This window comes from Gopherus flavomarginatus, chromosome 1, assembly GCF_025201925.1.
Source record: "Gopherus flavomarginatus isolate rGopFla2 chromosome 1, rGopFla2.mat.asm, whole genome shotgun sequence".
Classification (NCBI taxonomy): Eukaryota; Metazoa; Chordata; order Testudines; family Testudinidae; genus Gopherus; species Gopherus flavomarginatus.
In genome coordinates this window covers 112,181,764-112,325,942 of record NC_066617.1, presented here as the reverse complement: position 1 = coordinate 112,325,942, position 144,179 = coordinate 112,181,764, and the positions used below count along the sequence as shown (strand labels likewise).

Sequence of the window (144,179 nt, the reverse complement as noted above, 5' to 3'; positions counted from 1 at the left end):
TGAAAACAGGGGAACCATGAGCTAACACTATAACCAATCTATTTGTTGTAGGCAACTGTTTCTCCCTTGTCTTATACCTAAATTATAAGCTCTTTGAGGCACGACCTGTCTTTTTGTTATCTGTCTGTACAGTTTCTAACACAACAGGACCCTGCTTGGGGCCTGAAGGTGCTACAACTATACTAATAAATAATAATTAAAAAACACAATAAATGATGAGGCGATATGATAGAAAGTGGAACAACCAAAAGGGAAAAATAGTGGGAAACTTCTTTCACAGACCTGAAGTAATTTTAATGAATGCTTGTGAGGAAAACCTCTTATTGAACTCCTTGATTTTATAGCTCAAGAATAAGCAGTAAATATCATGGGCCATCACAGAGGATATCCTAAACATGAAATGGGGGTGGGGGGCGAACCTACAAACATTTATAAGCCTTCTGCTTCTCAGGCATTCCTTCCAACCAGACTCTCCTGAAAAAATACCTTTGCCATTGTCCATAAATGTACTCTACATAGTAGACACTGTCAGGAAAACTAAACATAAAAGTTGGATTAAAAGCTTTTTCCTGTTCTAGGAAGATGTGTTACATCCATAGTAGAAAAGAGAAAAGGCAATTCATCACCCTGTGTCACAGGACAGGATGAGATTGCTGAATTAGTATGGGGTTAGGAGGTTCCTCCTCATGCTAGGAAGTGGAGCTCTATTTCACAGAAATCATTTATAACAAGAGACAAGCATTTATTGGTCTGCAGCTCAGGTCTTTTATGAGACATTTTGCTGTCCTACAGGTCAAGATGAAATTATTAGCACTCTCTAATATGCAGTAAATTAGTCTTCAACTGGGAACCCTTGAATGTCAGGTGAAATGTGTGCATTTGGGATCATGTTGCTTTCACATACTGTCACTGATTTGCATGGGATGTAGAGTATATTGTTTGTCCATAGAGCCATAAGAAGACAGCTGAGCTGTAGGAGCTTTGGTCAATAAAGAGTTAAGGTAGAGATGGAACCCTGACAGTTGAGAAGAGAAAATTGGCTCCTTTCTGATGTTGTCTCCTATGGAGCAATAAATGATATCCTGCTACAAGGACTCTGATATAGAATTGCATAGAAAGCACCCTGAAACTTCAAACACTGTCCAATGAGGCCCCACGTAGGACATTGCAAAATACCCCACAATTTTGCAAAATAAATGAAAATCCTCTGCAATCCATTGGTCACCTGTCCCCAGGGACATGCGAAACTGCTGCACTGTGGATTAAATTTTGTGTTATACATGGGTCAGCTCCCTGTGGGCACAACAGACTGCTGCACTATAGTCTTTTCTCAATGTGGCAATTTAAGTCTCAAATCCTTTCTTTTAAAAGGAGAATGGTTGTGACGAGGAAGCCATGATTTTAAAAAAAATTGATTTTTTATTTAAATTAAATTAAATATAAGTTTATTTAAAAAAACTATTTAAAATTATTTTTTTAATTGACAACCTATGTTAAGGCCTGTACTTATATAATCTATTAAAATTGTTTAAATTAATAACAAAAATAATTAGACAGTACGTTTGCTGCCAAGTTGTAAAGAAAGTCAAACCACTGAACCGGAAGAAATCACTGGCCAAGCATCTGGGACCAGAGTCTGCTGGTGCACTAAATCAGCTTTTGACAGCAGTAGCCTCTTCTGCAGGTTCAGAGAGAATATTTTCTTCATTTCAGTTTATTCAACTAGTTCAGTTCAATTACTAATTCATTCAAAGTTAAGAAACCAGTTAGGAATTCAAAAAGTAGGAAAGCTTATTTTCCTCTTCCAATCTATTAATATAAACTAGGTGTGAGAGGATGAGATCTACTAGCTCTAAATTCTGGAAGGACATGGTGACCAGAACCAATGAGTTCAGTATACTAACTGCAGATAATGCTTACTTTTTTTAATAAATTGGTTAGTTTTAATTGCAAAACATGTTTTGATATGCTTATTTTTTTATTTCTTATGTGTCCAGCACATTTAAGATAATTTTATTCAACTAATAAATAAACAAAATGCTGTTTGGATGCATTTTTAATTGAATTCTAATTTCCATCTACATGCAGTTTAACACAAATCATGATTAGAAAATTAATCATCTAATACATAAAATATCATTCACCATTTTCTAATATAATAAAAATGTAAACAATTAAAAATTGCTTAATTAAACATTACGAAATAGTGCACAGAAATAATGTATTTTCCTGGTTAGCAAAAAGAAGAACCAAATTTAATAAGAAAGCTATATTTAGTTGCAGTGCAACATGTTTTAATGATTACCAACCAATGAAAATCAACCTTTCTTTAGGAAAATAGCTTAAAAGTACAAATGCAAAACATGATTAAAATTGATGATTTAAATAAAGATTTCCTGCTTGCTTATTTTAAATCATGATTAAAATTACTGATTATTTTGATTTAACTCAATCCACCATGAAGCTATGTATGGCATGAGGTCAGAAACAGTGTGATGGTAACATTTGTGGTATTGTATCTTAATATCCATCTATCCATTCTACTATTCCCAAGCTCCCTCTTATACTTATAACTCTTTCCTCTTAATACACACTCTGCAGGACAAACCAAGAAGGTTCCTTCTATAGTTTCCACAAATACAACACACACTCTAAAAATAGCACCTCCCTCATATAACTGAGAGCCAGTTCACTCTGGTGTGGCTGATTACTGTGATTGCCAATCTCAGGGTAGACTGCCAAAAAGCAGGGCAGAGACCCCAGACTGGTTGTACGTTCTATAATTAGTTTTCACTAACCTTGTAACAAGTGTGAACTCCTCAAGCATTATAACAGTCTTACCATGGAGTCACAAACAAACCCCTTGAGCATTGCAATCTATCTTGCCACCCAAGCAAGCTGGACTTAGTGATAAATGGTTGCTATACACCAAAGATCAAAATATTGAGGTCACTCCCAGTCCCAGAGGATCCCCAGGTCAACTTGTACCTTAGATCTTGCATGAAAGACAACACTTGTAGCCAATCCTATAGTGAACGATCTAAGGACTTATTAGATAAGAAAAGAAATGAGAGAATTATTACAAGGTTAAAGTGGGCAACCATATGTTCACAAATGTGTTATACTCTATGGTTTCAAAAGGTGATGGTTGTTGTAATCTGTCGGCCCTGAATGTTTTTTAGTTGACACTGAAGATTTCTGCTTCTGTTTTGTAGCTCCAGTCTTTTGAGGGTATGTCTACACAGCAAAAAAAAAAAAAACCCACAGCCGGCCTGTGCCAGCCAACTCAGGCTCACAGGGTTCAGGCTGTGGGGCTGTTTCATAGCATTGTAGACTTCTGGACTCGTGCTGCAGCTCAAGTTCTGGGACCCTCCCGCTCCGCAGAATCCTAGAGCCCGGGTTCTAGCCCAAGCCTGGAAATTTACGCAGCAATGAAACAACCCAACAGCCCAAGCCCCACAAGCCCAAGTCAGCGGCTTGGGCCAGCCATGGGTTTTTCTTTGCTGTGTAGACATACCCGGAGAATCCAAAAACCAAAAGAGGTGAAATTTTCTTGTCAGCTATTTTTATTTCCTTTTCCCACAATTCAAGCTGATGGGATGAGCCCTTTTGAACCTAGCCTCTTCATGGGTGAAAGGGGATAATTAACAGTCTTTATATTGTGACATCCCACAATGGCCCATTTAGTTTTGACAGGCCTTCTTGATGAACAGGTGTTAAGCCCTCTTGACTGGGTTCGCAGTTTAAGAGTAAACATTTTTTACAGTTAGAAAAACAAAAACTTAAATATTACCTCAGAAGTGAGATTAATGCAGGCAGCAACTTACGAGCATTACATAACATGTACACACTAAATACATGGTTATAAGTCCAATACCCATCTTAACCATACTAATACTCAGGTGAAACAGACTGGTTACCAGCAATGAATTTGCCAGTGCTCAACTGAGGCCTAAAACCTTGGCAAGAGCTGGCATCTGGTCTGCCAGCATCACAGTCTGCTATAATTTGAGAGAAGAGGTAGGAATTGATTATTGAATGTATAACTGCTGTCAATCACATAAAATAAAGTAAAAAGTCTTAAGAATGTTTAACTATTTGAGTTCTCCAGCTGATTGCACACTCCTTTGTGGTTTACAATTGCATAGCCTAGCGTACCACAGCATAATTATCCTAGGTTGCCTTTGGACACATTGAATGGTGTATCACACAATAAAGTGTGCCAAATAGTCTCAGGTATTTTTCCTGTTTGCGACCATTATATCATATTTAAGGTACTTGAGGAGTTTCAAATTGATTTAACCTCAGGAGGTCAATCATGGAAACATAGGGCCTGATCCAGAACTCATTGTAGTCCATGAGAGTTTTGTCATTGTCTGCAACGACAGCTGGATCAGGTTCACCAATAATATCTTTCATAATTAGCATTTCCCAAATTGGTGTAAGATAACTTCAGCCACAGGGAACCTGCAGCAGGAGTTTCAGAAAGTGGTAGACAAGCATGGGTGGGATCAGACTCTGAATCCTGATTAAAGATGGACAAATGTGCTTAACAAAATAAGAATGAACTAGGACTTCCGACCAAAAAACTCATGGGTGAAATCCTGGCCCCACTGAAGTCAACAGCAAAATGGCCTACAAAACACTTGACATTGATTAGGTAGCATGTGCACTGTGATCATTGCTTATTAAAAGTGGGGCTAATACTGTACACTTCCTATTATAAGACTCTGTTTTCAGTTGCTCATAACATTGTCAAATTCAACCATTTGGGCTGAAATTTTCTATGCTGGATGTCTACCTCAGGCTGAATGGTTTTTCTGTTTGTTTTTGAAAATTTCAGCCAAAACTTTTCAGCCTTCTCTGAGAATGAGACTAAGGGAAAATACATTGTTCTGGAATGTTAAACAAATTCTCTCAACCTTTTCTTTGAGCAACTCTATCACCCCCATGGTTTGGATCAGGGACTTGAAATTTGACAAGGGGGTAGCTTTTCTGTCAAGGACATGCCTTTTGCTGTTCCTGCTCAAATTTGACCAAGTTTATAAGCCTTAGAGAAAATCTCAATTTGCACATGTTCAGTAGAGACTTCTTAGCATTCAGCAGCTAAAATCTCTGAAGATTCCATATGCACTGAGCATGCTGGAGCCTCTTTCAGCTTCTAATGCTGATGAGACTCCACAAGCACCATCCCCACAGAGCAATTGGGCAAATTCAATCCCTTCACAGCTCTAATGTGACCAGAGTGTGTATGTGCCATCCCCACAAAGTGATGTAACATGGGTGGGGTCAGTGTCTGGTACTAAGAGCAGAGAGCCTGTCTCTCCTGTGCTTTCAGTGACACCGCCCCTCCCCCAACTCAGCAACCAGGTAAAGTGGAGGAGAAAGCTGCCTGATTCAAATCCAGAGGAGACAAGAGCCAGACTGGGGGAAAGTGAAAGTAATAGATTGGGATAAGGAGCCTGGGGAGCCTGGGACTGGAGTGGAGAAAGAAACTGTGACTGAGAGTCAGGAGATGAGGGAAACTGAGCCTAGGAATGGGGATTGGGGTAGGGGTAAGAGGCCAGCAGACTGGGACTGGGTGGGAAAGAAATGCTAGGATTGGTTGGGCAAGAAGACTGGGAGGGCCAGTGAGGAAACTTGGGTGGGAGAACAGTATGGGGAGGAGGAGAAACTGGGAGTGGCTGGGCAAACAGACTGTGCACAGAATGGACCTGTTCTCAGGGGTGGAGTAGGGTTGTGTAGAGAAGGAGGCTGTTATTTTTAGGATCCATTGCTTCATCTGTTGCAGAAGTTGGGTAGCAAATGAGACAGGGGACTGCAGGAAGAGAAAGGCTGAACTCATGGTTAAGGCAGCTGAATGCTGCCCTGGAGATCTGCATTCTATCCTTGCCTCTGCCACAGAGTTCCTGTGTGATGCTGGACAAATCCCTAAAGCCAAATATTTCACAGGTGGTCATTAATTGTGTGTTCCTCATTTTCTGGGGGCTTAACCTGAGACCCTGAGGTCTGATTTGCAGAACTGCTAAACACTCACAGCTGCAACTGAAGTCAATGGGACCTGCGCTTTGAATCTATAAAGTGCTATATAATGCTAAATATGCTGAAAAATCAAGTCCCAGGCATCTCAAATTGGAAACCCAAAAATTAGTTGATATTTGTTACCATAGTCTCTCTGAATCTCGGCTCCCCATCTGTAAAATTGGGATAATACCACCTCTTCACATCACAGGGATTTTGTGAAGATACATTAATTAGGGTTTATGAAGATCTCAGACACTGTAGTAGTGAGTGCTGTGGAAAAGTCCATGAGGAAATTAATAATTCTGTCTTCCAAGCAGGATTTGACTAGTAGGCAGTAAATAAAGCCTGTGGCCATACATTGAAGAATGAAGATAAAATAAAATATTGAACAGCTCCTGACTAAGGGAGCACCATCCACCCTGTTCACTGAATAAGGCAGGTTTCCTGTGGAAAACTAGTTTGTGATCATGTAATTCAGGACTGACATAATGTGCAAGCAACTTTCATTATGGCATGTCATAACTTTTGAACACATGACTCTACAACTGTAATATAGTTTTGTGTGTAATCATTAACTAAAATGGTCTCACTGTCTGTCACCTTGTGTTACTCCCCTGTGTTTTTTGTATCCACCTGTCATTCCTCATCCCCTACTTAGTCTCTGTCCCAAAGAGCTTAAGTCTTTTAGCTGTATGTACAGCATCTTGCACAATTCCGGACTGGAGACTCTAGGCTCTACTACAGTAAAAATCATTAACAATGATAATAGGTACTTATGAAAATTGTACCCAAGTAGCTCAAGTGCCTAAGTCCCATTGACTTTCAATGAGATCGGTTCCAACGTGACTAAGTCAACATTGAAAATGAGGCTTAGGTTCCTAACTAAGTTAGGTGCTTTTACAAATTGTACCCAATAATAATTAACTTTAAGAGAATTAGGTTGCATTCAAATGGAACCTTTCACCATAGTTTTTTTTAAAAAAAGAGTCAGTCTGGCTAGCTTTCAAATAGCAGTTTTTCATTTTAATGGGTCTCTGCACTTCCCAATTTCAGTCAAGTCTGGAAACAGAAGTGTTGAAATATCTGTTGAATACAGAATTCTAATGGTATTTGTGGCCTGATTAGCAAAGGGAAGTACAAAATGGGAAATACTCTACATATCTTAAAAGAACCTGCTCCTGTGCAGTTTCCAGCCAACCCTATATTTCAGAGTCAGGAGGCTCACTGTTGTTTAGGTAAAGGCAAAAAGAGAATTCAAATGGTTGGGTGCTTACCCAAACCAAACCAAACCTCCAAGTCATTTGAAATTTGCTCATTCCTAGACATGTTGCTCACGGCCATGGCAACAGTAAACCTTTGAATGAAAAATTGATATGATGAAGCCTAGTCCTGGGTCAGAAACACCTAGCATTATACAGGTTGAGATTATTCTCCTCTAGCTCAGAGGAGATAGAATGATGCAAAGTTGTATTACTTACCTAGATCTCTGATTCATCCAGCTAGATGAGCGATGAACTCAGCTGCACTCTTACAGCCAGCGGGTATCCTTTGTAAATACGCAGCTCTTAGGGTGGTTGTTTTAAGAGCTGTCAGACATAATCAGGACTAAGCCAGACTTCCTGCATTTACATATGCAAGTAATAATTATTAAAGGAGCCCTGCAAATGGGAAGGGAGAATATTTATTTGTGACTATTATTTGCATTAATGTAGCACGTAGGCGCACCAGTGATGGACCAGGACGTCATTGTGCTAGGTATTGTACGAACATAGAACAACAACAAAAAGTCCTGGCCTCAAAGCAGGCTTAAAGTTTGAGGTTTTCCAAGTACTGTATATTTTTTTCTTTTTTACTTTAGAAATATTATCCGAAATATCAAGTCTTGTCATCTCTGTTTTTCTTGGAGGACTCTTTAAAGGGCTACTGAACTAGAATGAGAATATTTTCACTCCTTGAATGGCTGTTTGAATTTGCAACAGAGATCTTTCCCTCTCAAGAATTTGTTAGGGTCTGAGTTAAATATATGGGTAAAAGCAAAGGATTTTATATAGTCTGATCAAAAATCCCTTCTCCTTTCAACTGGCCAGTTTCAATCTGTTATGGTATTATAATCCTTTTAATTCTCCCATCAGCGATAGAGTTCTCTGCAAAAGCAGAGAGTCTGCAAGACTTGATATTTCCTAACTGAGAAAAACAAGCAAGGGAAAAAAATACCTGAAAACATATAAACCTCTGAGGACTTCTTTATACATCACAAAGTAGCAAAAAATGGTTTCATGTACAGATTACATTTCATTACACTTGGAACTTGTGGAGAACTTTTCATCCTCAAAACATGTATACATTGAATAATTAATTGCTCCTATTATATTAACTATGAGGGCATATGGAGCAGTTCTGTAAATGATGAAACACTCCTTCCACCCCCTTCCCCTGTTATCCAAATGCTCATAACAATAGAAATAATCTGGGGAACCTACAGCAGCTGGTTTGGCTTTGATTAGTACTGCTGCAAGCTGCAAAGATGGTACCTTATTTCTTTAGATTTGCAGCGTGGCACGTGAGATGGCCAGAGACACCTAAAGTGAAAACATACATTTGCCACATGACAAAAAAGCAACCCATAAGGAGCACTACCTAGTTTTTGCATGGAGTGAAGGCCAGCAAACAGTAGAAGCCAATTATCCCGAGCTGGTCATTAGTGTGTTTGGTAGGATTACTTATGTGAAGTAAGAATATTGGCAGAGCCACATACAGCTCCTGACAGGCAGAGAATTCAAAGCACGCAGTTATAGTGAATACCCACTTGCTTTGAGTGCTCTGTGAAAGGCCAAAATGTCTTCAGCAAAGTGAAGGGTTTACATGCTGTATCTTATGTAACTGCATGTATCTGAAATGTATTAGTGCTTTTATAAAAGCTCTATTTGGAATTGCTCCTAAACTCCTGTCCTCTTCTTACTACCATCTCTGCCTCCGCTTTTCTGCTGATTGTCTTGCACTTTCATAACCCAAGGCTTTTGGTATGAAAAGAGCTATAATAAAAAAAAAAGGGACTTGTTTGTTAGATGCCGCTGATTTTGTTAGCACAGTGAGTGTATACAGTATTTAATAAACACATTAACAAAAGCACATTCAGTGCCTGGAAGAGCTTACAGTCTCACTCAGGCAGATACAATATTAATAAAAAATACTTCAAGCAGAGGAATATATTAAGGACCTGATTCAGGAAAAAAAGCCGTTGCCATTGATGTTAAGCATATTAAGTGCTTTACTGAGTGGGGTTCTTATTGTGTCTCCAGACATTCCTATGCTTGAACTGTATTTCTCTGCATTGTTTTAGTAATAAACTTTATTCCTATAAATTAATGCAATCCTCAGAATATAGCAGAAAAACTGTTTGTTTGCCTGCATGTTACCTATATGGAGATAATTAATACTGCATAACAAAGTCATAAATTAATGCTGCAACCTTATTGCAGATCGAGGGGAAATTACCATTCAGATGCTATATGGCACAAGCTTCACTTCGGAATAATTTAGAAATAAATCTAGGCTAGTCATTCACACATGTGGGGTGTCCAATTACACTGGACATTTAAGAGAAAAATATGTCACGCCGAAGATTAACAATAATTATTATCACTGACAACTGCTGACTTCTCCCTCCCTCCTATTCCAGGAGTGTGTGGTACCACTTCAGCTGAAGTAACTCAAGCCCTGCATGTAGCAGGAGGAAGGCAATCCTTTGTGAGCCATCCTAAGTTTAGCAGGTTTCATTTCTGGCACTAATTTGTTTGAAAATATTTGGCAGTACTGGTCTCTGGCCTGTGTGGGAGTAGTGTACATTTTCTCTACTCATGGGAGTGCATGGCTAATTAACATTAAAATGAAGTAGGCTGATGAAACTTCAAGTGAGTCAGTGACAGTTCCTGCAGTCATGCTGGAGATGTATCTGTCACAAATATTATACATTATTGCTCATTTGTTGCACATCTGCCCCAACTGAACTACATTCTCCAAACAGATCTCTGAAAATGCTCCACCCTCCCTTGCCTCTTTATTTCTTCCTTCTATGTTTGTGTGCTGGGGTTTCTAAAAAGAAATAATAAAGCCCCTCAGTCTCACTGTGTCGCTCTTCAGATTATCTGAACGTCACTAGGGGCAAAAGGGAAGAGAGTCAGAACATCAGAAAGGGGATGATACATCACCCCGTTGGAGGAAGTTTGGAATGGTTAGAAAGACTACTAGGAATAATTGCCTTTCTGTGTATGAATTCAAATTATATATCGGTAAAGGAAGGGAACTATTCATGGTGTAAGGTACCACAATCTGGCCTTGTTTATTTAAGAGGTACTTGGCCTATTAATTTTTATCTTTTACCTTTTCCCAATTACCATTTGGAGCCTGTCACACTACTCCCTGACTGGCCAGTAGGGTCACTGTTGAGCACCATCAGCCACTCCCCTCTCTCGCCAAGGGACTAACCATGCAGCTTCTGCTGCACTCCCAGCCCTTGATAAACATTTGATTTTTACAGTTAAACATTCCTGCATAAGAATACATAAATATATTGCATATCTAAATAAAGCAAATATTTATATTATCTAAATATTCTAAAGAGAAAGTTACATTTAGGCTTGTCCAAATTTAACTTTTTGTGTGTGTATATATAATTACAACAGATAATACTCATGTTTATTTTTAAGCATTTTTTATCTGTTGAAATTTTCATAATTGCAGGAAATAATGGGGGAAGTCAGACAATATTTAATGACAGATGCTGAGATTCAATAAGTTAAAGCTTTATAGTCATTAAAACACAAATCATCAACATTGCATGTCAAAATACAAAGTAAATATCCTTAAATCAAACTCCAAGTTCTCAAGAAGCATTCTTCTTACTTTGCTTATTTGTAAATTTTGATGATTACTGATGGAAATATTTGTCAGTTTCTGTGTGTACGGTGAAATTGATGTTTGTCCACAATTACCGATGAAAATCTAATCCTTCCAAACCTAGTTAAATTAGATCCAGAACAAAAAATGAACACTAAGGCTGGCCAGACCACTACAATCAAAGTGTTAGACTAGTATTTATCTACTCCCAAACATAACTATTATACTCTGCAACAAAATCAATGCTATGTCTATTTTCTGGTTCTCACCATCTCTCTCACCCCCCTTCTTCTATGACCTCTACTCTTCTTACCTATGTCTACTCCTCTTAATAAACCATGATCTCTTCATTCTTTTACCTTCTGAAATACTACTCTCTTTCAGCTCTCCTTGTCATCTTCTTTTTCTTCATCACTTCTCCTCTGTCTTCTCCTTCTCTCTCCCTGGAGCAGATCCTTATCTAGTATAAATTGTCATCACTCCACAATTTGCACCAGTTGAGGATCTGCCCCCCGCCACTCCCTGCATTTCCCTATGTCTCCCCTATCTGTCCTCCACACCTATTCTGGTTTTCTTCTTTTCTCCTCTCTTAGGGTATGTCTACACTACCTGCTGTATTGGCAGGCAGCGATACATCCAGCAGGGATTGATTTGTTGCGTCTAGTCTAGATGTGATAAATTGACCCCCAAGTGCTCTCCTGTCGATTCCAGTACTCCGGCACCACAAGAGGCACAGGCAGAGTCGACAGGGGAGTGGCAGCAGTTGACTCACCACGGTTAACTTTGAAGACACCACAGTAAATCTTTCTAAGTACGTCAACATCAGCTATGTTATTCACGTAGCTGAAGTTGTGTAACTTAGATTGAGAGGGGAGGGGACATAGGTCAATGTAGACCAGGGTTTGGACTCCCCTGCAGGATGTCACTTGGCACTCAAAGCTCACAAGTTTACTTATTTATTTATAATTGCCCTCATCAGAGTCTTTAGGCACAAACACTACAAGTCACAAGCAAAAAACCATGTTAAATTAACCATACTAAATACAGATCTAAAAAAAAAAAAAAAAACACCTTTCCCCACCCACAGACAAACTCTGTTCCAACAGCCCCACACATCCCCTGGAACACACTATGAAAAAGGGCAGCTCCTGCAGCATATCCTAAACATCACCAAATCTTGGCTCTGACTGGCCATGTTTACTGGGATATCTCATTACTAGAGGTGGTCAATACTTTTTTCATTGAAAAGTTTTTTCTTTTAAATGGCTGTTTTTTTGAAAATGAAAACTTTCACCTGAAAATTTCAAAAGCCACAAATCATTTCCATTTTTCAACAAAAAACTGACAAACTGATGGGGTCTTCTATTTTTGTCTCCTCCCCCACCCAACTGTTTTACCATAGAAAAAGCCCAAAGGGGGAGGAAAAAAAATAGGAGAGAAGTGGTCAGAAAAAAACAGACAAATACTCAAAACTAAAATTTTTTTTTGAAAGCTGCATATTTTTCAGCTTTCAGAAACTGTCATTTGTTTAGCTTTTTCCATTTTTTTAATGGGTTAAAAATCAATTTCTCAGCAGTATGTCTGCTGATCACTCCACCAACCCTTTCACTTCGGATCAGGGTGGTCGAACAATAGTGAGGTCCTTTTGTGAGCGAATGCTGGTGGACTTGATTGGAAATTGCTGGAACACTGGGACTTCTAGGTCCATCTTTAATGGCAAAATTTAAACAGATGTCTTGGGCTTATTTTATTTCCATGTAACTCCACAAATCTCCTCATATTGTTATGTTTTTACTGAGATGGACATCATTCTAATAATAGAATTCATATGGGAACAAAATGCGGACCAAGCACTTGAAGATTATTCTCAAGAGAGGACTATCTTCTGCAGCTTCATAGGAACTCTGGGAAAAACTAGCCAGCCTGTTCCTCTACTTTCATCCTGCTCCAATAGAACATGAGGAGATTTGTGGAAGTACAGGGCGCAGAGTACAGTTCTGACTACCTACTGCCCAGTGTGGTCCTAGTAACATCAGCATGATTGAAGTGTGTAGGTGAAGGCAAAACTGGAGAATGGAAATGGAGGAGATGGCAGAGGATGGAAATGTATTTGTGCATGGTTGAGAAACAGGATAGAAGTAGAAATAGTTGTATACTTTCTGGTCTTTTCTGGCAGTCATGAATTAAATGCCCTTTTACCCCAGAGAAAAGGGGTCTGAAAAGGAAAGGTAGTGAAGGGGAGGAAGCTATGGAAATTGGGTAAGCATATACTTGGCATGCAGTCAGCATGGTCGCTCCTCATCAGATGGCAGCTCTCATTCAAATCTGATTTTATTTACAGCCTGTCATCTCCCATGCAGTATCCTATTAGCATCACATTACCAGTCTATTTATGTTACACCAATTATATTAGACCAGTAAAAACCAGCACAATCTTATTAAAGGGGACAAGACATTTGTCACATTTATTGTCAATACCATAATAAAATAAAAGATAACAGCAAACAATGTTGTTTGGCTACTTATTCCTATGATTACTTTGGATATATATATATATATATATAATCTCCATTCACATAATCATTCATACAAGTTCTGTATAGATATTATAGTTACCAGCCTAAAGTTGCTTGTGACAGAATACTGGCCAGGTACCCTGTACACAAGAGTGGAGCCGAGTCCCGGTCAGGTGCACCTGATGCTCCTGGAGGCTGGCAGCAGAACCATAGACTCAAAGTCCTCAGTCTTTAGAGTCCAGTTTTATAGGGATTTTTCCCTATGTTAGTTCATGGGAGTTGTTTCATTCTGCTGTTGCTAGATCAATCAGCAGGTGGCTGGTTCCATTCTGTCAGATGTTTGTTAGGTGCTTGGGGTGGATTCCAGTTCGCCCTCCGGGGGTCATCTAGTTGATTCCACTTGACACCTTCTTCGGCCGACACTGAATTTTTCAGGCTGGTAACTCCCTAACCATTCATTCATCATTTAAACTAGGCACTCATTGTCATAAACAGATAGCTAAGGGTTAATGTCTCTTTCACCTGGAAAGGGTTAACAAACAACACCTGACCAGAGGACCAATCAGGAAACAAGACTTTTTCAAATCTGGGTGGAAGGAAGTTTGGGTGTGAGTCCTTTGTTCTTGGGCTGTTCTCTCTCTGGGCTCTGAGAGGGACCACATGAATCTCCGGGCTCTCTAATCTTCTGTTTCCAATTTGTAAGTACAACGGTAGAAAGACAATATAGGCTTTTACATTGTTTTTCTGTATTTGCAAATGTGTAGTCTGCTGGAAATAGTTTAAATTGTATTTTTTCTGGATAAGGCTGTTTATCCATTTTCTATAAGCTAAAAGACGCTGTAACTGTTTACCATCTAAATTGCAGAGATAAACCTTTTACTTTTTTCTTTCTTTTTTTAAAGTTTTGCTTTTAAGACCTGTCTGATTTTTTTCTCCTAGTTAAGGCTCGAAGGAAGGGAGTCTGGACTCACCAGGGAATTGGTGGGGGGAAGGGAAAAAGAGCAGGGAGGGAAAGGTAAATTTCCTCTTTGTGTTACATTCACGGAACTTGAATCTGTATTGCCTCTGGGAGAAGAGGGAAGAAAAATCTGCTCTCGGCGTTTATCTGTGTATCTCTCTCCAGGGAAGAAGGGAGTGGGGAGTGGTGATTCAAGAATTTCAATTACGGTGATCTCCTAGGGTACCCAGGGCAGGAAAGATCTGGGAGGAGGTAAAGAGGGGGAAGGGAATGGTTTATTTCCCTTTGTTGTGAGACTCAAGGAATCTGGGTTTGGGGGGTCCCCAGGGAAGGGTTTGGGGACACCAGAGTCTATCAGGCGCTCTACTTAAGTCCTGATTGGTGGCAGCCTATCAGATATAAGCTGGTAATTAAGCTTAGGCGAATTCATGCTAGTACCCATATTTTGGACGCTAAGGTCCAGATTTGGAATTATACTATGACATGTTGGCAGCGTGTGGGATAGTAGAATCCAAAAGCCAGTAAAATTATTAATTTTCTTTTCTCTGTTAGCTGCTTGTAAGCAGAGAGAAGGGTTGTTTTTTTTTTAAACCTACAACCAGAGAATTTTTTTTCCTTGCTCAGTCTGGCTGTGCATAGAAATTGCCTCAGGCAGGGCCATAAGTTTAATGAGGGTCATTTGTTAAACAATAGAACTCCAGCTGTGAGTCAACTACACCAGCAGAACACATATGCAAATTAAAAGTTTTGTTTGTTTCTAAGGACTTAAAAAAGACTCCGGTGCTAAGCCAACCCCAGAAGACAACAGAAAGCCAGCAGTTCAGACAATAAACACCGGAGGGCACCCCAACACAAGAAAACAGGAACCATGACTTCCAGGACAAAACTGGTTGCAGAGAAACAAATCAAAGAAGCAGACCACAGGCGACAAATGGGAAAAAGAGCTGGAGCTGAAAGAAAGGGAAGAAAACATCAAACTGGCAGCCTACAAAAGAGAACAAGCAGCCAAAGATGCAGCCCACCAACGAGAGAGGGAGAAACACAAACAAGAAATGGAAAAACAACAAGAACAGAGTGAAGAGAGGGAAAAAGAGAGAAAGCATGAAATGGACTTGGCGCGGGCCAGGCAGGATGCTCCAGCCAGTCCTAACAACCCTGCGCCAATGATTGTTCCACATCACAAGAAATTTCCCACCTACAAGGCAGGTGATGACACTCAGGCCTTCTTAGAAAATTTTGAAAGGGCCTGCCTTGGGTACACCATCTCTGAAGACCAGTACATGGTAGAACTGAGGCCACAGCTCAGTGGACCCTTAGCAGAGGTGGCGTCTGAAATGCCTAAGGAGAACATGAATGATTATAAACTTTTTCAAACCAAGGCCAGATACAGAATGGGGATAACACCTGAACATGCCCGTCGGTGGTTCAGAACCCTAAAATGGAAACCAGATGTGTCATTCCCCTGACACGCCTACCACATTGCAAAGAATTATGAAGCCTGGATATCAGGAACAAAGTTTAACAATCTGGACGAGCTGCACCTCCTGATTCAAATGGAGCAGTTCTTAGATGGTGTTCCTGAGGAAACAGAAAGGTACATCCTAGATGGAAAACCCAAAATGGTAATCGAGGCGGGGGACATTGGAGCCAAATGGATGGAAGTGGCAGAAAAGAAAAAAGCTACTGTCAAGGGGAACGAATACCCCACAGGGTACACCGACAATAAACCCAACAACCGAGGGCAACCAAAGACCCCACCTACAACCCAAGGAAAGCCACAGACACCCTATTCTTCCACCTCACCAGTCTCCAGTAACCCACCTCGACCCAGTGACCAGTCAGTCAGCTGGAAGATGATTTAAGTGTAATGAACTGGGACATATAAAGGCCAACTGCCCAAAGAACCCAAACCGAGTGCAAGTCATTACACCACCATCACACCAAAGATCGCCAGGCCCAGATGCCTCTCAAATACCCTTGGAGCGAAGGAAAATTTTGAGAATGGGCGGAAAGAAGGTTACCGCATGGAGAGACATGCGGGCACAAGTGTCAGCTATCCACCAATCCTTCGTCGACCCCAAATTCATCAACCGAAAGGCCCAAGTGACCATTTACCCCTTCATGTCACAAGCTGTAGACTTGCCTGTAGCTGAACTGCCTGTCCAGTACAAAGGCTGGTCAGGAATGTGGACTTTTGCAGTCTATGACAATTATTCCATCCCCATGCTACTGGGGGAAGATTTGGCCAACCAGGTGAAGCGGGCCAAGAGAGTGGGAATGGTTACACGTAGCCAAACCAGGCAAGCTTCCAGACCCATTCCTGTTCCTGAGCCGTCCACAGAGGCCTCGTCTGTGTTACCAGAGACCCAGACAGAGGTAGTGGACACGGATCCCATGCCAACAACTGAAACAGCCACAGTGACTCCAGTCCCAGACCAGGAACTGGGAAAGCAGCCAGCACCAGAACCGTTGCCAGCACTGATGCCAGCGCTTGCAAACCCATCTTCAACCCCAACGCCAGAGGGCGCCAGCGAGCCTTCACTGGCAGAAGCAGCAGACAACCATACCCAGGAGGCTCAGCCAGAGCCTGAAATACCACCTGGTGCACCAGCGGAGAGCGGCTCACCAGCAACGGAAACAACCCCATCACCTACATCACTTCCAGAGGGACCAAGCCCAAGTCCACAGTCTAATGAAGAACTGGTGTCTCTAGCTTCAAGGGAACAGTTCCAGACTGAGCAGGAAGCAGATGACAGCCTTCAGAAAGCTTGGGCAGCGGCACGGAGCACGCCACTGCCTCTCAGCTCTTCTAACCGATCCCGGTTTGTTGTAGAACAAGGATTTTATACAAGGAGACTCTTTCTGGTGGACACCAGGAAGACTGGCACCCGCAAAAACAGTTGGTGGTTCCAACTAAGTGCCGGGGGAAGCTCTTAAGCTTAGCCCATGATCATCCCAGTGGCCATGCTGGGGTGAATAGAACCAAAGACCGGTTGGGGAAGTCCTTCCACTGGGAGGGGATGGGAAAGGACGTTGCCAAGTATGTCCAGTCTTGTGAGGTATGCCAAAGAGTGGGAAAGCCCCAAGACCAGGTCAAGGCCCCTCTCCAGCCACTCCCCATAATTGAGGTCCCATTTCAGCGAGTAGCTGTGGATATTCTGGGTCCTTTCCCAAAAAAGATACCCAGAGGAAAGCAGTACATACTGACTTTCGTGGACTTTGCTACCCGATGGCCGGAAGCAGTAGCTCTAGGCAACACCAGGGCTAACACTGTGTGCCAGGCCCTAACAGACATTTTTGCCAGGGTAGGTTGGCCCTCCGACATCCTTACCGATTCAGGATCTAATTTCCTGGCAGGGACCATGAAAGAACTGTGGGAAACTCAAACTCATGGGGTGAACCACGTGGTTGCCACCCCGTACCACCATCAAACCAATGGCCTGGTGGAAAGGCTTAATGGAACTTTGGGGGCCATGATACGTAAATTCATCAATGAACACTCCAATAACTGGGACCTAGTGTTGCAACAGTTGCTTTTTGCCTACAGGACTGTACCACATCCCAGTTTAGGGTTTTCACCGTTTGAACTTGCGTATGGCCACGAGGTTAAGGGGCCATTACAGTTGGTAAAGCAGCAATGGAGGGGTTTACACCTTCTCCAGGGATTAACATTCTGGACTTTGTAAGCAACCTACAAAACACCCTCCGACACTCTTTTAGCCCTTGCTAAAGAAAACCTGAAGGATGCTCAAAAAGAGCAAAAGGCCTGGTATGACAGACATACCAGAGAGCATTCCTTCAAGGTAGGAGACCAGGTTATGGTCTTGAAGGCACAACAGGCCCATAAGATGGAAGCATCATGGGAAGGGCCATTCATGGTCCAAGAGCGCCTGGGAGCTGTTAACTACCTCATAGCCTTTCCCAATTCCTCCCTAAAGCCCAGAGTGTACCATGTTAATTCTCTCAAGCCCTTTTATTTCAGAGACTTACACGTTTGTCAGTTTACAGTCCAGGGAGGAGATGACGCTGAGTGGCCTGACGGTGTCTACTACGAAGGGAAAAAAGACGGTGGCGTGGAAGAGGTGAACCTCTCCACAACCCTGGAACGTCTCCAGCAGCAACAAATCAAGGAGCTGTGTACTAGCTTCGCCCCATTGTTCTCAGCCACCCCAGGACGGACTGAACGGGCATACCACTCCATTGACACAGGTAATGCTCACTCAATTAGAACCCCACCCTACCGGATGTCTCCTCATGCTTAAGCTGCTATAGAATGGGAGATCCAGAACATGCTACAGATGGGTATAATACGCTAATCTACCAGCGCATGGGCATCTCCAGTGGTTCTGGTACCCAAACCAGATGGGAAAATACGCTTTTGCATGGACTACCGTAAGCTAAATGCGGTAACTCGTCCAGACAACTATCCAATGCCACGCACCGATGAGCTATTGGAATAGTTGGAACGTGCCCAGTTCATCTCTACAATAGACTTAACCAAGGGGTACTGGCAAGTACCGCTAGATGAACCTGCCAAAGAGAGGTCAGCATTCATCACACATGCAGGGGTGTATGAATTTAATGTGCTTCCTTTCGGGCTGCGAAATGCACCCGCCACCTTCCAGAGGCTGGTAGATGGTCTACTAGCAGGACTGGGCGAATATGCAGTTGCCTACCTCGATGATGTGGTCATTTTTTCTGACTCCTGGCCCGAACACCTAGAACACCTGAAAAAAAAAAAAAGAAAGAAAAAAGTAAAAGGTTTATCTCTGCAATTTAGATGGTAAACAGTTACAGCGTCTTTTAGCTTATAGAAAATGGATAAACAGCCTTATCCAGAAAAAATACAATTTAAACTATTTCCAGCAGACTACACATTTGCAAATACAGAAAAACAATGTAAAAGCCTATATTGTCTTTCTACCGTTGTACTTACAAATTGGAAACAGAAGATTAGAGAGCCCGGAGATTCATGTGGTCCCTCTCAGAGCCCAGAGAGAGAACAGCCCAAGAACAAAGGACTCACACCCAAACTTCCTTCCACCCAGATTTGAAAAAGTCTTGTTTCCTGATTGGTCCTCTGGTCAGGTGTTGTTTGTTAACCCTTTCCAGGTGAAAGAGACATTAACCCTTAGCTATCTGTTTATGACACTCATTCACATATACTCTTTATCTTTTGGGGTGTGACACTCCCTGTCTTTAGATAAAAATGAATTTACAGAGGTGGGGGTCTCTATTTGTAGTAATTATACAGTTTTGCCTGAGGCATAGGGTCAATTGACAGCTTGCGGGCTGAGTCAATTGACCAATTTAACAGTTTACAGCGGCCATTACAAATTAAAGTAGCGACTACAAAGTTTCACTTAGAGAACAGGCGCTTATAGTCCATTGACCTTTAACAAGTTTTGTACAAAGTATCTCTTTTGAGCAGGCTTCACACAGACACAGCTATTTCTAACAATAAATTATCCCAAATTTACTTCTAACATAAATCTTAAGTTATAAAGTATTAATTAACAATAAATCAATAAATCATTTCTCACATAAACCATGTTTAATATAAACTTTTTTTTAATATCCCTACATTTATCATGAATTAACTATTGGCTGACAAACTCTGTCCCTGGCATAAGCCTTTGCTTTCCCTTTAGATTGTTTACCTCGATGTAGAGGAAACAAGTAGCCACCTCTCATTTTGTGAAATTTTACGCAAAGGGCTGGTGTGTTCTCCAGATCAGCAAAAAGGGAGGATCTGAAGCAGAAAGACTATGTTCATATTGACTGTGCAGAAGTACATTCCCTATGTATTTTCCTGCATGACAAACTGTAGTTGAGGGCTGTTAAGATATACATGTGGCAAAGTACCTTGGTCTCCTCCTCAGCAGGCTCAGTCCTTTTTAGCCTTGGAGACAGGCTTAGGCAAGGCAAATCCTTCCAGGTAGCACAGGGTCCAGCTATTCCTTTCCTCAGTCAGTCCCTTGTGCTTGTTTTCCTTCCCTTCTGGGGAGGGAGTGCAGCCTGCCTTCCTGGAAGGGTTCAGTGTCTTGCTGCACCCAGCCTACTGGCAGCCGCAGTCCCAGTCCCAGTCCCAGTCCCAGCCCGTCCCCCTCTCTCTCTCACACACACACACCCCAATTCCACACAGGGGAGGTTTTTAAAAAGGTCTCAAGCAGTTGAAGCCAGCTGAACCTAATTAGTTCCCTAGTAACCCCTTTTCCAGCTGAACCTTATTTCCCCCTGGTTCTCTCTCCTCACTGGATAGGGAGAGGCCTTTTAACCCCCTGGGACTAATTACTAGCCCTCCCACTTGTAGCTGTTTGTCCTGGGTTTCCCACAGTATGCATTAAAGTGTAAACCCTGTATATTTTAAATACTGTATGTTTGACCAGTACTTATGCTGTATTTAAAATACATGGTTCAAGTAAATGCATTGAGATGTCCAGTGGCAAAGTAAGGGAACATGTGAGTACAGTGTAATAAAACAGGGACACACCACCAGAGGTTCTTTAACATTAATTAGAATTATTAGATAAAGTCAACAGAGGGGCATACAAAGTAGTTGTGATATGTGGAAAAGGTTAGTTTGTTAAGTTACAGACTCTTTTTTATTACATAAGTTTGGACAGTGCCCAGCAAAATAAGGCTCTGATCCTTGACTGGGGCCTCAAGGCACTACCATAAAACAATAATAATTATTTGGAAAGGCAGAACCATCCAGCAGATAACAAACTAGACAGAGTCTGGAGACCTGGATTCTTTCCTAACTCTGCCACTGATCTTGGGCAAGCTACCTTGCCTATCAGAAACTCAATTCCCATCTGTAAAATGGGAATAATTATACTAACCTTCCTTTGTAAAGCACCGAGATCTCCAAATGCAATGTGGTGTATAAGAACTAAGCATTAGTATTTGTGAATACAGTATCCCTCACCTGATTGGCCAGAAATAGGTGATCAAACAAGAACCACATCAGTGAACTCTAGGCATAGATGGATTTAAAATAATTATATATATATCACACAGCGTATTTGACACCAGAAAAAAAAAGGTTATGGCATATACAAAGAATAATGATACATTATTGAAAGGAAAGACAGACGATAGCATCTTTATACATGGGGTCTGGAACTGCTAGATTATTTTCAAGGTGCCTGGCTGTTGCATTTCAAAGCTATTAAATAGAGTGGAGATATAAAATTTGCTTCATCCATAGGTCCCTAGTATCAATGTTCTATCCATACTTGGTTTAGATGGATATAAAAAAGTGAAATGCTCTGAAGATGCCCTAATAGAAGCTTGTAATTGCACTGTGTGTTACTGCAGGAAATAATTGATTCATTTATTGGTTAATTCCTTGAGTGCACATTTATCATGAAAAGGGCAGTTTGGAGAGTAAGGACTCCCTCAGGACTTTTGGGATTCTCATAGAAATCATACATGGGATTTTAATTGCCCAGGCACCAAATCTTATGAGACACTTGTCCCCCCAGCTTCCACTGAAGTCAATGCTCAGTGCTTTGAAGGACTGGAAGTTGCAAAATAAAGTATTAATTGCTGAGAGAGTTTGTGTTTTAAAAACATTTTGTCTAAGTTGGTTTTGATATATATATCTTTTCCTTTGCTATCTTACAGATGTTAAATAAAGCAACTAGCAGAGAGAATTTATTTAGCCTTTCAAACGGCTTTTGATAAAATCCTTCACAAGAGACTATTAAAGAAACTTGGTAAACAGGATGACAGGTAAAGTCATGGCATGGTTTAAAAACTAAATAAGAGATAGGATGGCATAAATGGCCATTTCTCATCCCTGACAGAGGTTAATACTGGGGTTCCCAGGGACCAGTACTAGGAAGGTGTTCAATATACATTTTAACAGCCTTGAAGAGCAGGTGAATAGTGAGGTGACTAAATGTGCCAATTATTTTAGCTACTCATAGCCAGGGTGAATTGTGAGAAACCCCACAAAGACCTAGCAAAGCCAGGTAATGAGCCAGATTCAATTTATCCAGGAGCACTATATAAAATTTGTCTCAGGGCTGCGTCTACAAAATCTAAATAGTAAAATTTGTTTCTAAATAGTAAACATCAACCAAAATCCCTCACAATCTTTAATGAATTTTGCCTCACAACATCTCTGTAATGCAGGATAGTGCTATGATCCCCACTTTACAGATGGGGAATTGAAGCACAGAGAAAAAACTAAGTGACTTGCTCAAGGTTGCATGGGAAGTCTGTGGCAAAGCAGAAAAGTGAACACATCCCCATGAGTCCCAGGCTAGAACTCTAATCACTAGACAATTCTTCCTGTTTACTGCAGAAAGCAGGACAGTCTGAGGCTTTGTCTACTCAGGATTTTTTCAAATTCTTCCACAGTTGCACTAGGCTGCACTGGTGCTAGCAATGGCAGGAGTGCTAGGGTGGACAAGCTGCTGTGGATTTTACTAATGTGACATTTAGCTCTGCTGAGAGCAAAACTAGACATGATGGTTAAAAATAAATTCAGCTGACCGTCAACAACTCTGCACTCCCACCATTGCTAACACTGGTGGAGCTGCACCAATGCTAGAGCATGGGTAGGACAAATGAAAATGGTTAAACTGAGTTTGTTAACCTTCAGAGTATGCTGCCAGGTTCATATTTTCTCCATGGCTTGCAAGGAGGAGAGTGACTTGTGATGTAGCATAGGGGGAGGGGTTGCTGATGATGTATTTTGTGGAAGGGCTGAAGTTTTAGTATAACTGGAGTATCGGGCTAGAGTAGTGATGCTCAACATTTTCCATATTGTGACAGTGTTGCAATAGAAAAAAGTTTCAGGACACCGGGTTAGCAGGGCCGCCCAGAGGATTCCAGGGGTCTGGGCTCTTTGGCGGCGAGGGGCCCCCGCTTTGGTGGTAATTCGGCAGCAATTCGGCGGCAGGGGGTCCTTCCGCCCCGGAGCGGAAGGACCCCTGCCAGCAAAGACCAAGAGTGGAAGAAGATCCGGGGGCCCGGGCCCCGCGAGAGTTTTCTGGGGCCTCCGAAGCAAATGATGGACCCCGCTCCAGGGGCCCCTGTGGGGCCCGAGGCCTGGGGCAAATTGCCCCACTTGCCCCCCACTCTGGGTGGCCCTGCCATTTAGTCATAAAGAAAGCCAGGTTGGTTGCTCCCTGCAGGGAGAGAGGGAGCCTGGAAACTTTGAGACTCCATGTACTAGGGTAATTGAGAATCTGTCTTTTCATTGTTCCAGGGTATACTTTTAAAACAAAATGTCAAAGATCCCCAGGTTTGGGGAGGGTGTTCTTATGTATGCTATAAATTGAAGGAATCAACAGTGTACATGTTCTGCCACATATTTATTTCAAGCCAATGACATTCCAAAATCTGATTTCAATACTAAATACTATAGCATTTCATATGACACCCAGTAGTTTTAAAATTCAGTATTAAATAAATCACAATTAATAAAATAAACAGGGAGCGGAAAAACTTCAGAGTTGCACCCTTCACTTCCCAAATGAAACTTCCTGTAAATGGCTGTTTACAATAATTTTAATGTTTACTTTAGATCTCAGTGAAAAATGTAAAGGAGTAAAACAATGAAGTGTTCATTTCAATTGCAATTTGCAACTAGATTCCAGTTAATGTCCTCAAGTATAGACTTGTTTCTCTCTCTCTATCAAATTAGAGCTGCATAAACAGCAAACACAAACCTTCAATTGTTGTCACATTAGAATGAGCTAGTCAAAGTTCTCTGGAGCAGAACCCATTGGACTGTGCAAACTTACAGCTCATTAGGGAATGTACTGTAGTGGAGAAGAATATTACCCATTGCTTTCCTTTTCTATAGTCAAAACTATTTCCATGGACTTGGCTACATAATAGGCATGGGCTGCTATCTGTCACTATGCATATAGTAATTAAGGAATGCATATAGTATGCATATAGTAATTAAGGAACAATGGCTTTTAACCTTGCTATGTTTCATTCTCCTAACATATCATCTCCTCACACTGTTCATGACACAGGTTTTGTATTAGTAGTATTATTTTATTTTGCCTAATGGTTCTCCACTTATGCGAAGCAGCATAGAATTCCCCAGTTTTCCCCTGCTTCCTATCTCTGTTACACAGCACACTCAAAGATGTGTGTTGTTACCACCACCTTTCATGCCATTTCAGAAACTCCTTCGAAACTGTGCCACTTTTTAAGCAGACAGAGAGATTGCTATGGAAAAACGTGAAGAACAATGTCCCCAACCAATGACACCCACTGCTTTTGCCACATTCCCAGTTGGTCTCAGAAGTAAGATAGCCAGACTAGTTTAATCACAAAGAGCCTCTTTTTTTTGTTATACTTGGCTGGTACAGATGGACCACTGGGGTCCCAGTTTCAGCTTCAAACATGCATGAAAACACACACACACAGTCCAGTCATAAGTTACAGGACTCTACTAATAAAACAGTAAACTCTAAGCCAGGGGTAGACAACCTATAGCACGTGTGCCGAAGGCGGCACGCGAGCTGATTTTCAGTGGCACTCCCATTGCCCAGGTCCTGGTCACTGGTCTGGGGGGCTCTGCATTTTAATTTAATTTTAAATGAACCTTCTTAAACATTTTTAAAACCTTATTTATTTTACATACAACAATGTATGTTAAAATGTTTTACTGGCACACGTAATCCTTAACTGAGAGCGAATAAATATGAGTCAGCACAACACTTCGGAAAGGTTGCCGACCTCTGCTCTATGCAAACACAATTGTGGGTGCTTCAGCAGCAGTAGAAATCACAGAAGGCTTTTCCTCAATCTTGCCAGGTTTTCTTTAGTTATTTCTGTCTTTTATGGAGTCTTCTTCACTTTGGCACTGTCACCACTGTTTTTCCAGATTTTATTGTACATCCCAATGCCATTGTCAAGCATGATATGGACAGTATAAATGAAGAGCAAATTAACCGTCTATATGATGTGATGGCAGCTCTTGTAGACAAGAGTAGGGTTGAAACTCAGGAACATCTTCTGTTATTGATTAGCTCTCAGGGGCCTACTTACCATAGCTGCCAATATCAAAAAATGTTTTCAAGGAACTATGCACCAAATAAGCAGGAGCCAGAGGCAATGCACACATTCTGGGGAATTTTTGCTTATATTTATTTGAATGTTAATTATTAAGATTTCGAATCTGATACAGATGTCAGGCAGTTCTTAACTATCTCATCTTCTACCAGAACAAGATAGGGAAAAGGCAAACTTCCACAGAAACTTCATCCACAGAAACCTACATTCTCTGCCCTAAATAGTGTATTGGAATTTTACATCAGTCCATGATATTTCATCACAACGATGCAGTGTTGCAAAACTATAGGAACAGCACAACTCCCCTCCTCCATATCAATTTTGCAAATATGCATAGAAAAACAGTGATCAGAGTTCTTATCCTGTTCTCCAAATATTACTACAGGAAAGAAAAAATTGCATCCCATGAAAGTAGAATACAAAAGAGCTAACTTGTTGAGAGGCACTGGCCTTCCTGTGGACACTCAGAATAAAGAGCTTAAGGTGGCTAAAAATCAAAATAATGGCACATGAAAACATTTGTTTGAAGATGTGATGTAAAAGGAGATCAAGCTACAGTGTACAAACTTATGGGCCAGATTCTCCCACTACCTTCCAGCTCTGTAAGGAGAGGTTACTCATCTTGTACAGAAACTTGAGCTCGTCAAGATTTGTGTCCCTATGAAACACCTCCACGTGAGTATATGCATATGCCCGTGTGCTCTTGATCACAGATTTTTGTCAGAAGTACCCACAAGTCCACTTGTGCACCCTAGACACCATCTGTCCTGGTATAATTCCCCACTCTGAACCTTAGTGTCCAAAAGATGGGGTACCAGCATGAATTCCTCTAAGCTCAATTACCAGCTTAGTACTTGTAGCACTGCCACCAACCAGGAATTCCAGTGCCTGGTACACTCTGGTCCCCCCAAAACCTTGCCCGGGGACCCCCAAGACCCAGACCCTCTGGATCTTAACACACCTCACCATTGCCTCTCCCAGGCTTCCCCTCCCTGGGTTACCCTGGAAAATCACTGTGATTCAAACTCCTTGAATCTTAAAACAGAGAGGAAAATCCACCTTCCCCCCTCCTTCTCTCTCCCCCTCCCAGACTCTCCATGAGAGAGAAAGTAATCCTAACACGGAGAGAAAATAACCTCTCTCTCCCCCTTCCCTCCTTTCTCCCCACCAATTCCCTGGTAGATCCAGACCCAGTCCCCTGGGGTCTCACCAGAATAAAAAAAAAACAATCAGGTTCTTAAACAAGAAAAGCTTTTAATTAAAGAAAGAAAAATAGTAAAAATTATCTTTGTAAATTTAAAATGGAATAAGTACAGGGTCTTTCAGCTATAGATACTGGGTATACCCTCCCAGCCTAAGTATACAAGTACAAATTAAAATCCTTTCAGCAAAATACAAATTTGAACTCCTTCCAGCCAAATACACATTTGAAAATAAAGAAAACAAACATAAGCCTAACTCGCTTTATCTATCTAGTACTCACTATTCTGAACTTATAAGAGCCTGTATCGGAGAGATTGGAGAGAAACCTGGTTGCACGTCTGGTCCTTCTGAGCCCCCAGACTGAACAACAACCAAAAACTAACAGCACACACAAAAACTTCCCTCTCTCAAGATTTGAAAGTATCCTGTCCCCTGATTGGTCCTCTGGTCAGGTGACGGCCAGGCTCACAGATCTTGTTAACCCTTTACAGGCAAAAGAGATATGAAGTACTTCTGTTCTATTAACTCTTACTTATCTGTTTATGACACCATCATGCCCCAATTCAAGAGTATATAGGAAGGGGCAAATCTGCTGCCACTTCAGTTCCTTCTCAATCACAAATGTCCAGAGAAAAACTCTGAGTTTGCACTCCCCCTAGGAATATAAATCTTGAAAAACTCAAGTTGCTGTACAAGGCAATTAACCTCTGTGAGTAGTGTCCCTTGCTCTTCCTTGACAATTTATGGCAATACATTGCTGCTCCGTTATCCAGCATTATTCTGATTGGGTGGCTCTTGATATATGATTGCTACACTTATCAACCATTCCTAACTGCTTTGAGCTCCAATGTGCTAAATGGCGGATTGCCTCCTGACGGGTCCTTTTGACCTGAGCTATGATGTTCTGGAAGCGTGTGCTTCAACCTATCAGGGGGGCATCTGTGTTGATAATAGTCAAGAGAGAAGGTTGTAGGAAGGGAACTCCCACTCACATGCTTTGTGAGTCCTTCCACCAATTTAGGGAATAAAATTTTTAATCTTGTATATGGTAAAGTAGGTATACAAACACTGGTAAAAGGGTGAAACATTTGGCAGTTCCTAAGTCTTTCAGGTATCCTGAAGGTAACCCTCCAAATTCCTCTAGCCGGCCATCCAGGGAGGAATAAGATGTTGGCCTAAATTTTTCAGTAATTCTTTATCACTATGGTGATGGTAGCATTCTGCCAATGTTGCCAAGAGTGTTAATTTATTGTGCCTGACCTAAATCAGAAAGAGACACTGATTCGTTTCCATTGTACATAGGCCTTTGGAGAGAGTAGCACCGAATATCACCTTCCCACAGGGAATCCTTACATCTTAGTCATAAGTGGCTATATAACCAGGTATCCAGAAGTTGTCACTGTGTATAGGTACAGACAACACAGTTGTTGAAGCACCAGTGAATCCTTTTAGCTGCTTATATGAGCATATTCAGAGACAGCCTGAGAGAGTAGGGAACCAACTTTCAATCATATGTTCTAAAGAGAATTATACCAATATTCTGACATCAGAGCAATTCCTACCTCTTACTACCCTCTCACTGATGGTCCACTGGGCAAAATGAATATTAGACTCTCAAAATATGCTTTAAAATGTAGACTCAGCATTACTGGACAGGCTGCTGCCCTGTTTATTTGCATATAAGAAGTGTCCCAGGCTCTGATGGATTTTTCACTAATCAAGGCAGTATCAAAGAATCTTATCAAAGAGAGCAGGGGTTCAAGAACAGCTGATTCACCTAACAGAGTAAATTGTGAACATGAGGGAAAAGCTTGCAGTTTTCTGATATGACAAAAGAAAATCAGAGACAACCCAAATTAGATAAGGCAAGTGGTAATGACACCTTAAGGTAAGAAGTCATTTTCCCCCTTTTTTATCCCTTTTTGTGACTAAGTTATTGGCCAAATTACAAAACCAATATAAAGTTGAGACAATTAGCCTTGTATTTTTTAGCTACATACCAAAATAGAGCCTCTTCTCTTACTAGCTACAAGCCTCCATCCTCAATGGACTTATATAGTAGAAAACATGCAGGGAACCTTTGGCTCTACACATTTCAGTTTCACAGCACATATCATTGATTCTCTTAGTACCACCATTGCCGCTGGACTTCTCATTGCAACTTTTCAAAACAAACACCTATTTATTTAGGATATTTTAACAAGTTTGTAAATCCTTGCTTTTTAACAGCAGAATTCTTAACACCAGAACAAACACTCCGATGCCCCCCATGAAAGAAAAAGATGACATGGCTAGTGAATTGTAGAGTTCTAGTGTACATGCTATTTGTCTTTTAATGCTCAGAGACATTTCCTCGGAAGAAGATTCAGTGGAAAGCATTGAAATTGATACTATGCAGGTCAGGTTTGTTACCACTTTCAAGACATCATTTGTTCACCTTGTAAATCATAACTATTTGAAGTTAAGAACAATCTGAGTGTGTAACCCTTTAAAAAGGCAACAGTTTTCTGCCTAAAATGGCCATGAAATTATTAAGTGGTTCTCACTGCCATTGCTGGAGAAAGTGTTATCTAGAAATTTACATTCTGATGCAGCCGTCCTCTACAATAGCAGCCAGATCTGAATTCACATGGCCTTCAGTTCACATCAAAACCTATTTATATAGTGTACATTTAAAAAAAAGTAAGTCTTCAGTCATTTAGAACAGACACGTCCACTGATTTACATGCAAACAGTCAAACTAAACATTTTGAAAAGTTAGTTGGATTATTCAGCAGTAAAAGTTCACATTAAACTTACCCTGCCCCCAAGTCATCTCTGTTCTGCAGTCCAAGGTTAGAATGTTAGCTTGATTGCTGCCTTTGGCTTAGATCCAGGGGCGGCTGTAGGCACCAGCAAAGCAAACAGCTGCTTGGGGCAGCCCATTTGCACGGGCGGCAACTAGCAGGGATCGAGCCTGGGAACTGAGAACCAACAGGGGGCCCTGGGAGCTGTAGTTCCTTGGTTAGCTCCCTGCTTATAGAACCAGTCCTAGAGCAAGGAAAGAACTACATTTCCCAGCATTCCCTTGGCCACTACCAACAGGAAAGAGGGGGAGGAAGTATGGTAGCTGAAACCTCAGGCTGCAGCTTGAGCTCAATGCTAGAGCGGGATGGCACTGTGAATGGGGAACAAGTGTGCTCAAGGAGTAGAAGGCTTTGTCCCAGATATCTCCTTCAGAAGACATCCCCAGACTGGATTAGGGATACTGGTGTGACCTCACCTTGCAGGCCCCAAAGCAGGAATTGGGTGGACTAAATGGACAGTGCCCCTCTCTATCTGAAGCCTAGCAAGGGAGGTATGTGGATTCCCCTAGAATTTAAAATGAAAAGTAAGGGAGGGGAGGCTCTACTGGACCTGGGCAGCTTTAAGATAGAGTACCAGGCTCTTAGGAGGTTTTCCACTTCTGAGCCATGGAAGCAGAAATTGACTTTTCCTTTCCAGATTTAGCTAATATTCAGAAAGGGAATCTAGCACCTGCCTTCCAGATTTGAACACCTCAAAATTCAGGAGTGCTCAAGCTCAATTTGGGCAGCTGTTACTTCTTTTCTCCCAAATCAAATATACTGATCTACTGTAATTTGCTGTAGAAAAAGTAGATAAAATTGTGCAAGAAATGCTTCCCAGTGGTTTTTAGGACTGGAATTGCTATTTTCAACAGCCATTGCCTTTTTTTTTCTTTTTCTTTTTTTTTTTTAGTTGTTTAAAAGGAAGACAGTGATATTGCATTGGCAAATTCCCCATAGAAACAAACAGTGGAACAAAATAATAATAAAGGCACCTTGACTTTTCCTCATTTATGTAGGACAGTCTTATAATATGCATCCAGATATCCTCCAATCACACAAGCTGAAAATTGTTCCACTTTACTGCAGTTCTGTAACCATATGGGAACCAATCCTGTCTGTGTTCTGTGCACATGCAAAATTCCTGCTGAATGACCTGCCCTGGGAGCAAATCACCAGTGACCCAGGGCTGGGGCAGAAGGAGGGTGCAGGTGGGGGGTGGGGCAGAGCCCAGGGCTGGGGTGGCAGGGGGTGAGGGGGGCACTGGTGGGGGGGAAGAGGGGTGCCCAGAGCTGGTGCAGCACAGGGTGTGTGTGAGCCCAGGCCTGGCATGCCAGGGGGTATGGAGTGGGGGAGAGCCCAGGGCTGGGGCAGCAGGGGGGTGTGGGAAGGGGGAGGCCCAGAGCTGGGGCAGCAGGGGGTGCAGATGGGAGGAGAGCCCAAGGCTGGGGCAGCAGGGGGGTGCAGGGGGGAGTCCAGGGCTGGGGTGGGGACAGCCACATTTTATTTTGCTTGGGACGGCAAAATATCTAGAGCCAGCCCTGCTTAGAGCGGCTGTGGAGAAGAACTGAATTCTAAGTTTTAACTAGAACAAGATGTATGCATAACAGCTCAGTACCTACAGGTCCTTATCTTTGTAACTTTCACTAGCCTGTCCCTTACTATCTCCACCTATTGCTGTGTCTCTGAGTTGTTGCAGCATGCTTATCATTAGAACGTAAGCTCTGTGGGACAGTGAGTGTGTTCTTCCATGTATCTGGAAAGCTCCAAGTCTTAGTACATTCCGTGGCTGACCCGGGCGAGCAGACTCATGCTCAGGCTTGTGGGGCTGTCTAATTGTGGTGCAGACTTTCTGACTTGGGCTGCAGCCTGAGCTCTGGGACCCTCCCACCTAGCAGGGGCTTAGAACCTGGGCTCCAGCCAAGGCCCAAACCTCTACACTGCAATTAAGCAGTGCCATAGCTCATGCCCAAGTGAGCTGGCACAGGCCAGCCCCTGATGTCTAATTGCAATGTAGGGTTACCTTCTGAGTGCTACCAAAATATTACTAATAAAGAGATATAGCAGAGGTTATTCTTGTAGCAACAGATCATCACTGGGGTCACAATGCAGAGGAAATCCTTCTATATTTGCTTCTGGTTTGAGCTCTTTAAGGAAATAATCAACAGTTCTGGGATATAGAGGAGAGATCTGCAGAGGTTTATGAAACTGCTATCATCTTGTCACAGCTGAAAGTTGCTCCAAAATATGTAAGGAGCATGAAACCTTTCAAGCATGGTCTCTGCATATTGTCCATCCCATTAGGATTTTTCAACTTCTGCAGATAAGTTTCATAACCATTACTCTTACTTACACTGGAAAGCAATATGCAGAAAAATGTGGGCTTATGATGGGCATGCACTTAAGAGATTTCAGGTAGTAAACCGAGCTATTAAGACATTTCCCCATGTACTTGTTCAACAAGTATTGTCCAAACTGTGAACATTTGAACTGAGATGACAAGAAAACTACAATACTTGTCTTCCTGAGCAAGTGAAAGTAGCAATGGAATTTGAAGTTGTCATCTAACCTCTGAACAAGAAGAGATCTGTATTAGCATTTCAAAAGGCCAGATGACACACAGATTGCAAAGACATCTCTTGAGCATATAGATATTTAATGTTATAGTGAGTTATGAGCCTGATTTTCTAAATCCTGGGAGCCGTGGGCAGCAAGCTTATATGAGCATATAGTTATCACCTACTTTGCAGTTATGTTGTGCATATTAAGCAGGATTTTGCATGCAGAGATAGTCTGCACATACAAGCTCAGTAGCTACACATATAAAGTTAATCAAGCGACAGAGCACATTTTACATTTTTCATGATCCTGCATCAGTGCTAACTCCAAGGGTAAGTGCCACAGAAGTGATGATGTAATTAAGGGGAAGGTATGCTAAGTCTCCAATACTTGTAACTAGAGCCACTTTAACGCATAGATATTAAGGGCCAAATTCTGTCCTTACATACCATACAACCCCACTGAAGGGCATGTGTGCCTGCACCTCTTGTAAGTCAGGGCAGAAAATAAAGATTAATTATTGCCAAGGAATAACTAGACAAACACTTCCCCGGGCCTTTCTGGAAACTTGACCATGATCTCTCGATCTCTCTCTCCGCCCCCCCATGCTCTATTTAAGTACTATTCTCTGTGTGTTGACTTGCCACAACTCATGTGTGCCCTATGGTGCTCTTTATCTCATCTCTGATGTTTCCTTTTTCTGAAGTACAAAGCTTCCAAGGTTTGTTGGCTGTAGATAGGAGACATTGATTTTGATAGCCTCCTTTTCAGTGAGGCTGTCATGTCGCTTTCCAGTACTGTAGGTAGATTAACTAAGTGGTGAGTGTCTTTCATGATTAAATGCCCAAATGTGTCTTTTTTAATGTTATTTACTTAGTATGTAGAGATGGCAAAAGGGGATAGCTCTGCTATTTTAGAAGAATGACACTGTGTGTTACTTTGAGAAGAAAGAGATTCTTATCCAGAAGACTCAGTATGGGCAGCCTGTGCTCTTTCTATCCTCCTCAACATGGTCACTTGGAAACATTTCCCCATTCTAATAGTTCTCAATAGATTGGTTATGTTTTCCATTAGGAATACTGAAGGAGCCTGGACAAATTTACACATTTTACAAAAATGAGAACCATGTTGAGTAAAGTCTCAGCCACCTACAGAAAAACCTGGGAAAGGGGATAAATTTTAGAATGGATTCAGCAGAACAAAAGATTTAGAATGTGTCATGAATTGAGTATGCCTTAGCACTAGGCCCTCCTTTTTAAAAATCAAGGTGCTCTCAGATGTAGCAGCGCAGCTGCTCTTAACTGTTGCAGTATAAAACAAGGAGAGAAACAGTCACTAAGATATTCAGGATCCAAACAATTTGGGCTTTAGAGGTCAAAATTAAATCTATTGAATTGCACCCAGAAACAAGTTGTAAGCCTGTGCAGACCCACTGAGAACAGGTGCAATAGGATCCCTATGGCTAACACTTCTAGGTAAGCAGACTGCTACATTCTGCACCAGCTGAAGTTTTGGTACTTTTCAGATATAGTCACAGGTATAGTATATTACATTATTCTAGGATTGCTTCAGACGGGATTAACGAACCAGCATGCACATGAAAAGAGGAAGAAAGTGTCAATAATAAAACAAAAATTTCTCAGCTATCTAAAAAAACTAGACAGGATAGAGCACTAGAAAATACATGGTATGAAACAATCCTGCAGCAGCGCGGAGATATGAATCATAGAATATCAGGGTTGGAAGAGACTTCAGGATGTCATCTAGTCCAACCCCCTGCTCAAAACAGGACCAATCCCCAACTAAATCATTCCAGCCAGGACTTTCTCAAGCCTGACCTTAAAAACCTCTAAGGAAGGAGATTCCACCACCTTCCTAGGTAACTCATTCCAGTGCTTCACCACTCTCCTAGTGAAAAAGTTTTTCCTAATATCCAACCTAAACCTCCCCACTGCAACTTGAGACCATTACTCTTTGTTCTGTCATCAGGTACCACTGAGAACAGTCTAGATCCATCCTCTTTGGAATCTCCTTTCAGGTAGTTGAAAGCAGCTATCAAATCCCCCCCTCATTCTTTTCTGCAGACTAAACAATCCCCCAGCCTCTCGTCATAAGTCATGTGTTCCAGCCCCTAATGATTTTTGTTGCCCTCTGCTGGACTCTTTCCAATTTTTCCACATCCTTCTTGTATTGTGGGGCTCAAAACTGGACACAGTACTCTAGATGAGGCCTCACCAATGTCGAACAGAGGGGAATGATTACGTCCCTCAATCTGCTGGCAATGCCCCTACTTATACAGCCCAAAATGCCGTTACCCTTCTTGGCAACAAGGGCACACTGTCAACTCATATCCAGCTTCTCGTCCACTGTAACTCAGGTCCTTTTCTGCAGAGCTGCTGCCTAACCATTCGGTCCCTAGTCTGTAGCAGTACATGGGATTCTTCCGTCCTAAGTGCCGGACTCTGCACTTGTCCCTATCTGTATTCCATACCTCCATATGCATGTATTCCATGCACCTGAGTCCAGAAATTCTAATATCAGTGTGGCTGGCTGGCACATGCACAGTAGATCTTGTGCTCCCACTCAGGAGCATATGAAGCAGTGCAGGCTGATGCCTCTCCAGTTCCTCTTCTTACTATGAATCCAACAGGATCTGAAGCAGAAGTGATGGAGGGTGGATAGTGGAATAGAGGTAGGGACCACACATCTCAAAAGAACTCTGCCAGTTACAGGTAAAAGCAGCAAAGAGTCCTGTGGCACCTTATAGACTAACAGATGTTTTGGAGCATGAGCTTTCGTGGGTGAATACCCACTTTGTCAGATGCATGTACAGTTACAAGTAAGTAATCTCCATTTTTAACTTCAAGTACTGGTCCCTATGTGTACTCCACACATGAGCGATGGAAAAGCAGTGTTCAGATTGAAGGGGAGTATGAGGAAGCCGACAGCAAAGATGCTTGTGATATTGCACTTTGCACTGCTGCATCTGCAGTAGTGGCCTGAACTAGCATGTAATGTCTAGGGAACATGTGGATGGAGCTCCAGGTGGCCTCTTTGCATATGTCTATTATAGGAATGTCCTGCAGGTATGCTGCAGAGGAGGCTTGTGCCCTGACTCCATCAGGAGGGAGTATGCCTGATAATCTATAGCGCTTGATGCACTTATAAATCCACTTAGAGATTCGAGAGGATGTTGCTTGACCTCATGACCATTCTGCTATGGCATGAAAAAATCTCGATAATTTTCTGATTGATGAGGTCCTTTGCAGGTAGAGTGCTAAGGCACATCTGACGCTGAGGGAATGAAGTCTTTCCCTTCAGCGAAAATGTGAGGTTTTAGAAAAAAGGGCAGGTAAGTGGATACCTTGCTTGATATGGAATTCAGAAATAACCTTGTGGAGGAACTTAAGATGGAGGCAAAGGGATACCTTTTCCCTGTGAAAAAATGTATAGGAAGGATCTGCCATGAAGGCTCCCAACTCACTCACTCTCCTGGCTGAAGTGATAGCAACTAAAAATGCAACTTTCATGGATAGGTGGGACATGGAGCACATTGCTAAGAGTTCCAATGGTCATCTGGTGAGAAAAGTGTTGGCAGAATGAGATTGAGATTCCATTGAGGTGTAGGGTTTTACCACTAGTGGAACAGTCCTGGCTAGGCCCCTTATGAATCTTACTGTAGTCGGATGTTCTGTTTCCACTCACCCATCTATGAAAGAGAGGAAGGCACTAATCGCTTTGAAGTGGACTTACAGTGAGTTAATTGAAAGGCCTGAGCTTTTTAGAGACAGGACAATCTAAAATGACCAGAATACCTGCAATGTCTGAAGACTGATTATGTTGCACCCAGGCAGAGAAATGTCTCCATTTAGCCAGGTTGCAGGTCCTAGTTGAATCTTTCCTACTTTGGGTAAAAATAGCTTCCATGGCTGCTGAACAGCAGCATGCTATTTCTGATGCCATCCAAATCCTAGGCTGTAAGATGAAGCAAATGTGGGTTGGGGTGTTTGATTCTGCCCTCCTCCTGAGTTAGGAGGTCCAGGAAGGGGTAGAGCCTGATGGGAGGGAGGGCAAACATTTTCAGGAGCGCTGAGAACCAAAACTGCCTGAGTCAGTTGGGTGCTAGGAGATTGACTATGGCCCCATCGTGATGGATCTTTCTCGGTAGCAGCAAAATGGGAGAAAAGGCATATCTGAGATAGTTTGTTCATGACAATAGGAAAGTGGCACCCTGGGACCTGTGGCCCGCAGCTGATCTGGAGCACTACAGGGGAAGCTTTCTGTTTGTTTAAGATGCCAAGATATTCCATTGAAGCAGTATCACTGACAAGGTTGATGTCAAAAGATCTAGCAGCCACAGAAATACTAGTATTGGTTGTTGTGGGGATTGAGAAAGATTTATAGATATTTTTATCTTTCCTTTAGAAGAAAAAAAGCTTTTGCCACAGTTGAATCTAGTTTTGCCCCAATAAAGCGGATTCAACTCACTTCTCACAAGTTATCTGTTATCCTGGACTGGCAAAAAGGAAACATTTCATTTACATGTATTCACCCACGAAAGCTTATGCTCCAATACATCTGTTAGTCTATAAGGTGCCACAGGACTCTGTCGCTTTTTGCTGGCTTATGCATTTATTCAGTGATCATCCAGGTATGGGCACACAAACATCTCCTCTTAGAATTTTGTAAATACCCTGGAGGTACTGTGGACAATGCAAAAGGGATGTCAAATCTGAGACATTGCTGCGTTCCCAGATGACTGAATTGTAGAATTCTTCCTCTTATTACAGGGAAAGAACTATTATAAGGCTTCTTCCTCTGTTCTTGATACTGAAGGCATGATACTGAGGTTGATCATATTTCTCTTCTGACACTGGTGAGGAATCAACATAGAAGGAACCAGATACTGTTTTTGATAGCTAGACATTGGAGCTGTAACTAATCTCTTATTCATACTAAAGAAGCCTAGATAAATAGCTGTAAATCTAACAGTTTTCATCTTTTCTAATATTTCATCCATCTCTACATTAAATAAACCTTCCCCTTCAAAAGGAAGGTCTTCTGATCCTTATCTTTGTCTCATAAGGTGCACCGACTGAGCCATGCATGCCTCCTTAGAAATGATGGCTCAAGCTATTTACCGTAGCTGAACCATCTGAGGAGTCAAATGCTGCCCTGAGTTAGTGTTTGGCAACATTCTGCCCTTCCATGAGTAGAGCATTCACTAATCTCTTTAGCTTCTGTGGTAGTGTATTTAGGAATTAAAATCTTTCCCTACAGATGGTATTGGTATCTTGCTATGAGTACCTCATAATTTGAAATACATGTGGCTAAAGTAGTAGAAGAAAACATTTTCCTCCCAAAAGCATCTAGTCTTTTCCCTTTGTTGTCAGATGGATTGGAGTGCAGCGGAGCACCTTTGACATCTGTAAAGCTGCTTCTGCTACTAATTAATTTGGAGACAGGTGGATAAGGAACACAGCCAGACCATCCTCAGGAAATTAGTACAATTTATCAGCCTTTTTTCAATTAAGGTTAGATGATGAAGAATTTTCTAGACTCTCTTTGCTGGTTGACACAATCCTTCCAATAATGGAAGTATAACCTTTTGTCTAGAAGCTGCTCCAAGAATATGAAAAATTGGATGAGATTTCTCAATTGAAACTGAGGGAATAGCCAATCTCTTTCCTTTATGATCCATTAACTCACAAAATGCCACTGCATCTTCTGAAGGTGATGAAGCTGACTTACCTCCCACATTTTTATCTGGGGATGTCATTGCTACCCAGTCTGGATCCGACTCCTACAACCCCATTAATTCCTCCTCTTCTGCCAAAAAATCCTTTCCTGCTATAAGAGTTAGCAGGGCTCACAGATTTTATCAGAGCCCTAGCCTTTTGTAGAAAAGTTACTCCAGAGGTAAGAAGCAGGAATGGGGACAAAATGGAGATGATGCAGCTGCCTTTTATAGTCTTTTGCCATGTGGCTTGTACTTCCTTTGTCCTAAACACAGGCTTTACACCACATGGCATGGAAGCCTTAGAGTCCTCTGTCCACAGGCATACCACATGCCTTGCTGACTCATAAGGTGTCTTCCCTGGTTCCTTTCAACGAGGCATCAAAGTGGCTAGGCAATGCTGATGCCAGTCTGTGTGGGGGTGTCACCCAGAAACACACCACAAGTTTGGAAATACAGATATACCCTACACATCTATAAATCATAATACAAAGGTGATACAAACGTATAAACAAGATCATAATACTTGGCAAATTATAACATTTTTGCAGATACCTCATATGGCATATCTGGTCAGATTTCTTGCAATTTTATAATATTGGCATTATGATATTGTTAACATGTCCAACATATTCCACATAGTGTAACACCTTTAAATTCAGTTGCTGTACCTTGTCTCTGTACCCACTTGAAGAAGCCCTATTCCCATAAGCTGGGAATTCTTGATAAAGAACGAGAGAAAGCCACTGAGGCCATTGCAGCCAATCTAGTATTTGCCAATCATGCCAAGACCCCATGTTTAGATCTGGATGCATATATATCTTTGTATGAATCAGAGGAATGCAGATATCTCTGTCCATAATACTCCTTCTGCTGGTCCAATCTACAAATCAAATTTCTTTCTCTGATCCCAAGCTGTGCTCAGTTCAGACAGAACCAGAGACAGCAATACCCTGGGCTGAAAAGGGAAATTGGAGAAAAATTCTTCTCTGGGGATCCAGAAAGAGTTCTTGGTGGTGGAGGAAGAGGGGAAATTTTAAAATCCTCTAAATGTCCTTTTCCTTCTGAAGACAAAAAAATTGAGTCTGTTGGAGTACATCCTTTTCTTGCTCCATTAATTCAACTGACTCATTGCCTGGCAGAACTGAGATCAGATTCAATCTATGAATTTGTGCCTGAACTATTATCCACTGTGGTGCTATGCTATCAGCAATCAGTTCTGTAGTATTCCCTCATCTCACCAATTCCTTAAATCTCTTTTCTGGAACTTGCTCATCCAGATCAGAGAAGAACTGATCTAAGGAAGAAGGTTTCCTCACGTTCCTAAGGGGATGTATATTGCGACTCGGCTCCTTAAATGTATCTTGTAAAGATACATTTTTCACCTGTGGATTGGCTCTTTTAAAAAGAGACCGACACCACACAGGGATAATTACCTACATCTGGCTTGGCAGCAGCCTTTATTAAGAGGATTAACTCTAGATGGAGGCTGACACCTTAGAGGTTCTCTTTTTATAGACCTTGTCACTGGACCTCTTAGAATTTGATGAAGATAATTTATCTTTCTTCTCAGTGGACCTCTCTAGAGCATATGATGGTCTATGGATTTTCCTAGGACCTTGTCCTCTGCCAGTTCCAGATGATTTCACCAACAATGCCTCTTAACATAATTGCTTGGAATCTGTTGTGTCTTTCTTGCTCTCCATGTAAGTATAGCACAAACTTGGAGGGCAAATGCACTTCACCTAAACATGACTGGCACCTGTCATGTGTATCACATCAGGACCACTACTGGACAAGATATACCTCTTTTGAAATCATGTTTCTTCTTTGGTTCCATTACATATTAGCTAACTATAATATTAAACAACCTATAATACTACAGACATCTCATAATTAAGATTTAAATTAGTTAATTATCATGGATCTGGAAGGATTCCAGAGCTCCACACAAGAAGTTCATCTGGTTGAATTTAGAAGGAACTGAAGCATCTTGAGTGCCATGCCCCTTTTATACCCTTGCCCTGGAACGCTCCACGTTCTTGGAGGAGGAAAGAGATGAGGGAGGCACAGGAGTGCTCCAATGGCTATTGCTAGTTAAAGCTCTACTATTCAAGCTGCACTAGTCTGGAGCATCCCATGAGTGGAAATATGCAGAGGACACTTGAAGGAGCCCAGGGCCCTGCAGCCCCTGGGACTCCTGTGTTCCGCGTGGCGCTGCCTGGGGGGGTGCGGCTTCCCTGCTCGCTTGTTCCCTCCCTCCTCCGGCCACCCTCCCCCAGCCCCCTCCCGGTGGCACTCCTCCTGCCGTGCCCCCAATGGCAGCTCCCAGAATTGTGGCCATGGGGGCGGTGCTGCGCTGCACAGAGCCACCTGCACACTCCCTGCACCGAACAGGAGCTGCCCTAGGTAAGTGCTCTGTACCTCCTGCCTGCTCCAGCCCTGAGCCTCCTCCCGCACCCCACCTTGAGTGCCTTCCCATACCCTAACTCCCTCCCAGACCCCACACCCCTACCCTGAGCCCCCTCCCAGACCCTAACTCCCTTCCAGACCCACATCCCACCCTGAGCACTCTCCTGCACCCTAACCCTAATCCAGACCTTCAAATCATTGTATCACAGTGTTAAACCAAGATTTTCAGAAATAATGAAGCATATTCAATCACATTGCTCTCATTAAAAATATTAATAATTTTTGAGAGAGCAAAAAGGTTTTTTGTACCATTAATAAATAAAATACAATAAACATTTTAAAAATATTGTTTATTTCATCTCTATCTCATCCTTTTTTAATTTCTATTTTTTGTATGTTTCATAATGTACATTATATATTAGTATAGTACTACTGTACATGTATATAATTTATACAAAAATAAATACACATATATTGGGGCTGCCTGCTCAAAAATTTTTTACTGATAGGGGTGCGCGATCAAAAAAGTTTGGAGACCACTGCCCTAGAGACATAGGAGAATACGGTAGCTTTGCTTAGGAATCTTTCCAGTAATGGGAATGTTAGTGTTCATGTTCCTGCTTTAAGCTGGGCTTAGAACTGAGCCATCAGCCCGGTTAGACAGCAACCAGTGAGTTCCAGGATTCAATTTGCTGTGGAATTGTGCTATTTAATGATAATGCTTGCAAGCCCCCATGGTTGTCAAAATAACCTACAAACTGGACTGAAGGTGAACTGATACAGAGCTGTCTTCCTGAGGCAGCCTGAAACAATGGTTGCTCCATACACCTCAGTGCATCATTGACTCAGTTTGACATGTCAACTCTGTCAGTGCTGGTCATTTAAGCCAAAACATCCAGCTGCAACCCCAAACTGCATCCTGTGCCTTTGCAGGTACCAGAACCCAATCTGCTAAATCCTCCTCCCAAAACTCCTACAGTCTAGTTCTCTTTTGTCTGTACAGACGTCTGCAGTACTTCAAAAACTGCAAAGGTAGAGACTGAGATGGGTCAAAAGGGAGCAGGCTCTGAGTCTCTGGCAGTAAGGGCGAGGTTGGTTATTAAGAGTAGAAGGGTGCATGTTATGAAGTGGATAGAAGCTTTTCAGCTGGGATGTATTCCTGGCAGGGATGTGACTGCCTTCTCTGGGTACCTTCCTTCAGGGTGCATTCAGCCCAGCCCCACTGGCACATACATGGAGGCTGGTGGGCTCCGTGGTGAAAAGGGTTACGCTGTGTGCTCCTCCCCCAGGTTTGACCGGCTCTTGGTTTCTCATTCCTCAAGCCAGCTGAAGATGAGGGCTCAGCAGAGCCACCGCACTCCACGCCAGAGGCCAGGGTTAGCCTGGCTGTGCTCCACTGGGACACCTAGCTGGCCTGTCAAGGCAACATGAACTAGGTCCTCCCATGTGGGAGGAGAATTGTAGCAATCTGGGGTCTGTGTAATGAGAGGGGGAAGGGCAAAAGGAGGCCTCAGGAAGGTGCAAGTTGGGCTCCCCAGTATTGCCAGTAGCTGCATGGATCATTGAGGAGAACAAAACAATCAAGGGCCAAACAGTGTCCATCCAAGGTGAAAAGTGCCTGCTGCTGAAATGTTACCCTAGCGATGGACAAGGAGAACTGTGGGGGCAGCTCACGGATCATGGACCAGACCAATCTGAACAGGAGTGGCCTCTAATGCACACCTGCCACAGTGAGCCTGCCCTTCACATACCGTAGCTGTTGTGCAAACGCAGTCTGATCCGGATTCAGATCCCCGAGCAGCATTGCTCCCCAATAGACCAGCCAGTGTTAGGAAATGGAAGGTACTGCAGCGAGCCGTGCTTGTTTTGAGAGTCTCCTGGCTGAAGCCTGTAAAAATCCATCTTCCTGGATTTAGTCTTATAGAAACTATTGAGTTATTTTTCTTCAGAAGCTTGCAAATTAGGGAAACAAACTGTGTTAATGACCTGATAAGGACGGATTTGGATGCTTTCCCAAGGAACAGCAATGCACATGAAGCGTATGTTTGAGTTTGGGTGTTCAGCATGGATTGGAGCAATCTCTTGCATGCGCCTGCACCCCCATTCATCCCACCCGCATCGCTCTGGAAAGCAAATTGTTTCCTTTCAGGCTTTTCACAACTGTGCAGAAATGAAGGACTGGAGAATGCTTGTAAATAAGGAGTGCAACAGGGGTGGGGTGCTGATGATTGCAGGCTGGGTTAACATGAGCATGCATTGCCACTCCTGGCTTCGAGGATTGACTGTTTCTGATACTGAGCCTGTTGGCCTGGCTCATTCACATCATAGGTGCATTTCCCAGCCCAGACTGGAGGTGGTGGGATCACGCTGTGCGGCACTGCTTGGGTTTGACTTTCAGCTCCTTTTTGCATTGAACAGGTGGGAGTGCTCTCTGCTACACTGCCCCAAGCTATGAGACTGACAGCTCAAGGCCAGTGGAGTTATGATGTGTTGACAGTTCTTTAATCTGCCAAGGGAGAGAATGAGGCCTAGTGGTACAGAGCAGAGGAATGGGAATCAGGAGACCTGTTGCCTTTATGACCTAGGGCAGGTCATTCCCTGTTTGGTGCCTTGGTTTCCCTTGAACAATGGGGATGATAGCTCAGTGGTTTAAGCATTGGCCTGCTAAACCCAGGATTGTGAGTTCAATCCTTGAGGGGGGCCCATTTGGGGATTGGTCTACTTGAGCAGGGGGTTGGACTAGATGATCTCTTGAAGTCCCTTCCAACCCTAATATTCTATGAGAATATTTGCTTTCTTCCAATCTTCTGGCACTTATCCAGAGTTCCAAGACTTATTGAAAAAAATCAACATTGATGTTCAAGAGAGCTCCTGAGCCAGCTTTTTTAAGTCTTGGATGGAAGTTAACTGGACCGGTTGATGTAAAAATGTGCTCTTGTCCATCTTCCAGTTGAGAGTAAAGGCTCACACAAGGACAGACTCATTCTGGATGTAATGCATGGCTGCGCAGATGGTGTTGACAGAAGGGCTTTGTCTTCCTCAACCATGGGATGCACATACCATGAAGGAGGACTGCTGGGAAAAGATGAGGTGTACCTGATGAAAGGGAAGGGCATTTTCCAACTTTCCAACTCAGTGAGTGCTTTAACTAGGTTCAAAGGGGGAAGCTGACAAAAGCCCTGCAGATAAGTATAAAAAGGGCCATAGAAGCAACAAGAGAGAATACAGTGGGGAATCTGCTAAACGTCTTCAATATCTATACACATGCTCAAAGGCTATGGGGAATAAACAGGAAGAACAGGAAGTCTGGACAAAGCATTTATACAAGAAATATCCAAAACACAAGACCTGGTAGTAATGGGGGACTTTAACTATCCAAACATCTGTTGGAAATGTAATACAATAAAGCATAAGATGTACAATAAGTTCATGGAACATGCTGGGGAAGCTTCTTGTTTCAGAAGGTGGAGAAAGTAACCAGGGAGGCAAACATTTTAGATTTGATTCTGACTAACACAGAGGAATTAGTTGCAATTTGAGTGAAAGTGATCATGAATTGACGACTTTCATGATTCTAAGGAAAGGAAAGAACGAGAGCATCAGAATAAAGGACACTGGACTTCACAAAAGCAGACTTACAACTGGTAGGTAGCCCCTATGTGAACAAAATCTAAGGAGAAAAGGAGATGAGGAGAGCTAGTAGTTTCTGGAAGACACAATATAAAAAGGCACACAAGCAAACTATCTCAATGTAAAGGAAAGATAAGAATAATAAGAAGCCAGTGTGGCTGCATCAGAAACTTTTTAATTAAATGAAAATCAAACAGGAGTCCTACAAAAAGTGGACAAATTGCTAAAGGTAAATACAAATTGTAAGATGAGTACAAAAGAATAGTGCAAGCATATAGGGGCAACATCAGACAGGCACAAAATGAGTGACACCTAGCAAGAGCCATAAAAGGCAATAAGAAGAGGTTCTATAAATACATTAGGAGCAAGAAGGATGAAGGAAAGTGTAGATTCACTACTTATTGGAGAAGAGGAGCTTATAATGGACACAAAGAAGGCTGAGGTGTTTCATGCCCATTTTGCTTCAGTGTTCACTAAATGTTAATTGTGACCAGATGTTTAACATTATTAATATTGAAAACAAGAGAGAAGAGATGCAAGACAGAATAGGAAAAAACAAGTTAAAGAATATTTAGATAAAAGTTAGATGTATTCAAGTCAGCAGAACCTGACAAAGTTCTTTTTAAGGTGCTTAGGGGCTAGCTGAAACTATCTCAGAACCACTAGCTATTATCTTTGAGAACTCATGGAGGATGGGTGAGATCCCAGAGGGCTGGAGAAGAGCAAACACAGTACCTACCTTTAAAAGGGAGAACAAAGAGGAGCCAAGGAATTACAGACCAGTCAGCCTAACTTAGATACCTGGAAAGATACTAGAACAGATTATTAATCAATTTGTAAACCCAGGAAAATAATAAGGATATAAGGAATAGCCAGCATGAACATCAAAAACAAGTAATGCCAGACCAACCCAACTTCCTTCTTTGATAGAAGACATGATATTTCTTGATTTAGAATCATAGATTATTAGGGTTGGAAAGGATCTCAGGAGATCTAGTCCAACCCCCTGCTCAAAGCAAGGGTAATCCCCAAATTGCCTTCTCAAGGACTGAACTCACAACCCTAGAGTTAGCAGGCTAATGCTCAAACTGCTGAGCTATCCCTCCACACAAGGCTATTGAAACAGGCCCACATGAGATCATAAGCAAACTAAGGAAATGTAGTCTAGATGAAAATAGTATAAAGGGGAATGCAAACCTGTTGAAAGACCATAGTCAAAGCAGTTATCAATGGTTTACTGTCAAACTGGGAGGAAATATTTAGTGGGCTCTAGCTGAGGTATGTCCTGGGTCCAGTACTACAAAATGGGGAATAACTGATTAGACAACAGTAATATTCTAGGGTGTATTAACAGGAGAATTGTACATAAAACACTGGAGGCAATTATTCTGCTCTATTTTACATTGATGAGGCCTCAGCTGGAAAACAGTCCAGTTTTTGGTGCCACACTTTATTCTCCATGTCCATTGAAGGTAGAATAAGTAGTAGTAATCAGCTTGATCTGCAGCAAAGGAGATTTAGGTTAGATATTAAGGGGGGTGGGGGACTATAAGGATAGCTACATACTGGAACAGGATACCAAGGGAGATTGTAGAATTACTGTGATGGAGGATTTTTAAGAACTAGTTAGGCAAACACCTGCCAGGGATGGTATATTTGGTCCTGCATCAGCACGGGGAGCTGGACTAGATGATCTCTTAAGGTTTCTTTCAGCCCTATATTTCTATAATTTGGTCATTTCCCTCCTTAAAAAAAGCACATCCTCCTTTCAATACCATTTTATTTTATACCCACAGGCATTACAGAAGAGATTCTCTCAATGCTTTTGCTTTTACCCATTCCAAAGACATTCATTCCTCCCTGTCCACCTCCGAGGTTTTTTTTCCCTACGTACAGTAACTCCTCACTTAAAGTCATCCTGGTTAATGTTGTTACATTGCTGATCAACTAGAGAACATGCTCATTTAAAGTTGTGCAATGCTCTCTTATAACGTTGTTTGGCAGCCGCCTGCTTTGTCCACTGCTTGCGGAAAGAGCAGCCCGTTGCTGCTAGCTCATGGAGGCTTGGAACCAGGGTGGACCAGCTGCCCCCATATCAGCTCCCCTAAGTTCCCTGTGTGGCAGATGGCCAGCAGGCTATCAATTGCTGGAAATTCAGCTGTCCCTCCTTCCACTGCCATGTGCTGCTCCTGCCCTCTGCCTTGGAGCTGCTCTCAGAAGCCTCCTGCTTGCTATGCGGGGGGATGGGGAGGGAAGAGGGCTAATGTCAGGATGCTCCCCTCCCCTCTGTTCACCCCATCTCTATAGAGCGGTGGGGGGGGGCGACACAACAGGGCTCAGGACAGAAGGAGCTTGCTTGCTTGCAGCAGCTGCTGTCTCAACTTGCTCATCTACTTGAAAGGGCAGTGTACTTAGAGTGGCGTCAGCGTACTTAAAGGGGAAATGTGCAACTCTCTCTCTCACAGGGCGCGTGTCTCTGTCTGTGTGTCATGCTCTCTCCCCTCACTCCATTTCTGCTGTCTTGTAGAGTGTGAGGCTACATTAACAACATGTTAACCCTTGAGGGCTCACCCAAGTGTTAGTTCATCATTTAGCAGTAAGGCATTCCCTGGGAAATATCCCACCCTCTGACTCCAGCACCTCAAGCAAGCTTCACAATTGTCATTGCTGTGTATAGTATTCAATTTTTTGTTTAAAACTTATACACACTCACACACACACCCTTCTCTACATCGATATAATGCTATCCTTGGGAGTCAAAAAATCTTACCGCTTTATAGGTGAAACATTGTTATATTGAACTTGCTTTGATCCACTGGAGTGCGCAGCCCCGCCTCCCCGGAGCACTGCTTTACCACATTATATCCAAATTCATGTTAAACCTCATTATATCGAGGTAGCAGTGTGTGTGTGTATATATATATCTTTTGTCTGGTGAAAAAAATTTCTCTGGACCCTAACCCCCGCCCCGCCCCCCCATTTACATTAATTCTTATGGGGAAATTGGATTTGCTTAACATCATTTCACTTAAAGTTGCATTTTTTCAGGAACATAACTACAACGTTAAGCAAGGAGTTAGTGTAGTTTAATATCAGTATTTATTTGCTTGTACAATATTAACATCACTATTTAAACACGCTATATCTAGAACTAGCTGCTGCTGCTAAATTAGAAGGTGTTTTTCTGAAGTCTTCTAGTGCACAGTATCTGGTCTGTCCAGTATCAATTCTACAAGCATGATTTAAATATTTTGTCCTGTTGTTAATCTATGCAACCAGTTAACCACCTGTGGAAGGGTCTACTATTTGCATAGTAACTGAAGTCTCAAAAAGATGATGGAAGCGAATAATGGACTCATGAAGTTTCATACAATCCTCTTACACCCAGATAACGTTGCACCCTTAGACTGAAAACCACTTCCAAAAAATATACATAAACTATTTTAAGTGTTAATCCTTATTTTGAAGCCCTTCGTTAACACTGTGGGGTTTGCTTTATTTTAGTGTAAGTACCAATGAGTAGGGTAGAATTGATTGTGTCTTAACTTTACTGGGCAATTTTAAATGTAGGACAAGGCTGAACCTTATGTGAGCATCCTTTAACTTCAAAGGACATGAGAAAAATCCCAGACTGTCCGTAGAACAAGAAAGGCAAACTTTCAAGGACAGATACATATTTCTAATACTAAAATCCAAAAAGTGGCAGTAAAACTGACTAGACACAACTCTAACAGAAACATTAATGATCAGTTACCTCTGATCCATAATTCAGATGGTTTTCTACAGCAGTTGAACAAAATCTAATTGAGGCTTCAGAAAGTAAAAGCATCAGTATTGGTAAATATTTTCCCAGCCAGAAAAGCAAGCATTGTGCATTTATCAGATATAATTTTAGATGCAATTCTGAAATGATTTCTTCCAATTTCTCCCTCAAGGAGATGGAAAGGGGTCGGGGGAAGGCATAAAGGAGTGGTGCATCCCATATTATGAGGAATGCATCTCCCATAGAGCAGAGTCCCAGTCCTGCTCTGGAACAGAAGTGAGGGAAGTGGGTGTTGTGCTGTGTGGCAAAAAAGTCTATGGTGGGGTATCCCCATCAACTGAAGAAGGGCTGAACTGCTTGCATGACCAGTTTTGTGATTATGGGAGAACCTCCTGCTCATTGGGTCCGTGGTGGTATTCTAGTGTCCAAGGAGAGACACTGCTGAAATGACTGCGTTGGATACACCAGTTTCACAATTTGGTGATTGCCTCTGAGCATAAAGAGTGGGACCTCTTGATGTAATACATGCAGGTGAGATTGTCTGGTGTGTCTGTAATGGTACAATGTTTGAGTAGAGGGAAGAAATGGCAGGTGGTGTGGACCGCACGTAATTCTAGGGGATTGAGGTGGAGAGTAGATTCGGTTAATGATCATCTGCCGCGTATTGTGTGATCATGGAGATGCGCTCCCCAACCGATTAGAGAAGCGTTGGTTGTTAGAATCATGGTCAGTGTTGGTTGGAGGAAAGGAACTTCAATACAGATCTTGTTGGGCTGTGTCCACCAAAGTACTGAATCCTTGACTCTCACTGGCTTGGATAAGAGCTTGTGGAGGCTGTGTTTGTGGGGGAGATAACTGTACAGAACCATGCCTGAAGACATTGCATGTGTAGTCTTACATGCCTGACCATGAAAGTGGCTGCTGCCATGTGGCCTAGAAGTTGGAGGCACATTCTAGCAGAGATCTGGGGGTAGATCCAAACATTGGATACCAAATCTACTATAACTGAGAATCTGTGAGGTGGTAGGAAGGCTCTGGCTTGCATAGCATCCAACTGTAAGCTGATGAATTCCAGTTGTACCGGCACTGAAGTAGACTTTTCTAGGTTCACAAGGAGGCCTAGCTTTGTAAACAGGTCTATTGTTGTGTGGACAGCTTGGAAAGCATCAATCTTGGATGGGGCCTTGAGGAAACAGTTGTCCAAGTATGGAAAAATGACGACTCCTTTTTTCCTAAAGGTAGGCAGCGACTACTGCAAGGATCCTGGAGAACACCTGAGGTGCAGTGGATAGTCCGAAAGGCAGCACCTTGTACTGCTAATAGTTGTTGCTCATGACAAATTGGAGAAATCACCTGTGGGCAGGGTGTACTTTAATAAGAAAATATGCTTCCAGTGCTGGGATACTAGTGGAGAGGGTGACCTTCTTGAAGCATTTCAGTTTGACAAACTTGTTTAAATTGCAAAGGTCCAGGATGTCACTAGCCACCAGAATTCTTATGGACCAAGAAATAGTGGCAGTAGAAGGCCTGTCCCACGTGCTGGGAAGGGACCAATTCTATAGCTCTGTCGCAGATGATGATTTATTTCTCCCATAGAATGGAACTGTAATAGGGGTCCCTGAAAAGGGATGGGGGGGGGGTGGCAGGGCAGGATGGATTATCCTTCCTTGATTATCTCTAGAACCCACTTCTCCAAGGTGATTAGTCTCCAAGATGGGAAAAACTGAGCTAGTCAGTCACCAAACTGGTGGAATGTTTAAAATGGAGGGAATGACTGAAATAGGGGGAGGCTTCTCGGGGCTTCCACCACACCTTCAAAATTGTTGTTTTGGTGGGGATACCTAACAGGTAGTGAGCTGTCTACGTTTGGTAGGAGGCCTTTGCCTGGAGAAGGGAGAAGTGTAGGTCTCTGGCTTTCCTCCCTGGAAGGGTTCCTAAACTATGCCCTGTACATGGCCCAAGGGTCCCAATATGGCCAGTGTGGAGGGAATGGAACATGTGGTTGCATCCATGGTGGCTCATGCCAAGATTATGGACCAGCTATGGAGTGTGAGGATGAGGTGGTTTGATTTGCCTGGTAGATGAGGGAGCAATAGAGCCCCTCCTTTTCCTCCTCATTGCTAGGTAAGGAAGGTGCCATCCTTGGCGGAGAAAGGGAGGAGTGGTGAGAGTCCAGAGAGGAGGGTGAAAGTATGGGGAGGTCACGTCAAAGAAGTGGAGACTGAGGAGTGTCAGATACCAGCCAGTCTTAAGGGTATCTATGGTCTTGTGGAGGGGAAAAAGCATTATCAGTGCCAGGGTATGACTCAGTGTTGAAGGGAGGGTGCATTTCCCTGAAGTGTCTGTCAGTTTTGGAAAAGACGCCAGTGCTCGCATCTTTATCGGTGCCATAGTTCCTGAAGTAAGCCTGTCTTGTTTCCCAGAGCTGGGAAATGGTGCCGATGATGACCAGTTAGGATCGCTAATCTCTTCATGTTGGTACCAGAGGTACCCAGACAGGCCCTAGAGCTGTAGTCCACTGGCAGACAATGCAACAGACCAACTCAGGGATAGTGTTCTAGTGGACTGTACCTCAAAGTGTGAGGAAGGAGCCTGTTTCTTTTCATCCGAGTGAGAAAGAGAAGACTCTCTTTGAGTGATGTTGGGACTGAGGATTGGCAGATGACCTGCAGAGCGTGAGGGCCTCTCTGGGGGAGAGTCTGGGCCCAGGTCTGTTGCCGCTCACAGCAATTTCTCTCCAAGTAGAAGTTTTAATCTCTCAGTCTTTTCTGGCTTTGGGTTTCAGGCCAAGGCAGTAGGAAGACTTTTGTGGGACATATCCCTCTTTCAGGCAGCAAATGCACTGTGGGTGGCCTCTGTTACCGGGAGGGGGCCCTGTAAGAAACACACCTCTTAAACCCAGGGGATCCAGGCATAAATGTGAATGAAAAAGCTTCCTAAGCAGGAATGGTGGGAAATGGAAACCAAACCTATGAAATAAACTAAAGTTAAAAAAAATATATAAAAAAATTATATACATATATACACACACATATAAATGTGTCGTCTTTGTTATCTAACTACACTATACTAACAGGTAAGGCACTGTTTAGTAAAGGAATAGGAGAAGTGGGCTCTGCTGCAGATTCTGGCCCAGACTAAAGGCAGTAGAGAAGGAACTGGGGGCAGTCAGACCGCACAGTGTTTTTTGTATGTCCCACTCACACTGCGGGGTGGGGAGATGGGGGTGGGGGAAAGAGTTCACATGTGCCAACCAACAGGCACTGCTGATGAAGATCTCCTGTCCCCAGTGCAAGGGATGCTGCCACACCTATAAGTGGAGCACTCAGGGACATTGCTCTAAGAAGAGCTACGGTACTTTTCTTCTTAACATATTTTGTTCTTAAATCCACATGACCACCATGGAGCTTCTTTTTTAACTCAAGTTCTGAGGTAAATTTAGCTATTAAAGTGAGTAATATACCCCTTTATAAGGAATCCACATATGCTGCAAATGAATTATAAGAATTTGCTTGGCACTACTGGAAGGCCACTGAGGCTAAAAGTTAGATGTGGATTATGCACAAAACTAACTCCTTTCTGCCCTCAACCCCATGCCAGACACTTTTTATCCACCCATCTGCATATACCATACTCAATACTTTGTTCAAGGAAAAAAAGCTGTTGGTGAAGGAAAAGTGATCATATTAACCTAAAATATTCTACTATTAGTGCAAGAGTATTGAGGGAAAGTGTTTTTAGAAGTTAAATACGCCATTGTACAAATTCTCTCCTTCCTCACACTGTGCCATAAAGGTGGTTCTCAACCAGGGATTCGTAGCATGTGCACATGAGAGAGAGACAGAGAGAAAGAGCGGGTTTCAGGGGACTGCCAAGCAGGGCCAGTGTTAAGACTCACGGGGCCCAGGGCAGAAAGCCAAAGCTGTACCACATGGGGATGAAATCCCCAGGCTGCAGTTGAAATCTGAGCAATGTAGCTTCGTAGGGCCCCCTGGGCCATGATGCCCCAGGCAATTCCCTACTTGTTATCCCCTAACACTGGCCCTGGCTTTTATATACAGAAAGACAGTTGTGGCACAGCTAGGCCATGGAGTTTTTATAGCATGTTAGGGGGGGCCTCAAGGAAAAAGGTTGAGAAACACTGCCGTAAAATGAACAAGAGTACTTGTGGCACCTTAGTCTCTAAGGTGCCACAAGTACTCCTGTTCGTTATACAGATACAGACTAACACGGCTGCTACTCTGAAACCTGCCGTATAATATGGGCCAGTAACTTGGCTGCTGTCTTCCCCAAAGGTGATTGTATTTTGCTGGTGTAGAGTAGAAAAGCACTCTGGGTTGACCAGCACTATACATTAAAATTAACTTCCACTAACAGTGCCCTTTTAAGATATTAGTTACCAGCATAAAAATACCCTGTGTGTTATCCTCCTTGGATGTACTCTATGTATGTTTACTCAGAAAATGTGGTTCTGTCTTCCTTAGCCAAGTGGAAATATGCTGACATGCATTAAGCTTCTGCATGTTATCTTATAAACATCATCTGAATGTCAGATGATGACTGCATATATACCCATACGATTATGAATTGTCACTGGCAGTTGCACCATTTGAACTTCTTTGGAACGCTAACGTGTGGTGAATGGGTCCCATGTGCATTTACCAAGCAGGCTGTGCATACAAAATTAGCAGATAAGTTTATGATTTCGAAATTGAAAACTACCAAAAAAATTCAAATCTAAGTGAAGCTTCTCATTTTTTAATACTAGTTTGTCCCTTATAATGAAATACAATATTGTTATAAAAAATATAAGAAATACTACTCTGTACCATAAGTTATTTCTTTTAAAATATGTGCATTTAAAACTAAATTTGTTTTGGACAAAATTTAAATGAGACCTAGATTTCTCCTACTACAAGGAACAGTATTAACTACTAAAATTATTTGTGTTATCAGTGCTTTCTTATAAAGATATAGAAATCAATACTAAATGTGAAGTTATACGCAACATCTACATACACTCCAGCTATACCTAAATGAGGTCTTCACTCAAATGTTCCGGACAGTAAAGTTGAGGAAGGAAGGAACTGCATTACTCCTGAAGGACAATTGAGGCAGGAAAAGTTTTTCTCCATTGTCTTTTTAATCCACTCTAGAAGGCAATCTACAGTAAATGGATTTCAGGGACAGCAAGCCTTTAGCACCATGCATTACTATCTAACAGGGAAAGTACAGGCTCTGGGAGCAAAGGATTAATAAATAACATTTCTTTCAAAGTGGGCATTGTTCTAGTTTGGAAAGTACACTTGCACTTTGTTTCCATATCAGTCTCCGGTTCAGTGTATTTATTAATATTCCTTTTAATCTCAAATTCTGAGTTGTCACAAAATGTGAAGTGGAATCTATTTGCCTTTCAGGCAAATAAGAGTTGAAGCCAGTGCAAATGTAAGCATTCCATTAAAGCAGCAAATTTCAGTATGACAAATTGTTTATTGACCTGTGAAAGTCTATGGGAGTCTCCATATCCATTCAGTCCCAAATTTTTTTGGGGGGTGGGGAGTGGGATGGTGCTTTGGGGAGAGAAAGAGAAGGTGTAGGAGAAGAGACAGCATTTATGTGCTCTAAATGATACGTAGCTAATATTAAGACTAGTGGTCAGTCAAGAGCAAAACTGGTTTCTCAGGCCATGTCTACACTACCAGCTAAATTGGCACTGCTGTGATCAATGCAGTGGTGTCCATTTAGCAGGTCTGGTGAAAACGCTAAATTGATGGGAGAGGACTCTCCTCTGGATGTCTGCACTCTACATCCTTGAGAGGCGGAAGCTGTGTCGATGGGAGAGAATCTCCCATTGACATAATGCAGCGTAGACACCGCTGTAAATAGACCTAAGTTACATCAACTAGCGTAATTTAGATCGATTTACAGCATTCATGTAAACCAGCTTCAGATTTGTCCCCATTATTGTATTAATATAGCTTAAGTTACTCTGCACAGTGCCAGTTAAACTGAGCTACTAGAGCTAAACAGCTATGTAGGTATGAGCAGAGATTAACAGAAAATACAGATAGGAAGAGCGTGTAGGGAAATAAAGTTGCAGATTCTTCTGTAGCACAATTCAAGTTTATTTCATTCATTCATTCTTGCAACAAACTTAAAAACACAGTATCATTTAGCATTCTGATGTCCATTAACCATGATAACTATAAACCCAACTGTGTCAAACTAACTACACTGGTGAAAAGAGGAAGTTAAATATCAAAATGCACAAAGCATTAATTTTCTTCCATCACTGCGTAGAAAGATATGATTGTTTCTTCATTTACAAAATATAATTAAGACAGTTTATTTTGCAATTTTGCATGCAACACTGCAATTGCTTGAACTAGGACACTCCACTCTTACCAGCCTCTTCTACAGACAAACTAATGCATTCAATATTGTATTAAAGGAGGAGGAAGCTCAATTTAAATCTCAAGCATTTATTTTAAATAGGGAAGAGGAGCAGAGGATGTAAAATCCAAGATACATTTTAGTTTAAAACGTTCAAGCCAAATTTGAAAGGGAGAACAATAAAAACTATGTGGATTTCCAAATGTATGCATTTCCAGTTGGCTTTGACAAGATATTTAAGTTTTTGTGTTTGACTGTTCTACAGTTTCCTGTGCGTAAAAGAATTTACAGTTTGACAACTTCACCCATCGAAGGGCTAGAGAGAGAGAAACAGGTAGCCAGGCAATTTCTCACATAATGTGATGAAAAGGAAGTGAATGAACAAACCTATTGTCCATGCACAAAACAGAAAGATTAAAGTGTAATATTTCTTAAAACCTGGACAAAAATGACAACCCTTTATGTAATGCAAAAAGCAAACAAGTTTTTCTTCTTTAGTAAAAACATACATTTAAATATCATCCTTTAACTATTCTGGCAAAGTGGCTTGGATTCATATTATAATCAAATTAAATTAACACTCTTGTCTTGTTAGTGTGTTTGCAGGTTTTGTTTTTTTTTAATGTGAAACAGGTCAAGAAAAATGCAAGTGTTTACATAATTGTAGGAAATGAAGACTAAATAGCCTCCACTGTACCACCAGAAGAACTAGTATAAAGAAGGTTCAAATGATCCAGTGCTACAATTATGATCACTTAGTAGGAGGCGGAGAGGCTAAGGCAAAGAGAAAAGGACAACAGGAGGTTATCTTATGGCCAGATACACAATTTGTTGACACTACTCACTACAAACTTGAAATTTTTAAAAAAAGATCTCAAATTGCAGTTTTCTGGACTAGTTTATTTTAATATCATAAATAGAAACTAGTTTAAGCCAACATAGAACTAATTACTTCAGTGATATCTTACAGAAAGTCAGAATTTGTATTCAGAGTCCACACTATCATAATGAGACGATAGTCCAGCATTGACTAGAGAGATTACAGAGTTTTTATTTAAAGACTTAATAAAAAACAGTTAGTCAAATGTGCTCATTTATTTACCAGTTACTTGGTGATTGATCACAGTTTTAAAAACATATTTAATCTTTCCACTCTTTGCCATCCATACCTCCCATAAATCCAAGAAACCCATCAATAAATGGCTCATTAGTTTCTCATTGGCCAGAATGACTGTCTTTCTGATTTTTTTATCCTGTGGGGATGCTGCATATAACTAACTCGGTTTGTTCTCATTTTACATTCTAAATACAGGGTTGTTTATAATTGAAGTACATTCAATTTTATGCAACATGGTTAAAACATGAACTCAAAATGTCTCAGTATATATTTATCTGGATGGCAATCACCAAATACTATATTGCTCACTCTCCTGATATCACGTCAATTCCAGACATGAGAAATCAAGATAAGATTTGCTTGTTTTGTTTAAACATATTCTTCATTAAACATGATGCACCTTTTTTGCATGTTACAATAATGCCTGAAAGCTGCATATACTGACATCCCAAAGGTAAATATATTTTTATATAATGTATGCCTTTTTAAAAAAAAAGGTACTGTGAATTGTTTGAGTGAGCTGGTATGTGTCTAATGCAAATTAAAGATGAAAATCAAAAGCTCAGATTTTCATGGGAGGAATGGAGTGGGAATCCTTTGTTACAATCTTACCTGCTTCCATTAGTTATCAGTTCTACTGCTGTAATATTTACTGATATGTTAACTTCCAGATGAAATTTAAATATATTTGCAGAATCATACATGCTTTAGGAATGTAGCAGGAGTTTCAGAAGCAGTCTATTGCTCTCCATGAACTCATGACATTAAAAAAGCGCCTTTTCAGCCAGTTTATGAGGAATCTTGGGAAATTCATTGGGGGTGAGGGGGTGACATCTTACCTTTTCTCTGGTGGTAGTTACAGATTTCAGTGAAACTGTATTTAAGTATTCCTTTTCCTGACAGTAGAATATAGAAAGCTCTTCATATAACTATTTTTTGAAACTATAGCAAAAAACATTTAGCAACTTTGATATTTGTTTCTAGTGAGAACATCTAAATAACTACCAGCAGCACTAAGTTTAAATCATTTAAAGGTAGCAGAGAAATTCTTCTTGCGTACCAGAGGGCCTGGAGCTTTCACCATATGTGCCTATATCGTTTACATTGACATGGAAAATGAGGAAATTCCAACTGACAACCCAAAAGGGTAAACTGCACAGACATTTCTTATCAGACCCCAAAATATTACAAGTTAGATTGGTCAGCTCCGGACTAGAACACATGGGGGGTGGGAAAAGAGGGAAATCCCAAAGTTCAAGACCTTGGCAGGTCTTTTGGAATAGAACAAGGTCTTGCCTAAACTGATCTTTCCTGATTTACAAGGAGTCAAAAAAGGTTAGTGTAGTATCTGATTAGTCAAGGTGGCGATAGCTCCTTTAACTAGTATCAGAAGTCTTCAGAAGTTCAACATATGCTTTAAAGCAGAAGGATATAGCTCTCAAGAGATAAGCAATCCAACTACCTCAATTACTACATTTTAGATCATGGCAGACACTAAGAGCATTGGACTACTGCCTCTTAGTTAGCGTTTTAGAGTACTTAATACAGTACTTTTGTCTAAATTGATCTTTCAACACAAAACTTAATAGAACTAACCAGGGAGGCATACAACCAAATTTTTAAGTGCATGTTCTTTCTCCCTCCTGCGGAAGTTTGTTTTCGCTAGACATGGAAAAGAGATTGTGCATTAAACAAATCCTGAAGGACACTGATTATATAGATTTCCATTCTCTCCAAACAGATTATCTTTCTGATAGAGACCCTTAGTTAGTTTGATTCATTGAGAATTCTCCTCCCCCCAAAGTATTTAGCTGAAGAAGCTGGAAGATATAGAGTGACAGACAGGCAGCAGTGTGAGGCCACAGAAAAGACATTAGTTATATCAGTCCATCTGTCACTGAAGAAGAGCTTTGATTGCCTGGTTGTCAGTGGCTTCAAAGGCAGTTAGTCCATCTGGGCCTTTCACAGTCTTATCAGCACCCTGTAAAAACATGAGAAGATTTGTCACTTAATAAAGGAGTTTGCATCTTGGTATCGGCAGTTTCTTGTGAAGGGGTTCTGGCATACTAGTAATTACTCACACTGGAGAACTCACTAAAACTGTTCACAAATTTCCTTTACATGCTGCATATTTCTCAGTTAGAAACCACAAGCCACTTAGTTTCATAGCTAAATATAGTCAATCTTTTCATTTTGAAGTACATTGAATTTGCGCTAGTATACAAAAATGGTTGCCACTCCACTTTGAATGATACAGAGTGCTGCAGAAAGGTCACATTACAACTATTTTATGAATTACAGTACATACTATTTACTAACATAGCCCATTAGATATCAGAAATTGGATGAAAAACAGTGTATTTCATTATGCATTCTCTTTGTTTGTTCACATACTTGCTATGATGCAAAGTTCAATAAGTCACTATAGTTCCCCAATTTCTATGAATTAGTAATGTTCTCCTACATTCTCAAAAATGATACAAACATCTTCAAAAAGCCTACTAAGATACAATGCAGGGGAATCAATTAAACAAGATAAAAGTTAGTAAGAAATACCGTCCACCATCATATCAAAATTCTCAAGAAGCCTGCTCACCAGTATGTTCCCCTAATTTCGAAATATTAGGTCATTAATGATGGCCAAATGAGTTTTACAAGACCCAATGCAGCTTACTATTTAAATAATGTAAAATTAAGTAAGTACTGAAATTTGGATGACAGAGGCTTTACGACCCAGTCTTCCACAATGTTCTAGGAAATGGAAACAAAGCTAATGAATGGTACTACGTGGTTTTGATGTATAAGACCCAAACGTATCACAGTACAGAGTTTTCATCTGGTCAGTCCTAAACTACAGGAATATGAATAGGCTGTTCCACACTGCAATTCAGTGTTATTACTCATCTCACTTCCCCACCCCACTTTCTTTCCAAGATTGTCCAATTTTCCTTCCCCTATGTTATGTCATGGCAGTAGGTGTTCATTCAATAGTTTGGCAGAGGAGGTGGCGGTGGGGTGAGGTTAGGACAGTATGGAAGATATGTTTGTTTCTAGACCTTTTAAAATGGCATTCTAAAAGCATGAAGCCATAAAAATTGGTAGAATAAAATGGAATAACCAAAAGCAACATTTCCAAGAAGGGAAGCAACAATACCTTTTCTTAACATATCAGGTTCAACTACACTTGCATTAGTGTGTACATCTAGCCACATCAGGACCAAAAAGAAATTAGAGGAAGCTCAAAAGAGAACAAAAATCTCAGATCTGGAAGTAGAGATATCAGAAAAATTAGAAGTGGAATGGACCCATCTCCATTGCCTTGCACCTTGTGTAGTTAATTATACTGTACTCACTTTGCATTTTGTTTAGTCACATTGCACGTGAGAGTGGACACTAAGGACAAATTATGGATAGCTTAGCTAAAATACTAAGATGACATGGTAAGTGAGCAGATTAATGGTGGAAATCCAAAAGGAAATGGAGATGGAGTGAAAGAACTAATGGTATGAAAAGAAAAGTTATTCAGGTAAGATATTTCCTAAAAATGAAGTAAGAGTGTAAAAAAGACTTCCTTGGGAAGAGGAGGAAGACCCATTGGTAGTGACAAAGTTAGACTGGACAAGGTGCCAGGAAATATGCTGAGTGAATAGAATTACTCTGGAAATAAAAGGATTTCAGAGACTAACAGACCTTTTCCATCTTTAATTCTATTTACCAGCCCCATCTTTAAAATTAAAGACTATACTTCTTGAAATTTCATACTAAAACTATACTGATGGAAGAAAAGTGTAGAAAAATACAGAATTATTGCTTCAACTGTATCCTAGAGCAGCTATTATGCACTTGGAAACATTTAGTTGTTTCTATTTTTTAACAGACACAAAATCCATACATAAAACCTAAAATTCTGAGTTCCACACTTTATTGGTATTGATGAATACAAAAACAAGTCCCAGCGCCTCATTAAGATCCTGTCATTAGACCACCTGTGATAATTTGGGAGTTTGTATGATTTATTAATGATATGTAAGATTATGAACTCTGCATATATTTCCACCACTCCCCTCATGTCGCTGGTCACTCAAACCCTAACCTGCCACCTGTACACTGGAACTTCCCCTCACCCCGCCCCCCCCCGTAGCCCTGCCTCCCCACACTGTGTGGGGCTGGCATCTCCATTTGTCCCCTGCTTGTTCCTCCATACCACACCCCACTTTTTTTTTTTTTTTTTTTTTTTTTTTTTGACAAAAGTGGGCACGTCCCTTTTGCTCTTATCAGCTAATCAAGCTGGCTGGGACAGGGCTTAAAAAGGGACTGTCCTAGCCAAAACGGGATGTATGGTCACCCTACCCTTAAGGAAACTTGGATAATGGCACTCTTATTTTTGCTCTCAAATTATAGTTGAAAATGTTGCATAATAACACTGGCATTGTTCTGTTGATATGTTATATTTTGTTGAAATTTACACAGATTTCATCTCTATACTTCATAGTTCTCACTGAAGAATTTAGTTATGTGCAAATATTTCTCCTTATAATCCTCAATTGGATAGAATCGTAAGTACAGTATTAATAGTTTTTTATTTTTTGTTTTACATTCAGCAGGTTTGTTAAATTCATATAAAATACTCTATTACTTAAGACTAGTAGTGTTTTAAACAGCATTTTCAATTTAGCTCATACATTTTAATCTAAAACTGCAATAGCACACAATTTGCAAAACTGATTTCAATCAATCTCACACCAAGGATATGAATATCTCCAAGTGAACATAAAATAAGGCCCTTGCTAAAATGAAACTCTTATAAGTTTCACACAAGCCCACACCTAGATGATTAAGAATAAGGAACATACGGCACTTGAAAGCAAACTCTTGAAGGCCTTCAATATAAGTTGTACGTTTCTTTAAACTACCCCCAATAAATGGTAACTTCCTTCCCCCCACAAAAAACCCCCAACAAGTCTAATCTCAAGATACAAAGATAACCTCTCACATATTACTTAGTGGTCTACAATGTAGGATTTCTCCTAAAAAGGCACTTATTAGCCCTATGTCCAGTATCATCAACTTGATGCAAAATGCCAAATAGAGAGATGAGTGCTAGATAAATTTGTCTCTTTTGGAAACTCAACACTTATTTCCAGTAGAAGAGGAACTGTTTAAAAGGTTTAGCTTGTGGAGGATAGGGGCCAAGAACTTGAGTTCTAACTCTGATTCTGACACTAAATTGCTATGTGACCTTCAGCAAACTACATGTGGTGGAACCTGAGTCTGAGGTTTAGTACTATGTCTCCAGGCCAGGCAGCATAGTTAACATCTTGTACTTCGTTTTTAAAGCAATGTAAACTTTCCCTACCAATTGTAATTTGTGTACTGAAACAGCATGAGCAGGCCCCTTCTTCTGAGATGTACACACTTCCTAGTGAGCTGGAGTTGAAAGGCTTCTTTTTTTTATTTTAAATCACCACCACCAGGTCGTGAAAGCTTTGTGATAAGTCTGGGTCCTCTCTGACATTTTGCACCAGTTTGATAAATGGTGTTGCATGCCTTCAATGGAAGATGGGGACAATATTTGCTAGTTCTTCAGATAATTTTCCCCTCTAACCAGCATCAATGCTGTTGCCTTGGTGCAACTTGAAGCAGCTATTTTTCATCCACATAGTGATCCCTAGCAGACCCTGTGACATCTTAGCTGTGGCAGTGCTGCGTGAGTGGTGAATGAAGCACAGCTGAGTGTCATGTCATGTTGGCAGCTGACTTCGTGGCATCTCACATACGATATTAAACAATGAGGGATGGCATGAATTCCTCCGAGACTCCACAAATAAGTGCATCTGAAGTTCTCCTGGAAAGGAACTACTGGAGCCACTGCAGTGCTATGCTTACATCAGGTAGCTGGATTAGCAACACCTTGCTGTTCACTGTCAGAGGTCCAGCAGAATGAGCATGGAAATTCTGCCTATGTCCATAGCCATAAGGTCATCTATTAGTGCCATTAGGACAGGCTGTTGTGACTTGAGTCAACCCTGATTATGTTCCCAAGATATTGGCAGATGACAGACCGTAAGAGCTTGCAAGCTGACTGTTAATTAGGTAAAGGATTAACCAGAGATACCCTCATTTTAAAAAAAAAGGTCAAAGTACTGGTGTGTTCAAACAATTGAGAGAATCTGACCAGTGTTTATATACGTTCTAAGTAAGTTATTAAAATGGTTAATAAATATAAGCATCATTTAGCAAAATTAATTTTGCATTTGCTATAGTACACTACTTCAATACTAAAAAAGCAAACATTTACTGTATACAGAATAGACAAGAAACTTATCTAAGGTATGAGTTATAAAATTGTTTAATCACATGTAGGATAAAACCAACTGTGAATTACTTATGATACTACAGTCTAACAAAGGACTAGGTTGCCTAAAACAAATGCTCTGGTTTTAAGAATGGTCTCTCCACTTGAAGGAAAGATTCCTGTTGTGCATTTCTGCACAATGCAAAACAGTCATAAGTTTAGAAGCCAAGTTTTCAATTTTCAAAAGCACAAGACATTTTGAAAATGAGGGAAAGGTGATTTACAGTTTTCATTTCTTTTCCCATCTGAAGCAAACAAGTTAAAAATTTTAAGCCAGCTTTTTTGCCCTTTGGTCTATTTCACTTTTCCCTCTTTTTGAGGACGACATTCATTCTGCACCTTCCTACTCTAACATGCTAGCAACATTAAACAAGGAGAGCATCTGTATGCTTGTGCCCCCCAAAGATGTGCACCACATGCCCCTTAGGGCAACAAAATGCATCTGCTGTGTACCACAGAAGTGTTGGGGTTCCTCAAGACCTTTTCCACTCAGATCCCCATGAACTCAGTTGGACTCCAGTCTCGCAATTCAGGTTAGTTTATTTGACATACAGCACTGCGACGCTGAGTTGATCAAACCCAAGCAGAGGGGGTGGTTGTAGGGTGTACCAGACACCCAAAATTACACAGCAAATCTCTTTCTTTATATACACATTACACTGAAAGTACTATATACATTGTAGTACATGTTATGGGATTGGCTTGGTTACTTGGTAGAAACCAATCCCAAAACAGCATGCTCTGTCCACAATACTGTCCATATATAACTTACTCTTTACCTCATCTTTATGTTCCAAACTTATTTCAATCGTTACCAGATTGTCCCACTGGGTGGTCCCTTCATCTTAGCTAGTTCAGATGTGTCCCTTAGCTCACTTACCCATTTACCTATCATAGTTAGCAGAAACATTCTGTTTTCAGCCTGCTGATCTATTTACCTTCCTAATCCTGTCTTCTAAGAAATGAAGCCTCTCCCATACTTACTCATCTTAACCCAGCCTATAAGAAGCTATCTTTAGCTTGCAGGACCCAGAGACCCCAGTGGGCTAGGTGCCAACACAATGGGCAGAGTTAATGTCATTTTGAAAGATTCTAGTTTCTAGTGAAAATTTGTGTCATTACTAGGGAACTCCACTATAAACATTCAGAATGGCAAAAGTTTAAGTGTGCCCAACGTAGTGAGACATACTGAATGATAAGTTAGAGAGGTGTCAAGCCCAAATGGTAACTAAGGTGAAGTCTGTATACATTCTGCTACTTTCCAACACATGGGACAGACATTCTGCAAAAGCTGAGAGTCAAATGGAGTGCTTCTTAAAAACACACAACACACTTTTCTGAGATATTGGACTAAGGAAGTTCATGTTACAGTAAAGCTAAGTTACTACTTCACACCACCTCAATCAGGCCAAGAACACACTTCTAGGGAAGATGAACATGACAAAACTTCAAATATAAACACACATTTTGGAAGTGAGTAAAGTGCTAAGATTCTTTACACTATCCAGGTTCTGTACACAGTCTGGTTTTAGCAATGGAAGTACCTGGTAGATAAGGATTAATTTTACTTCAAAGTTACAATATTCAACAACTAAAGGTATTGCTATAGTTCAGTTCCCCTTTGAGGAAACAGCAGCAGGTGGCATTGAAAGATAATGCTGCTTTTAACATCATAAGCCCTTTAATAGTACAACAACAGCTGGAAAATGTGCCTATTAAATGTAAGAATAAAACAAGAGTGAAGTCGTTAAAGCAATAGTAAGACCAAATGCATTTGTCTTTTATACTTTACAAAGCAACTGCACTTCTGTACCAAAACTAATTATTTTTATGTAGAACAATAAAACTGAAGTAAAGTGTGGTAAACAGACAAGACTGACATTTCAGTTTTCAGGACTGGATAGTATCTGAAAGGCTCTGTAGGACTACCCGAACCCTTTGTAGAGTTTAGAATATGAATCCTTACAAATCTGCATGAATTTTGTCACCTGAAAAGTACATGGTCTTAGACAAATCTAAGTTGGAATTTCTGGATGTACAAATATGAAAATACTTGACATTTTATTTTAAGACTAATTAAATTTGAACTTAATATGATTTGATAACTTGAAATGATATAACAACTTGAAAAACACAAGTTATGAAAATTGCAAAATAAATCCCTCAAAGAATACCCTTTTCTAATAAAGAGTACTTTTAGAAAAGTGTCTTACTGGTGGGACTAGAGACTGAAATTTTCTGGTGTGACTATGGAGAGGGCTGCTTGCAGGAGAGATTAATCTGTTTTGTACTGAATGCACAACAGCTGAAGATAATGCCTTTGCTTCCCCCAGCAAATGGGAAAGCACTGTTAGGTAGAGGAACAAAGGGTATGTCTACATGGTGAAAAAACCACCCATGACAGAAGTCTCAGAGCCTGGGTCACTTGACTTGGGCTCGCTGCTAAAATTTGCAGTGCAGATATTTGGGCTCGGACTGGAGCCCAGGCTCAGAGCTTGTGAGGGCAAATGATCAGAGCGGATCGGGAGAACAGAAGAGTGTGCTGTCTGCCGGGGGCTAAGATACAGGATGTGGACTTGAGCCTGAATACGATCTTAGCGGGAGCGGGAAAAAATCCGTTGATTATCCTTCATGTGGGAACGAACGATACAGCTAGTTACTCGCTGGACTGTATCAAGGAGGACTATTTCAGACTGGGGAAGAGGCTTAAAGACATCGAGGCTCAGGTGATCTTCAGTGGGATTCTGCCGGTTCCTAGAGCGGGGCGACGAAGGAGGGACAAGATTATGGCGATCAACAGATGGCTCAGGGAGTGGTGTTATAAGGAGGGCTTTGGGATGTACGGTCACTGGGACGCATTTACGGATAGACAACTGTTTGCTCAGGATGGACTTCATCTCAGCAAGGAGGGAAATAGGATTCTAGGATGGAGGCTCGCCGACCTCATCAAGAGGGCTTTAAACTAGAAAGTTGGGGGAGATGGTTGGGAAATGTTCGGGAGATCTCCACGCCAGAACATAACCTGGAGAGGGAAGTAAACAAAGTGAGCGGGGATACCCTTGCGGCCCCAAGATTTGATCCAAGGAGGAATAGTGGAGTAGAAACCAGAGTAACGGGTGATGCTGGTGGCAGACAGTTTGTGCACGACGGGGGAAAGAATGTCACTGACGCCAAACGCCGAAAATTAAAAGGTTTGTACACTAATGCGAGGAGCCTAGGTAACAAGATGGAGGAACTGGAGTTACTCGTGCAGGAAGTGAAGCCGGATATTATAGGGATTACCGAAACCTGGTGGAATAGTACTCATGACTGGAGCACGGGTATTGAAGGCTATGTGCTGTTCAGAAAAGACAGGAAGAAAGGCAAAGGTGGGGGAGTAGCCTTGTACATCAATGATGAAATTAAATGTAGCGAAATAAGATGCGATGGAATGGATAAGACGGAGTCCGTCTGGGCAAAAATCACGCTGGGTAAAAAAGCAACTAGAGCTTCCCCTGAGATAGTGCTTGGGGTGTGCTACAGACCGCCGGGATCGGATTGGGATATGGATAGAGACCTCTTTAATGTCTTTAATGAAGTAAACACAAAGGGGAAATGTGTGATTATGGGGGACTTCAACTTCCCGGATATAGACTGGAGGACGAGTACTTGCACAAATAATAGGGGTCAGATTTTTCTGGATGTGATAGCGGATGGATTTCTTCATCAAGTAGTTGAAGCACCTACGAGAGGGGATGCCATTTTAGACTTGGTGTTGGTGAGCAGTGAGGACCTCGTAGAAGAAATGGTGGTAGGGGACAACCTTGGTTCGAGTGATCATGAGCTGATTCAGTTCAAACTAGATGGAAGGATAAACAAATGTAGATCTGCGATTAGGGTTTTCGACTTCTCGAGGGCTAATTTTAAAGAGTTAAGGAAATTAGTTAGGGAAGTGGATTGGACGGAGGAATTAGTGGATTTAAATGTGGAGGAGGCCTGGAATTACTTTAAGTCACAGCTGCGGAGACTGTCGGAAGCCTGCATCCCGAGAAAGGGGAAAAGAACCATGGGCAGGAGTTGCAGGCCAAACTGGATGAGCAAGCAACTCAGAGAGGGGATTAGACAAAAGCAGAAAGCTTACAGGGAGTGGAAGGAAGGCAGGATCAGTAAAGAAAGCTACCTTGCTGAGGTCAGAACATGTAGGGATAAAGTGAGGAAGGCTAAAAGCCGCATTGAACTGGAACTTGCAAAGGGAATCAAAACCAATAGTAAAAGGTTCTACAGCCACATAAATAAGAAGAAAACAAAGAAAGAAGAAGTGGGGCCGCTATACACTGAGGATGGAATGGAGGTTAAGGATAACCTAGGCATGGCCCAACATCTAAACAAGTACTTTGCCTCGGTTTTTAATAAGACTAGTGAGGAACCTTGCGATGATGGAGGGATGATAAACGGGAATGTGGATATGGAAGTGGATATTACTGCAACTGAGGTAGAGGCCGTACTTGAACAGCTCGATGGGTCGAAGTCGGAGGGCCCGGACAATCTCCACCCGAGGATATTAAAGGAACTGGCGCGTGAAATTGCGAGCCCGTTAGCGAGAATTTTTAAGCAATCGATAATCTCGGGTGTTGTGCCGTATGACTGGAGGATTGCTAATGTAGTTCCTATTTTTAAGAAAGGGAAAAAGAGTGATCCGGGTAATTATAGGCCTGTTAGCTTGACGTCTGTAGTATGTAAGGTCTTGGAAAAAATTTTAAGGGAGAAAGTAGTTAAGGACATAGAGGTCAATGGTAATTGGGACGAATTGCAACACGGATTTACTAAAGGTAGATCGTGCCAAACCAATCTGATCTCCTTCTTTGAGAAGGTGACGGATTACTTAGATAAAGGAAATGCGGTAGATATAATTTACCTAGATTTCAGTAAGGCGTTCGACACGGTTCCGCACGGGGAGCTGTTAGTTAAATTGGAAAAGCTGGGAGTGAATATGAAAGTTGTAAGGTGGATAAGGAACTGGTTAAAGGGGAGACTCCAGAGGGTCGTATTGAAAGGTGAACTGTCGGACTGGAAGGAGGTCACCAGTGGAGTCCCTCAAGGATCGGTTTTGGGACCAATCTTATTTAACCTTTTTATTACTGACCTTGGCACAAAGAGCGGGAATGTGCTAATAAAGTTCGCGGATGACACGAAGCTGGGGGGTATTGCTAACACGGAGAAGGACAGGGATACTATTCAAGAAGATCTGAACCACCTTGTAAACTGGAGTAATAGAAATAGGATGAAATACAATAGTGAAAAGTGCAAGGTCATGCATTTAGGAATTAATAATAAGAATTTTGGATATACGTTGGGGGCGCATCAGTTGGAAGCGACGGAGGAAGAGAAGGACCTTGGGGTACTGGTTGATAGCAGGATGACTATGAGTCGCCAATGTGATACGGCTGTTAAAAAAGCAAATGCGATTTTGGGATGCATCAGGCGGGGTATTTCCTGCAAGGATAAGGAGGTGTTAGTACCGTTGTATACGGCGTTGGTGAGACCCCATCTGGAATACTGTGTGCAGTTCTGGTGTCCCATGTTCAAGAAGGATGAATTCAAACTGGAACAGGTTCAGAGACGGGCTACGAGGATGATCCGAGGAATGGAAAAACTGCCTTATGAAAGGAGACTCAAAGAGCTTGGCTTGTTTAGCCTGGCCAAAAGAAGGCTGAGGGGGGATATGCTCGCCCTATATAAATATATCAAGGGGGTTAACGTTAGGGAGGGAGAGGAATTATTTAAGTTTAGTACTAATGTAGCCACGAGGACGAATGGGTATAAACTGGATATTAGGAAGTTTAGACTTGAAATTAGACGAAGGTTTCTGACCATTAGGGGAGTGAAGTTCTGGAATAGCCTTCCGAGGGTAGTAGGGGCAAAAGACTTTCCTGGCTTTAAGACAAAGCTTGATAAGTATATGGAGGGGATGTTATGATAGGATCGTTAATTTGGGCAATTGATCTTGAATTACCACCAGACAGGTCTGCTCAATGGTCTGCGGGGTGATGTTGCATGCGATGGGTACTGAGTTGCTGCGGAGAACTCCTTCTTGGGTGCTGGCTGGTGACTCTAGCCCACATGCTCAGGGTTTAGCTGATCGCCATATTTGGGGTCGGGAAGGAATTTTCCTCCAGGGCGGATTGGCAGGTGCCCTGGAGGTTTTTCGCCTTCCCCTGCAGCGTGGGGCACGGGTCGCTTGCTGGTGGTGTCTCTGCAGCTTGAGGTCTTCAAACCATTTTTGAGGATTTCAATAACTCGGTCCTGGGATAGGGGTTGTACAAAATTAGATGGGTGGGGTTCTGTGGCCTGCCTTGTGCAGGAGGTCAGACTAGATGATCAGATTGGTCCCTTCTGACCTATGAGTCTATGAGATCTCATAGCGCGGGATCCAGCCCAAGCCCAAGCCCAAGCCCAAAATGTCTACACTTCAGTTTTATAACCCAGAAGCTGGAGTCCCCTGAGCCAGAGTCAGCTGACCCAGAGCAGATATGCTGTGGGTCTTTTAGTGCAGTGTAGTTGTACCCCAAAAGAATACAGTTACCAAGACCGCAGCCATTCTGTTTGTATGTTGGAAGGAAGCATTAGGGCAGTAATGGTAGCACATATGCATGTCTAAGAGGGAATTTTTAAATATGTTCAAGGGCAATAGACTTTCAGGATTCCCATGATGCCACACCAAATTACACTTGTGGTTTGGATGTTAAAACCTGTGGATTAGGAATTGGAATACTATCAATTCATTTCACACATTTGAGAGTTTTGTCACAATTAATCTGGGCAAGATTAAAGAGATTTAGCAGTGTGCTTTTATGGCTATCTACATTGACACTGACTGAAAGGTTTCCTGCACATATAACGTTCTGAGTCAATTTTGCTTAGATTTCAAACAGTTAAATGTTCTTCAGAACTGGAAGGTTAGAATTTTTGGCAAGGAAATCAAACTTTTAAATTCTGGATGAGACCAAGTCCTGAGCTCTTGGTTTCTAACTGTGCAGCACCTAAGTAGTGTAAAAGACAAAATAAGTTTTCAGGGAAGAAACATTTCGTTTTGTATGTGGGCATAAAAGTATTACTACAATGGAAAGAACACAAATAAAGGATGCCATTTGTTTCCAACAGTAAAAGTAGGTTCTGAATATATTAATTTGTATTCCAGACTGAAAACAAGATGTTATATGTAAACAAGCTGAGTCAGAGTTTTAGGTTAGAAGGACCACCAGATCATCCAGCCTGACCTCCTGTCTACCACAAGCCACCAACACCATCCCAACACCTGCACACTAAACCCAACCGAAACACTAGACTACACTAGAGTTAACCAAAAGGAACTACAAAACAGGGAAGTTCCTGTTAGTTTTCTCCATCGGATCTTCTGTACCAATTACAGATGTTCCATCCCTGCTCAACAGATGGAGATTTGATTCAGAGTCGAGATTTGCTTCCACTGACTTAAGAGGGGCAGTGAACGGGGTTGCTCCCACCCAGCTCCCTGCCAATAGCCCAGCAGCTGCCCAGGATCTGTCTGGATTCTGGATGCGGAACTCCACACCAGGAGCCCGGCTATGGTGAGTTGAGAGCGGGGTGGGAGGACAATACCAGGGCTCCCCGCAGCAAGCCTCCGTGCACAGCACCACAGATCCCCGTGGGGAACCTCCAGGCAGCAGCCTGGCTGGAAGCATGGAGTGGGATAGGGAGCCTGGGGGCAGCCAGGCTCTAGCTGGAGACACCCGCCCATCCTGGTGACAGCCTGGCTTTCTTATCAATTTCACAGCTCCAGCACAGAGCCATTAAATTGACAAGAATGACAGCCAAGAGTCGATGGACACTGTCACCCTAACTACACCAACATAATCCCTACGCCTTTGGTGGAGGTATTACGTCACTGTAGTAGAGCACTTGCAATCAGCAGGAGCAAGGCTGTAGTGTGTATACAGACATAATAGCTGCCTTACATTGACCTAACTCTATAGTGCAGGCCAAGCCCCAGGAATTGAGACTTTTCCTTCTGAGGAAAAGCACTGCCTCCTCATGCATTAAATTTTAAAATGACAAAATAAAGTTCAGGATCCAGCTGGATGAAAGAAGCTGTATCAAAAACCTTAATTGTTATTCTTACCAAGGATTCTTTCATGTCTAGATCGCATGCGAATACCTGGAACCTACAAGACAAAGGGATCTGGGCAATGCTATGTTCTGTGATGCTACAAGAGTGACCTACTGGAGCTGTCCACAAGCTGAAAGGCAGACTTGCAAAGCAGTACTCCTTCCCCACTCCCTCTGAGTCAGAGTGCAGAGTGTCATTTATTAACTGTGAAGGAAACTTTTATTTAGAGCACTAATATCATTTGGTATTTATTAACTGCTTTGTAACTTAGTAGTCACCTAGAACAATTACAAACCTGCAAATTCTATAAGAGCTCTATGAAAAGACTTGCAGTAAGTCCCTTAATTTTAAATATATACATTCTTGGGAAAATGATTTTTTTAAAGTAATAATCCAAATGGCAGTTCAAAAAGATTTAACTTGGCAGCAACAGAGCATGTTGCCCCATAAGACTCACTTTGGTACTGAGTCCCAAGACAGATAACATGAAATGCATCAGAGGTGATCTGCTGGAACTCTCAAAGTCTGAGAATACTTCCTCACCTTCTGGTTAAATCATGAAGTAGCACTGAAGAAAATCAACCTCTTAAAATCTCAGAAGAAGCTATTATAGTCCCTCAGATAATTTATCTTTTCTTCTGGTTAGATTAAGTGGAGTGGGGAAGAAAAAACAGGTGCTGTCTAACAAGCTTTGAAGAATTTACAGTATTTAATCCTGTTTCATTTCATCCTTAGACTTTTTGGGGGTCAGTACAGTGTTTTCATGACATGTATACTGTGCCTAGCACAATCCCTAATTGTATTTTAGTAGCTCAGAGGCCTGAAACATTTCAGATTGTGCTTCCTAATTCTCCACTGATTTAAAAAACAACACACACAAAAACAAACTGCACTGCTGTTATCAAAAATTTTGATTTTGCCAATTCTGATTCCCCAAACTGCAGTACAGTTTTAATCCATTTTTTCCTTTAATTTTCCAAGCTGAAGTCACACATTACTTCTACATCAAATTTCTTTCTGCATTCAACAGAAATTAAATGGGTGATTTACAGTACTTCAGTTTTACCCCAATTCCATACAACTGAAGAAACACGTCTTTTTTTTTAAAAAAAAACATGTGGACAAGTTTAGTGCTCACAAGTAAGGGATTTTTGGTGATGGTCTGAACCAAGATTAACTCAAGAAACTGCGTAGGGATTGTTCATACACTTTTGCCAAGGCACTTCAACCTTACAAAGCTGCTGTTATTTGAGCCCTAAGACTTTCTGGAGTAGAAAGATCTTTGAGAAACTGGTATTCAGCCACATGCCCACATAGAAGGAAAAGGCCAAACTAATTTTCAGTTGAGACCCAACTAGGATTTGAAACTAAGCTTTGATAAGTAAATCTATTGGCTATTAATGAACTTTTTTGGACTTCAAAACAAGAGGTTTTCTGTTAAATATATGTCAAAGTAGTCAGAAACAGCATTAGGGAGACCAAACTTGCTTGCCAGGGAGTTCGTAAGTGTGCATGTCATGACTAGTGTAACTTTATTTATATGCAAATCTAGAGGATTTACCACACACTTCCTGGCAAAGGAGAAGTACAAAAAAAAATTACTCTCTATTGTAGTGATACTCAGACTGAGGCTCATGAGCCTCAAGTGGTGCTTTAATGTGTCTCCTGTATCTCTTTGCAGCTCATAATATTAAACACTGATTATTAACCAATCAAGTTGCTTTTACTATGTTATTAACTGACTGTAGTTGATAAAAATAATAATACCTGGTCATTTTGCTGTGAGAATATATAATTATTCTCACAGCAAGATGACTAAGTATTTTAGTATTACTTTATATTCTATATAAAAATAATCACTAAATATTTCCCATCATACTGCTAAATACAGTACTACAGTAAATTAAACAATGAATTTACACTACTGTGGCTCTTTTGGGTAACACTGATCACTGATTTTGCTCCTGAACTTCTGAGGTTTGAGTATCACTGCTCTGTTGGAAGACGATTTTTAAAATTGCATCTCCGGTCATATCTCAAACTCATTTGAAAATGCAGTCTCACAGTTAATGTTAGTTGCATACTCTGTCACAAAGGTCTTGCTGTGCCACAAAAGAGAGGATTATTTCAGAAGCCCAACTTTCCTTCTAAATGGATATGACAAAGTGATAATTCATTGCCGAAACCCAAGTATGTTGACCCCCAAATTATGCACTGCATCGCAGAATGTCAAAATTTCACACTCCTACTTTAAAACTTCACATCAGTTATATACTATCCATTGTCTAGGTATTGGACAGTATAAGACCACAATTGCCTTTTGTTAAAATAGGCAAATACAGTTCTTTTTTTCCGTAGATACAGCTTTTTCATATCAAAACACTTATTTAGAACATTCTTAGGAGCCTGGCATGAACCAGTGGGACTTGTATCTACTACTCTGATTAGTATTTCCTAGCCAGCTATGCTTTGCTAACAGTTTTGATGGGAAATAACCAGTATATTAAAAAAATAAAAAGTGATTTTGGTAACCCACCATTTTGGTTTTGTACCAGAGACATTGGCATTCTCCCTCAAACCCTCTTTTACTTTTGTAATGGACAGAAAGGAGTTTGCATACATTTAAATGTCCCCCACCACAAAGTCTAATTTTTGCCACTTAAATCTGTTTTCAAATTGCACAACTAGTTGCAAACCGAGGGGCTAGAAACACTGAAGAGTTAGTGAGTTTTGACCCTTAAAGGTTTTAGGGTTAACACAATTCGGAAGGGTTCTCAGCCCTATCTACCAGTAACCTGAAAGAAAATGTTACTTTTGTCCCTCAGGTTCAGCTTGGCAACTTCCTGATGGTTTATCAGTGCTTGTGTTTCAAGTGATATCAGACAGGCCTGAACCATCAGAAAAAGACAACTGATCCGAAAACATTTAATGAACCCAATCTGTCAAAATCATGCCTGTAATAGACTGCAGCCAATCACTATGATTAGTGTGACAGCAATGCCTGAGAACACTCAATCACCTGCAATCTCAAAAATTTTCAAAATACAGCTCACATTGTTGCAAGTAATAAATCAAACTGAGCAAATCAATTTCTACTTTTTTGAGGAAGAAAAGTCTGAATAGAAACACAGTAGAGTGTTTCCACTGACACGAGTTCTAAAGGGCTAAGACTATGAGAAACAGATACCCCTAACTTTTACAGAAGCATGTGGCTTAGGGAAATCATGTAGAAAGGGAACAGAAACCATGCACTTCAGACGAAGTGTCTCAGTGTCATAAGCCTTACACAAGAGTTTTATCAGATTTATACTGAATCACTCTCAAATCTCACACTAAATATCAATAGGTTCTTTTATATTTTATTTTGCACATTAAATAAATGTAAATGTCTTGCCTCTTGTATAGATTACATATTACTTAATTATTGATTACATTTGACTTTCATATTATATGAAAAGTTCAAATACCTTAACCATAAGGCCATGCTTCCATAACACATGAAAAACATTTTTGCTCTTCTTAAAAGGTAAGTTCAATACTATAGTAAATTTTGTTCTACATTTTCATTCCCCCAGGAACTTCAGTGCAACTACATTAGTAGGTCAAAGCCTGAGAGAGAATGCTCCCTCAGAAGCAATGTCAGAAGCAATGTCAGTACCCTTAAATAATTGACCAGAAGTTACTCCTGAGGGAATTCTGCACCACTGCACATGTGCGGAATTTATGTCCCCCGCAAATTTCTTTGTTTTTCTGCATAAAAATGACTTTCTGACAGAGAAACCACAAGAGTGGTCATGGGACCCTCTCCAGAAGCATGTTTCAGGGGCTCAGGGCAGCTGGCAGAGAGGTAAGTCAGAGACTGGGTCAGACTCAGACCCAGATTTCTCCCCCAGCTGAAGGAAGCTCTGCAAACTCCCCCTCCACCCTGCTTCTTGCGCCCATTGCCCCTCAGCTGCAGTGGGAAGGATCCCAGCACAGGGAGCTGCTCCGCCATTCAGCCAACCCCCGTCCATCCAGACCCTCTCATACCCAGACCCTCCCACCAAGCCTCACCAACCTGCACTCAGACACCCCCCACAATGAACCCCACTCCCCCTGCACCACCCAGAGAAACCACCCGCAGCCAGATCCCCACACCACTGCATCTGGACCCCCCCACTAAGTCCCCCACACTCAAATACCCCTGCTGAGCTCTATCTCCCCTACAACCAGACCCCCCCTGCTGAGCCTTAACCACCTTCACCTGAAGCCCCCTCAGAGTCCCATTACCCGTTGCCCCCAGACTCCCCCCTCCTGCCCCCAACAAGCCCCTGGGCATCTAGGATCCCCTTGCACCTAGACTGCCCCACAGAGAACCCTCTCAATCCACACCTAGATCCCCCAACACTAAGCCCCTCCACACTTGGATCCTGCCTTTCTGAGCCTACCTGCCCACACCTGGTGCATCTGGCATAAAGGGGAGTGCCCTGGGGTGTTTCTAGGGTAGGCCCAGTCCTTGTGCTGTGTCAGTGGTGAGGCTGCACCCAACCCTGAGTCCATGTCCCGGGGGAAATGAACAGTGGTCTATCTCTGTGCAGCCAGTGGCCTGTGCTCCCCAATGCCATGATGGAGCCTCCATATTTATTTGACAAAAGAAATTTGCAATTTTTTTCAGAATTTTAAAATATTGTGCACATAATTTATTTTTTTGGCACAGAATGCCCTCAGGAATAAGCAGCAGCAACCATAGCAGCATTAAAAGCGACATACTTGACTAATTTCAGGCTACATCTTTTTGCTCCCAGAAAATTCTACTTATACTCCACTTGAAATTCCACTGAGCATTTCAAGTCCATAAAGATATAAGTTCACCAAAATTTCAAGCGTGTAGTTTACTGATAGTTATTCTCCAAGGCCAATCAAATGCTGCAGAATTGCTTTTCCATTCTTACCAGGGCCAACACACAATTCCAGAGATGGCTTAAACTTTATGCATATGAATAGATTCTAATAAGAAACAATGTAGAGTTAAGGATGTATGCACTCAATACTCTGTTCTCTTTGTATCTTTCCTGAATATGGGAATTCAACACCCAATGCTTAAACGTTAGAAACCAAGAAATGCAAAGTTAAGACACCATTTTCCCCACACCAACTGGCAACCTGAACTCTGTTTATAAAGTTTCTTGGTGAATTTTACATTTACTCTGCTTGAATTTTAAAAAAAAGAATCCAAAAGGCTCTAGTGATTTTGTAGTGTCTAAATGGATAGAGCCCTTTATAGATATCCATGGATTTGCAGGGCTCTATGGGATTCTGATAAGGGCAATGGACCTTCTGAGGCCCTTCACATCTCAAATTTGATGAGGATGATTGCCTTCTAATCTTGCTTAGAATCTCCATCTCCAACAGTTGCAGCAAGGAGGTTACTGAAGACTCAGGGCTAAGAGAGCCAAGTTTCAGGAACACTACAGAAGGGGCCCCTAGACTGCACCTCCAATATTGCTTACCCATCTGTCCCCTCCCCTCTTTCCTCCAACCACTTCCACCAGTCAGATGAACCAACTCTGGTACATCAAACAGGACTTAACTGAACTACAGAAAGTCTGTTCACTTGGGCAGCTGAACTGTTAACTACTCTCCTGTCAAGAGTTTCAAGACCAGAACCCCTTTCTGTACCTATGTACTCTGGTAGGTTTGGAGCAGGCAGGGAGTTGTGCCAAAGCTGTGAATGAAGCTACTAGTTCAGCTGAGAAGGAACTGCCAGTGATCCATGGGTGAATAACTAGTAGTCCACTGTTCCAAAGGTAACAAATTGACTTTTACAGTACCATGTACTACAGAGTCAAATGAAGTCTTCTCTCAATTGTCATTTTTATCTCTAGAATCTTACCAAAAAAGTTTCCAGCTATTAAAAAACATTTAAAATGTGAAAGCAGCAAAGAGTCCTGTGGCACCTTATAAACTAACAGACGTATTGGAGCATGAGCTTTCGTGGTTGAATATCCACTTAGTCTGATGCATGTCATGACACGAAAGCTCATGCTCCAATACGTCTGTTAGTCTAGTCTATAAGGTGCCACAGAACTCTTTGCTGCTTTTAGAGATCCAGACTAACACGGCTACCCCTCTGATACTTGATTTAAAATGTGCTTTATCTCACAAATGACTGACTGTTTAAATTCTTGGAATTTCCCTCATAAATCCTAACCTAGCTCTTAACTTACACAGCTCTTGTGGCAGATTTTTTTGTGGGGGAGGGGATGGGGGTGGAAGGTGAGAGGGATTGGAGGTGGATTTTAGAGAGTGGAAAATTCTGCTTTTAATGGAAACTTAGCCACAATCTTTTCCTGTGGCTCTGCCACCAGCCACTTCATAAAACAGTTTCTTAAGATAACCATGCCTATCTGCAAGTCTTATGACAGTAATAGTATTTTCTGGGATGTAGTACTATGGTTTCAGCTGTCAGCACTACCTCCAATTCATTAATTATTATTATTGTTAGGAAGTCAGTCTCCTCAGCAAGTGATACACAAAACATTTGTACTATGGGTTATAAAACAAACTAAAAATCTAGTCTGCAGGCTGCAGCTCTACACACTGTCAAGTTTCTTCTGTTGTCTCTCAGGGGACATGTTCTTATATAAGGAATAGGTATTACTTATTGAGTGGTTAACTGTCCAGTTTTTAAAAAAGAGAATCCTATACAACATTAAGTTAAAACGAATGAAATAAAGTTTTAAATAAACTTTCGTTCTTCCTCTCCTTCATGGGCCCAGAAAAAAAAAAATTGTTCACTAACTGATCACCCATCATATTGAGTTTCAGAGTTTTAAAGTTCAGTCAGGTTCCCAGATGCTTTAGGATTTAGGTCCATCACTGACTTTAACTACTGAAAAACAAAAACATTTAACATTAAAAACACTTATGTCACTGACTTTTCAGACTTTTCTCAGAGCAAGATTTTAGTTTCCTCTTGGGTATTTACTCCTTCATCCTTTGTAGGAGCAATTCAGTAAAATATCTTATTTAATCAAGACGCTCTTTTGGAAAAAGTTGGTTTGTTTTTTTCTTCCTTTCTCCCCATGACTGAAACCGGAGCAGAGTAAAGAACAGTTTAAGTCAGCAATTTGCTCAATTCAATCTGGAATCAGAAACCATGTTACAACCATGTAGCATTAAGTTACAGGAATAGCAAGCAGACTTCTGCCTATGCACAAAGGCGGTATACCAGATTTCTGACAACAGGACCAGTGCTGCCCTTAGAATTTTAGGGAGGGCCAGGAAAATGTTTCTCTTGCAGCAGATGAGAGGCAAAGAAATGGAGCCCCTTATTTAACTGGAAGAGAGGACAAAGCAGAGCCAGCAGTGGGCCTCTAGGTAGGTAAATGTCCGATAGTTAGACATTTTTAATCAGGGTTAGCCATCTTTCAAACTTGGTACACTATTATATTGCCTTTGCCACCTAGAGTATGTGAGGTGAGCCAAGAGCTACATCATTAGCATTTAGCACAGTGAATGCGGTAAGCTTTTTTAAAAATAACTAAAATAAGTGTTTTTTGCAGTAACTGTATTGGAAGCAGTCAGCTATGATGTCCAGGAATTTTTACATCTGTGTATGCCACAGACAAGCTCAGATACTTGGCTAAATATTACAAGTAAACTCCAATTAGACGTCAGAGTTATGTATGCACATGTAGGTCGCAGTACAAATTTTACAGAAGTTTCAATTATGAGGGACAAGATAGTTTTGGATAACCCTGTGTCAAGGTTCCTTCCCCACTCTGAACTTTTGGGTACAGATGTGGGGACCTGCATGGACACTTCTAAGCTTAATTACTAGCTTAGATCTGGTATCACTGCCACCATCCAGAATTTTCAGTGTCTGGATCACTCCCTGTCCCCCCAAAACCTTCCCCTCCCTGGGTAGCCTTGAGAGACTCCTTCACCAATTCCCTGGTGAGTCTAGATCCAATCCCTTGGATCTTAAAACAAGGAGAAATCAATCAGGTATAAAGAAAAAGGCTTTTAATTAAAGAAAAGAAAGCTAAAAGAAAACCCTCTGGGAGAGATTAGCATACCAGCTACTCTCACAGACAACAGATTCAAAACACAGAGGATGTTCCCCTGGGCACAATTTAGTTACACAAAGAAAATACCCAATTTGATTCTACCTTTAATTGCATAAGACAGGTTACAAAGAAATAAACATAAACCTATTTTTTTCCTTTCTAAAACTTACTACTCTGATAAGAGGCTGGTTCCTTGATCTCTCTCACTCCGGTTGAAACTGAAACTCTAAACAAAGGAAAAACTTCCCTCCTTCCTTTTGAAACATCTTGTTTCCTCATTGGTCCCTCTGGTCAGGTGTTAGTGAGGCTAGGTGAACTTTTTAACCCTTTACAGGTAAAAGAGGCATTAACCCTTAACCATCTGTTTATGACATCCTGCATTTGATACAATTGGGATTTTACCTGTATACACCAACTACAAACTTTGCAAGGCTCAAGGCTTCTTTTGATGTCTCCCAATGTTGCGACACTGTAGTTTTATTAACAGTGAAGTATTAAAAACCAAATGGTCCAGAATTTTTTTGTCCTGCAATTTCAAGAGGCTGTCAACATTTCTGCAGTTACAATCTCATCTTGATGGATCACAGCTTGAAAGCTTCTTGCTTCAATGGACCTCAACTTCTTTATACATTTAGTAGCCTATGTGAATAAGATGTGCCTAAATGCTTTTACTGCTTCTAAATAGAGTAATCTTTAAAACTGTGTTTTTATGCTCTGTGTAAGAGTTAAATCCTGCATGAGTTAAATCATTCTCCTCCAGAATTTTAAAAGCTTTCGATTACTGTAGGTCACCTTGACTAAGCTTAAACTTTCTTCTTTATAACTGCACTTTCATACTAGCATACATTTTGCACTCACTCTTTGACAGTTCTTGGTGCACAAAATGTACTCTAACCAAGGTCTTCTCAGAATCTTAGATAAAAAGTAATGTATTGACACAGTAAAAATCTCAGGTTTTCAATAAAATTTTTAGTATCCACATACTGCAGCAAGTGGTAGGAAATTAATTGGTATGGGGGCATCTACGGTTCACATGCTTCAGCACCTTTTCACTTACAAGATACTTCTTAGTTATTATTCACTTGGATTCCTTATTCTGCTTTAATTACCATAATTCAGTTACAGGTATGAAAGTGATCTATATTCTTCTTGCTTCACTAAACTGTTAAGTCCCTTTACTTATATAAACTATCCACTTAGGCCATGTCTACATCTAAAATTTTGCAGCGCTGGTTGTTACAGCTGTATTAGTACAGCTGTATAGGGCCAGCGCTGCAGAGTGGCCACACTTACAGCAACCAGCGCTGCAAGTGGTGTTAGATGTGGCCACACTGCAGCGCTGTTGGGCGGCTTCAAGGGGGGTTCGGGGAACGCGAGAGCAAACCGGGAAAGGAGACCAGCTTCCCCGCGGTTTGCTCTCGCGTTCCCCGAACCCCCCTGCAAACCGCAGGGAAGGAGACCTGCTTGTTCGGGGGTTCGGGGAACGCGAGAGCAAACCGGGAAAGGAGACCAGCTTCGCCGCGGTTTGCTCTCGCGTTCCCCGAACCCCCCTGCAAACCGCAGGGAAGGAGACCTGCTTGCTCGGGGGTTCGGGGAACGAGAGAGCAAACCGGGAAAGGAGACCAGCTTCGCCGCGGTTTGCTCTCGCGTTCCCCGAACCACCCAGCAAACCTCAGGGAAGGAGACCTGCTTGCTCGGGGTTCGGGGAACGCGAGAGCAAGACGGGGAAGGAGACCAGCTTGATTACCAGAGGCTTCCTCAGGTATGCTGGGATACCTGCTTATTCCACGGAGGTCAAGAAAAGCGCTGGTAAGTGTCTATACTTGATTACCAGCGCTGGATCACCAGCGCTGGATCCTCTACACCCGAGACAAAACGGGAGTACGGCCAGCGCTGCAAACACGGAGTTGCAGCGCTGGTGGTGCCCTGCAGATGTGTACACCTCCTAAGTTGCAGCGCTGTAACTCCCTCACCAGCGCTGCAACTTTCTGATGTAGACAAGCCCTTAGACACATTATTAAATGCAAAAATATTAAAGTTATGCAATGTTAAGGTAGCACAGCTCAGAGCATAGAAGCCATTAAGTGCGTAAGTGAACATTTTCGAATGTCCACATCTTGAATAAAATAAATATTATTTAACAAGGTAGTTAAGTTCTGATCCTTTCCCCTCCAATTTTGTATTTGACAACAGGGCTGACATTGAATGTGTGTGGAGAAAGGGGTAGGGCATATCAAGTTCTAGGAATTGAATCAACTGGGTTTCAAAAAAATCAAGCAACAGAAGAGATATTTTCAATCTGAATAGGCAACAGTAACTGAAATGTAGCATGCTGAGACAGTGAAGGGTGCAGTTAAAATACTATCTTTCGTAGCAGTAGAGTTACTAAATTTATGGAGAACTGGTCCAGAAGGCAAATCTGTCTCTGTTGTTTACCAGTCCTGTTACAAGTTTACTGGTCTTCCAGCTGACATGTATACTATTCTGGAAGAATCATCACCCATTAGGGTTATCTGGGACAGTATCAATTCTACCCCCTGAGTCTTGAAAGGTCTTCACATTTTATCCCTTTTGTAAAGTAGTATTAAATAGGAGGTCGAAAATCCTATTTTGTGATAACATATTCAGTATTAGAAATTACATAGAAGAAAAAGATAGAAACACTGAGTACTGCTGCTGTTTCCTCCCAGCCTTGATGCAGGAAAGCAGAGCTGCCCAGAGGATTCAGGGGGCTTGGGCCAAAGCAATTTCGGGGGCCCTTTCCATTAAAAAATGTTGCAATATTATAGAATATTATATTCTCGTGGGGACCCTCATGGGGCCCAGGGCCTAGGGAAAATTGCCCCACTTGCCCCCCCGCCCCCTCTGGGCAGCCTTTCATGAAAGTCTGTACTTGAGCAACTAGGAAATAAATCTTTCAGCTGGGATCTAACTGCCTTCAGCTCACCCAAGGAAAAGGAATCAATTACGTAGGTTTGCCAGACATTTCATTTTTTGTGAAAATGTTATCCTATGTTCAAGCTGACAGCTGAAAAAGAGGCCCTTCAACTCAAAAGCTAACCTTATTTCTATTTCCCACAGAACAACAACAGGTTCTGAATGCTACCTATTGGCCACTTGTATCAAATGTTCTGTCAAAGCTATGAATACAGGGTAGAATGGATTTCCTCCCATTGTAAAAACAAAACAAAAACCACACACACACACTAAATCTATGTCTTTACTATATTTGGAATTATGAAGCTCTTTTACTTTCTCTCTGCAACATTACTTCACTATATTTGCAGAGGCAGTTAAACACAACTCCAGCTCAGAATCCTGAACGGTTTGATAGTAGGGACACAGGGGAATCAATATCAAACGATCTCTTTTGCAGGAGGAAATATTACACAACCAAAATACAAGTTGATTTTGTACTGAACGTGACAGTCTTGTTTAGCCACATACAAAAGTATAAAGATAAGCAGACAGTCCTCTGTGGGCTCTGATGTGAAGTCTTTTAAAAGTGTTTCAAAATAAACTTAAAGCACACAGTGTCAGATCCAGCCATCATTAAGCTGGAAACTCTGCTTTGCACACTCTAAACCCCATTATGAAGGAGTCTCTCCCATTTCACAACTCCTATATATTCTTTATTCTCTGCCTCATCTATATATAGCCTGTTAAATGGCCTTCCATCCTCCAGTCATTTTTCAAAATATAAATTATTTAGCTTTCAGTTAGTCACATGAAGACTTTACTACATTAAGATCGTTTCACAGTTTAAGTAACTACACTTCAAGATCATGTGCAATTCAGACCATTGAATAGACAAAGCATGGCAATGTCACTTGGATGAGGGTCCTAAGGTGTTTAATACATTGAACAGGTCTTTCTTATCACGGAGAACACCGCCTCAGACATGTAACTGATCTGGTCAGAAAATTCAACTATAGTTGAGTCCCAGTAAATGCAACATTTGAATCGATTGGTATTGGCTAATTGAGGGAAGTGGGAACGGTGGCAACGCTAAATTCTGCCTGAGGAACCAGAAAACTGGTGCTACTTTCCCTGAATTACTCAGTTGCCTTGGGCTTGTTTATTAGAATGTAAGCATTTCAAACAAACAGCCGGAAAAATCTGAGGCGTATTCTGTGTATTGGAAAGCACACTATTTAAGTTCTTTTAAGTCATGAGCTAACACTGGCTGATGAAAACCAGTGTCTGCATTGTGTTTGGCAAAACACAGCACAGTAAGCTTTGACGAATGAGTTTCATGGTAAACTTGCTGTTTACACAAACGTGGTATTGCAGATTTGTAATTAATCTGGAGGTACACATACAAGGTTGTAACAGCATTATGGTTATATCCAGCTTTTAGGTTATCTGTCACTGTGTAAGAACTGGTTGACATCTGCCTTCAGGACTCTAAGCATATAGTCAGAACTCTATCATACACCAGGTGGACAGTGATATATTTATGAAAAAGCCTGATTCGGACAACAGCGAGGGTCAATGTTTAACTTGGATAAAATGCACCTGAAACTTTTGGCTAATTAAGGAAAATCTCACAGCCTATCCAGAATCCTAGTAATGCAGGGCTGGAAGGGACCTCAAGAAGTCATCATGATTCCTACCTCAGCTCAGGCTGGACAAGTAAATCTAGACCATCCCTGACAGGTTTTTGTCCAACCTGTTCTTAAAAATCCCCATTGATGAGGCTTCCACAACCTACTTTGGAAGTCTATTTCAGAGACCAACTACCCTTTAGTCAGAAAGTTTTCCTAATATCTAACCTTGCTGAAGATTAAGCTGAGTACTTCTTGTCCTATCTTTAGAGGACATGGAGATCAACCAATCCTCTTTATAACAGTCCTTAACATATTTGAAGACTTATCAGATTCCCCCCTCATTCTCCTCTTCTCAAAAAGGAAGATCCCCAGCTTTTAATTTTCTCTCATAGGTCAAGTTTTTGAAATTTTATTATTTTTGTTGCTCTCCTCTAGACTGGACACAATACTCCAGCTGAGGTCTCACCTGTGCCAAGTAGAGTGGGACAATTACTTTCCGCGTCTCATATACAACATTCCTGTCAATACACTTCAGAATAATATGAGCCTTTTTCACAGCTGCATCATACTGATGGCTCAAACTGCAAATGACTATAAACCACGAGATCCTTTTTAGCAGTACTGCCCCCTAGCTAGTTAGTCCCCATTTTGCAGTTGGGTATTTGATTTTTCCTTCCTAAGTATAGTACTTTGCACTTGTTTTTAATGAATTTCATCTTGTTGAAATCAAACTAATCCTCTAATTTGTCACAGCTGTTTTGAATTCTAATCCTGTCCTCTGAAGTGCTTGCAACCCCTCCCAGATTTGTGTTTTCTGAAGATTTTAAGGATACTCTCTCATCCAAGTCTAATGGAAATATTGAATAGTAGCAGACCCAGGACTGAACCCTGCAGAAGCCCAATAGAGATGCTCTCCCAGTTTGACAGCGAACCACTGATAACTACTCTGAGTACCATCTTTCGACCTGTTGTACACTCATCTTATAAAAATCGACAAAGAGTCCTGTGGCACCTTATAGACTAACAGAAGTACCGGGTATTCTGATGAAGTGAGTATTCACCCACGAAAGCTTATGCTCCAATACTTGTTAGTCTATAAGGTCTGCCACAGGACTCTGTTGCTTTTTACAGATCCAGACTAACACAGCTATCCCTCTGATACCCAATTTATAGTAATTTCAGCTAGACTGTATTTCCCTAAGTTGTATATGAGAAGTGCTATAGTACTTCACATCAGAACAGTTTAAAAAGGAAATTAACTTGGCAGAACTACTGTGATTAAAAACCAAAGACATGTAGTCTTAATACTCATGTACTCTTTTATAATTCATATTGCATGAGCTGTGATCATACTAAATTTTTTCATTTCCAGTAGTTACTTTACCTTTTCTTGGAAATAAAGCAGTTGGTAATCTAAATTAGAAGCAATATATATTCCAAGCAGAATCCTTTAACACTTGTTTTTAATTAGTTTGTGAATAACCCATTAAGAGTTTTACTGCCTGGGCCAGGAAAGTCTTAACTATAATAGTTTTACCTATATACACACTCATGGAGAATTTACAATGTTAAATTGAAATTTACTTCTGAGGGCATTCTGCACCAAAAAATTACAAATTCCGCAAGCTTTAATTGTCAATGAATAAATGCATAGGCTCCAGCATGGCAGTGGGGAGCAGAGGCCACTGGTTGTACAAAGGTGGGAGATCACCCTGCAGCCTCCCCACCCCCACAGCACGGACTCAGTGGTGAGACTGCACCCAACCCTGACACAGCACAAGGCCTGGGCTTACCTCAGGAACACCCTGGGGCCCTGTCCCTCTATGCCAGGTGCACCAGGTGTGTGGCAGGCAGGATCCAAGTGTGCAGAGGCTCAGTGGGAGGGATCCAGGTGTGGGGTGAGAGGATTCTGTGTGGGATAATCTGGGTGCCAGCAGCTCAGTGGAGGGAGGTCTAGGTGTGGGGGGGAATGTGGATGCACAGATGCTTGGGGGTACGGGGAGTTCCAGGTGTAGGGGCAACAGGACTCTCCTGGGGCTTCCAGGTGAAAGACGCTGGGTATCAGCAGAGAGGACGCTTGGCGTGCTGGGAGTCAGGGTGCAGCTATTCGGGAATGAGTGTTATGAGGATCTGGATATGGGGGCTCAGGGTGCTGCAGGGGCTGAGTCTTGTCAGGATGGGGGTATGAGTGCAGAGAGCTCAGTGGGGGTGGTGGTCTGGGTGCAGGGGTGGGGGTTTGGGTATAGAGGGGCTCTAGATGCAGGGGTTGAGATTCAGTAGGGTGAGTTTGGGCACGGAGGGCTGGGGGGTTCTGGATTTACAAGGTGATACTTGGCAGGGGTATCTGGGTATGAGGGGGTCTGGATGCATGGGGGAGCAGCTCCCTGTAAAGTGAGTCCTACCCCCACAGCAGAGGAGCAATGAAGGCAGGACGCAGGAGAGGATGCTGAGCTTCCCGAAGTGGGGGGGAGGGGGGGTTGAGGGGCTGGGTCTGACATAGCCACTCTTGCAGGGGAAGAGGAAATTCCGTCCACCCCTGGCTCCAGCCCAGCAGGGACTAGCAGCTGAACCTGGCTCAGAGTAGGAGCCACTGGATGGGATATCCCTAGCCTTACGGTGATTTACCTCTCTGCTGGCTGTCCTGGGTGCCTGAAATGATGTACCTGCACAGCACGGGAGTGGTGCATAACTGCTCTTGCAGCTTTCCTACGCTTCCCTGTCAGAAAGTCATTTTTCTGCAGGAAAGCAAAGAAATCTGAGGGGGACATGAATTCTGTGCATAAGCAGTAGTGCAGATTTCCCCCCAAGAGTAGAAATTTTATAGTGAGATGCTGCAGATAAGCATTAAGCAAAACTGTAAACCAGGGTATGTGGTGGGATAAAGATTAAAAAAAAAGAATATATGCTGCTGGGTGCACAAAAACACAGGAGTTTGGATTCCTGAAAAGGTCCATCCAGATTGCCTGTTTGGAAATCTGGGGGGTTTGAATTTGAAGGATTGTCAGTTGGTTCCTGAAGAAGATGGATCACAGAGCGAGTGGGGAGCAGGACTGTGATCAGGAAAGAAAGCACTGCTGGGCTCTTATAAGATTAGGCTTTCCCTAGTGGAGTAAATAGTAGAAGGGTTAGTGAAAGCTATTGTGTTTAATCAAAGTAATTACAAATTTCAGATCCAGAAGTTGAAGGCAGAATTAACTGGTGGGGTTTTGAAGAGATCTGCAGGGCCTTCAAAGTAGAGTTAGGAAAAGCAGCTAAGATCCCCTGATATTTTACAGGCATGTGTCCTGAGAGGAAGCTAAAGGATAAAAGATTGAACAACTGTTGAACAAGGTATTCACCAGGAAGGGGGAGATCATAATAGCATTGTATTTTGAGATTTCATTCATTAAGTTAGTATCAGGAATACACTTAAATGCATAAATTAAGATTGCTCTAATAGTTTCTGAAAGTGCATCAGTTCTGTAATAATAAAGTTACAGAAACTATAGGATGTCAGCAAAGAGACTAAGCCTGAGAGTACATCTACACGTACAAGTCATTCAACTGAGAAAGTTGTACTCCATTTTGACAGTGATCTTAAAGGTTCAGTAAAATCACTTCTCATTATAACTAAATTCTACTGACTAAACAGATTTTCTATTTCTATTGCAACTAATACAGACTGTGGGGCTCTGGGTTCTGGATAACAATGCCCACATAAGAGTAGGGAGATCAAAAGACATTTCACAATTAAAAATAGTTAGAGAAGGGAAATTTTTAAACAGGACTTTTCCCCGGTCACCCTTCTAACAACTATGCTGGACTCTGAAGAAGCAACCTAGTGTTACATCTACCAAAATACAGAATGCCAAATGGTAGTCTTACATAAAATGAGCAGACATAAGCACTCCTTTTTTTTTACCTGCTCCCTTGGCCCACGTGCAGCAAGTGGGCAGCAGCAGCACCAAATGTTGGTTTCTGCATAATGAAGTGCCAGGCACTGGCCTGATGACATGAATGACTATCCTGTTCAGTTATTTTGAACATACTTGGTCCACTTTATTATTGTTAAAGTCAGAGTACTGATCTTCATCAATGGGCAAGTTATAAGAGTTAGTACTGGGTAAATATTTAAGTCTCACCTTTGACAGAAGCAATTTCACACAAGTGACATGACCCTCATAGACTGCTGATAAGAGTGGTGTGATATGATGTTTATCCGGAGCCTGTAAAGACAGGAACCAAGACAATTATTGAAGCACAAGTTCACACTTGTATTTAAAAAGGTTACACTTCAGCCTTTATGGTATGCACATTGGTTTTTACTACACCGCTACCTCGATATAACGCCACCTGATATAACATGAATTTGGATATAACGAGGTAGAGCAGTGCTCCGGGAGTGGGGGGGGGGAGGGAAGCTGCGCACTGCGGTGGATCAAAGCAAGTTCAATATAACATGGTTTCACCTATAACGCGGTAAGATTTTTTGGCTCCCAAGGACAGCGTTATATCGAGGCAGAGGTGTATAATGAAAAGTTAACAAAAAACTAAGCCCATTTTTCAATACACCCTCCCTCCTGAACAAAACAAAACAAAAACAAAAACAAAACAAAAAAAGCCAGGAATTTCAAAGATTTTCCTGTTGCAGACTGATAACTTTCTGGAAAGCTTTCTTGGCCCATATCTCCACAACAGCTTGGCTACAAAACACCAAGTTTGTTTTATTTGCTTTGCTGGAAAGTCCATTTAGTTTAGTTTTGTTTTTTTCTGGGGTGGAAGGGGAATAGTTAAAGCTATATTAATTCCATACTATACAGAATAGCTACAGGTTCAGAGCAAGATTGAATAGAATGAAAAGGAAAGCAGAAGAGAGAACACAAGTGAAAAGGAAGTGTCCACCTCTCCCCAATGCAAGGAAGCAAAGAAGAGAGATTTGTTTTGTAATTAACCAATTAAGGACGTAACTTACAACTTTCTAAAGTTTGGGGGTTTTAAAGTGTGCAGAATAATTGAAGTGTACTGTTTACAGGTGCTAGCTGTACTCCTCACTACCCTCTGGGTGAATAGGAGAGAATAGTTTGCCTTAGCTGCCACTCTGTCATAACTTAAGTTTAAACAAGAATCTTCTCACAATATAGCAATGTATAACAACTTCACAATATCTTAAACTCTCAAAAAGGCCAGATGTGACTGCTGAATCCTGGCTTTCACTGACCAAACTTAATCTGCATTTTTAACGGAAACTAGGAAACAGAACTTGATTTCTGCAGTGTGTGTAATTTACATGCTACAAAATGAATATGTAAATGTCAGTTTAAGCTTCAAGCCTGATTTGTTCTTAAAACCTTTCACTAAGTGATCTCTCAATTACATGAAATTGATATACTTCATTTGATACATTTGCCTCAGTCTTTCACAATGAGTCTTTCACAAAATGCTCTTTACACATCTAACCCAAACAATTACATGAGGCACACAACATAAGTCTTTCTGCAATTTCCTAAACATACATTAATATCAGCTCCTTTTAATAGCAGAAATTCCAGAATCTCAAGCTGCCCACAATCTGCTGCATAGTGAAGAGGTTTCCTCCCACCTTCCAGTGTCCGGTTGACATCTTCACCCTTATAAAAAACAAAGTAAAACGTGTTAGATTTCCTTATTTATGCAACATCCTATAAAATAGAAACAGAAGGTCCAACATCTCAGATACACTGAAAAATTCACCTGCCCCCAACTCTGCAAACATTAAGTTACTACTCAAGAAAAAACCCAAGAGACTGGGTCCACTTTTTCAGACGTAGACAACATTCCAGAGATTAAATTGCCTTGCAGTCTATCTCCCCCCTTGTGATTGAACAACATCTATATATGTCAAATATAGCAATTACTTACTTGGGGAGTTAAGTATTGAGTATTTAGACATACTTAATCCAATAAATATTTGTTCTCTGAAGAAAGATAGTCTCACATTTTATCTCCCCCATCTCCCTTTGCTCTTCTCCCTCTGTATATATTTTCATGCAGCTCGATTCCCTTTTCCTATAAACCAACTGTGTAGCCTTCTAACCCTACTGCACATGCTGCTTAGCTGCCTCATTCTCTCCTCCTCTGGGCATTCTTCTGTTGGTGGATGGCAGCTACAGTAACAGCCAAGAATGGCTCTTATTTCCACACCCTTTTCCTTTCATATGGCCAGCTGCTATATGAATCACCTCCACTAACCAATAGAGATAGCGAGGCTAACTTGTTCTGCTTGCTTCCAGCAGCTTTTACAGGTCTCTTTACAATGAGGAGCCTGGACTCCTTTAGAAGAGAGTCAGCATGATATGATCAGCACCAATCTAAAATCTAAATGGCAGTTTTTGAAGTATCTTTCATTTTCTGTAAACTTAAGGATGTACTGAAAAAGGCCAACCAAATCAGGATTAATCAATGCCCCTCCTTTAACAGGACCAAGGTAAGTATTCACCCGTGAATTCACTAGATAAACACAAAAACTAATTATTGCAATACACCAGCTGTATTTCCCTCAGTCGATATACACCATCCAAAATAAAACCAGGTCATTGTCACCCAGCAACAACTGAAAGCTTTAGACTCTGAACACTGACAGGTACCATGTGTTAAGTGAATCAGTGGGCAAATGAATTTAGCACTTGAGGGAAGATGCTGGTTTTTACAGCCTTGCTGCAAATGTCCTTCAGGTGTTCACAAAAAGATACTTCAAAAGCAGCAGCAATTCAAGGTTCCATCAAAATTCCCTGCCAGTCTCTACTCCCACCATGCAAATCTCATGAAGTTCACAAAAGCATGCCCCAACTTGCTCCGCTTCCAGCAGAAGGCTTCTGGACCTCATCACCACCACCACACTGGCCTGGGAGTTCCAGAGGTCAAGTTAAACATTGCTTTGTCACTACTTTGAAGCTGTATTTAAATTCACGAACTCAAATATTAACTAAAACGTTGGTTCTGTACATTAACTTCCATTCATGGGGAGTCCAGCAAACAAAATTCTCACTCTTGGGCAGTTTTGGTTACAGAGTGGCAAACAAAAGAGTTGTCTGAAACAAACTATTTTTAGAGAGTTATTTCTGAACCCTTTTACCAAATTCCAAGCAAATTTGGCAAGACAAGTTCTACTTCTGTCCCAGTTTGCCCATTTTAAAGCCAACAGAATTTGTAAATTTTAAAAGGCGGCCAAAATTGGGCTTGTAATGGAACCAGTTGCAACCTTACCTATGGACACCTGATGCTGTGCCATAATTACAGCTAGAGTATTCTGGACACATGTATCTTCAGGCACTCTAAACTGATTATTGAGTATAAAGTGCACTTTTACTTTATCCATAAACAAAGTACAAGACAAGGATATTTTCTCCTCCTTTATCTTTCCCTTGGAAGGCTTAGGCAACTAGTTTCATGGATAATCATTACACTGGATATGTCAAGGGCTTAGTAAGTTCCATAGTTAATACAAATTAACCACACTGCTGCCAGTTTTGTCTAGTTCAGCATAAATATTGACGGTCAAAGCTATGCAAATAACGAGGATCCTCCAAAACAGAGAAAGTTAAGCTCTCTCCATTCACCTCTCTCTCTCTCTCCCATTCCCTTACAAAACAACGTAGTGAATGCCTTTGTATTTTTGGTGGTAACTTTGTATTTGGAGTAACTTTGGAAGAGACTAATTTGGGATAAGACACTTTTACCGGAATGAAAACTTCTACCCATGTAGTTAACCAGGAACAAATAATTTGATAACTCCACTTCGTGGGCGAACATTAGATTAGAGCTGATATTACCCACATCAATTTAACTATCAATGGTAGCACAAATTGTACATTGTTGTACCACGCCCTCAATTTGTAATAACCTGTTGCATATTGACTTGTCTCTACATTAATATTCATTGATGATTTACACAAGTATAACCAACTCAAATGCACTACACAATTTTGTTGATGCACAAAAAAATAGAAATAAAACCACTCACCAATGTCAACACATTACTCACCTTAATCAGATCTGCTCCTTTCATATATTCATACACTTTTCAGAGAAATTGGTAAACCCATTGGAAAAAGTTCTGAGTAAAATTGTTCTTCTGGTACAAGAATTAGGAGAACTTCATAAGCAACTTGTCAAAATAAGGTTATTAAAACCTTTTAAAACTATATTAATATTGAACATTTTATAGTTGAAGTCCTCAGTCCTTCATTGTGCCCCTCCTTTCCCCGACAGGACTCCTGAAAGCCTCAGTTCAAAAAACTTAACCACAAATCAAGTTCTTTCAACAATCGTTCCAATTTTTCAATATTAACAGGCCTCATTTTAGAGTTCTCCATTCTCTGAGAACAGTAGTCAGCAGGTTTCTGAAATGTGGCAATTCATTATCAAAATATATTTCAGATTGTTTATTCATTGACAAAAATGTGGCCAACAGTATGGTTATTAAAACCGTTTAATAATACATCCTTGACGGGGAAAATAAGTCAGGTGAGGCTGAGATTTCAGCTTTGGACAAAGTTCTGAACTGTACTAGGCAGTTCGGGAATTTATTATTCCAGCCCCCATTATTTTCATTTGAAAAGCTCCCAGGACAGGCTTGTAGTATCTGCGCTTGAATAATTTTCTGATTAAGTCCAATCATTTAATTTAACTCTTCAATTCTTTTGCAGCTCAAATTGTAGAAGTGAATTAGATTTCATTGCCTTTGTCCCTACAATTCACTATGACATCAGCCTATTAAGAAGGCACAATGAGTAAGTTTAGTGATAAATTATAAATTCCAAGTCACATAATTAAGTGATAATTTAAAAGCTCATTATTTTCCTGCTAGCCTACTAAACCACACTAGACTAGTATATTTCCATTTTGGCTCAGTGCCCTTTAAAAGTCACCAAGATGCAACTAAAAGACTGTTTATTTGGAAGCTGTGATCTTGAATAAAACTGTAAAGAAATGTTTTAAACACCAACATCCAACCCCATCTGAAGTAATTAAAGGATATATTTTTTGGATCCTGGGTTGCCTGTTCAAATCCTAAAAAGCAGTGTAACTTCACCTCCACATACCACCTCTTCCATTTCTCACTAATACCATCAGATGCAAAAAGATCCCTGGTGACAGGAAGGGCATGATTTAGATTACTCGATAGACTAGTCCCTTCAAGGAAAGTAATATGATTTCATTGATTTACACTCAGTAAGAAAAGGTTTTTTTTCTTAATTTAAACGACTTCCCTACAGAAAGGAATTTGAGAAGAAATAAACTGGGTAATAAATTCCAATTTATATTTCTCCCAAAAATTCCCAATCAAGATTAGAGAATTTATTTTACATCTTCTCCACAGATGTCTGTTTAATCAGTTAGATATTCCCTAAAGTAAAATTTCAAGGAAAGCTTTCAGTGCTAAACACTGTAGTTGAAATGTATTTCCAACTCCTTTTCCACTCTCAACTGGTGATTGTATCAAGAAGGCCAAGGGGCAGTAATATTTGGTAAATATTGGATGAACTTTGGACATTTGATTTTAAAATTGGCACCTAAAACCTTTGAGGTCTCTAATGTAAAAGCTAAGTAAGAAACCCCGAGTATTTCAAACCTTTGATTAGGGTGCACTTGTCCAATAGGAAGTATAAGAAATAAATTAAAGCTACAGGTGATATCAAAATATTTTTCTTCTGCCATTTCTCTGAATTACTAGTTATACATTAGTTGGTTTTACGCAATATATTATGTGTGGCAAATTGCCGGCACTATTATGATGGGTCTCATGCTCTCTCTTCTTTTTGGGGGCGGGGTCAAGGTGCCATTTTTTGTCCCTGATTGGAATATTAATTGCCCCACTAGTGTCCTTGAGGAGGAGAGTGGAGAGGGAGAGACCTGGGCCCGCCCTCTAGTCCAGGTCCCAGCCCTGAGGATAGTGGTGAACCACTTGAACTGGTGGTTCCTTCCCCTGGGCTATTTCCCTCTCCTGCCCTTCAACTTGGGGGGGGGGGCTTCCTGCCCTCCCTCTGCACAAGCCAGGTGCCCCTTACCTAGGGTCTTGGACTTCTTAGCCCATAGCAGCACTCCTCCAAACTTTCCTCTGCTTCCCTTCAAACTGTTCTCTGTTACAAAACACCAATCTTCTCTGCACCAATACAACCCTTTCTGCTCCAGCTCCTACACTGTCTGATTGAAGCAGGGGGTTTTATCATGTGACTGAATGCAGGTGCTCTAGTTAATCTATAGCAAACTTTCTTCCCCTTACAGGGAATAAGGCTCCCTTCTAACCGTCTCCTGCTGCCCTCTGGCCATGCTGTATCACATACAGTATATATACACATCTTATATCGTGTATATATAAGTATTGCAAAGAACTACAAATCATATATTCCCCCTTGACCGAGCATGAGTGAAACAAAGACATTTATTGATGACAAATTTAGACTTGGAGTGGAGTAGCAGCAAATGTGGAATTTTGTATGTTGAAAAATGTGCTGCAGCCAGTTTGCAGTGAACAGCAGGTGCAGGAATGGTGAAGCGTGGATGAAAGTAGAGGGTACATCTGGTGTCTTAGCTTTGTTTTATTGTAGGATATTGGTAGGCTCCCCGCCTCATACCAAGGGGGTCACACATGCCAGCTACAAAAGAATAAATCAATTTTGCCTAAAAATGGGATCTGTCACCTACACAGCATTCACAAATGTGAATAAAAAACTCATGTCCTGTGGGTGTCAGAACAGGGAGTTTGCTAAAGAATTTTCATGGACTAAGTGGCCTCTTTAATAGGCAGAGCCACTCTAGTATGTCCCACAGAATGCAAAATATCCCCTAATATGCATGGATTATCCTGGACCAGTTCAATCTGAGTATGTATGGAGGCGGCTACCTTTTCATAAATTCCTGGTACATTTTGTAACATCCAGTACTGGGGAGGATGGTTCCAAGACAGTGGCCTCATCTGGTGTAGAGTAAGTGTTGAGAGGAGGTACTGAGCTGGGCAGGGCTAGCTCAGTGGTTTGAGCATTGGCCTGCTAAACCCAGGGTTGAGAGTTCAATCCTTGAGGGGGCCACTTAGGGATCTGGGGCAAAAATCAGTACTTGGTCCTGCTAGTGAAGGCAGGGGGCTCGACTTGATGACCTTTCAAGGTCCCTTCCAGTTCTAGGAGATAGGTGTATCTCCAGTTATTACAGAGTCCATCTGCTTTGTTTTCTGCTGAACATCTGTAACAGGAGGGTCAGATTCTGGAGGGATAAGATGCCTCCGTTACTGGTGTCAGTACAAAGAACAGCACTCTGACAGGGATTTAGAGTAGAGTGATGTGTTGGAAAAGATGACCTTGAGTCATGGGAACAAATCCACACCCCTAAGCACCACTGCCAACCTGACCTAAACTTGCAGTTTAAGTGCAGCTAAGTCAATGGAATAATATTTCCATCAACCTAGCTACCATCACTCAGGAACACAGACTTACTACAGTTACAGAAAAAACTCTTCTATTACAGTAGTGTGTATCTACACCAGTGGCCGGCCCCCAAATTGTGATGCATGCCCCCCTAAAACCTGCAGTGGGGCCTGGGCCAGCCCGCATGGGGGATGGGGAAAGAGCGCCATGCTTCCAGCCCTACTCCGCCCCCAAACCACCTCTGCCCCTAGCCTTGCTCCTCCTCCAACCCCATTCAGCCCCCCATCCTGCTCTGCCTCCAGGCCTGGGCCAGCACCCTTTGGGGGGGTGGGGGGGGAACATGGGGAGGGAGCACCATGCTTCCAGCCCCACTCTCAGATCAGCTCCTCCGCCAACCCCGTTAAGGTCCTAGTCCCACTCTCTCTCAGTAGCGGAGCTGGGGGCAGCCTTGACCGTGCAGTAATAGACGGGGGCATGGACAGATTTGGTTAATGGTATGGGGGAGTGGTACAACTGGAAAAGTTTGCGTACCACTGATCTACACTATCATACAACACCAGCATAGCTATGATGCTATAGTTGTACTGCTGTAGCACCTGTAGTTGTAGATATGGCTTAAGTCTGCATTTTAAAAATATCCATCGTTTGTGTCACTGCTCGGTGGTTCCACAAGCTACAGCAGAGTGGAAACTGGCTAGTCTAGTCAGTTTTCACTGATCTCTGATTCTTGTGTGTGGGGTGGAGCAAGGCAAGGAAGGAAGCAATGATACTGACAAGATCAACCCAGTTTCTAGTTGGAGTAGAAAGAAAGAACTACAAAGTAATACAGGAGGTCAGTCCCCTCCGCCCCTGCTTACTTCCACTTCTACCCAGGTGCTCCTTCCCTCCTCCACCTATGACTTGAGACATACTTTTATTCCCTAGTGCATTCTGTGCCAAAAAAATTCAAGTTTTGTCAATAAATAAATGCGGAGGCTCCAGCATGGCAGTGTGGAGCTCAGGCCAGTGGCTGCATGGAGGTGGAAGATCACCCTAGACATGGACTCAGCAGGGAGGCTGCACCCAACCCTGACACAGCAGAGGGGGCGGGGTAAGTGGGGGGGCGGTTCTGGATGCAGAGGTTTGTCGTGGGCAGGTTCCAGGTGCAGAGACTTCCAGGTTCAAGTGGTTGGGGGTGTCTGGGTTCTTGAAGAGTGGAGCTTGGTGGGGTGGGGGTCTGGGTGAAGCTAGCTGAGGGTCAGTGGCATGGGGAGCTCAGGGTGGTAGGGCTCTGCAAGATGGAGGTTTGACTGAAGGGAGCTCAGTGGCGGGTGATCTGGGTGTGGGTCCGAAGGCAAGGGGGTTCCAGATGCAGGGGTTGAGGTTCAGTGGGATGGGGTTTGGATATGGAGAGCTATGGAGGTTCTGGGTGTATCAGGTGAGGCTTGGTAGGGGTGTCTGGATATGGGAAGTCTGGATGCACCAGGGCTGGGCACATGGTGGAGCAGCTACCCATACAGTGATCCCCTACCCCCCCAGTAAAGAGCAATTGGGGCAAGAAGGGGAGGATGCTGAGCTTCCTGCAGGTGGGGGAAGGTTTCTGGAGTCTGACACAATCCCAGCCACTCCTTGCAGGGGAAGAAGTTGTCCAGTGTTCTCCCACCTCTAGCCAGGACTCGCAGCTAATCCTGGTGCAGGATAGGAGCAACTGGCTGGGGTGTCCCCAGCCCCACGGTGATTTCTCTCTCCACTGGCTGCTCCAGGTGCCTGAAATGATGTACCTGCACTACTGGCGGGGTTGGGGGGGGGGGGACACCGCTCTTGCGGCTTCCCCTTTCTTCCCTGTCAGAAAGTCATTTTTCTGCAGGAAGCAAAGAAATCTGCAGGGAGACATGAATTCTGCACATGCACAGTGGTGCAGAATTCCCCTAGAAGTAATAGTTTATATAGACTCTCTAATTTCTATTCCTTCCTCCTACAGAAGTGAAAGTAGTAGCAGCCTCTACCACAAGAGACAGAGTTCCGGAGGGCAGGCTCAAGAGATTAGCTGAGCAGGCAGACAAGGGGTGAGAGGAGACTGTTCAGCTATGGAGAGTCAAGAAATTTATTTTTGGCAGTGGAAGGTGAATACAAACAAGTGTTTATTGGGGTAGATTCAGAGCCTGTTTTCTCCAATTAGTTTCACTAGGCAGTGCAGTTGAGGCGACTGAGGACAGACCTGGTAGCCAGGAACTCCTAGAGTACATCCACACAGGAAGATGGTTGCATACCTATTTGCAAACAACCACCCAGATCTTCACATAGTGTAGCAACAGTATAAGTGCTAGTACTCGGGTCTAAGGCATTTTTATTATGTAAGGGTATGTCTACATCTACAATTTTGCAGCGCTGGTTGTTACAGCTGTATTAGTACAGCTGTATAGGGCCAGCGCTGCAGAGTGGCCACACTTACAGCAACCAGCGCTGCAAGTGGTGTTAGATGTGGCCACACTGCAGCGCTGTTGGGCGGCTTCAAGGGGGGTTCGGGGAACGCGAGAGCAAACCGGGGAAGGAGACCAGCTTCCCCGCGGTTTGCTCTCGCATTCCCCGAACCCCCCTGCAAACCGCAGGGAAGGAGACCTGCTTGCACGGGGGTTCGGGGAACGTGAGAGCAAACCGGGGAAGGAGACCAGCTTCCCCGCGGTTTGCTCTCGCGTTCCCCGAACCCCCCTGCAAACCGCAGGGAAGGAGACCTGCTTGCTCGGGGGTTCGGGGAACGCGAGAGCAAACCGCAGGGAAGGAGACCTGCTTGATTACCAGAGAGGCTTCCTCAGGTATGCTGCGATACCTGCTTATTCCACGGAGGTCAAGAAAAGCGCTGGTAAGTGTCTACACTTGATTACCAGCGCTGGATCACCAGCGCTGGATCCTCTACACCCGAGACAAAACGGGAGTACAGCCAGCACTGCAAACAGGGAGTTGCAGCGCTGGTGATTCCCTGCAGATATGTACGCCTCCTAAGTTGCAGCGCTGTAACCCCCTCACCAGCGCTGCAACTTTGTGATGTAGACAAGCCCTCAGAAGCAGGTAAGACCCACACTATCCTCACATTTATGCCTTGACTGAAAAACAGGCATGGTATTTTCTTGGTTAATACAAGGCCTTGAATTCCCAAGAAAACTGACAAGTTCACATACTTGCCCTATCTCTGTGAATCTTGCCTGCCTTCCAAAAGCATTGCCTAATAAATAAAAGTTCAACTTTAAGTTAAAAAAAAAGAAAAAAGAAAAAAGAGAAAAGAGCATTGTAAAGGCTTTGAAAGTGCTATACAAGCACTAAGCACTATTATACCTCTGTTAGCTTATGACAACAAAAGGTAAGGTATAGTATAGAGGTCTACTTTGGTGGCTGTAATGTCAACAGCAAACAAATAACCAATTTGCCCAAATCTAATCAAATGCAATCTGAAGTATTTTGTCTCAATCTAAAGAACATAATTCCAGAAACAAACTGCCAAACTGAACTACTGAGCCATCTGCGTTTTGGCTGTTGTATCAGCATTTTTAGACAAAAAACCCTGCAAAGCACTTGAGTATTTCTATAGAAATAGGATGAACTCTACATTTTCTAGTGACAGCTTCTAGAAGCTTGTCTCTCTCTGACTTCAGAAAAATAAATAGAAATTTTACACACATAATCTAAAAATGAAAATAACGCCCATACACTTTAAGCACTGGTATTGAGTTCAAAGGGTAGAAACTCACCTAGTTAGAATATTTAGTGACATATTTCCAAGGGAATAAATCTTAAATATACACCTAATAATAGACTGAGTGGTACAAATTCACAACATTTTACTGATAAATAAAGAGTCACAAAACATAGGCTCAAAGTTCACAGTATTGGCTGGAATAGCAACATAAATCTGTTATGCGTGTCTGATTAGCCGATAACAAGATTGTTCAAAGTAAAGTGTGAAATTAAGTCCTCTAGTAAGTTTCCTTTGTGGCAACATTCTCAGCCTCTCACCAGCACTGAATACACTACATTTGCAAGCCAGAAGAGTAAGGCCTGGTATACAGTTAAAATTTAGGTCGATGTATCTATGAAATGCCGGGTTGTGAAAAATCCATCCCTGAGCACCATAGCTTTACTGGCCTAAGCCCTGGCATAGGCACAGCTAGGTCAATGGAAGAATGCTTCCATCAACCTAGCTATCGTCATTCAGAGGAAAGGTGATACCGACGCAACAAAAAAACCTTTTAATTGCTGTAGGCTACATCTACACTATGGGGTTATGTTAGTATAGCTACAGTATAATGCACCACCTTTAGATCACCAAGTGGTATAAAGATTTGATAAGTGTGGGATATCAAATCAGTAGAGGATAATTTGTTTTTTGCATGTTACTATGCAAGTGACTGGCACTCATCTTGAACTACAGTGAAAACACCTCAGTTTGCAAGAGATTGTGTGTGTGACCAATACATGGGTAAGGGTTTAAATTGTTTGCAACACTACAGACATCATGCATTTTCGTCCTTACCGACAATTTTGAGTCCCCACTCAAGTCTATTCCTACATAATATTTTTCCCTGCAATGCAGTTATAGATTGAAATACTAACTTGGTCAATTTTACATTTTTCACTCCAGCTAGGAAACAATATGCAACAAGAAAATGTGATTTGGAGGAAAAATGAGATCTGATCAAAGTAAAATATCCTTGTACCTCTCCTGCATACGGTGCTTCCTCTGTGGCACAGCAGGAACAGGGTGAGACTGATTGGGTTAGCGTAGATTTCATTCTGGCATTTCTAGGGAAGTGTTGTGAACAGGAACATAAAAAGCAGCAAGCCAAAAGACGAGGCCTAGTGATAACAGTTAAGAGCAAGCATGGTTTCATTCCCTGAGCCATATTGAAGAGAAGCATCAATAGATTGAGGACTGAAATACTGGCAGAAATAAATAAGAGGGAGAGAAAGGCACAAAATTCAAAGGGTAAAGGAGAAAGAGAAAAAAAAGGAATAACTTAATACTGTTGGGAAAAAGTATTCAAGAAGTCTGATGACCAAATAGTTTGCTGAATTGGGAGCTGAAGTCTCAAAACAGCCCACCCCCAGCAATTGTACAGTGAGGGACAAGAATGACAGTCAGTTAACCCATTTCTTCCTTTGATTCCCTGTTCCATGTGACAGAAGATCACCTGGAACTTAAATTTCTGGGTAAGACATGGGAATCCATGGACCAGTGGCCTAGCTTCTCTCAAGCTAGTTAAAGACCTCTCTTAAACTCAAGGATTCCCATTTAATCCTTTGCCCAATAAACCTTGTATTAGACTTTCTTCCGAGTTAGAGAGGAGATTAGTTCTACTGAACTTTCAAAGTATCACCCTTTGAGTGAAACAGGAAGAGCAACAGAAAGCGGAATAGAAACAAGCTAAAATAATTCTGAGTATCAGAAGTAGAGCAACAAATAAGATTCTAGTGCAGTTAGTAGAGGTGGCTACATATAAACTTTCTGTAAGCCATGTATTTTTTTCTGAATCTAACAGTATCATGACTGAACATCGAGGGATGGGGAAGAATATCTTCACACCTGACATAACATCAACTGAGCATACGGCAGTTCCCAATCTCTTTGACAACCCTGAACTGCCCATCTGGTAATTTTATATTCTAGTGATGTGGCTGTCCAAAGTCAGCACAGAATTTGACCAAAAACCCAATCGCTGTTGCCGCTTTGTACTGTTTATCCCTCCGGGGACATACTAAGTGGAAAATATTTCAGTCCACCTGGGTGCCAGATGACAACTTAGTAAAATCCTGCAAGCCCAGAGGGCAACAGACATATTTGAGGCAGGAAACAGTTGAGGTCTGAGCAAGCTAGCTCCAATATCAGTGTTATTGATCTGCTCCAAGCCTATTGGTATGGAAAAGTAGCCTTCTTGTCTATAGAAAGTTAATCTCCCTGTCATTTTCACAAAAATATATGGGAAACTACATCAGATAGTGGTATGGCAAACAAATGTCTGGTTATAATGAGAAAAAGGAAAAGCATGCCTTTTAATTGTCCAAAGACATATCACTATGGCCCCAGACAAAGCTAAGGATTTCACTTTCCAGTATTGTCAATGATATCTTTGGACTTCATTTCTTCTACAAACTCTATTTAAGAGTAACGTCAGACTTCTTGAAAAGAAATTTTGTACTGTATGGGAAACATGTAAATATAAATTACTACATCAATAGCAAATTTCTCAACATGATTTAGTAAATTAACAAATCTGAGCAATTTGAAAAAATACAGTATTTTAATATTCTGGAATATGATCCCTTATAAAACCTTCTCAGCTCTTCACTTCTCCATTCTCTGGGAATTTACTCCTAGAGTGATATGTTCAATTTATGACTTTTCCTTGCTATCCAAAATGTACCCGAGTCAAGACTTACTCGCCCTTTAAAATATTCCACTGCTACCTCAAATCCAAACAGGTAAAAGAGTTATTGAACAGTGTGATCCAAAAGTAAATTATACTGTTTTTTAGTTCTTATGCATATTATTGTCCTCTACATTTGTAGAGTGATTATTTTGGGATTTTTTGTTTTTGTTTTTAAATCTCATGCGGGTATTCCCTGGTGTTACCAGTAACAAAGGGATTATTCACAATATTGAATTATCACTATTCCTCAGCGAGATTAACAAGCACAGATGTGGAATTAAATTTCAGTGTGACTACATGCATGGAATCATATGAAGACAGAATGAAATAAAAAAAAAGCTATTCACAAAAACAAAATTCCTGGGTCTACACAGTCAATGTTGAACCCCATTCCAGTTTAGGAAACAAACAAGGTGGGACCTACAGATAGTAATATCCAAACAATACTAGTTTTTATCCAAAGTAGACATTTGATGTAAACAATCAGAAAATTCAGTTTTACAGGAATGACTCAAGCGTGTTTAAGTAGTTTACAAAGTTTATCATCTTATCACATCTTAATATTAATAGATAGATAGAAAATCCACAAAAAGCTACTTGAGCTTCATCAGAGTTCAGTACTGAAAACAGGTGCCCAGGTGTGAATATCAGAAAGGGTTTGACTATGGACTTTACTACCATTCACAAAAACTGAAAGAGTACAACTTTCAGTTAGGAACTCATACGGGAAACTTTTTTAAAAAAAGGTCATTTCCTTGTTTAATATATTTGTTGTATGTATGATACCAATTTTCCAATAAAAACTTGCCATCAAGTTTGTTTACTGTTAATAAGAACTTCCTATCTCCATCACATGACTATAAGTGAAACGGTTAATGGTTTATTACAAACCCCATTCAAGGCTCTAAAAGATTACATCCTCTAGCCAAGAAGGGGTGAATGTTTTACAAGAAGGGTTAGCTGTATAGTAAAGCAATACACTTCCAAATATCCCAGTTTTGGTCAGGTATGAAGGATCCTATAAGGCTTTCAAGGTAGAAGCACATAAGCAGGAACCGCAAACAAGGTGAATTAAAAAAAAATTACTAAAAATTGTTTAAATGCAACTACATTTTTCTTTTTAAAAATAAACCTATTCCAAATTATGGCAATCTATATTAAAACCTAATCTATTGAAGTAATTTAAATAAAATAAAAATATTAAGCAGTACCATGCTTGCTGCCAAAGTTTTAAAGAAAGTCAAATCACTGAATTGGTATAAATCACCAGCTAAGCACCTAGAAAAGAGTTTGTTGAAGACTATACCATCGTTTGACTGCAATCGTTTCTTCTTCAGGAGCGAAGAGAACATTCCTCATTTCAGTTTATTCAGGTAGTTCAGTTCAATGACTAGTGTGATGCTGCACTCCATAATGTTTTATGGAAATACGATTCTGAGTGTAAATATGATGCAATTTGATTATGCCTCATGCAAAAGGTCTCTTGTAAGGTATCATTACAAAGCTTATAATCTACTGAAACTGATCATCCTATTTGTATGTATGTATCATTCTTGTATCTGAAGCTAGAAATATAAAGTATAACTGAGGTTCTATTGTAATTATGCAAAGTGTGGGCCATTGATGATGGTTTAGAATCTTGATAGCTCCTATTGACTAGGACATTTGGTTGTAAATGGCTGTTTACTTGCACGCCTTCCTGTGTTCCTGTAAGCCAGCCCAGGAAGAATGGTGGAATCAATCTTAAACCTGGTGCTTTTCCTTCGGAATCTAGGGCTGGGATTCCAGAGAGAGAAGATTCCTGACTTGTGCCAAACCTATAAAAGGAGGTGAAAGAACAAAGAGGGTTCCCAGTTACAAGAAAGCCCCTACTTTTCACCCAAGACGCCTGCTGGAACCAACAAGGACTGTACTGAGGAAAGGATGGGCCCAGACTAGGAAGGAATCTGATCTGTGAAAAAAGCTTATTGGAACATCTCTGAGAGTGAGATTTATTAGTATTTGGTCTCTTAATGTATTAGGCTTCAACTTGCGTGTTTTGTTTGATTTTGCTTGGTAACTTACTTTGTTCTGTCTGTTATTACTTAAAACCACTTAAATCCTACTTTTAATACTTAATAAAATCATTTTTATTAACCCAGAGTACGTGATTAATACCTGAGGGAGCAAACAGCTGTGCATCTCTCTCTATCAGGCCATGTCTACATCTAAAATTTTGCAGCGCTGGTTGTTACAGCTGTATTAGTACAGCTGTATAGGGCCAGCGCTGCAGAGTGGCCACACTTACAGCAACCAGCGCTGCAAGTGGTGTTAGATGTGGCCACACTGCAGCGCTGTTGGGCGGCTTCAAGGGGTTTTGGGGAAGGCGAGAGCAAACCGGGGAAGGAGACCAGCTTCGCCGCGGTTTGCTCTCGCGTTCCGCGAACCACCCAGCAAACCGCAGGGAAGGAGACCTGCTTGCTCGGGGGTTCGGCGAACGCGAGAGCAAACCGGGGAAGGAGACCAGCTTCGCCGCGGTTTGCTCTCGCGTTCCGCGAACCACCCTGCAAACCGCAGGGAAGGAGACCTGCTTGCTCGGGGGTTCGGCGAACGCGAGAGCAAACCGGGGAAGGAAACCAGCTTCGCCGCGGTTTGCTCTTGCGTTCCGCGAACCACCCTGCAAACCGCAGGGAAGGAGACCTGCTTGCTCAGGGGTTCGGCGAACGCGAGAGCAAACCGGTGAAGGAGACCAGCTTCGCCGCGGTTTGCTCTCGCGTTCCCCGAACAAGCAGGTCTCCTTCCCTGCGGTTTGCAGGGTGGTTCGCGGAACGCGAGAGCAAACCGCGGCGAAGCTGGTCTCCTTCCCCGGTTTGCTCTCGCGTTCGCCGAACCCCCGAGCAAGCAGGTCTCCTTCCCTGCGGTTTGCAGGGTGGTTCGCGGAACGCGAGAGCAAACCGCGGCGAAGCTGGTTTCCTTCCCCGGTTTGCTCTCGCCTTCCCGGAACCACCCAGCAAACCTCAGGGAAGGAGACCTGCTTGCTCGGGGTTCGGGGAACGCGAGAGCAAGCCGGGGAAGGAGACCAGCTTGATTACCAGAGGCTTCCTCAGGTATGCTGGGATACCTGCTTATTCCACGGAGGTCAAGAAAAGCGCTGGTAAGTGACTATACTTGATTACCAGCGCTGGATCACCAGCGCTGGATCCTCTACACCCGAGACAAAACGGGAGTACGGCCAGCGCTGCAAACAGGGAGTTGCAGCGCTGGTGGTGCCCTGCAGATGTGTACACCTCCTAAGTTGCAGCGCTGTAACTCCCTCACCAGCGCTGCAACTTTCTGATGTAGACAAACCCTCAGTGTTACAGAGGGTGGACAATTTATGAGTTTACCTTGGATAAGCTTTATACAAAGTATAACAGATTTATTTGGGGTTTGGATCCCATTGGGAACTGGGTGCTGGAGGCAGGTAACCTGCTGGTCAGTTTTTGATTAAAGTCTGCAGTTTTGGATGCATGGACCAGGCCTGGGTCTGTGTTGCAGCAGGCTAGCGTGTCTGGCTCAACAAGGCAGGGTTCTGGAGTCCCAAGCTGGCAGGGAAAATGGGCTCAGAGGTAATTCCAGCACATCAGTGACAGTCCCAAGGGGGTCTTTGTGACTGAACCCATCACAACAAGTTTATTTAAGGTTAAGGAACTGACTGGAAGTTGAAAAAGAAGGAAAGCGTATTTTTCTCCTTAATCCAAATATAAATAAACTTAGTATGAAGTGAGATATACTAGTTCTAAAATCTTGAAAGAAATGATAACCAGAAACAATCAGTTCAGTTCACTAACTACAGATAATACAACCTTTGTTTAATAAACCAGTTTTAAACGCAAAACATGTTTTGATAAACTTACTTATGTATCCAGCACATTTAACGTAATCTTTAACTGTTTCAAAATGCTCATTTTCTGTATTTAATTAAATGTCAACTTAAAATCCAAATACAGCCGAACTGTACTAGTAAGAAAATAATGTAGCATACAAGAAATGAATCATCCATCATTTTCTCAATGAACGTAAAATTAAAAAAAAATCCAAACAACTATCTTGAACTATACAATGGCTCAAATAAATGTAAAGATACTGTGTATACTCCTGGTTAGCAAATAGTACCAGCTTTTGTGTATAGATTAGTTGTGAATGTTTTAATGGTTACTAACCAATGAGAATCAACCTCTCAAGGGAAAAAAGGTACAAATGCAAAGCAAGATTAAAATAAATTTAAATTTAGGTTTCCTGCTTGCTGATTTACATCATGATTAAGATTAGTGATTAAAGTCACTTTGATTTAAATCAATCCACTCTGATTCCCAGTAACTGCAGCCAGACCTAAAGAATAGCTCTGTGTGGCTCAGAAGCTTGTCTCTCTCAGCAAAGAAGCTGGTCCAATAAAAGGTATTGCCTCACCATTTTCTCTCTCCGAGTAACTGCATCGTGCAAGTATGGCCCCAAAGGGCACCACCCCGGATGAACTTGCCCCACCTTCAGCTTTAGACACACAGGATAAGTCTGTACCACAATAAAAAAACACTTGCAGCACAGAGTCTCAGAGCCCAGATCAACTCACTTGGGCTTGCAGGGCTCGGGCTGTGGAGGTATAAAACTGTAGCACAGACATTTGGGCTTGAGTTGGATCCAAAAGCTTATACTGATAGTTTTAGCCCTACAGTCTCAGCCAGCAGATGAGGGCCACCCACATGTATTTTATTGCATTTTAGATGTAACCCAAAGGGCCCAGTAGTTATGAAAGATAACCAGGATATAACTTGGGAATATTAAAAGTACTTGCTGTAAACAGGGATTCCATTTAATAGTCTGATCAACACCGATATACAATCTTTAACTCATTTCAAACATAAATGGCCTCCAATAAAAGCCCTGTGTGGATATAATGTTTGTATCTGCATCTGACCTGCAATCCACAAAAATAGTCCACGGATATGGATATCTATGGATTTGCAGGGCTCTAATGATAAAAGAATTGAAGAAACATATTACACTGATGTTTCCACTGGTATCCAGTAGATGACAAAGAAACAGAACTGAAATCAGAACACTGCCCCAACCAGAGGAGTCCAATAGAAAATAAGAAGAGTGCTCTCCTCCAATGGACCCTGAAGCAGAGTATATAAACTTGAGACCACTGTGTGGACCCCATAGTTGATGAACCCCCGAAGCTGCAGCAAAACTAGAAATGTTACTGGACACCTGGAGCAGCGGTGAGGTCCAAATCTCTCCCCTGCAAGAGTTACCAGGACTGAGAAGTAGTGGTGAGATTTAATTTTAGAAATTCTCTTTCATTTACTTATTTTAAACAACACAAGTTCTTGGTGAGTATACATGCAGTCCAATGAGACTCCAATGAATCATATTTTGACTGTTTTGTAACTAATGTTATATCCATTAATTCCCTTTTATAAGCCTAAGAAAATTGTTACAAGAATCACAAAACACAGCTTTAAGCAGTTATTCTTAATACTTAAAATTTCTCCCATTCACATCAAACAATTCTAACAGGGACTACATTCCTTAGAGTGCCTTAAAATAGCATTACTGCTCAGAGCAGTACTGGAAGGGTGATAAATGTATTAAAGATACTAAAGAACTGAAAAGCAAGCAGACATTTTGGTGATTTGTTACATGGTGTAACTACTGTACTTCAACCCTAGTCTAGGACTACTGCTCACAAGACTATTATATATTCAGTACATGCCTAGAACATTTGGTGTACCTAAACTTCAACTATAAACTGCTGAGTCTATAATTAAGTATAATATAACTGTTGACTGGTTAAGATCATCAAACACCCAATTTGAGAAATACTGTTCAAGACCTGATCTAAAAGGAACCTAGCATCGTTATGATCAGTATGCTAATACTTCTTCAGTCTGCAAAGAGGGGTCTACCCTAATTAAATTAGATTCAAATATTGACCAATACTTATCAAACTGGCAAATTCAACTTCTTAGATTTCAGCTTTAAAAATATTTAGCTATAAATTAAATAAATTCATAAAATTGATGTCCATTCATGCTTACTTCGAGCACTTGAACGTAGAAAGTGCTAGAATTTAGGTTGCCTGTGCAACCTTAAATTTGCCCCCTTATGCACATGCATTATGACAGTCTTTACAGGATCAATACCCCTACTCCCCACCCCCACCCCAGAACCTAGATCTTCCTACAAGATGCTTCTTCCCATGCAAGGACTGTAACCTGATTGACCTCAAATTGCTGATTTTTCTTAATTATTAAAAGTTACAAGTGAAATAAATTTCAATAGCGTGTTAGTCTTCTGAGTTTCTTTCAGAATCTGAGCTATGAGAGGTGCTAAGCACATGTTACTAAAATGCTCAGGACTCATGTTCTTCATGGCTGGTGAAGGCTATCAGGATATTATTTAAACATCCTTGATTAAGGACATCCTTGACTATGATGAAAGCCAGCTACCTGGTTTAATAATCACATACGTGGATACTGCACAAGAAAGTCACTTGATGCTGACAATCTGGCCAATTATCACCTTGTATCTAGTCTTCCACTCTTAATGTTACTGAAAAGGATGTGTCAAAACTATTCTCAAACATCACCAACCTTGTCAGTTTGAGAACAGACATGGGGGCATAGACAATGAATTGGATACATTTTATGACGACAGATGAAGATCAGGTGTCCATGCTGATACTGTATCAAAGACAGTGAGTTGATCAAATTTATTGATTCATCTGCAGTTCTAGCAGGACTGTACAGGGCTACCCTTCAGTAGCTCTGTTCTTTTTTGCCAAGCACTCAAAAGGTAGTGACATGTAAGTGCTTCTCTCCAAGGATTCTCATGTGGGGTTCTGCAGGGTTCCATGTTGTCTACTCTGTGCATGAAGCTATTGGGAGTGTTAGCAAGGAGACCTGGAATGTGGCATGTTCATAAATATCTCCATCACATTCAAAGCAGTCAATTACCTTTGGTCTCTGCTTAGTTGAGGGCTAGCTGACCAATACCAGATCCAGAAAAGATCACAGTGAGATTGACTGGTTTAGAAGTACTAGAAAATTAGAGAAGGTCTTCTCCTTTCATTGTGGACATCCACTCCTTGTTGTAAGTGCTGCAGTTCTGCAGTCCAGATAGAGTACCAGCTGCAACTAGACAAGTGGCAGCAAAGGCCAACACTAACCTTTGTATTACTAGAAAGTTGAAACATTTTATTTTGGATATGGATCATGCTATTTTATGCCTTTTGGTGCTGTGTGCTCTACATGAGTTAGAACAGATCTTAAGCCCTTCCTGAAACTGAAGTTGGTGCAGAATTCAGCTAAATTGTTACTATGTGCATATTATATTGCTATGATATACATCAGTCACCTATCGGTTTCTGGTTGGTATTTAAGATATTGGCTTTGACCTATAATAAAGAACTTAGCTACAGAAAGAAGAGGCACTTGACCCGCAGTCCTTTTGCTGTGGAGGGGGGGGCGGAGAATGTCTCCAGCAGGGCATTATCTATGAGGGCCTTTCAACTATGGAACCTGCTTTGACCTGAATTAAGTCAAACCTGTTGACCTTAGGACATGCTTGGAAGCCCATATGGGCACTATTGTGGCAACTGGGCCTACAAATTTATCCTAATTGTGGGTTTTAACTGTAAAAAATGAGTACATTCATAAAATGCCACAATAACCTATAACAGCTAATGTGGATTAGACCAGGTACAAGAAAACCAGACAAACTGAAAAAAGGTAACACTGATATATTCCAAGGACTGTTGAAATTATGCATGTTAAAAACAAATGCTATGGAGCCAGAAGTTAATAAAATAAAACTGATGTCAGATAGTAGGCGCAATAGGTGGACAAAAATTATGAGGGGATGGTCTATTACAATCACCACATTATTTTGGGGGCCTTAAAAGAAAGATTTTGTGGGTCAAATACAAAAGAATAAAAACCAACAGCAGAGGGGAAGGACAGACAGACTACTGGAACAAGCTTCGCTATCATGGCCAACACCATCACCATTTCCAGAGACCTCGGGCCTTCATCAACCTGATCTTGAGAAATATCCTGAACAGACCAGGCCAGAGAGAGGGAGCCAGATAACATCACCATCCTGATCACCTCCAGCTGAATCATAACCACCAACTGGGATGAAAAGACTGCAACAGCTCCAGCTCATACCAACTAATTTCTTTTCTTTTCCCAAAAAGGACAGTTACCATCATTTAAAAGACTGTCAACAAGGTTTCCCCGTCCCCCTTTTAAAAAACTCTCTCCAGCTAAAAGAAAGGGAACAAGGGATGTTATTAAAATGAAAGCATTATTTAACACTTGACATTTCAAAGGCTTTACCTATTTTTCCTTCTTTTCTAACATCTTTTTATTAAAGATACAATGATGTGTATGCCATGGTACTGAGCAGGCTGTGGTTAAACTGGGTTTGGTATATAATGTTAATTGTTGGACAGTGACAGGGTTGCGTTATTATCTTTAGCTTATATATTCTATCTCCACCTGGGCTTTGGAGGTATTTACATTTTTGTCAGGGCTTTTCTGGTTAGTATTAAGTGTTCTGTAGTCCATTCCTATACTCATTTGTAGGGCTTTGCTTGATGCTCCCTTACTGCTGCATTCATGTCCTACTCTGAGTTTGCCATCCACAACCAACAGATTTAAGAAAAAAGTGAACGATTTGACTGAATGTTTGAGTGCCTTTGTTTTTCTCGTATTATAACCAAGTTTACATGTACTTCTCCACATCATACCAGTTGTTGCTGGACCTGTCATTATGCACTATGATCAATGCTGTGTGCTACGGAAAACTGTTTTACATTGGCACAGTACAATTACATTTTAACATCAAAAGCCACAAAACACCACATTAGAATCCAGCATGATTACACAATAGCAAAAAGGTTTCTCAACCCCCACTCCCTTAGAAAACTGGGATGGTACAGATGTAACTGAGTGTACTACTGAACACAAGAAAAACTTGGCTTACATTACAGACCACAAAGTGTTGAAACTTGGGGCCGAATGTAAGAATTATGTGGCATTAAGAAAGCAGACAGTATCTTGTATGATATTTAGTTCTGTTTGTCCTGGGAATGAAGAGGGAGATACATCGAGCAGAAATTCAAAAGAATTGAAAATATAATTTAAAATTAAGCAAGTAATTTCATTTGCATTTTTTGTCCTTTATCCTTGACTTTTTTAAATTTAAAAAATCCTGCCATCCCTTTCCACCTACTTCCCACCCTCCTCTACCCTATTCCTTCTTTCTGCTGCTCTTTTTTTTATTAAATTTACTTTCAAATCATGCCCTTTTCTTCAGTCTTTCCAATTTATTTTTGGAGAAGCTGTCTGCCAAGATACCTTCTCTCTCAAGAAGCCCCTTATGAGACTTTACTTCCTCCCTCTGTTCAAGTGTTGACATTGCTCCCTCTGGAGCCTGTCAACAATATTCTTTCAGTCAACTAAAGGGAAGTTAAGGAGAGCAATATAAGACTTTGTCTATACTGCATTTTCACATTAAAACTTGTGTCGATCAGGGATATGAAAAAGACACTCCTTTGAACAACAAAAGTTTTAAGGACGAAAAGTGTCAGTGTGGACAGCATTTCATTGGCAGGAGCTGCTCTCCTGTTGATGAAGCTACTGCCTCTCATTCAGGGTGGTTTTATTTTGTAGCCGGGAAAGCTCCCTCCCAGAGATAAAGAGCGGCTACACACTTACATTGTAAGGTACACAGTGTAGCCATAGCCTAAAATAATGCAGAATAGCGATAACTCTCACACCTGCCAACTTTGGCTGTTTTCCCCAGGGTAGACATGCCCGACCATCGCCCCTCTTGAAAAAAAGAACTCTAACTTGGTTTAAACCAGGTGGATCAACACATATGACAAGGTTCTGGAGGCTGGTACTGTTCTTCTAACTGGCTTAGAAGTTTAAATATACCAGTTAAAGTAGATCCAGCCACCAGTGCCTTAGAATTTTATTGTTTTTTGTTAATTTGCATCACACTGAGACAACCTTAGCAATCAAGATCCAAGTTCTCTCCCATTCTAAGACCTAATAGTTTATGCTCCAAACAATTGTAATAAATGGGTGGAAGCAATGTTCCACACAAGTCAGTGAACTTGTTTTAGTTTTGTCTTGTGTCCTCACTAGCACTGTCATAATTCAATCCAAGGCCCTCTTTGTACCCATGCCTATCACACGGGAGGAAGCATAGCTACTAGTTGCACTCCACAGTAGCCTGAGCCACTGAGCCTCCTTTGTTCACTAACCAAGAATCCCCCACCAGCCATGCCCACCAGTTGAATGCCACCTAGAAATGTTGCCCATTTCCAACCTTCCCATTTCACTACTCAGTTAGTGAGCCAACTCTAGTCTGCTGGCTGAGCATTCCAGTGTCACAAACTACCTGCTGATCTCTCCTATAGCTGATTAAACTAGATGGTTTGCCAAATGAGGATACAAACTGCAGCACTTTTAGGGGGGAAACAACATGGGTGATGTTCTAGGCCAGCCTGGAGACGATGTCCATCTCAGCCATCAGAGTACAGAAGCTTTGATAAGTATAGTGCAAAAGATAATAATAAAATGTTTGCACCAGTACTTCCATTCATCCATCCAATGATTAAGCCTGGAATAACAAAAAGACTCAACAACTTTATCTAAATCCTTTACTAAACCAACAGGAGTACTTCTGTGTGGATACAAGGCTTATTTCAAAAGAGAGGGGGAAGTAAGAGTTACCTAGCCTGGCAAAATTCTTCAGTATATTCAAGGCTGTATATTGCTCTGCCACAAAGCTAACTCTCATCCTTCACTTCTTCTGAATAGTCATACTTAAATTCCCTACGTATGCCTTCCACTTCCTCATTCTGTTTGGGTTCCTTTCTGCCCAGGCAGAATCACTTCTACCCTACTGCACATAGGACCATCTCCAACAGAATAGTAGTGATCTTATTCCACGGGGCCTTCCTACAATGGAATTTTAAGAATTTGAGTGGGTAAAGCAGGAGTCGGCAACCTTTCAGAAGTGGTGTGCCGAGTCTTTCATTTATTCACTCTAATTTAAGGTTTCACGTGCCGGTAATACATTTTAACATTTTTAGAAGGTCTTTCTCTATAAGTCTATAAATATTGCTGCATGTAAAGTAAACAAGTTCTTTTAAAAAATGTTTAAGAAGCTTCATTTAAAATTAAATTAAAATGCATATCTTATTACTTTAGTGCAGTGGTTCTTAACCTGGGGTGCACGCACCCCCTGGGGGAGGGCCGGTGCAAGGATATTTTGTGCCCCAGGCAAAACTTCCACTTTGTGCCCCACCCCCCGCACATCGGTTCACTGAGGGGCAAATCCCAATGAGCCTTTATAGACCCCAGGGGCCAGCCATGCCTAAGGGCTGCTCCCCAAACCAGATTCCCCCCTCCCTACCCTCTGAACTACCCTGGAGGGTGCACAGCCCCACCACAAGCCCTTCCCACCCCACCCAGGTGGCCCCCGTCCCGAGTCCACTCACTGGCTTTGCCGGGCTTGGGCCGCTGCAGCAGCAGAAGCCGCCTTCTGGAGGCACCGGAGAGCCAGAGCGTCCCTCTTGCAGCAGCATTGTGCCTCAGCTGTGGAGGAGCCGGTGCTGTGAAGGGGGCCAGCAGCCCTGCAAAGGCGCTAGTGCAGAGCACCTGCACCCCCCTGCCCTGGCTGCAGCCCGGGCGCCAGCTCCCATGCACTCCCTGGCTCCCCCCTCACCTAGGGTTACCGTATTTCAACAATCAAAAAAAGAGGGGACAGCCATACCCTAGCCCTGCCCCCATCCACTCCCTCCCACTTCCCACCCCGATTGCCCGTCAGAACACCCAATCCCCCGCTGCTCCTTGTCCCGACTGCCTCCTCCTGAGAACCCCCCCCACCCTAACTGCCCCCCCCCAGGACCTTACCCCCTACCTGTCCCTGGACTGCTCCAACTCTTATCCACACTCCCGCACCCAAACTGACCCCCGGGGACTCCCATGCCCCATCCAACCACTCCCCACCCCAACAGGACCCCCAGAACTCCCAACCCATCCAACCCTCCCTGACTGCGCCCCGGGGCTCCCTGACTGCGCCCCGGGACTCCCCTTACCATGCCCATGCCGGTCAGATGCTGGCTCCATGTGGAAGCAAAACTCCACGTGGAGTGCTGAGGCAGTGGGTGGGGGGGAAGCTGCAGAAGGGGCAGCGGTGGCAGTTCTCACTTCCGGGAGCTGCAGAACCTGAGCGCGGTGAGGGGGGAGCCAGAGGCGCACCTGCCCGGGCTGTGGGGCGCGCCTACCGCCAGTCTGGGGTCCCAGCCGCTGGCCCCACTCAGTCTCCTGCCGGCCTGGGGTTCCATTCACTCAGCTGTGCGCTGACCGGGGCCGGCGGCCGGGACCCCAGTTGGCAGCCACGTGCCAGGCAAAATCGGCTCACGTGCCAAAGGTGGCACGCGTGCCATAGGTTGCGGATCCCTGGGGTAAAGCAAGAGGGGGAGATGACACAGAATTCTTAATGTCCCACCTAACCTCCAGCAAAGGCATATCTGAAGCCAATAGACACTATTCATTTTCAAAAAGAAAAGGAGAATGACTAGCCATAGACAACCAAGGAACAAAAGTTCAACAAATTAGAAATTTGCTGTTGCTTGTTATCGAATGGCCTATACGATAAAGCACAAGAACTCCATCTCTAGTAAAAATGAGTCAGCCAAAATAGAAGAGTCAAAATAAAAGACTGCAACTGCTGAACATAACAATGTTAAGCATAAAGGAAACATTAAGGAAGGCCTGAAAAATTTACGTGCCAATGGGAAGCTTTCACTGGCGCAAACGGGGGTCTAAGCCCAAAATTTCTGCAGAATTTAAGTATTCATTTTAAATAATGAAAATTTCTGATCTTTATAGTTAAACCAATAACCTTCCAAATATTAACTGTACATAAGCCAATGCAGTGTTGTCTCTCCAAGTATGCAGACAGATGCTCTAGTGCTGCTACACTTCAGCTAAACAACAGCAATGACAATATTGGCCTATGGATCCTTCTCACTTCTAAGCAGAAAATGGAAGTGTGTAGTTTAAGATATATTGAAGTTTAAGATATATAGCCAGCCCAGTGGCTGATGTGAAAGAGAACAGCACATCCAGGGTACAGACTCTTTAAAACCTACAGGCCATGAGTGGAGAGGAGCCTGAGCTGCTCAACAAGGTTTTGTTTCTGTACCTCACTGGTGAAGCCCACCCTGACCCTTGTCTTTCATGATTATTTGTAGTTTTCTGTCAGAGCATGAAAACTGTTACCAATCAGTTATTAACATGGTAGAAGACTGAACTCTTTACATGAAAAGAAAGGACATGACTGCAACATTGGAGGTAACGTGCAAAGATAACATTAGAACAACAACAAAGTGGAACAAAAGATGGTTTTGTTTAGGGCAACTGGAAGTATTTCAGAAGTGCTGATGGGAGTCACTAGGATTGAGATTAAGGGGAGAAAATGGAGCACTACTCAGTATTCTGAGTGAACCACCAGTAAAAAGCACTCTCTCATGCAGAGTGGGAATCTGCTACAGCAATATGAAGTTTACGCGATTCTGAGGGCTACACTATGCTAATAGTGGGAAAGCAATGGGCCACAGCAGACAGAAGTTTGATAAGCAGGGGGAAGAGAACCAAAGAGGCAGAATGTGTGTGGGGGGAGAGAGGAGAAGAAAACAGAATACCTCACAACAATCTGGTGGACACACCTAATAGGGAGGTGAGAAAGGCTTCACAGATGTAATGATTCCTTCTTTCTGTCACTAGCCAGTATGCTCTGTCAGAATCACTCAACACAGAAAATAAAGGTGGCTTCAAACTGAGGTGAAATACACCATTTTCAGAAAAAATCAAAATAAAATAAAACAGATCTCCCTCATGTTAGTTACTTTCCATTTCAAGATTGCTCCTAATGTTGGAGATGGCTAAAGTATCTTGTAGCATCAGCTTATATCTGACATTTTTCACAGGTGTTCAAATAGTGGTCCATGGAGAGCTCTCTTTTCACACAGTGCTGGCTCCTTTCAACAGCTTTTGCAGGTATCCTGGATGTTCAATAAAAAGAAGAACCTGGAGACCTACAAAAGCTACTAGAAACAAAGAAATCAAACTGACCTAGCATCTGACTACTTCTAGCAGAGAGGAGATAAATCAGCAAAAGATAATTACCTTTTTCAAATAAATTAAAAACTGACTGACAGTAATACAATAAAGAAATATGTAATATGAGGGAAGTATTCAGTGTAAGCAATTATCAGGATGAAAGATGGCCTGCAAGACACTAAGATGCAGGTCCATGCTATGAGTTTGAGAAACTCTGCTAGAATCATCTCTACCAAGACAGAAGAGAGCATATCCACCTCCCACAGCATCCTGAACATTTGTCAAGGCAGAATTCCCCCCACCCCAATGTGAGTAATTCCCAATCCTCGATGGTAGTTGCAACATCGTGAGGGGAGAGTTCCTCCCCTGCAGTGCTCAGAGCAGAAAGACCTAACAGTAACTAGATAGATGTTTAGTACCCTGTCGTAATAATCTTTTGCCCTTCTCCTGGATCTAAGAGACATGCCCAGCAGACCAGAATTGCCCCCGCTGTACTGTTGGGGCCCCAATACTCAGAAAGGGAGCGGGACCAGCCCAGGGCCCTAAAGACAGTCCTGGTAAGTCAGGAGAGCCCAGCACCAAGCTAGCCCTCAGCTCCTTGTGCAGGATTTAGCGCCACTACCCGGGGGGTGGGGGGCGGGGAGCCCCCAGGCACTGGCACCTCCCCACCCGCCCGTGTGCCCCAATGCTCCCTCCCGCCTCCCGGCCTCTGGGCGCGGCTGCAAACAACTCCCAGCCCGGCTCGATCCACGCCGCCACCGCCTGGCCCGTTACACCCCGCCCCCCACAGCGCGATCACCCCTGCAAGCGCCCGGCCCGGCCCCTGGCAACGTGAGGCCAGAGGAGACCAATTCTCTCTCGCGCGCGCACCGCTCTACCCAAGCGCGCAGCCCCCATCACGGCCCCGCCCGGCTCTTACCTTGGCCACATAGTCCTTCACCTCATCCAGGTCTCCATTTTTGAGGGCCCACATAAACTCCTTGTCGGACATAGCGGCCGCCTGACAGAGACACGGGAAGACGGGAGCGGCGAAGGCCCAGCACCCACACGGAGAGGGGCAGGGGGAGGGAGCCTTCTCTGGCCGGCTCTCGCTGTCCTGGGGGAGGGGACACGGGCGAGCGGCAGTTAGGGCGGTTACACTACAACGTTCGGGGCCTGCGGCGCTCGCTTTACGCCGGGAACAGAGAAGGGGGAGGGGAATCCGCCTAACCGAAGGGAAAAGCTGTTTTACACGCACCGTTTCCGCTTCCGGTTTTCATTCGGTCAGTTCGAGCCCGGCCCCCTCCACTCCGGCACAGAAAGGCCACTAAACTACGCATGCGCCTCCGGGCCACTCTGGCTTGTCTAACTGAGCATGCGCCTCCAGAGCCTGATTGAATGAGCGGCCGCCCTGCTGTGCCTGGAGTTAGGGTTCTCAGACTGCGCGGGCTTCTCGCGCACGGTCTTGCTTCCTCGTAACTCTCTCTTTCTCTTTCTCACACACACACCCCCCCCTCTCTCTCTGCCTCAGTGGTTTCCCCAGGAATTGAATGGGGCAGGGGTGTGAGGGCTGATGAGTGGTGAGACTGTGAGTGCACAGGTGGGCTATAAGGCACCATAGTCAAAACAAAAATGTTTCATGACCGTTTTATTAGATTTAACTCATGTTTTACAATCACAAATTAAAGTTGGCTACTCAACCCTTCTATGAAGCACTAGGTCTACAGTTTTCTTGTTAGAATTTTGCTAACGCTGTTACTGAACTTCTTGAATGCAATTTGTTCATCTTTGGTGGCTTCTTGTGTGTCCGGTACTTTCATTCCTTCAGTTGATATGCTCATTAGTTAATTCACATGATCAGGCAGAAGGAGACTTCTTTCAGAACACAAAATTCTATTCAATGATGAAAAAAATGCTCAACTCTAGCTGTTGTGACTGGGAGTAGCAGGAGATGAATTCCTACTTCTTTCATCCCAGGAAACAGAACACAAAGATCGGGTTGAGCCACTAGTGATGATAAAAAAGAAGTTGAAGTCAAATCTTCATTCATTCGACGTATGATACTCCACTCTGTGTTCAAATTCTCTATTCTGTCCTGAGCACATGGCAGCCCCATTGCTAGTAGTGCCTCACGCCACTCAATTGTCGGTGTTTTGTAAGACAGGCATCTGTAAAAGTTAGGTAGAGGTTGAGTAGATCTAGAAGTCATTGTTGTAGATTTTTAAGAATCCAGTCCGTGTGCTTTTTCAGTTGTCTTAACAGACACTTCTTGTCTTCTTCACTTAAGGATTCAATATAAATGCCTTAATTAGTCAACTTCTGGACTGAAGGCTTTGCTTCTTCCAGTACTTTTTCAATGGATAGCTCTCCGATTGATCCAAATGTAGCTTCTATTGCTGGACAAACATCTACTACTGTTGTAGCAGATGTCTGGATGGCATTGTTTAATGATCCAAGTGCTTTCAACAGTAGACTTGCGAGAGAGAGAATAGCAATAGTCTTCTCTGAACGTAGTAGCAAAAGTAATCCACCAGCCTCACTACTTAGATCCATCCCATCTTGGTAGATACTTTCCAAAGCCAGTAATAATGGTTCAAGTAATTTTAAGACAACACCAAAGGATCGCTCATGAGAAAGCCAGTGGGTTTTCCCAGGTTGGACTAATTTGAATTTCAGTCCAAGTGTACCTTCTATATTTTCCAAGATATTCAGTCTTTTTGGACTCTTTCTGAAAAAAGAGTATAATGAAGACATTACATTTATAGCTTTTTAAATGTCTTTTGAAGATTCTGCAGCTTGTAGTGCTAGTTGGAGTAGATGGCCTCTGCAGTGTGTACAGGAGAGATTAGGGTTACACTTTTCTCTGAGCAAAGCTTGTACTCCACCATGTCTTCTAGAGAAGTTTGCAGCTCCATCAGATGCACAAGCAGCCACCTGTTTGGGGTCCAACTGACAAGCATTTAACTCTTCTAAGATGAGGGTTGTCACAGATGCCCATGTGTGTTCTATAACTTCAACATCTAGAAATTAATCTACTGGCCTACCACTGACATCAAGATAATGTACACAATGACTTAATACTTGATGTCCATTTGCATCGGAGCATTCATCAGCCATGTATGCAAATTTTTTGAATGTGGTGAGAGAGTTCTTCACTTTTTCAACTGTTGAGGCTTTCACTGTTGCACCACATGCTTCCAGCCAGTCAGTTGAGTTTCTTGCAGAAAGACAATGAGCATTTGCTGATCTTGTTCTGAACCAGTGTTCAACTTGAGGATGAACAAGTGACAATGCACTTAACATTGGCCTCTCAGTTTGTAGTGTGTGGTATCTCTTGCTTAAATAGAAAGTAGGATGCCACAGCCATGTTTGTTTGCATGAACTATGTTGTGTCTCCAGTATTCTTAACAGCCTTATTAAGTACTTCTAAAATTGGCTTTGGAAGTGGGCTTATAAGTCTTTTTTTCATGTTGATGCACTCCAAAGGCCTGGTGTTTTGCAGCCTTTTCACATAGTGTATCAGCATTGGCTTTACTGGTCGGTTTGACAAACCAAGCTCCTTCACTTTTACCAATTGTAGAATTGGGAAGCTTTCCTTCTTCATAAGCTCTTTTGCAAGAGGTGCACCAGTAGCCATCTTTGTAACTTCAATAAATGGGAAAACTGACCGACAAACATCAGGAACTGCCTTTAGATTTTGGAGACACTCTTTCTTCAGTAGGTAGGTGTATTTGTGCTTTGGGCTGGTTGGTTGTAGATATGCCACTTGAACCTTCAGATGACATGTTGATATATTCTTGGTTCTTGATGTGTTCTTCACCTTGGTTAGTTTTTGAGGACTTCGAATGGAAAAATTATTGTATTGTTTTTTATCTTTTCATTTTCACCTTGACCTGCAATATATAAAAGAGATAAGAATAAAGTAAATATTTTGTTAGTATAATGCAAATTTAACATAAGGATAATGCAAGTTACACCAAAACACGTAACAGGTCTAGATTTCTAAAAAAATACATTTAAAAAAAAAAGTATTTAATTTAAATTGAATTTTGAAAAGTAAGCCATAATGGGATAAGAGGGAAGTCCTCTCATGGATAAGTAACTGGTTAAAAGATGGGAAAGAAAGGCTAGGAATAAATTATCAGTTCTCAGAATGGAGAAAGTTAACTAGTGGTATCCCTGAGGAGTCGGTACTGGGATCATTACTGTTCAACATATTCATAAATGATCTGGAAAAATGGGTAAACAGTGAGGTGGCAAAATTTGCAGATGATACAAAACTATTCAAGATAGTGAAGTCCCAGGCAGACTGCAAAGAGTTACAAAGGGATCTCACAAAACCGGGTGACTGGGCAACAAAATGGCAGATGAAATTCAAAGTTGATAAATGCAAAGTAATGCACATTGGAAAACAATCTCAACTATACATACAAAATGATGGAGTCTGAATTAGCTGTTAACACTCAAGAAAGAGATCTTGGAGTCATTGTGGATAGTTCTCTGAAAACATTCATCAATGTGCAGTGGCAGTCAAAAAAGCTAACAGAATGTTGGGAATCATTAAGAAAGGGATAGATAATAAGACAGAAAATATCATATTGCCTCTATATAAATCCATGGTACATTCACACCTTGAATACTGTGTGCAGATCTGGTCACCCCATCCCAAAAAAGATATATTGGAATTTGAAAAGGTCCTGAGATGGGCAACTAAAATGATTAGGGGTATGAAACAGGAGGAGACATTAAAATGACTTGGAATTTTCAGCTTAGAAAAGAGATGACTAAGGGGGGATATGATAGAGGTCTATAAAATCTTGACTGGTGTGAAGAAAGTGAATAAGGAAATGTTATTTAATCCTTCACATAACACAAGAATTAGCAGTCACCCAATGAAATTAATAGGCAGCAGGTTTTAAAAAAAACAAAAGGAAGTACTTCTTCACATAACATAAAGTCAACCCGTGGAACTCTGCCAGGGGCTGCTATGAAGACCAAAACTATAACAGGATTAAAAAAAAGAACTAGATAAATTCCTGGAGAATAGATCCACTAGTGGCTATTAGCCAGGATGGGGATGGATGCAACACCATACTCTGAGTGTTGTCCCTAGCCTGTTTGCCACAAGCTGGAAATGGGCAACAGGGGATGGATCACTTGATGATTACCTGTTCTGTTCATTCCCTCTGAAGCACCTGGCCTTGACAACTGTCAGAAGACAGGATACTGAGCTATATGGACCATTGGTCTGACCCAGTATGACCATTCTTATGTAAAAATTAATTCTAATAATAAAAATGTTTAGTACAGAAACTCCCCAACATAATGACGTCTCAAGATGGCAACGATGTGAGATAACAACCTTGGCAAATAATGCATTTTAACAATTTTGGCCTACTAGGAAACATATTTATATAAGTTTCCATTCCCAGTCACAAATCTAGCATTCTGGAGCAAAGTCACTAAAATATAGTCCAACTAACAAATGTTTATTTAACATGCCCCTCACTTTTCCCTCTACCGCACCCCACTCACCGGTGTTGTCCTTGGTCAGTGGAGACTCAGAGTTCAGAGGGGGGAAGAAGGCACCTTGCTCGTTCCTCCAGCTGCTCACTGTTCACTCTGGCCACTGCTGTTTGTTGTGCCACCGTTCACTCCACCAGTCTATTACCAGTGGCCCTGCGCAGTCACCTTCTGCTGCCACCTGCCACTGTGACCTCTGTGAGTTGGTCTCTTGAGGTTCTACCCAGCTCTCAGTGATTTCAGCTGAGCTCTCAATGGGGAAATCTCATTGCTAGTGCAGTCTGGGCTGTCTCTTCCGCAGAAACACTGTCCCCACAGCAGGACAAAGCACTTAAACCTGATTATCAGTGATTTCAGCTGCAGTGGTCACTTAATAGAATAAAAGACTATCTATGGAGCCTAATCAGCTCTGTCTTTAAACAGCGAAGAGGGATATGTCCCCACCTTCTCTCTTGAGGCCCTCAATCAGCACAGGCTAAGTACAGTTCTACTGCCCTTTACTCATACAGTAAGAACAACAACATTTCATCCCCCTCCCTGCATTCAAGTGATTCGTAACCCAACCCCAGCCAAAATCTATCACTTGGGCAACACAGCTCTGTTTGCTGGATACCTAGGTGGATTAGGTGTGAATGTAAATACAATCTGGTCCCGAAGCCTTTCCCACCAGACCCAGCTCATCACTAGCTGTCAGGGAGAGCTCATTTAGGGCTTGTCTACACTGTGGGGTTCGATCTAAGATACACAACTTCAGCTACTCTATTCACGTAGCTGAAATCAAAGTGTTTTAGTTCTACTTACCTGGCCGTCCTCATGGCGGCAAGCCGACCGCCGTGGCTCCCCCATCAACTCTGCTTACTCCTCCTGCCAAGGTGGAGTATGGGTGTCAATTTGGGGATCGATTTATCGCATCTAGATGAGATGCGATAAATCAATCTCCAATAGATCGATTACTACCCGCCAATCTGGCGCGTAGCATAGATATGGCCTTAGACTTTGCTTTTCAAATCCTCATTTGAAATTATTAGGTTTGCCAACATCACCAAAATGAATGCACTGACATTGTCATAAAAAACAACAGCTGTATAAGGAAGCTAGTCTATGTTCATATTTTTCAAATCTATTATACTTTTTCAGATACACGTATTTTATCATACACTGTATATGCTTTTAAAGTGTGTATTAATGTTTCAATTTCAATTCAAATGTCCAAAAAGTCATTAAATTGGCACCTAACTAGTTCACAAAATTCAGGGAGGGGGTTGGGGAAATTCGGGGGGGTGTAGGGAAATCACTGCTCTGTCTTCATTTGCTGACGGAGGTTGTTCCCTGAGCAAAATGAGGAGGACTTAAAATCAAGGGCAGAGATGGATGCAGATGCAGGTACAGACTGGTAAAATAGGGGAAGGTTCAGAAATGGGAACAAGAGCTTTTGCCCCTCTTTGCAGAGGATGGCTTCATGCTACAAGGGGAAAGGGTTTTGTACCCCCTTTCCTGATTACTAGAACACTCAGACTTATATGTCAGATTTCCCTAAAGAGACTCTGTGGACAACTGAAGTTTATAAAATCCAAGTAGTAGCAAATGAAACCCAATTCTCTCTTTTCTATGCTGCCCCTGGTATCTGGAACAGACTCAAAAAACCTGCTCAACCCAGCCACTATTCTAAACCTCATCCAAGAGACTCCTAGATACTTGTTACAAAGCCTGCAAAAGTGAACCATTTAAAATGTAAACTAAAAAAAAACTATGCTAAAATTGTGCACAGAGTGACACCAACATCATATTTACATCTTTGTCCAGTTCCCCTCTAATTTCTTTTGTCCCTCAATTGTTGCTTCCAGTCTAAAATTTAGGGCAGGATCCTACAAGTGAACCCATGACAGAGTACGGGGGTCAGCCCAGATCTACAGAGTCTGACTCCTAGATTTTAAACTCTCTATAGACTGGGATTATGTCTACCTATTATAGAAATCACCTTTTATACCACTGAACACAATATAAGTGCATGTGTTTTAGAAATGATGTGACAAGTTGTCACTTTGTAAATTTAACTGATTATTGAAACCAAGTAGTTTATATGTACAGTATGAGGTGGTGTCTGTGTATGTATTTCAGGCAGATAAGCATCGGGGAGCACTGATTAGAGGGACTGTAGCAGGTTGACTATGAGGAAGAAGCATGGGAAATGCTCGTATATCCCCCATGAGATTAGAGGAGGCAACAGAAAGGTGCTGAGGCTAGGCATAAGAAAGTTGGTAAGTAGTGTGCCAGAAGTTAATGCTGCTTTGCCTCCAGCCTCATTACTTCTGATGTTATTAAATTCATCCTTGTGCTATGTCCCACTTACACCCTTTTTTGAGGGCTTCAGTGGTTATTTAAATGGTGAAAAGGCCTCTGCACACGTGTGAATTTCACTTCTGTTGAATATAAATATCTAGCTTAAATAACTTTTTTATTTATATTGTCATGAGCTGGGTGGAACAGTGTTATGAGTTGAGTGAAAATTCCCACCTAAGACAAAAGGAGTTTATGAACCTGCCTAAGAGTGTTGGCTGAGTATTATTTTGGATAGAAAGGGTTATGTGGGGTGGGAAGGAAGATAGAACAGAACAACTGAGAAAGAGAGAGACAACCTAAAGAAGCAGGTAAAAGCACAATGGGTGACCCTGGAAGAAACCTGGGGAGAGGTTTTTGTTTCAGGGTGCAAACTGAAAAGGGTGTTTCTGGTGCTCTAAGCAACTGAAACTGTTTTCTGCTATTTGATTCCTTCTGTGTTCAGAGACAGGACTTTGCACATTCTTTGTAAATAAAACTACATCAAAGAAAATACCAGATTCCATCAATTTCTACTTCCAACAAGACACCCCAAGGGCCCTGAAATGTTGACTCATTGATCAGGTCAAAAAAGAGCAATAATATGGTTCAACAAATAAATAAATCATAAAGGTAGGAAGGAATAAAATAAGCACAGTAAATTATTCACATTTTCTAGAATAAAAGAGTGTCCAACTGTTTTAATTATCCAATTAAAAAAAACAAAACAAGCAGGAGACACAGTACCTATTTGTACCCCTCCATGCTTTATTTTAAAAATCCTGTTTGTTCAAGGGAGAACTATATCCATTTGGTCAAGGAAGAAATGTACCATATACTACCTCGAGCCATAGCACCATAAAATTCATTAAAGACAATATTTATATTAGAGGTAATAAGCAAACATAAATACAAAATACAATCTCATGTAAAATTCTTTTCTCAAGACAGAAATCAAACCATCTCAGGAAATAATACACTGAACTCTTAACACCACTCTGAATTCAGTATGATTATTAAAATGTTACCGGAGTTCTAGGAGTGACTGGTGTGAAAACTGGGGAACATAATTATTTTCTTCTGGTAGTTTGCTACTTTTCGAATGGATTTGATACACTTTGTCCCCCATTAAAATTACTGGAGAGGAAACTCTGAAGTATTCTCTATATGCTGTGCATCCAGCAATTGTTTCACCTCATAATGGTCAGAACAAAGATTTTTTTTCTCCCACCAATTTGAACCCATAATTTAGCAGCATAGAAAATAGAAATAGCTCCTGTCTCCGTAAATTCTTTCTTCAGCTATATGAATCTTTGATGACATGATTGAATAGAGTTTGTTGCTGTTGGAAATAAATTTATTCTTATCCTTTGGAAATTCACACTCCTCATCTAAATCACTTTAGAAATAAACTCACAGGGTCCAATTTTGCTTGGCCCTAATATAATATGCATAGAGAGAGGAAGGAGGGAGGTATAAAATGTTCTTCTCTCCTCCCTTTTCTGAGGGCAGAATTGCATTTCAAAGGTCAAGAACTGTTCACTCAATTCCCACAAGGGTGTTTGGCACAACAAAGGGGACCAGGATGAGATGAGGCCATGGCTCCACCCTCTCTCCACTGGCCCATGAATCCCTAAGTAAGTGGCTGCACCCTATAAAGAAGTATAAGAGTAGTTGTGCTCTCCTCCTGCAGCAGAGAAGGATGGTATTCTGCTTCCTTGAAATAGAAATGAATATGTCTTTGTGCTTCCCCGGGCTGGTGCAGCTTCTCACTGCCTGTAATCCTGGGCAATGCCTAATGCCCCATAACTTATCACTTAAGGGTACGTCTTCACTACTCAGCAGATCAGTGGGTAGTGATCGATCTATCAGGGATCGATTTATTGCGTCTAGTGGAGACGCAATAAATCATCAATTTCTGTATTCCACCATAGGGAGAGGCGGAAGTGGAGTTGACAGAGGAGTGGCGGCAATTGACCCCACTCCGTGAGGATGCGAGGTAAGTCGACCTAAGATACATTGACTTCAGCTACACTATTCTTGTAGCTGAAGTTGCATATCTTAGGTCGATCCTCCCCCACTCCCCCAGTGTAGACCAGGCCTTAGTGAGCAGTTACTAAATAAGACCCTGCAAATTGAATGTATCAATGTATCAATTCTGCAAATTGAATGTATCAATACTCACATAATGAGTCTCAGTAAGATCAATGACACTATTCACGTGAGTAAGGGTTTGCAGGATCAAACTATAAATCAGTATGGTGGACTTACACATCATCTCATGAAACAAGTATTCTTGCAGCCTTGCATTCTTTTCTGTATCAATATCATTTGTAGATGCCAATATGCTCTATAGACTGCTTTGACAATCTCAGGTTTACAAAAGCACAGGTTCAAATCATCCCCTTCATCTCTGTGGGTCGAAAGGGCTAAAACCACTTAGGCCTTCACCCAAGGAGTTTGGAAGAGGAAGTCCTGCTTCTGTGACATAATTTTCCATTTCTCCAACACCTGATGGAAGCCCCTCCAAGGAGTTGGGGATCTGCACATGGAAGGTTTGGGGAACTAAGTTTCCAAATTAAAATTAATAATGACAGAGCAGTATTAACTTTTGTGTATCTCCTCCCTATGCTGTGGAAACCACAATATAATGAGGGAAGTTTCAGGCACAGCAGCCAGTATAACATTCCTGGATGAAGTCTTTGAAGGAGACAGGGTTTCCCAGGAACCAATGCGGCACAGAGCCTCTGTGAGAATGGCTCTTTCTTCCAGTGGATTCCTTGAGAAGTGCATTTTTGGGAAGGTTGCACCAAGGAAACTTACCCCTTCTCAAAACCAAGATGAGCTCAACTAGTGCAAATTGTGCACTATGGTTTGCACCAGTGCATCTACATTGTTAATTATTTTCCAGTTGGTAGAATCAGGATAAATGCCTAAGGTAGATAAAACCTAAGTGTTTAAAATCTGAGACTTAGTCCACTGAGCTACCTCTCTGAAATGGAAAAGAGAAGTAAGTACAATACATTCCCCAGTATAATTTCTCTAAATTGGCTATAACACTGTTGTTATTAAGTTAAACATCAGGTAGCCTCAGGCTTGCATGAGAGAGATGGAGGTCTGTATCCGAAAGTGTATGATTGCTCAGTGTAGCTGAAAGTAACAATCAGAACTTAGCTCATAGTTTTACTGATAATGAATGAGTTGGAATAGAATGCAGCTCTCTTTTTCACAACTCTGTTGGTTTTGCCATTCTGACTGTGGTCAAATCCCTTGCCAATAAGCAAATAAGACTTGGACACATAGGGAATGTAACAAGATGATACACATGTGTAAAGTAACGAGATGATATTTTCACAATAAGCCTTTTCACCATCACCACACTTAAAGCAATATATGGATCAACATCTAATTGCTAACCTAAGACACTACCCAGATGTGAGTTTTTTAAAAAACTAAAATACACTTTATAGTACGGACATTGCCCAGTAGGAATTCCAAATTCTAAAATATTATGGCTGAAATTCTGCCCTTCTGTAGAAAAAAATGCTGAAGAGAAAAATATTGACACATCTTTGTGCACTTTAATCAGAGGAAGCATAAATAGAGGTGAAAGTTGCACTTTGAAAAGTGAGTGCAAGTTGGTGTAACTTACATGATAAGAGAGTGGAAGAGTGGGTTTTAGCAGGAAAAAAAATTGAACGAAGGATGTAAAGAAGTGCAAGATAAGCTAGTGTCAAGCTTGCTTTCTCCAACATCATCTAATATACAGCTTCTGGTTGTGTTTCCTGCCAGTTGCCCTCCACTTCCATGCACTCAGTGTGTGACAGGCTGATTAACTTATGTGTTACACACAACATTTATGTCACCCCTGAATTTGACCCTATATGAGCAGAGAAATTTTTATTGTTTTCTGCCTTTTGAATTTTCTGAAACTATAGTTAGGGATCTAGCTGTGAGCATTTCTGGCAAATACAGTCACCTGGCCTATGCTTTTACAAGTTTGAATGTCTGCAGTGTATTTTGATTGGCCCAGTAAGCACAGACTTCTGAGTAATATATAAGGAACATTTTTTGGCAAAACTACAGGGGCCTAACATCCTCTGCCCACTCCCATGCCCCCTCTCAGCCCCCCAGAAAAGAATGACTAGACAACAGATATATTTATTACAGTACATTCAAAGAGCTATAGACATACAATGTTAAAGGTGAGAATTCAAATTCACAAATGTTAAGAAATTTCTATGTTAAAGTGCCCATCACAACTATACCTCCGTCTTGGTCCCTGATTCTGCATCCAAAGTTGATAGCAGGGATTCTTACACCTCTGACTTCAATGGGATGCTGCACATGTTCAGGGGATCTGTACTAGCAGAATCTCATGCAGAATTAGGTCCCAATCCTGCTTCACATTTAAGCATATGAATAACTTTGCTTACTTGAACAGTCTACCTATGTGAGCAATCCATAGGACTGGATCTTTGACTATAAGTCCCTCAAGGCAGGGACCATATCTTCCTTTGTGTTTTTGACACTGAAGATCACACTGTTGTCATTTAACAATCAATACATAATAACAAGCAGTCACAATGCCACAGTGAGACAGTGTTCTCCAACCTCACCTTTCCATGCCTTAGTTTCCCCATTAGCAATCTGAGGATGATGATACATCCCCACTGTTGTAAAATGCTTTGAGAGTCTCAGATGAAAGGTGCTATGTAAGTGAAAAGTAATATTAATGCAGGGATGACATGGGAGATCCTGGCAGTCATATGCCAAGATACTTGAGATCTAGGTGTGTGGAATCAATTATTATTACTACTACTGATCTTTGGAGAAAAAGTTTTATAGAAATGTGTCAGAACATGTTTGCGAAAGGAGCATTAGCTTCCAAAAGAGAAAGTATTCTGCTGTTGAAGAACATTCATGTCTAAGGACCAATATACATGAAGATATACAAGTCAAGAAAGTATACAAGCCAAACTCACAGATGTCTTTTTGCTGTTGATAGAGTATTTAGAAATTTTTTTCTATTCTAACAGATTTTCATCCAGTGCTTTCACAACTATTGTCCCCGACTCTACATAATTTTTTATTACAAACCTTTTTGTTTATATTTCTCTCTTTGTAGTATGAATGTGGACAGGAGTTGGAATCTAAATTGTTGCTATAACATTCATTTCTCTCAGCATAAAGTTTCTATCCTAATATATTGCAAGTACAAGTGTCACTTTAAGTAGCAGGTGTTAGTTTTTAATCAGCAACTTTTGCTGGCTTCAAATGCTATCCTATTTATTTTTGTGTTCCTTGATATGTTTTCCTCCTTTCTTTATTTTTCCCACTCTCCTAGGCTGCTTGTTATTAAATGCATTGGCTGTACTTCCTGTTAGCTGAGACAGAGCTGTTATATCGATATATATATATGGCATAGGCTGGGTTTGCCTTTCACACTCTTGAAGAAGGGAATAGCTTTTCTGAGTAGGTGTACATCTGTGCTCATGACGTGGGCTGTGCAGATTACACAGGCAATGCTCTACATTTGGTGATGCTCTCCAGGCATAGACCTTTCTGGGGCTGTTTCACATTCTAGCCAAATATGGTCATGCTGTAGCCCAGTGGTTCTTAGTTTCTTTTTTTTCATGGACCACTTGAAAATTGCTGAGGGTCTCGGCGGACCCCTTAATGATCTTTCCAAATGTTGTTTGTACTGTTAGCTAACTATTGTAAATCACTTTGGCTAAAAGCGCTATATAAAAACAACTTAATAATAATTAACTTTTTTTGTTCTACAAATAAAAACACACAACTCATATTTTAATATCAGTAGTCTTACCTTTCTGATGCAATGGATGTGCCCTTCCGCCCCACCGCAGCAGCCCCTGAGCTGGGTCTGGGAAGGAGGTGGGTCTCTCCTCTCTCCCCCACCAGAGCAGCCACAGAGCTGAGGCTGGGAAGCAGGGCCATCTCTCACCAGCATTTGCAGCCCTGGAGCTGGAGAAAGTCACCGCTTTCTCTGGCCACCGCAGCCCTGCACATCCCAAATTTTCCCCACCACCTCTTCTCACCCCAGAGCCCCCTCCCACCTACTCTCTATTCTCCCCAAGGCCATCACCTCACCTTACATCTTCTCCAGGGTCCAGGCACCTAATGAGGTGGGTGGCCCTTCATTCTCTTGTGTGTGGCTGCCCAGGCACGCACCTTAGAGGGAACAATCCGCGGACCACCTGAATGGAGCTCACAGACCACTGGTCATCCACGGACCACAGTTTGAGAACCTCTGTGGTACCCTATACAGTCTTGGGGCTAAATAAATTATTCTCTAGTTTACATCTCTTGGTGAAATGATATCTTGGGAACGCCATTGCAGAGCCTCACACAATAATAATGTCCATCATTTTAATATTCTATATGAGAGTAGGTCAAAACCCTTGCAACAATAACAGAATGGCCAAAGAATGTGCAATGTGTTCTGTCAGATCACTTATGGCCTCAACATGGATGATGCCCAACAAGCTGGGGTCGTAGCGTTTGTGGCAGTAAGTACAGTACCATACAAGAAAGAGCCATTTGTACAGTTAACATATTCTGCCTTTTCTTACTATTTCTAAATATTTAGAAATATGCCCATAATAGTTAACTAATGCCATTTTTTAAATTTCTCAGCAGAGCCTTGAGATATTGAGGCCTCAGTGGAGACTAGAGCGGGTCGTGTATCCAGATCTCCTCTAGAAGGATGACTATTTACAATACTGGCTGCTCATCCACTATGAAGTGATGAAGGTTCCTGTCATTCATGCTTGGCTCACATAGATCAAAATGCTAAGTTACTGTGTCACTATAGTTGTATGAGTTTACTTTAAAAATAAACGACCTACTTCTCTCTGGATGATAGCATACAGAAGTGGCGTGGCTATGCCATAAAAGGGTAAATAGACACATACTGACCACTTGTTGTGCATGTCTTATTGCATATCCATTCTTTTGTTGTTGTATCTTCTGTTATTTTGCAGGAGTCCAGAGCAGCAGAGTGACTGTTAGGAGTATTAATCACAGTTCACTTTTAAAATTTGATTTCAGATCACATTTGTATATGCTAACAATTAATCTTGAATTTTCCTATGCAAAACTTTGTAATACTTGCTTCTCTTTCTATCCACCAGGTGTTACTCTCCAACTAGAAACTGCTGTGCAGTGTCAAACTCAGCATTGTTTCACAGTGGAGGTGGGGACAAAGGCAAATGACAAACTGTGCATTTCACTATGGATTGACATCTGCTTGCATCTCTCCATGGAAACTGCCAATCATTTGGCCTTACCTGGTATTTTCCTTGGAGGAATTCAAGGAGGATTAACATTACAGAGACATTTGCCTGTGCACATGACTTGGCTTTGATAAAACTGCAATGCAGTGTATGTGAAACATCTACAAAGGAATACAATAATAAGAGAATACCTGAACAGAACAGATGCATATTCTGCAGCATTTCAGAACAAGATTTTTACTGTAAACGCTGGGCCTAATTCTGCAATCCTTATTCACAGTGACTATAACAGAACTATTCATACAAGTAACTACTATTCAGGTTGCAGGGGCAGGCCTACAGCATTTACATTTAGAATTGTTGGATCTTGTGATTCCCCTGCTACAGTTAATGCTATTTCTAACACCTAGAGCAGCCATATGGAATATGTAAGGCTTATACTTTTGTAGATATTAGAAATGATTAAGGAGGAACAAGATTATGAAGGCTAGCTCACAAGTGTTAATAAGTCACTAAGCTGTCTTATCACTGGTAATATATGTATGTGAACTGAGCATTTGTACACAGGTCTTTTGTTTATTATTTTACATCTTATGTAATTGTAAGTAAACCTAAATGTCCTTTGTAATACATTGGTATGCCTAATAACCACTAAAGTTAAAACGTGGTTAAAACATAACTGATTCATTACACAGTGGATAGAGAACCCTTATAATGATCTGCCTTAACTAAAATCATACATCACCTTCATAGCAGACAAATCTATCTGCTGTATTTTGGCAGAGTTATCAGTTATAGATATTAAGCAATATTCAAGAACCAGAAAACAAGGATCCCACAGGCAACTGTGCATATTAAGAAGTTGGTACCAAATTTAAAAAAAATATATTTCCCTTCTTTTCACTTTGTGTGCAGTGTATGATAGTATGTAACCTAAGAATGTGTTTCAGGGAAGTAGCTGGTCACAATTTCAGATATTATTAGAATTTGATATCTTCTGTACGTATACCCCAAGGTTGGGGCTGCATTTCTCATTGAGACAAAACAGTCAGAAGGTTTTGTTTTCTTGTGCTAAATGTATAAGGAAGGTATTCCAGTAAAATATTACCTCAATTGGGATGGCAACCCATGACTGGTTAATTCTTTCAATTTTGGATAGATTTGAGGCAATGTGAGGATTAGGACCTTTGCTGTGCTAGTTTATACTTTCAAAGAAGATCCATACTCAACTGCACATAGGCTTTATATTTTATAGAATTGTGTTTGCCTAACCACTATATTGGTATCTAATGTTATGAGGTTTCAAGAATACAATTTTGTTTTTTGATGGGAAAAGGAAGGCCTTTTCTTCTTATATATGTATTACACCCGTAATATACTTTTCTTGCCAGATGTATTTGGAGATATAGTCCTGTTAGAGATACTGCATCTCATCATGCTATATTGTCTGATGTCTAGTGGTAATATAGGTAAATTATATATGATTCTGTTATGGGGCATTGTATGATATATTAAGTATCCTTTTATGGTTGACAGGTACCTTGTTCATGAACATCTAATTGATAGTTAAGGAAGATAGTGGCTAAAGACATAAGATCAGTTCAATCATAATGTAAAGCGATTCCATAAGGCCTGAATGAGGAGAAGGGATCTGGACGTAATGGATCTCATACAAACAGTAATCTATTCTGTGCAGATTGTAAGAAGCCACATCTGTAGATGCAGGACCGGAACATCACTTCCTATTCTGTCAAATGTGTTTCCAACCCCAAAAAGTGTATGTGAAACATGCTAAACGCATTGTTCTGGGAGTTAGCATATGTGGTTTATTTGAAGAGGGGTTTTTTAAAAAAAAATATACAAGTAGTTGCAAATATACGAGACTTTGAAGGATATCCGGAAGTGCAAATGAGCTACACATTTACAGACTATGGTGCATGCATTCTTGAGAGTACTAAAATGAATGATTAGACCCCACCAGTTGGGAGGCAATATGATATGGTAGATAAGGGAGCAGGCTAGGAGTCAGGATTCTTAACCAGATCCTCAATCTGGGCCAAATTGGTGTTGCTCCATTAACATAAATGGTGCTATGCTGATTTACAATAGGGGACGGTCTTGCCTTATATTCCATTTTAGCCACTGACTCACTGTGTGAGCTTAGGCACATCATTTAACTTCTCTCTGCATCCATTCACCCTTCTGTAAAATGGGGACAGTAATGCTTGCTCATCTGTGAAAAGTGCTTTGAGATTGATGGATAAGTACTATATGAAATATTTTATATCACCCACTAATATGCAGGTAGGGCACATAATTAAGAAGATATTTTGACCTGAAATTATAGGCAGTAATGGCATCCTCTAAATCCATATATGTATAAACTGAGTGAGATTCTTGCATGATATAATCCTATTTCTGTAAGTGTAAAGTTGATATGTTCTGAAACTTACTGTTATCAATATATTAGTTATTATACATTCCTAAACAGAGAAATGTGTGCAGTTATATTTGAGTGCTTCATAACTATCTGCATACTTAACAATTACAAGTGCTGTACAGAACTGTGGACGAGGGACATACATTTTGATCCTACAAGGACAAACACAGTGACCTATAGTTACTTGATAGGGTCAGGGAGCATATGTTTATATTGCTGTATTAGTGATTTGTGCCTTACCAAATCCCAGTGACCTTCCAGACACTGCTGCAATCATCTATCTAGAATCTATTTTGGTATAGTGGCCTCATCAATAGAACAAATATCTTGAATACAGTATATCGGCAAAGGTATAACTGCTTCCAAGTGGGTACACTCTGAAAAAGAGCCTTTTTTTGTATCTGTTCTTTTCTGTGAGTGAGCTATGACAGCAGATCATTAAATGTCAGCACATGCTATTTTTCTATCTGCTGCTAATCACTGCTGGGGTTTTTGAGATTATAACAAAGGTAGACCAGCTTCACAGCCATGCCTTTTTTGCTGTTACAGCTTTCCTTAGCAGGAGAATTTTATTTCTCTGGTGTACCCTAGGCACTGCAGTTGGTGAAAAAGAACATTCTTCTGGTTAAAGCACTCAGCAAGGGCTCAGGATATCTGGATTCTGTTCCTGGATGCGCTGCAGCCTTCCTGTGTGACTTTGGGCAAATCATGTAAATGCTCAGTGCCTCAGTTTCCTCATATATAAAATTGAGCTAATGCTTCCCAGGTGTGTTATGAGGGAAAATTCATAGAATGTCTGTGGGGCGCTTGGATATTCTGGTAATAATAAATACATGGGTGATTCAGGAAGATCTTTTGGTGTTAGGTTTTCTATAGAGCCCCTCACTCTAGTACTGAACTTCTGCACAGGTAAACTAGATCCTAAATGGTTTATTCTGCTCTTTTATGCTGTGAAAGTGATGGTACAGCTCTGATACTGGCTGTGTTAGCTTTGTCTATAAACTGCAGTTTTGGAGCAGAGAAGACGCTTCCACATAACACTTCGCAGTGACCTCAGCAAAATGGAGCCAAATTGCATATGGACCAAGGCCGGGGGAAACATTCTGTGGTTATCAGAGAGAAGGATAAAAGGGGCACATTCATGCTTCACATGAATACTATGGAAAACAAAGAGAGCAAAATCTGATTTAAGAATTACATTTAATAGAAAAGCGTGTTTTAGTGGATTGAGCATGAGGCTGGGAATCTGGGATTTCTGAGTCCTAATGCTTCTAGCAGTCTTGAACAAGTTACTTAACATCTCTGGCTCAGTTCCTCCAATCTGGAAGTTGTGATATTTAATTAGATAATGTTCTGATCCTGAGGAGTAGTAAACATGCTATACATTATTAATTATGTAAAAAACCCAAACCACTACATTAAAAGGATGATAAGGTTGCACAGTTAAATGCTCAAAAGTTAAGAAATGCTTGAGTTAAGGTTGCCCAGGTAACAGGGGTGCTGGAACATTTTGTATAGTGGGGATGCTGAGAGCCATTGAACCAAACTGTAAACCCTGAATATAATGGAAACCACTTCAAGCCAGAGGGTGCAGCAGCACCCCCAACACTCCTAGTTCCAGCACCTATGCCAGGCAACCAATGATTAAACCACTAGTTTCACCAGTGGTTAAAGCTTGGCAAAGTTACAAGCAATTGAAAACAGGATTTATAATGGAAGTATCAGGCAACCTTAACTATAGGCTGTGCTACCAGATGACCTAGAATAGATTAAATTCACTTTTGGTCTTTTCAATAGAGCTTTAGTTTTGATGATGCTGTGGATTCATTTTCTAATTTATACTCTTGGGGGAAAAAAAAACCCAATGTAAGAACTGAAATGTATATTGGATGCAACGTGCATTGTGTTCAAAACAAAACGTGAATAGTTCATAGTGTGTTGTCCTAATGCAGTATATTACTTGAAATAGTATTTATTGGCATGCAGGTTTAATTATGTTCTTCAGATACAAACTTTTTTTCCTTGCTATTGATTTCTTATTTACCCCAAAAAGATACAGACCATGGGAGCATTTTTATTTAATTAATTAATTTATTTATTTATGTATATGTCTTTGTTGCTCTTAGTGGAGTGGACCAGAGGGCAATATTTTCAGTTTTGATTCAAAGCAACAGAAAGGGTTAATCCATCCCTGTCAGCAAAGCACATACAATGGTGCTCACATGAAGGGGTCTTTCTGTTGCTTCTTTTGCCAGCCCAAACAATGTGCATGCAATGAAATATCTGTACATTGTTAGACTGAATGGACTCAACATTGTGTTTTTTGGTTTTTTTTGACAGCATCTGAATAATGTAGTATTTAGTCATGTGCCCATCACTGATTCAACCTTAAACTAAGCATTCTGTGGAGTTGTACAATTGTTGGGGGTGGAGAAGAGGAGAAGAACATGTGGAGATATATTTTCAGGATAGGATGCTGACTTGGTACCCTACTTAATTGATGAAAGGACATTAGACACTGGTGTTAAACTTCCATTTACCCCACATTTGTGAAAAATGAATTCTCTGTGTGTGTGTAGGGGGGTGAAGCTCCCTTTGATGGACATCCAGCCAGCCAGTTATCTGTAAAATCTAATTTGGGAGCTGTTTTCTGCTTGCTTTTACCTATGGGCTTATTAATCCTTTACAGGTAAAGAAAAGGAGTGGGCACCTGACCAAAAGAGCCAGTGAGAAGGCTAGAATTTTTAAATTTGAGAAAGAAACTTTCCTTTGTCTGTTGTTCTCCAGAGACGGAGACATGGAGCAGCAATGTTGTGTAAGGCTTGAACTAGGTATGAAAATTCATCTTCCATACCTAGAGGAAATTATTTGGATAGGGAATGTTTAGTTAGACACAATCAGGTTTATTTTTTATTTTGGCTTGTGGATTTTCTCTGTGCTAACCCCTGATACTTTTGTTTGCTTGTAACCTTTAAGCTGAACCCCCAAGGAAGTTAGTCTGGGTGCTTAATTTTTGGAATTGCTTTTTTAAAATCTAGCAAAAGCCTAAATTCCAGATGTATTTTCTTCTTTTTTTGTTTTTAATAAAATTTACCTTTTTTTAAAAATAAGATTGGATTTCTGGTATCCTAAGAGGTTTGTGCATATGCTGTTTGATTAGCTGGTGGCAACAGCTAATTTCCTTTGTTCCTTTCTCAACTCTTCCCTGGAGGGTGTGTGTGAAAGGGCTTGAGGGTATCCCACAGGGAGGAATTCCCAAGTGTTCCTTCCTCAGTCCAAGGGTTGGAGTTTTTTTGCATTTGGGTGGTGGCAGCATTTACCAAGCCAAGGTCAGAGAAAAGCTGTAACCTTGGGAGTTTAATACAAGCCTGAAGTGGAAAGTATTAATTTTTAGAATCCTTGAGTGTCCCCACTTTCTGCACTCAGAGTGACAGAGTGGGGCTTCAGCCTTGACAACATTCCAAAGAGAAAAAAAGGAAGAATGAAAATATCATTGCTAGAGCTCCCTGCCCAACTTATACCCAGGTGAACTGATGATGCAGAAAAATTAACATGACTTCAATCACAGTTTTGCCTGCATGAAGACTGCAAGATCAGACCCTAAGAATTCTCATTTCTTTCTCTGGATTTTTCCTGGCATCTCTCTGAGTAATACTTCTTCCACTTCAGATTTAAATTTGTGTTTTCTCCTGCTGATTGCTTTTGCTTTATTAGTAGTTACTCTGTGAACTGTGGCTGAAACATGTTTTACTGACTGGGAATTGGTTGGGCCTTTCAGATGCAGGAGACAGTGCCAAGATCTATAAACACAGTGCATTTGCATAAACCCTTTTGTATACAATTTTGATCTTTGTTATTTCCAGATCAGACACTCAGATTTCACATCATACATTACAAGTGATCTCTAGCAAAACATCAGTAATGAGATGTTAAATGGACAGAACATTTAAAATACTATCTGTAATATTGTAATGTCAAAGGAATGAAACATGCTTAGAAATTAAATGAAAATGCATTAATACTGGATTTTTAAAAAACTATAATAAAATAATGCTAAGGGTTATTCAAATGCTATAAGATGAACTGTGGAAATGGACTAGTTTGACAACTACATATCACCTGTATTATCCAAAGTAGCCTCTTCTCCTAACTTTCCATTAATTTCAGTGGCACATGAATTTAAAGTGTCTGTACAGGAGTTGGAAGAAGGTGAAACATCCAGCAGTGAAGACAGTGAAGAATATAAATTAAGGAAATTTAGAATAATGGATGATATGTCATCCTTAAAAGGAGACTTTTACTTTGCAGAGAATTTTACATAACATCAAAACTAAAAATAAATCTGTTTACCATTAAGAGGCCATATTCATCAAAATTGGAACAGTTAGATGTAAATTAATCTTCCTCTAACCATCTTAAACCGTTATGTCTCAAGATTTGCATTGAGGGAGGGTAGAAAGGGCTACTAACACTCTTTATTTGGATCTCTGGACTGGGGATGAGGAGTGGAGTGATTTCTCTCAACAGCAGGGGCAGCTGAAGAAATATATTGAATCCAGTGTTCCAGGTTGAATCCATTTTATAAAAGATGGATGGGCCTATGCTGCAAAACTGGGATCTGGATTCAAACTGTCAGAATAGATAGGTTTCAGATCCAGTCTCTGGGTTTGAGCCTATCTATATATTTTTTTTTCAAAAATCTCCCAAAGACTGTAGATCAGGGTTCTCAAACTGGGGATCGGCACCCCTCAGAGGGTTGCAAGGTCATTACGTGGGGAGTCGCAAGCTGTCAACCTCCACCCTAAACCCTGCTTGCCTCCAGCATTTATAATGGTGTGAAATATATTAAAAAGGGTGTTTAATTTATTGGGGGGGGCCGCACTCAGAGGCTTGCGATGTGAAAGGGGTCACCAGTAAAAAAGGTTAAGACCCACTGCTGTACGTAGTCCCCATTATAGATATTAAGTTTCAGTCTAGAAAAAAAAGCTCAGTTTCTAAATAATCAGAACTGTCAAAAGCCTACCAATGCACATAGATATTTTGTGATTTAATACAATGTTATAGATACTGGTTAACTTCCTTCAGTCAATATTTACTATCTTGTCACTTGTCTTGAAATGAAAAATGCAATCACTTTGATAAGTGGATTTGAAAAGTTATCTATTTTCACAGTAGCTTCCACAACTTAGCATTGTATACTAACTTTCTCTCTCTTGCAAGGTATAGAGGGGGGGTGGGTGAAGATGTTTATTCCTCCTTTTTATCCACAGATGATTGTTAACAAGTTCTAGTGCTCTGTGCACTCATATGTGGGTCTCACATTTAAAGTTTCTACTTTGGACCTAAAAATACCCTACCCAATTTTCTTTACATTTGATGAAAATTATTTACTCTTCGACTGAGATCCATGATGCTTAATTTCAGTCCAGGATAAAAGTATCAGTCAAGAAATAAACATACTCTTTTGTACCTCTGTTTACAGATGTTGCACCTCGTTCTTTTTTTAAAAAAAATAAATTTGAGTTAGTTAGATTGTAGAGCTTCTGAATGCATCAGTTGGGGTGAATCAAGCCATAGACAGATGAATGAATAGCTGGGTCATAGGTTCAATCATAGAATCATAGGGTGGGAAGGGACCTTGAGAGGTCATCTAGTCCAGTCCCTGCACTCATGGCAGGACTAAGTATTGTCTAGACCATCCCTGACAGGTGTTTATCTAACTTGCTCTTAAAAATCCCCAGTGATGGAGGTTCCACAGCCTCCCCAGGCAATTTATTCCAGTACTTAACCACCCTGACAGTTAGGAAGTTTTTCCTAATGTCCAACCTAAACCTCCCTTGCTACAATTTAAGCCCACTGCTTCTTGTCTTAGCCTCAGAGGTTAAGAAGAACAATTTTTCTCCCTCCTCCTTGTAACAACCTTTTTATGTACTTGAAAATTATTAACATGTCCCCTCTCAGTCTTCTCTTTTCCAGACTAAATGAACCCAATTTTTAAAATCTTCTCTCACAGGTCATGTTTTCTAGACCTTTAATCATTTTTGTTGATCTTCTCTGGATTTTCTCCAAATTGTCCATATCTTTCTTGAAATGTGGCAGCAAGAACTCGACACAATACATCAGTTGAGGCCTAATCAGTGTGGAGTAGAGGGGAAGAATTACTTCTCATGTCTTACTTATAACACTCCTGCTAATACATCCCAGAATGATGTTCACTTTTTTTGCAACAGTGTTACACTGTTGACTCATATTTAGCTCATGGTCCATTATGACCAGATCCCTTTCCGCAGTACTCCTCCTCTGGCAGTCATTTCCAATTTTGTATGTGTGCAATTGATTTTTCCTTCCTAAGTGGAGTATTCTGCATTTGTCCTTATTGAATGTCATCCTATTTACTTCAGACCATTTCTCCAGTTTGTCCAGATCATTCTGAATTTTAATCCAGTCCTCCAAAGCAGTTGCAACTCCTCCCAGCTTTGTATCGTCCACAAACTTTATGCAAGAACCTGTTGCAGCTGGGTTGGTAAACTTCAATTAATAACATTTTTTAATTGGAAGTTTGTTTTTTTTCCAGACTTTGTGGACCAAGCTAATCTTTGGTGTAAAAGCATTTACTTCAATGTGCTTACATGAGAGATGAATTGATCTATAGTTCCAATGATAAGTAGGGGAGGGAGAAATTAATGAATGGGGCAATTGCCCTTTAAGTACTTGAATCTGCCATACTGAAATCAAGAGGAGCTTCAACATTGACTTCAGTGGGTGCAGGATCGAGCCCTATGGGCCTGCTCAAAAGCCTACTGGACTCCATGGGAGTCTTTTCATTGACTTCAACAAGCTTTGGATCAGGGCCAATGGGAGAACTAACTTGTATGCAGGATTCCAAGCTAATAAAAAATATTGTAAAGCTAAAGAATTCCACATTATAACTGTTATGCATTACAGCATAAGCCAGGCAATTTATTTGTATTACATCAGTATGACTCACCAAAACACTGTTGTTCCCTGCCAGCATTCTATCAGGACACTGAGGGAGTCAGAAAAAAGTGGTACTTATCTGAGGAAACAGTCAAAAAAATACATGAGGACATTTTAGATATTTTGTTATGGCTGATGGCACACTGTGCTCTGGCTGATCATTTAGAAAATATTGTCCTGCTCACTCACTGTTCAAATTACTTTCTCTGACTTTGACCCATCCATTTATCTTAATATGTCAACCAACATTTAAATATGTATAGCAATTTTTATCTGTACAATTTCTTCTTCGCTGTAGCTTCTTGGAAATCTTTTTCTTCCCCTTGTTACGGACAATGGTGGATTCTCCATCACTGACAAGTTTTTCTAAAAGAACTGCTCTGAGAATTATTTTGAGGGAAGTTCTATGTCCTATGTTATACAGGAGGTCAGACTAGATAACCACAATAGTTCCTTCTGCCCTTGGAATTCATGAATCTTTGATGGCCCTTGTATAATCACTTGCTTAAAATGCCTATATGTATTAATCACAGTTCATTTTGTAGATTTATAGTGGATCAGATACAAATGCTTTCTGCTGCCAGCTTTGTGCTTGAATTTTCCTCCTAAGAAAAAATACTGCAAGTGTTGATTGCCAGTCAAAATAATAATAAAGTTTCTTTCTAAGCACGGTGCAACTTTGACTATCTTCCTATTTGTTAAGGAGATTGGAAAGGATATGGGAATGGTATCTAAATTCATTATTCATCATAAAACAATCAGTTGAAAGAGAACTTCCTTGTGTGAGTAGATTTGTATGTAATAGAGATGAGACCAAACCAACCTCCCCACAGTGTGAACTTGGGAGGTGAGTGGGAGGGAAGGGCTCAAAATCTGGATCCATACTTCAGGCTTGGACCCATTTCTAATGCACTCCTCTGCATGTATGCTTTCTCTCTGCTCCCACTTCTTTGTCCAGCAGTGAGAATACTGTTTTATAGTTATCTCCCTAATTTACATACATTATTTTTTCAAAGGCTAGTTGCTATGCCTCTTGTATATATTACTCCACATTTTCACATGAGAAGAAACGACTACTCTCTAGAGGACTGAAAAGTTATTGCAGTCCCTATGCCAACTGTAAGCAACAGGGGCTTTCTTGAATATTGATAGTTCTTCTTAGTCTGACAAAAAGCCTTTAGGGGTAAAACACAGACCAATTAACAAAGTTGCCTGTCACCCTGATTCAGCAAAGGACTTAAGCACACCCTTGAATTTAAGATCTTTCTCCAATATGCACTCCATTTTAAGATCTTTCTTCAGCTCATACTTAGCTTTGTTGACTCTGAGTCTATATGTGAAAATAGATAAAGTAGGAGTATGGATATGTAAGAAGATAATTAAAAAAAAACTACAAACAAAGAGATAACATTCTTTTGTTACTGTTATATTGCTACCTGTCATAAGAAGCCTGTTACCTCAGATCAGTGAATGAGACATAACATACGTTCTCAGCTGATGGCAGGGGCTCAGGTTTTCATTGACTTTGACTGAAGCACTAGTAATTAGTCACAAGTGACTCATTTGCAGCAAACAATTTATCTGGTGATTTTTGGCATCTTTCTCTGATCACAGAATATCCATGAGCAGATTGTAGTTTTCTGCAATGTGTTAATTATTTGGATTTATTTGATGAATAGCTCTGCATTTTTCTTTTTTACTCTTGTGATTGACAGGAAATATTCTAAATTCAAGCTCTGTGGCTTTGTTGAAACTGGTCAAATAAGTCACATGTTTCCATTTTTTGATTGGATGAACACACACAAAGGGTATGTTGTTGACCTGTATTTTATGAGTTACTTGTTATGGCTCACCACTGATCACATCCGACTAGAAGATTTATAGGTTCATGTCCAATTCAGACTACAGGGTCTGAGAACTCAGAGAGTTCTATATCGGGAAAGGACTCTCAGGGTGCTTGGCAAAAACACTTACTGTGAGGACAATACCAAACTGATAAAAACTTTATTGAGATTAACAAAAGAATAATAAATGCTATGAAACATATCACTGCAAAACAGTAAAAGAATTCCAAAACTTCTGGTGGAAACATTCCTATTATAAGTACCTTAACCTAACATACTCACACCCTTCCTTGAGCACCCAGTAATAGGAGGTGAGGACCAGCCTCACTCCTGGCATGCCCGATAACACAATGATGCTGTCTTACCCTATAGTTAGGAACGTTGAATAGTTCTACTATACTACACACGCTGAGCTGATAGTGTGATTGACGATAGAATGGCAGGTAGATAAAAAGATGGTTTATAGAATATAGGAGAACAAAGAAAAGAAAAAAGCTCCATAAGATACCCTTACATGGTATTTTATAAGATCCTGACGCTATGTAATTCAGGCCCAACCTACTATACCCAAATTTTGTTTCCATACCCTAAGAAATGTATGGGTATCCTTATCCTATAGGTTAGTGGATTATCTTTCTACATATTAATAAGGATTATCTCACTCCAAAAACTGCCAACCTAGGCTCTTTTGGCAACTTTCAGGCTTGTGGTATACCCTGCAGTTACCAACTGGTTGAAGACTCTGGATAAACCTATTCAGTGTTGTGCGTAGTTCCTCCTTTCAGTTCACCAAAGTTCAGAGAATATTTCTATCTGTGCCAAAGGTTGCCAGCCTTTATGCTGACTTACTCGTAACTGATCATACTTTTAGCTATTTAGCTGATCTTACCGGATACAGGCCAGTAGGTTTCTTGCATTTCAGTAAAACGTATTCTATGTATAATTATTAGGAAACACATATCATATGTCTCAACACATCCTAATTTCATAGGAATTAATACTGATAAAATAGAAGAATGAAATGGATTAATTCAGAAAGAGAAACACATTGTTTGTTATGGCGGGCTGGATTAGTAGGATGTAATAGCTAGTAAAATAAACCTATGGGCTACAATGTCTAGAAGCAGCTGCGGGAGGGTGCTTCCCAGCCTGAGTAGACAGACCTGTGCTAGCTCTGCTGGAGCTACTGCACTAAAAATAGTAGTGTGGCCACAGCAGCATGGGCAGTGGCTCGGTCTAGTCTCCCAAGTACATACTCAGGATGAGGTGGGACTGTACTCAGGCAGCTAGCCCAAGCCATCACCATGCTGCCGTAGTGACAGTGCTATTTTTAGCACACTATCTTAAGCAGAGCTAGAGTGTGTCTTTCTACCCGTGCTGGGAAGCATTCTCCCAGCTGCTGTGTGGATATATCCTTACTTCCAACATGAGAGTATCAATGAGAGGGGGCTGCTGGCAGTGGAATTCTATGTAAGGGCCCTGCAGCTTTGGAATCAGTTCAGCTTTTGATATGAAACAGCCTGAATTTGCAGACCGTCAGGGCACACTGCAAAGCTTGTCATTTCCCCACATGAGAAGGAGAATTGAAAATGAGAAGGGGAATTACAAGGTTGGCGACTTATTGGAGAGGTAGAAAGATTTGCATTTTCAGCTGCCTGGCTTATTGAGGGTGGATTATATTTAATTGTACTGCTGCACTTACCTTTAAAATACAGCACAAATAATACCCTATGTCATAGGTGCCTAATATCTTATGGACAGGTATACTTCCTAAGCATTTCTATATACTGAATCTAAATACATACATGTTTTGAATATCATTTTCTGCAATTGCTGGTGCCAGCAATCTGAATATCTAGATTCTTCATGTAACACAAATACAAAACAAGGTGGAAACATAACCAAATTTGTGCTGGCAAAATGTGAAAAAATGTCAATAGAAATTTTTTCTTGTGTTATTTGCTTAATTCCACGTGTAACATAAAAGAAAAGGGACAAATCTATAGGTCTGCTGAGAAGGTCTTGGGAAGATGCTGGCTATTTAAAAGCTATTTGTATAAAGTGATAGTCAATGGTAATACATTTGTGATATTTTTCCCTGTCAGCTAATCCTTGGAGGTAGAATGATGAAACTGATGTACTAAAGGAAGAAATTGCCAATTGCTGAAGAAAACAAGAAAAGGCCAAAGGGAGAGAAAGGAAAATAGAAAGATTATTTTATAACTAAGGTACTTAGATGCAGCTGACTTTATGCTGTGATTTGTAACCCAGCCTAATAATTTAGCCAGCTGGGTTTATATCTGTCTAAATGTGAAGGTACTACTATTAAGAGAAGAGATGGAGCTGTGCTTCAGAGACTGGAATGGGACTCAGGAAATCTGAATTCAACCTGCAGTTCTGGCATGGATTTCCTCTATCACCTTGAACAAAACACTTAATCATTCTTTGCTTCAGTTCCTCATCTGCAAAATAGGGTCATTTGCTTGTTTCCCACCCTTTGTCTGTCTTGTCTATTTATATTATAAGCTCTTTGGAGCAAGAACTCTGACTGTGTTTGTACAGTGCTGAGTACCCTAGGGTCCTGATCTCAGCTGGAGCCTTTAGATACTAGGGTAATAATAATAATAGCTACATACAAATATATGGATCATATTTTCAAAGCCCAGTACAATGTGTCCATTCAGAAAAATGTACATGTATCCATTATGAGTTCATCTGTATTTCCTCACTGTGTCACTCTACCTTGGTGGATTCTGGGTTTATTGGCGGATTTGCTCACCTCAGAGATTTACCATGTGGGTCAGGAAAACAGCCCAGAGACCTTCCCCTCTGGTTGAAGCCACAGTCCAGGTCAATTCCTCCTGTGTCTGATCAGGAGTTAGGAGGTTGGGGGAGGAGGGGGGAGTCCAGTCTCACCCTCTACTCCAGGTTCCAGCCCAGGGCCCTATGGACTGCAGGTGTCCAGAGTGCCTCCTGGTACAGCTGCGCAACAGCTACAACTCCCTGGGATACTTTCCCATGGCCTCCTCTCAACACCTTCTTTATCCTCACCACAGGACCTTTCTCCTGGTATCTGATAATGCTCCTCCAGCAGTATGCCTTCTCACTCTCAGCTCCTCATACCTCTTGCTCTCAGCTCCTCACATGCACACCACAAACTGAAGTGAGGTCCTTTTAAACTCAGGTGCCCTGATTAGCCAGCCTGTCCTAACTAATTCTAGCAGTTTCTTCTTAATTGGCTCCAGGTGTCCTAATTAGCCTGCCTGCCTTAGTTGGTTCCAGCAAGTTCCTGCAAGTTCTGGAACTGCCCCTGTTACCTTACCCAGGGAAAAGGGATCTACTTAATCTGGGACTAATATATCTGCCTTCAAACACTTTCCTGTAGCTATCTGGCCTGACCCTGTCGCATCACACAAGTCATGTAATTGCAAGAGCAAATTGGCAGTTGTATGTGCATTCCCTTGGTGAGTCCACCCTTTATACGGGGCTTTGAAAATGTGTCCTTAATTGTTTAAATTAAACCCACTACTGCAGGGAAATTAGATTAAAAACCACTACAATTTCATCCTTAACTCATTCCACTGAGCCTAAGCATTGTAGCACGTGTACAGGATATTATACCAGTTCTAGTGCTTTACGGTAGCACAGAAACTAAGTGTGATATGATAGTGTGAAGAAGAGAATTCCAGCGCTTACTCTGAATTCAGTTGTTCTCTAGATTTAATTTATA

At 41.5% G+C, this 144,179-nt stretch overlaps 1 protein-coding gene across 1 annotated transcript; it reads right to left on the bottom strand.

Annotated features, from left to right (window-relative positions):
* Window positions 1-53,676: 53,676 nt before the first annotated feature.
* Window positions 53,677-115,384, bottom strand: MTPN (myotrophin). Its single transcript, XM_050919101.1, has 4 exons — window positions 115,030-115,384; window positions 87,659-87,772; window positions 86,288-86,371; window positions 53,677-57,066 (listed from the first exon to the last, which is right to left on the bottom strand). Exons 1-4 carry the CDS (start codon window positions 115,099-115,101, stop codon window positions 56,980-56,982), a joined length of 357 nt encoding a protein of 118 aa, XP_050775058.1. The 5' UTR covers window positions 115,102-115,384; the 3' UTR covers window positions 53,677-56,979.
* Between the last annotated feature and the right edge of the window lie 28,795 nt (window positions 115,385-144,179).

What these genes read in the sequence shown, in the direction of transcription:
- MTPN (XM_050919101.1), bottom strand. Translation starts at nt 115,101, where the DNA reads ATGTCCGACAAGGAGTTTATGTGGGCCCTCAAAAATGGAGACCTGGAT. An exon ending in TGAAGGACTATGTGGCCAAG is followed by an intron (nt 87,773 to 115,029) that starts GTAAGAGCCGGG and finishes GTTTTTTATAAG; the next exon opens with GGTGAAGATGTCAACCGGAC. An exon ending in TAAAAGGAGCTGATATTAAT is followed by an intron (nt 86,372 to 87,658) that starts GTATGTTTAGGA and finishes CTGTCTTTACAG; the next exon opens with GCTCCGGATAAACATCATAT.